Below are 109,637 nucleotides of genomic sequence, written 5' to 3'. Positions count from 1 at the left end.
ACTATTTGTTACAAAAAATCATAATAAACGAAATGTATGAATTTTTTTTCTATTGTGATAGGTGTCTTCAGACACAATATCTACAGACAGAGGTAATTGGATCTAATGTAATAGGTATGTAAGATTAAGTTAAAACACTACGCGTAATTAGAACCAAAATTATGCAGAAATAATAACTTAGAAACATAACGATATTAATCATAATTCTTTTTTTAAATACTTAATAATTTAATTATTTTTATTTAGTGTTCACTATTTTCATAGATTAAATAAAATAATTTGTAATCATCTTCATTAGAATAAAATATTAACACTTTGCAATATCTATAAAGATTTGGTCTAGTTTATATATTTCAATTTTACGTATGTCTAACAGCTAAAATAGAAAAATAGATCGTATAATATGACAAAGAGTTCTATATAGATTTATCATATTATAATATTCGTCATCCGTGGCATACGAGTATACGACAATTGACGACATACATAATAAATGCATTAATGTATTGTGTACAATGTAAAAATATGCTGGTCGAAGATGGTCTTATTTTTTGTTGAGAAATTTTACCAAACAAATATTGAAATGATAAAATTATGATTTTAAAATAATTCAGGATAATATACAATTATTATGATTTTATGTATGAAATTAATTAGATACCAAAAGTTTCGGATGCAAGACCACTGAAATATAATAATAAATCCTATAAAATCACAAAGAGTTCTATAAAAAAAACATTATTATAATACTTATCATCCATGGCAAACGAAAATCGTCGTCATTTGTAGGAGACGATTAACAATTCTAATAATTTTATTGAACAGTCGCCAAACAACAGCCTTTAGTACATGACAAGTACTCTCATTTTCATAAAATATTTCAATAATTCCATGCCGAAGCGTAAAGAAGACGAATTAAGAAATAAACTAGCTGTTTCTTCGGTGACAGTGCACGTTTGAACTTTAATATGGCACAGCTTGATTTCGCCGAAAAGCGTCGAAGGATACTTGCGTAGGTTAATTTTCCTATAATTTTAGAGTAGTAATAAATTTAATTTTTATATTTTAAATAATGATTTGTACAAGCTGCCACCCCGATTACTTAGACCTATATTTTATTTCCGATCGTCAAATGCAGTTGGTCGGCAACTGGCGGGTTATTGTATACGACCCGTTATAAATTCTTAAACAATGAAATATTTTTTTAAATATTTTATTATTTTAAAGTTCTAGATAATATTTATTTTCAGAGTAAATGATTTAAGAAAATACAATTTTTTTCTGGTCCGCAAACTGTTTTTAATTTGTGAATATGGCATGGGAGTTCTAAAAGGTTAAAGTTAAAAAATAGCCAAGAATAAAATTAATTCGTCAATTATACCTTGGATCCTGGACGTAGAAATGAATGTATATTGATTTTAAAATCAAATTGATTTTTTTTCTATCTATTATGAATTCTTGTAGCAAATATGATATATTTATTACTTTGGGTGATTAATAGTAAAATAAAATAAAAAAGTTCAGATCTTGTCATAATATCGGAAAAACTGGAATCATTACACTATATACTTGCATAATTTCGACAAAATTAATTCATTTACTAAGTTTTAATTCAAAAATGCTAATCATAGAATGTTGAAAATTTTACCAACTGTCTACATTATGAAATTCAATATTTTTTGACTTATTGAGTATTAATTTTTCATTCCAAAAATAAACTTATTCTTGTAAAACGATTTTTATATTGTGTTATACACTATATACTATATAGTTTAAAAACAAATAATCTTAAACACCGATAACTTAAAGTTTTAACTAATTTTTTATGAGAGTATTTCTTATTCATGTTATTATTTTAAAAATATTTCAAGCTATATACATACAATGTTCTTTATTTTTTCATTGATACAAATTTTTAAAATGTTCACATTTTTTTCATTAGTATTCATATAAATATTTCTTTTTTATATTTACAATTTTAAAATGTTCTATAAGAATTCTCATTAGTTTTTTTAATGCAAAAAAAAAAAATGAAATGCTCACCTGAAACTTATATTACGACGGTTTGAAGATCAGTATTTTATAATTTATAAATCAATTAATAAAATATGCGTCTACATCGATTACATCATCCGGGTATTTTAAGTTTAAAAAGTAAATTGATCCCCCCAAAGCATTGACTAGTGACTAGGTACTATTTGTTACAAGAAACCACAATAAACGAAATGTATGAATTTTTTTCTATTATGATAGGTGTCTTCAGACACAATAATAATAATTTAAAACATAACGATATTAATCATAATTTTTTTTTTTAAATACTTAATAATATGATTATTTTTATTTAGTTCACTATTTTCATAGATTAAATTAAATAATTTGTAATCATCTTCATTAGAATAAAATATTAATACTTTACAATGTAAAGATTTGGTTTAGTTTATATGTTTCAATTTTACGTATGTCAAACAGCTAAAATAGAAAAATAGATGGTATAATATCACAAAGAGGTTCTATTTAGATTTATCATATTATAATATTCGTCATCCGTGGGATACGACAATCGACGACATTCGTCGGAGACGATTAACAATTCTATAATAGTCTTAATGAACAGTACTGAGGTACATGACAAGTACTCTCGTTTTCATTTCGTGTTGTTTATTTTCATAAAATGTATTTTTATTCTCATTTAGAATCACGATGAAGATCGATATGAAGACAATTTGAAGTTTCTTCGGCAGCGGTGCACCACTACGTATAGACTGAAGATTGACACAACTCGGTTTCCCGGGAACAGTCGACGATTACGTAAGTTTTTTCCTTATTCTTTTTTAGGATTAAATTTATATTTTAAACTTAAAATAAAATATATTCATTTATTTGAACAATCGGCTACCCGGACGATGTAATCGACCTAAGCACATATTTTATTCTACTATTCACGCCGGGTGACATATACGTATGCATATTTTATTCCCCAACGCGCAATGCATAAAATACATAATCGTCATATTAGTATATTACTATACCCATTTTTATAATAATTTATATTTATATTAATTATATAAATAGCATTTTTCATTTTTAACTGGCCGAGTACCCGACTAATGTAAGTTTTTTATATCCCTAACAAAAATAAAAAGTTTTCCGAAAAGACACATTAATATTTTATAATTGTCTGAATTTTGAATTTTTATGACATGATTAGATATTCATTTCATATTTCTGTGATAACTATTTTTCCTCAACCGATTATTGTTTTTTGTAGTAATTTAAAAACAAATTACTATAGTTATTTGATAATTTTAAAAAATGTTAAAGTTTGCATTTCTTTTATATATTATAATTTTCCAAATATTTTGACTATACACTTAATATAGAATAGTAAAAAACATAGCATAATACCATAAATAAATGGATTTATTATATATATATATATTAATTAGAACTTATCGATTAATTTTAAAATTAGTAAAAATAGTATTAGTATGTATTTTTCCTAAACAGGACGGTACCGAAACAGAAATGATATGTGACTATATGTGTATATCAAGTTGAATGTGAATAATTAATTTTATTAATTTTGTAAGTCCTTCTTTATAATATATAATAGATCATAATCTATTAACTATTTAGTATGTAATATCAGTTTAATGATTAAACTTTTTAATATTATTAATCATTTAGTTCAGCCAAACCGTATAAAACCGTTAATAAATGATATAAAATTATAATTTAAAAAAAATTCAGATTAATATACAATTATTATGATTTTACGTATGAAATTAAGTAGATACCAAAAGTTTCGTATGCAAGACATCAGCTGAAATGTAATAATAAATCCTATAAAATCACAAAGAGTTCTATAAAAAAAACATTATTATAATATTTATCATCCATGGCAAACGACAATCGTTGTCATTTGTAGGAGACGATTAACAATTCTAATAATTTTATTGAACAGTCGCCAAACAACAGCCTTCAGTACATGACAAGTACTCTCATTTTCAAAAAATATTTCAATAATTCCATTCCAAAGTGTAAAGAAAACAAATGAAGAAATAAACTAGCTGTTTCTTCGGTGACGGTGCACGTTTGAACTTTAATATGGCACAGCTTGATTTCGCCGAAAAGCGTCGAAGGATACTTACGTAGGTTAATTGTCCTATAATTTTGGGGTAGTAATAAATTTACTATTTATACATAAAATAAATGTTTATTGACTTCTACAAGCTTTTACCCCGATGGCCCGATGACAGCCTATATTTTATTTCCGATTATCCAGTCCAATGAAGTGGTCGGCAACCAGCCGGGTTATTGTCCATACGACCCGTTTTAAATTCTAAAACACTGACATTTTTTTTATTTATATTTTATTATTTTAAAGTTCCAGATAATATTTATTTTCAGAGTAAATAATTTAAGAATATACAATTTTTATTTTTATCTGGTCTGAAAACTGTTTTTAATTTGTGAATGTTGCCTGAGAATTCAAAAAGGTTACCGACCACGCATTAATGATGAAATTGCCAAAAATAAAATAAGTCGTTAAGTACACCTTAGATCCTGGACGTAGCGAAAAATGTATAATGATTTTACAATTATGTAGTTTATTTTCTGTTTGTCATGAATTCTTGTAGCAAATATGATCTATTTAGTACTTTGGGTGGTAAATAGTAAAATAAAACAAAAAATTTCAGATCTTGCCATAATATCGGAAAAACAACAAAACTGAAATAATTACGGTATATTCTTGTATAATTTCAACCCGGAGGACGATTGGCAGCATCAATAAAAAGATCATCTGAATAACAAGTGTCGCAAGGCTGTGTTTGTTTAATACTATAATTTTTTGAACAGTATTACAGTATATTATGAATACTCACTTAAATTATACTTAATTTTTATGGTTTTTTTTCAGATAATATACTGTACTACGGTTTTAGGTGTTCTTTTTATATCAATAATACGTTGATAAATTACCAATTTTTTTTCTTATTACATAGCTAGTTCATCTTTGTGTATGTTTAAATTTATATTTTTTATAGTTATTGTGCTGTTTAACCTTCTTATAAAAGAGAGTGAGGAATTTAAAAGGTGGCCACCGAACAGAAAGTTAAACTGCAATATACTATAATCTTCTTAGTTCTTTTTTACATTTTTAACTGATAAATCATGAATATAAAATTTAAAATTAATTTAAATTCAAAAATAAAAGAACACCAACACATATTTCTGAAATATTAAAATTGTTTTTTCTATTGCATTTAATCTGCACATTAGTTTGTAGTTTTATAGGAACCAAACATTTAGCTGGATCATGGACTACTCACCGACGATGAATTTGTCATTGAGCTGATGGAAAATGTGTCGGCACTCGGCTTCGTTTCAACCCGGAGGAAGACTGGCAGCATCAATAAGAAGCTCATCTTAATATCAACTGTCGAAAGGATTTGTTTGTATTACATTATAATTTTTAGAATAGTAGTAGGTACAGTGTACTATACATAATATTTATTAGTGAAGAAGAATTTGTCACAAAGTTGATGGAAAATGTGTCGGCTGTATTTCTACATGGAGGACGTCTGGCAGCAGCAAAAAGAAATTCAACTGATAATCAACTGTCAAAAGGATTTGTTTGTATTATATAATAATTTTTAGAATCATAGTAGGTACAGTATACTTTATATAAATATATAATATTTATATTTATTAGTGAAGAAGAATTTGTCACAAAGTTGATGGAAAATGTATCGGCTGTATTTCTACATGGAGGACGTCTGGCAGCAGCAAAAAGAAGCTCATCTTAATATTAAGTGTCGAAAGGATTTATTTGTATTATATTATAATTTTTAGAATCGTAGTAGGTACAGTATACTTTATATAATATTTATTAGTGAAGAAGAATTTGCCACAAAGCTGATGGGAAATGTGTCAGCACTCAGCTTCGTTTCAACCCGGAGGAAGATTAGCAGCATCAATAAGAAGCTCATCTTAATATCAAGTGTTGCCAGGATGTGTTTGTTTTATAGTATAGGTTAGGTTAAGTTATTATATTAGTATATTATAATAATTTTTATTTAGTTGTCCCCTTACGCGTCAACGCTCATCTCTCATTCACTCATCCAACACATTGACTATCGCCGGCCGGCAACACACATATTATACACATTACCGAAAATCATATTTTTATTCCTAGGATTCCTTATTGAAAAAAATTATTAAGTATTATTAGAATCTACATAGTTTAAGTTATTGTATATTTTTTTTATTATTTGAATGCATTCACATGATCAGTGGCGTATTTAGGAATTTTAGGATAAGGGCAACACATATTTTGCTGCCTCTCCCCCCCAGTAAAAAAAAAACTAAAAAACTTCTACGCCTCGCAATGGTGAAACTTTTAATACCATAGAACACCATGTTATATAAATACTATAGTATTTTATGACTCTATGGCACACATTTGTTGTGAAAACATTAATGATTGACGTAACTCAAAGCCCCTACCTAACTACGCCCCTGCATATGATGCGTTCTCGCTTACGATGTGGATTAGGCCTACTGGGGACACCACAATAAAAAAAACGCGCCTCGTGTAATACCTCATAAAGTTATTAAACAATACGGACAATGTTATTGTCCGTCGTTTAATAATAAAGGTGGTGTGGAAAATTACCTAACACTGTTATTCTTATCTTATAGTTTCCTTGTATACATTTTTTTATTAAATACCAATTAAATAATTATTTATATCAAGAAACGAGAAATATTAACATTTTATAAAGTATCACAATGAAATAGTTTTGAAAAAAAAATATTCTTTGACTTATTATAAAAAGACTCCAAGTAGTTATTATATTAGTTCTTATTTTACAAAGACACTAACAATAGTGGGTCAAGTTTAATGTTGCCAGAAATATTGTATGTATCTATTACTTTACTTAAAACATTGAATTTACACATATTTTTATTTACTAATTATTGTGTATTTTATTAATGATTTTATTTTTACTTCATGTAAATTTGAAATTTCATATTTTACTAATTTACTGACGCATTGGTTATGTCGGTATTTGTGTCTTGTAATAAAATACAAATGTTTGCATGTGAATATGTGATTGTACACATTTGGATTTAATTAACCATAGGCTACAATTCCTCTAAAATCATTATGTTCTTAATCTTTTACGCTAACCGGTTTTCAACAAAAGTCGATGAATAGCCGTAAAATTTAAATATCTTACTAAGTATTTATATTACCTTTTTTTCTATAAATGGTATAATTTTCAAATAATTGTAATTCATTTTGAGCTCTTTATAGGCAATTATATTTGCGTGCTTTATTAGTGTTTTTTAATAGCGAAAATTGATAAATGGGTCAAAATCCTTGAAAATTGAATTAATTTCTTGATAAGTTGTTAATTTACTTATTAAAAATATAAAAAAACGTATATTCCCTTTATTTTTATAAACGTATACAGTGGCGTAGCTAGGAATTTTAGTTTGGGGAGGGGCAAAATTTCAAAATTGTTCATAATAATTATGGATTATATAACGTCAAATACACAAGTATATAGCCATATAGGTAGTAATTAGTAATTAATTTCAGTAAATGAAAATAATACAATAATACAATATAATATAATACATTGATACAATATAGAACAATACTAAACAACTTCTTATACAACTTTAATATACAGTTTTTTTAAATTACTAAATTTTGTTTAAAAGTTAATTTTCAGTGGAGGTTGGATGGACAAGCACCCACTTTGCCCCTCCTGTAATTACTACACTGAACGTATACAGAATGATTCTTTTATCAAACAACACTCATTATTTCAAAAAGTATTAATGCTTTTAAAAGCATTTTTTACATAGTTTCAAGTTGTTAAAAAACAACGTTTTATTTAAAAAATTATATTTTTAAATATTTTTTAGATTTTTTACTTTTTTGAATGACAACGTAGAGTTTTAATTTCATATTCCAAAGCAGAATATTTTTATACATAAAAATCGAATTTAGGGCGAGTAGTTTATGAGTTTTACGTATTTAAAGTTTAGGCAAGCGAGGTAGTGGACAAACATTTTGTGAGGTTATCCCGTACCACTCTACTCCGCACAACAAAACTTAAAATACTTATAATTGATAAACTTAAGACTACTCTCCCTAAATTCGATTCTTAGGTATAAAAATATTCTGCTTTGGAATATGAAATTAAAACTCTGTTGTCATTCAAAAAAGTAAAAAATCTAAAAAATATTTAAAAATATAATTTTTTAATAAAAACGTTGGTTTTTCAACAACTTGAAACTATGTAAAAAAATGTTTTCAAAAACATGAATACTTTTTGAAAGAATGAGTGCTTCATAATAAAAGAATCACCCTATATTATTATTATATTATTGTACTTATACCAATAAATCGATTTCATTTATATATCCCAGCCCCCAGCCTTATTGAATTCTTCACTACTCAACAATTTATAATGACAACTAACAACCGTATTGTATTTTGTAAATTTAATTCACCGTATATTTTGCGTGAATTATTCAATAAATGTTAAGACTATTTTATCTATCTGTGATTATTATGTTTAGATGATACATAGGAAAAACTACCATTGTAAATACATGTATATAGTTCTTAACTAAAAATTTTGAATTTATACAATATTTATTTTATTCAATATTCTTGTATAGTTTGTATAGTTATGTTAAATACTATTGTATTCAAATTTTAAACATAATTAAATTAGCATCAGCCATATTTGAGCATTATAGCTTTGATTTAGCTGTTAATAGGTATAACTGAATAACTGTTGTCTGTTTATATTTGTTTGATTATTGTTATAATATGTTAATCATTAATGTGTTATTAATTTATTATTTTAAATTGTATCATAGATAAATTTTCACTTATCTATTATTTATGTGTATAGTTTAATGTGTAGAAGGCAGATTCACTCTCCGTTTGCTTTTGAAAGCTATTGGGCTCAATATTCAAGCATTGTATTTAAGAAACATATTTATATCAATAGCGCTAGTGACAATTTTGTCATCGACATTTGCGAACAATGCGTCAGATGTCAGTGTTTTCTATCCTATATTCGATATTCCAAATAATTGTTAAATAGTCAAATAGATGATTTTTTTGAAAATTCAAAGTTGTATCCAAACTAACATTTGAACAAGTAGTTTTTAAGTTATTTAACCTTATGTAGTGTATTAAGGATAAGACCACCGCCCATCCATGATAATACAGTGGAACGTCGATTATCCGCATCACAAAATTGTTGTACAAATTTATTTTTAGTTTAATTTAATTTAGTTTTATCATTAGCTATGTTCGTTTTGTCGTGTTTATATTATATGAAATGCGAGATTATTTTATTATCTACTATGGGCCTATGGTTCAGGCTAATGTATCATATTATAAGTATACATTTTACACACAGTAAATTAGTTTTTAACTTTATTTTAATGCTTATTTGATTATCCACACCCACTCGATCCCAATTAATGCAAATAATCGATGTTCTACCGTATATAGTATATAAAATATGGGGGCTATGCTAATTTAAAAAGTATGTTGATTAGGTAGTATAAATTCATCAATATTTTATACTTTGCAAAAACTGTTTTATTGTAATTACAATATTTTATTACTAGATTAAATATTACTTACATAATTATGTAACTACCTCTATTTTTAATTTTTTTAAAACAATTTTTCAGGATTATTATGTTGATGTAGTTTGATAAATATTTTCAGAAAAATAATTTGCTTAATTATTCGCAATAAAAGGTTATTTCTCATTTGAAAAAATAAGTCTATACTGTTACATGACAGCTTAAACAATGTACAACTTCTGTGTATTTGAATTTAAAAATATGGCCTTTATGCAAAGTTAACTCTAAAATTTGAAAGTCCAACATAAATTTAACATTAAAGGAATAAGTGGCCATACAATGCTTGTGAATAAGTAAAGTCACCCGTATACTATAGGTTTCAATGTACTTACCTGTTATAATAAATAAGTATTTGAGCAAGTTCTTTTAAAAATTATACATAAATTCTACATTAACATAATCGATAATTCATATATCGTGTATATTAGAATATAATGAAACGTTACTATTATTTAAAACATCGAATCTAATATCATAATTAATGAAATTAGAGATTTTACTAACGTCGTGTAACTTACTTATACTTCATAATATTTTTAAAATTTAAATTGTTATTTAAGTATATTTTTAGACAAGTTTTTAAAATTACCGCCGATATCTGGGTATCTTAATGATGTGGGAGATTATAGTTAATATGGAATCTAAAATATCTTTGAGGTTCCAAATGTCAAAAGGGATCCAGTTGACGTACGTGGATCTACTTGTCGCGGGATCTAGGTGGTACGTAACCCTAATATTCCATAATTTCTGTCTCGAATAAATCTTTAATAAAAGCGTTGGTTACACTGGAAACTAAACGAAATCACAAGACATAAATAGATATTTTTATTTATATAAACGTACTTTTAGGCATATTATTCTAATTTAGGTTTCATGTAAATGGTTTTTTTTATTCTGTATTCTATATTTATTTCACGTGCTTTGGGAGGGGTGTAGTGTAGCAGCGTCTATATTATGTCCATTGCACTATGCAGGCATGCGGCAATGGCGCGTTGCCCAATTGGCGGCAACTGCTTTAACCAGTCAAACCCCGAAGTTCGGAGTGTTAGGACTCTGGTCACTTTAATACAATGAATTATTGTTTATTAAACGGCCAAGAGTACTTAAACAGTAAGTTGCGTTTCTACGTTAAAGTGACAATCTATGACCAATAATTTTATTTTGCCTTGGTTCAAGTTTTCGACGATTGTAACTTGTGTAATCGCTAAATAATTGGTGTTTGCTTTGTGAAATTGTGATAGTTAAGCACTTGGACGTCTCGAATTCGTTACATATTCTATTTCATTACCATCTTATCGGCTACACAGATTTCAGTGTTCTATACAAGTTTTTAACCTATTATATTAATTACATTTTTTATTATTTATTAAATGTTTTTGAATACCCATTATTGATATTTATCGTCTAGTGTATACTGTTTATAGTGTTTGCGTTTTAATTATATTCATCATGTTTTGTGATTTCGACATGAAAATGTTTAACCGTGATACCAATGATTTATTTTATACGGATTGTTTCCAAAAAAATGGAACCATGGGTGAGGTGTATGTTGCATTTGCAAAATTACCTACTGCTGGGGATAAATTCTTGTATACATATAATCTACTTAAAAAATATGAAAAATTACCTGTAGTGTGTAAATTGACAAATCCCAAAAATAATGAAAAAGCTCGTAAAATCAGAGCAGACGCAAATGTCAAATTTCAAAACAGAGACTACACCTCTGCTCTTTATGAGTACAATAAGAGTGTTATGACTGCAAAAATTGATAGCCAAGACTATGTATTGGCTTTGGCAAACCGTTCAGCTGCACTCTATTATTTAGAAGAATATGAGGCTTGTATCCATGACATTCACCAAGCTTTAGCTAAAAAATATCCTACTGAACTGGCCTACAAGTTATATGAAAGAGAAGTGAAATGTCTTGAACATATGGGGAAAACATCACAAGCTAAATTAAAATTTAAAGTAAGTGTATCAGACACTATTATTACGAAAAATAATACTAGGAATTTTTTTTTTAAGGAATTTTTGTCTCATTTATCGCAAGCCTTGCTGTCTAAAGAAAAGAAAAAAAATATTGAAATGCAAATTAAAAAGCTTTTAAAAGAAACAAATAAAAAAGAAACAAATAATGAACTAAATATAATTAAATTATTAGGAGGTCCAAACAAAAATATTCCAGCATTATCTAAATTTGTCAAAATGAAGTATTCCGAATCAATGGGTAGATGTTTGGTTGTTTCATCTGATATTAATCCAGGTAAAATGGGTATATATAATAGTAAACTAACAGTTAGGTTAATATAATATAATCAACCTCTACAGCATAGTTTGTTTGAATAAAGAACAACTTAAATTATTTGAAAAAGTATTAGCTATTGTTAAAAATTTAAGATACATGTACTTAATTTTTAATATCATATATTGATTATATTTGTTGGTGAATCATTTTTGAAGTTAGACTTTTAAATACCTTTCTATATTTTCTATTTCGTAATTGAAATAAAAATACATTTTTTTAATATTGAATTATTGAATAATGAAGTATAAAATAATAGATCTAATAGTTTTTTTTTCCTAAGCATTTTAAATTTTGATACATAAAATGGTGTTTTCACTTATCTCTATATTTTTTCATTCATCAATAGAACCATAAGTATAATTAAATTAATAATCTAATTATAATATTATCTTTAATTATATTTCAGGAGATGTCCTTGCTATTGAAAAACCTTATGCAGGGGTACTAAGACGAGAATCCTATGAACATAACTGTCAGAACTGTTTTAAACGTTGTTTGAGTGGCATACCTTGTTTAAAATGTACATTGGTAAGAATTTATTACATTTATCTTATAATTACCAAAGTAAAATATATATTATATTTTCTTTTATATTTTTATTTTTAAAAAACATTGTCTGGTCATTTTTTTGTTAATTATTAATGCTTGAATTTTATAAATAAATAAATTGTTTAAAAGCATTTATTTAGTTTAATATTAAAAAAATACAATTTAATTGGTAAAAAAAAAATACATTTATAGGAAACAGTAAAATAAACATTTAAATTAAAACGATTCAAAATATATTTATACGAGGCATATCCAGAAAGTAAGAGTACTGAAGCTCTCACGACCGCAGGGAATATTTTTTTACTATGTTTGCTATACTGCTGTATAGCTTTACTCCTTTGCTTTATAACAACACACAAGACCATAACAAGTTCAGTATGTTGAAAACTGTGGTCACAAGAATTTTTCTCGTGAAACATGTCGATCGAGTTTGCCATCAAATCCGAAATCCACACCGTCATTCATTACCTGTTTGGAATGCTATAAACTGGAGAGTGATAATTTTCTCAAGTCTATTATTACTGGAGATGAAACTTGGGTTGCACACTATACGCCTGAAACCAAGAGACAGTCCGAACACTAGTGTCACACCATTGTTCACTCTCAACTAAAAAGTTCAAAATCACCATTTCAGTCAAAAAAATAACGGAATCAGTGTTTTGGGACCACAAAGGCATATTGATTGAATATTTATATCAGGGGGACACCATTAAAGCAGCAAGGTATTGTGAAACGCTAAAAAAATCAAGGAGAGTTATTCAAAATAAAAGGAAAGGTCTGTTAACAAGAGGAGTCTGCCTGCTGCACGACAACGCCAGACCCCACACAGCTAATGTCGTGAAGCAATTTTTGGCCTCATTTGGATGGGATGTTTTGAACCGCCCTCCGTATTCCCCAACCTGGCACTTTCAGATTACCATTTGTTCACTTCCCTGAAGAAGCACAGGTGGAAAAAAATTTTCTACTGACGAGGAGGTGAAGGGGCGGTCGAGAAGTGGTTAAAGGAATTGGCGGCAGACTCGATCAACATTTTACACGAGAAAAATTCTTGTGACCACAGTTTTCAACGTACTGAACTTGTTATAAAAAAGAGGAGTAAAGCTATACAGCAGTGTAGCGAACATAGTAAAAAAATATTCCCTGCGATCGTGAGAGCCTCAGTACTCTTACTTTCTGAATATGCCTTGTATATATATGAATTGCCTTATTTATTAATTATAAAATCAACATAATTATTAAATATGTAAACTGTTAAATAGGTAATCTACTGTAATGAAACTTGCCGAATACAATCTTATGAGAGTGGTCATAAATATGAATGTTCTATTTTTTCAACATTTAATAATTGGCCAAGTATGGATCATATGGAACATCTATCACTTAACATATTCTTAAAATCAGTTTGCAACTTAGGATTGGATAAGTATATTGCTACTGTACATACTTTGAATGCTGAAACTACTGATCCAATGATGCGAGGTTTTAATAATGGCAAATATTTATCTGACCAATTTTATTCCGTGTACACATTAGAAGGAAATGAAACTAAAAGAACTGTTAGTGATCTATTTTTAAGACATTGCTATGCTGCCGTTATGGTTTCAATTATGAAATTAGCGGGTCTACAAATACCGGATCATCATCTAGGTACTGTTGGTCAATCATTAGTTCATATAATATGTGCAGTTGCCTCTAATGCGCATGGTATAACACAACCACCAAATCGTAAGACATGGAGTCTTGTGCATATAAATCAATTTATGCCAGTTGCTTCTTTGTTAATGCCAGTATTGAGCTTGTTAAACCATCATTGTGATCCTAACGTAGTACGACACAACTACAATGGAACTATAGTCCTCACAGCTATTCAACCTATTTCTAAAGACTCACAGGTAATAATTATATAATTACTATTAAATTACACAAATTGTTAACAAAATAGTGTGTACAATTTTAATTGAAATTAACTTAGTAAAAATTATAGGCCTATAATCAGTTTGAAACTACTTAAGTTTGATTTTTAATAGGTACTTCTCTAAACACGTTAACCTAACCTTACTAAAATAATATTTTTTTTATTTTTAGCTTTTTGATAACTATGGATTATTGTATGCTACACATCCAAAAGAAACTAGACATCAAATACTTAAAAACCAATATTGTTTTCGTTGCCAGTGTTCATCCTGTGAAGGCAATTGGCCAATGTATGATGTATTATGTAATCAACCACAATCTGCGTAAGAAATAATAATCATCTTTATGTACCTATTATACAACTTTATTTTCAATTATTTTATTACCTTACAGATGTAAAATATTAACTGACATCAATCCACACGTATTAGAAAAATCATCAATTAAGTTGTATGAAATAATTGATGAAATTAAAGCAAACGAATGTGATGGTCTCCAATACATTCAGTTCTTGTACTCTCATTTAAAACTTCTTCACAGTAATATAAAAAGACCGATGGTAGAGTACTGTGACTGCCAGGAAACTATTAAAGAAATTCTCTATAGTACAGCTAATAAGTTTATTATTGAAGATTATTAAATTATTATAAATACTGGTTGAGTATTTTTTATTATTCAAAAACATTTTAATTTTTATGTAATAACCAAGAAAACAAGAGTCTTATTTCTTATTAACACAGCGATTAAATATTATTATTTTATGGTAATGACCAGTCAAAAACTTTTTTAAACCATTATTAGAATTTGTTCTATTCATATTTTATTTCTTAGACTTTAAAATAAGGTATAAAAAATTGTAATGTTGAAGAATGATGTTCTTAACAGACATGAGGTTATTAAATTAAATATGTATCATTATTTAATGTATAATAAAACTTATTTTATTATCAGGTCATGAAATGGTTTACAAAAATATTCATTGTATTCTATACTCAAAAAAAAAAAAAAATATATTTCATTGTGCAAAGGAAATTATTTAAAACACAAGAAATTTAATGTTGATCTTTGTTTGATTTTTTTTGTATCAAAATTGATTTTATTTACAGTTAAAAAATAAGAAAATTTCTTAATTCATAAAGACAAATTTTGCAATCAATCTGCATTGGATTCCTCATTTGGATTGTCTTCAGCAAGACTATCATCATCTCCAGAATCCGTGCTATGTTCATGTAAAAGCACATACTCCCTAGAGCTGAACCCAAACTTTATGACGTCTTTCTCCATCAATTCCACATATTTTTTAGAATCTATACGCTGGTTATTAACATATGTGCCATTAGCTGATTCTAAATCAATAATATATGGCCGAATACATCTGACGTGACGCCCATCTTTTTTGGCTGAAATTAACCTGTATTGAAGAGCTGCATGCTGCTTTGAACACGATGGATGATCTATTGGTATGTCTGCCACCTTGCGATCACGTCCAAGTAAATACCCACTTTGTCTGTGTATGTGTAATACAGGTAATTGTTTTTCTCCTTTAAATGGGTATAATCGCCAACGTCGTTTAGGTTTTCTCGCCTCTGCTGGCTCACTATACTTTATAACAACGCCATTAAAAGTATTTGTATCCTCTGCCAATTTGCCAGTAGTTTCAAAATTTGGTTCTTCTTTTTTTACTACCGGTTTCTTATCACTAGACGAGTTTTTAGTGCCCCCCCATTGGTGATCAGAATCTAAATTGCTGCTTGGATGTCTCGAGTTATCTCTTCGATCATGCCTTGGTCTTTTTCTACGATCATCATCAGAATTTGAATTGTGTCTTCGGTGTTGTCGTTCAGGTGATTTATTGTCACGATACTTGTGTGATTTTCGTCGGTCAAAATTGTCCTCTCTAAAATAAAATAAGATTGATTAATTAATCATTTTAAAGTTTATGGTTACATTTTGGTAATCCTTTAAACATTTGATAGCCATAAGAAAAACACTAATAAAATTATTAACAGTCTCTAGGCCAGAGATTCCTAGCCAGGATGCCGTGAAATTATTTAAAAATTTTATTTTAGTCTATAGGCCATAGAGCATAACTATACAAGTTATTATTTGTTTAAGTAAGGAATAATAAGTAATAAGACAAATAATCTTATTAGAGAAAACGTAAAAAAAAATACGGAAGCTTTAAAAAAATATGGTACAAACAATTATTCAAGATTTTAATATTATTACTAAGTCTGACGCTCAAAAATGTTGATGGACGAGATACGACATTCACAATCACGAATTGTCTATGTGACTATATGTGATGTCCATACTTCATATCATATGTATTAATCAGTCAATTTTTAGATAATTGGTTTATTTTATACGTGATATATTTGCATGTCTATTTAAAATTAAAATTTTACTATTTGAATTAAGTTATTTAAGTACCCATGTAATAGCATTGGTTGAAAATAATAGTATATTTAATCAGTAATAATAAATAGGTAATTAATGAAAAATAAATTTTACTGATTACTGAACCGATTTCCAATATACTAGTAATCAACCCAAAAAATATGTATTTACCGTTCAAATTTTGAAACCGAAAGTGTAAATATAGATGTTTATCTATACTGACCATATTATAATAACTAAAATAAAAGGTGAGGGTACAGGCGGTGCAGCTATGCACCATGCACGTTAACAGTTTGAAAGTCCAACCCCGTTCATTCAATACTTTCTGTAGACTTGATCATGCAAGAATAAATTGTACTAATTATAATCTGTGTATATTTGTAATTGTATGTACAAAATTTATTTTTCGATGAGATAAATGAAAAAAATCGTTTTATTTATTTTTATTTTTAACTATCTCAAAATTTTCATTCCGTATCTATGTGTTTGTGCACAGCCAACCCGTCGTAACTAAAACTAAAAATAAATCATATTAAAACTATTGGAATATTTCAATTTCCAGTCATTTATGATTTATCTTTAACCGATTACTTTGTTAAAACATAACTATATCCAGCTAACTGCATTAAAATTAAAATTTAATGAAAAAATCGTTTGAAGAAAATTTTAGTAAATAAGAAAAAAAGGGTACACGCAACTGCAGGATGCAAGATGTTTTTGGAATATAACTGTTTGGAAAGTGAATTTTATCAATACTATTGCAGCAACATTAAACTTAAGTTTATTTTCATCCGATTATTCTCTATTTCTGGCCTATTTTAGGTTACTACTATTAAATACTTTTAATTCCTATGCAATATACATACAATTTAATAAAAATATTTTTATCTAATACATATCATGCAGACATGCAGCATTAAGGGGGTCATTGTTCAATATTTTAGTTTTATTTTGGTGATTAAAAATGGACAAATAAACTTATTTTTAGTATTTTTAATACACCAAAAAAATTATCCATATTTGTACAATTGTTACTATTGAAATGAATATAATCCAGACAATCCTCCTTCCTAGTGTTTTAGAATGTATGAGAGTGTATTAAATTAAATATTTATTCGTGGGCCTACTGCCCCCCTTAATATTTTAGATCTAGTTACGCCAATGCTTATAGTATAATCTATTTGGGAAAGTAGTAACTTATAACAAATTATTCTTGATGTTGATTTCACTCATAGTTACAGCATTTCCATGTTATTTTTTTGTTTTATTTTTAAAGAATAATAGAAATAAAAAAAATATTTGAAAAAGTATTGAATGGTAGAAACAATATAATATACTTATCACAATTATGCTTTTAAACATTTAAAATTGTTAATAGTTATATATATATATATATTTATGATAAATGATCTCACTTGGTGAAAACAATATGTTGCCACTATTGTTATTCTATTATATTAGAATACAAAAATAAAAACACATTATTTTAATGAAAAATAATTTGTTAAAATGTATAAATTAATAATTTTTTTTTAACATAACTTAATGTATACTATACACAAATACATTTTTACATAAAAATTTGGACACAAAAGAAAACAAGTTGGTATTGGTATAATAAATATAAACAAGTTAAAATATAATTTCATCAATAATATGTCTTAATAAATGCACACTTATATGAAAAATATTGCTCCTTATTAAATAACTCGTTAATACTAATAAATAATTAACATTTAAAAGGTTATTATTATCACAACAATTGAATCACCAAATTGCATGACACTATGTGCCTGTTGATACTGGTAATATACTATTCATTTTATTTTTTGTCATTAGCAGCTAACACGGGGTAAGCTAACGTAGTAGTCAGAGAATCATTATGCTCTTCTAAGGAAGTTTGAGAATAATGCATGACTAGATCTTTTAGAGAAGAATATATATTGTAAGGTTCAGCAAATCCAAATCCTTTTGGAGTTCTATACACTATACAATGATTGACAACTCCATTGCAAACTATAGATAATGCTGATTGCCCTGTACGACTAGGTCGTATCAAAAATGTTCCATTTCGCTTGCCATTTAACAGACGTTCAGCATCTGCACGTGAACAGGATTGTAGCAGCCAAGTACCCTCATCTAAATGAGAGAGGTTTAGAGGCAGTTGAATGTCTTCAGGCTTACATGTGTTCCAATCAGTGCCATTTAATACTCGATTAATTGCATCTAAAGCCACACCATGAGTCAATAACCACCGAACTGATTTATCTTTTTGACGTGTGACTACTGATCCTTCTTGTTTTAACTGATACATTTCCCGCTCCAATGTTTGACTGTAAGCCACTTGTCTAAAAACGAATTTTAATACTAATTAATATCAAATATAATTAATTATATTTAAATCTATACTTACGTGTATAATTTGTCTTCAAGTGCCGCTTTGCCATCTAGCAGTAACTTTATCCGTTTTTTTACTATTTCAATATTTTCAACTAGATTATCAGCTTCATGGCGTTCGGCTTTTTTAAGAAATTTATCATGTACTCTTAGCTGATCTTCAAACATTCTATTCACCTCCTGATACTGTTGCAGTCCCATACGCATTGCAGATATATCGGCCATTGCAGCCTGAAATTCTTTAGATAATTCTTCATATGAAATAGATTTTTTCAAAATATCTTTAAGTAGATCAATCAAACGCATCCATACAACATCTACATTTAAACTTTTCCAAGTACCAAACTCTTCGTCTTGTTGAAATCTGGACACAGGGTACAATAGTTTTACATCTAATGTTGCATTATATTGTGACAAAGAAACTTTACGATAATGGTTCACAAGATCAATAACAGAAGAAAAATTGTAAGGTTCTGAAAAACCAAATTTTTCATTTTTGTGATATATTTTTATTAATTTATTAGTTCCTCCTTTTCTTAATGTCAACGTATACTCTCCAGCCTTATTGGATGCATTTCGAACCAGAAACGTACCATCAGGCATATCAGTAAGTTTTTCTTGTACATCATCTCTAGTTATATCGCCCCAATACCATTCTGCTTCTTCTATGCAACTAGGTTCTTGCAATGGATTTTGCAGTCTGGTAGCAATTGATTCAACAGATTGAGGGCGATTAGTTTGTGATAGTTTACGAGGTGGTAAAGCCGGTGCGCCTGTTGGAGACATGGTGCTCCATGACTCATGGGCTTTTACCATAATCTGTTACAATTAATTGTCAACGAACAGCAGGATTTCTGAAAAAAAGAATAAAAAAATATATGAATAAAAATTTCAACCAATTTACGTAAGACTATTTTAAATTTAAAAAAAATACAGATATTATTATTATTAATAATATGACGAAAAATGAACTATCCTACGATCATTGTTTTGATATAATTTAATATAGATTAACCTCGTATAAAAGTTTAGTTTTAGTTTAATTAACACTTACCAGGAGCGTTTATGCTTACTACATCGGCGTTAACTAAATGACTCATCAGGTTTTTTTTCAAAATGTAATAAGCAATTTGAAATTGCCATCAAATTCTAGAAAATTACACTTATAAAAAATATATATATATATATATTATTTTTTAATTTACAGTTAATATTAAAAACTAATTTGATATTGATGTTTTCACACTTTTTAAGAGAAATCACTTGCATACACAATAAATAATGTAAATTAACAATAACAACAGTATAATAATAATAATAAGATGTTCAATGTTTTTATTTTAATATACAATTAGTTAGGTATAGCTAGAACAGTATAAGAATTGTATTTAGGTAATATAAAAATATTCACAAAATTAAAGTTTTAGGTACATAGTACCGATGCATAAACAAAAACACTCCATTTCTTAAAGGCACCTTATACTTAATATATAAACTAAAAAATAAATGAAGTATTTACCTAAAATGTTAAAATTATGTATAATAAATAATTATCAAAAATATAATCAAATACGATTTTAACTAACTTGCTAGTTGCAAGATAATTCTATTATTAGTTGGATGCCGTTAATATTAATCAGGATATTAACTAACTATGAAAATAAGAATACCTAGTTATGTAAAAGCTTTATACCTTGTAGGATATTTTATGGAAAACTTATATTTTGATTCAATCATTGTTGTTAAAAAAAAAAAAAAAAATAAAGAAAATATAATTTATTTTTCACCACAATTTCTAATATAAGATAATGAATGCTAGCACATCAATTAATGTTAATTTAAACCATACATACACATAAGTCACAATATTAAAATAATTTATCATTAATCCTATTTAATGATTATATGACTATCAATAAATAGTCTGGAAGAATGGGAGATAATTCTATCTGTAGTTTATAAAAAAAAAAACACTTGTCTAGTCAAAATTAACTTCTCCTTCTTATTTCTTAGGTCAAATAATTATCAAAATTGATTTCCACTGTAACTTATGAATATACATAATTTTTTTTTTTTTTGCTTAAACAAAATAAGACCTACACATTAATTATCATTAGAGTTGAATACCTAATTATAATGAAATCACTGTTTTTTTCTTATAAGATACAATTTTAATCTGTATAATTTAAATTGTATTGTACAATAATATTTAAATAATCTGAGAAAAAAATGAAATATGGATATTAATAGTCGATAAATAGTACGATAATAGTCCTAAGGTAAAATCTTCAAAACATAATAAAAAACAAAATTGATTTGTTTTTTATTTTTTGTTGACGATTTTCAATTAATTATATACCTAATATTATTAGAGAACATTAATTTTATTTAAATCAATAATATATAATAAACCAATTATTTTAATTATATGTAATAATAATAAAATGTAAAAATATTTTATATAATTTTTGAAATAAAAAGCATATTTTATATTTTTGTAAGGCATTTTTGTAGGTATAAATTACAAGTTGCTATATTATATTTTATTTAAATTAAGAAACAAAGTCGGAGACAACCAGTTTTTATTGGGCATGGGTCAGGTAACATTGAGTAACACCAATTTATATAGTTTAATCACGGATCTGTGCACCAGTGTTTCTTAAATTGAATACAATATAATATTAATACACATTATTATTTAAAAAATATTTGATACAAAATCCATATCGTTCACTCGCACATAGTTCCATAATTGTATGAAGAAATATACAGTATTTCTTTAATTTTTTAGAGGAACATGTATTTTTGTTCATTTATTCTTAAAAATAGCAAATTTAAACAATTTTTAACACTAAGAGAACATTTTTTATAATTTTTCTTTTATAAATTAGTTAATATAATGAAATAAAATTAATCTTAGATACAATAATATTTCAATGTTAACAGCATTTTAAGTTTTAATTATGCATATTAATTTAATATTTTAAATTGAATTAATAAATATTGAGTTTAATATAAGTATTATTATAAAAATTAAAAATAGTTTATCAATTAATAATTTTTAAATTAAATATTTATGTTTCTATAAATTAACTTGTTTTTTTATTATTAGAAATTATATAAATACAATTTTAAAATTGTTGAATAAAAGAAGTTGTTCCTAAGTCCTCCTTCCACATATTACTGCGTTAAAATATAACTAGATACAATTTATCGCCTCGTTGAAAAATAGAATTGTACGACCATTACTGCAGTGTATGCTTTTATTTAGAAACAATGGAAGGAACTAAATACTTTCTTAAAACCAGCAATGGGAGACGATTAAGTCCTTTAGAACAAGATGAAAGTGACTTAGTTACTTTTTTAAAGGAACTTTCCAAGCACGGAGACTATAAATGCTATTATGAATAACCAAGTTAATAAATATATTAAGTAGGTATAATTACAGAATCAAGTAATCTAAATACATAATTATATTTAACTCTAATTCAACTAATTGTATTGGTTAAAAACATGTACAACAAATAAAGTAGTAAAAATTAAGATTATTTTTTAAATAGAAATAGGTAGATTCAGAAGAATGAAGATCAACTTATCATAATCAAGAGTACAAGAAAAATTCCATATACATGATATACAAGGTTTAAGACTAAAATAAAATTAATTAAATTAGTTACATAGTACAGTATAATACTTTAGTAGGATAAGGAGCCTACAGTTAGCCATTATCATTTAAAAAGATTTAAATTAAGAGTAAAATCAAGAGCTGATGTTTAATGGCAATGAGAAGGATTTCAAGAAATATTATTATCAATATGAACGTGAAGACTGAATACTATCAATAAGAACAGTTATAGTTGGTTTTAAATAAATTAACTTATGTACAATCTACTGTTATAATCTATACAACTGTCATGAAGATGATAAATTATCTTAAATTTATGTGATGATTGCAATTTCTACTGGATTGGTTTAAATAAAAATCAAGAATATAAATAGTTTTTCAGAGACTCAAAATGATTAAATATTATTTTCATAATCTTTAGGTTGGTATAGAGTAGGTTACAAAAAATGAATAAATAAATATTTATACGATTTTTTTTTTAATAGGAGAAAACTTTATGTAAAAAAATACTTTATTTAGCTTATAAACTTAAAAAAAATAATTGACTAATTTCAATAAAAGTTTCAGAGATTATTTTTGAGGATATCAATAAAATTAAGAGAGTAATTTTAACTATGTTTGAAAATATACCAAGTATGCTTCACATGTGAATTACCTATTTCAGTAAAATTAATTCACAAAATGAAGAACACTAATGTCAATTTGACTATGAACTGATACACACTAAGACCAAAACACATAGATATAGTATTACTTTTTCATAACAAAGTTGGGATATACAGATCATTATACCAATACCTACTTAAATTGCCTAGGTGTTATTTAAAATTAATAATTACATAAATAAATTCAACAGAAGGTAAATTTTCTATCAATTATCAGTATTAATAACCTGGTTAAAATTAGTGGTGAACTTAAATATTTGTAAACAAAAAAAAATTAGGTATAACACAAGATTATACATAAGTATTCAAATAATTGAATATAAACAAAAGCTGAAATTAAATGAATTTGTTGCAATGAAATTGTTTACTTACGTACCTACTCAACTATATACTCTATTGCCATATGTGTAATAAAAGTACCTATACATAATGAAAAGCTGAATCTTTGATAGGTAGGTAATTTCAGATACTATAGCATCATTAATAAGTAATCTTATAGTGCAAATTAAACGAAATTCACAAAAACAATATCAGTAGTATCAGAAGAACGGACATGGTATAACTTTCATTCATATACACCAAAAATTTAAAACAATATGTTTTACAGGGTCTAGACAGTAAACATGGACATTTAAAAGTACCGTAACAAGCGAAATCGTCGAATTTAAGGTAGTGTTAAAACGAAATAAATCGTCATACCGGAAACTCATAGAATTGGCAGTATTTAATGAATCTAACGGCAATTTGCATATAAATGAAAAATAAAAATAAACTACCATCAACGGGCGTAAGTCGGATCGGTACCAAAATTTCAACGATTTCACAACAGGTACACTTACCTACCGAAGTCCTACTCAATTCATAAGTATATAAAGATATCTACAAAAATCCTATCTACGTTTTAATATTAATGACACTCACTCTTCGTGTCTTTTCGACGCGTGTTTGTGTTTTCTTTCGTCCCGTCTCGATGACATCTCGATGAAGTCGACGAACGGATACGTTCGTTCAGCGGTCGGTCGCGTTTTCACTTGTCTGTTGCCTAACCTATCGCGAATACCGATCAAGAGGTATACAGAATACTCGCGATATTTCGTTATTGAAAATTAGCGACCGTGAAAAAACAAAAAAAAAAAAAAAACAAATAATTAGAAAAGAAAAAACATAGGTGATGTACAAAGGCCTAAACAGTACTAGGATGCGTGGACAATAGGTATCACGGATAATAGCGCTGCGATTGACGTCACACGACATTACCGGCAACATTAGATCGGTGTAACCATTTTATCCATGCGCCAGCAGTCATTAACGTTACCTATGTTCGTTCATGGATCAAAAAATCGATCAACGTTGTTTAATCAAGGCGTTTAAAACATTTATACCACTTGGAAACGAAACCAATCTATTACCAATCCAAAAAGACAGTGCCTATTCGGACTTTAAACCAGGCTACACTGATTGGTTCGAAAGACGTGATTACATGAATACCAAAAAACAGGAGCGTCTAAACACAGGAATGCACCTTATGCACTCTGCGCATGCGCGTAATTTATTCACCACTATCATTGTTAAGCTGTTATCAATACATACCACATATTATATTTGAAAAGTTAATTATTTTGAATTTGTTTCCGTTTACTACATGTTGTATAAATAATATAATAATAACAATTTAAGTGTTAAAATAATTTACAGTTTGTCATTTCATTTTAGTTGTTAAAAAACATGTCAAATGTATAAAGTATAATAATAATATTTAAAGTGCTAAAAAAAAATCAAAAAACATCTATTAATTTTACTTCTTAAAATAAGAATGTTCAGTTTCGTCACAACTTAAAATATATTTTTTTTTTTTAGTAGTATATTTTTGTTTTACTTCATTTATTATATTATGTTTATTTTTCAAATGCCTTGTAAGTGTAAACTTAGTAGAAAATTGACTTTTGCAAGTATCACAATTAAATTCCATTATTCTTTATTGTATTTAAAATAATTAAATGCAAATTTTATGTTAAAACAAAAAATCATTACACTTTATATCTGTCATTGACAGCAATAACTATCTAATATGCTGAGATGGCTTTTAATAATGTTTATTTATATCTACATTTTACCCAATTACCTATTTGAACATGTCATAAACTAGACTTTATCAAAATTTATTACCAAAAGGCTATTTACTAAATGTTTTATTGAGTATTAACAATACACAGTCTTGTAATAGATACTTTTAAAATTGTATTTAATTATAGATACCGAGATACAAGTACATCCATTCAGAAAGCATTTAAAATACATATCAAATACTTAAAAAAAATATATTTAAGAACAAATATAAATACTTTATTTTTTACTTTTCTACTAGTTAGCTTTCCAAATTAATGTTGTAATAACTAATTTAAAATTGTCATGTTACATTCATTTTAATATTAGGTAGTAGGTTGTTAATGAAATATAAATAAGAGGATAAAAAAATATCATTCCCAAAAAATTTTGTTGTATGTAAGTATATTTATATTTTATAATAATCACATTCACAAATAAACAATAAACCAGCAATAGGAGACAAGAGTTTTCAATATTTATAAATGGAAAATATAAATAAAATAGACAAATAGTATAATAATTTTCAAAATAAAAAATATGTGACAACTGACGAATAATTCGTTTATCAAAAGTATTTGTATAAAAGTATTTGATTTTTCAAGTATAAATACCTCCTAAATAGTATTTAAATATGTGTATTCAAATACTTTACAAGACTGATATTACAATTTTAAAAATTCAATATTATCTAATATCTATATAAATTACATTATCTTAATAGTAAATACTTAACTACAATCGACATAAAGTAACCAAAATACAATGGGCTCAGTACCTCACCGTTTATTATGTTCATGGCATGTAGATAGAGCTTGGAGACAAAACATTTGCAAGATAACTGGACCTACACGCAAAGAAAAACAAGGAATTATATATAAAACTCTAAAAGTTCTTCAATCAATGTGTGATGAAAATGAATTTAATAATGCTTTAAAAGAATTTAACCTTGAGCTAATGAATGATCCAGACACTAGAGACTTTGGCATATATTTTGATCGCATGTATGGCAATAGAGTTGGTTTGTGGGCATATTGCCATCGAAAAGGTCTAGGTATAAATTGTAATATGCATCTAGAATCTATGCACAAAACAATAAAATATCATTATTTAAATGGTTGCAAAGTTGGGCGGTTAGATAAAAGTATAACAACTATTAGAAGATATACCCGTGATAAAAAAGTTGAAAGAATTATAAAATTAACTAAGGGAAAAACAAGTACAAGGATTCAGGAAATAAAAAAAAGACACAATAAAAGTACATTACTTGAACTTACAATCAATCTGGATAGTGAGAATAACTGGAGTGTTGAAAGTGAATTTACACCAAGTCAGTTTTATAAAATAAAAAAAAATAATGATGATGTATGTTGTCCAATGATATGTTCTATTTGTAAGTTGTGTGTTCACACATTTCAATGTTCTTGTCCTGATTACCAAATCAAGTCTATGATATGTAAGCACATACATTATGTTGCTCTGAAGACAATGTCAACAGAAAATTCTGAAGATATTGCTATTTTGTCAGCAGCAGATACAGAAAATATAAATTTTGATGCAACTTCAAACAAAGATGATGAAATACAAGTTCATATTAAGACACTTGAAAAAAAAAAAACAGAAAATATGCAAGAACAATTTAAAGAAAAGGCCATTAGTCTAGCCAATAAAATAAACAATATAAAAAACAGTGAACATCTTAAACAAGCATTAAAACAATTAAACTCTTTAGAAGCATTCATTGATGCAACATCAAATAATGACGAGACACATGAAGATTTTAGTAAGATAGTAAATGAACCACCAAATAAAAAACTTAAAACTCAAGACACATTCTTCTCTACAAAAAAAAAAAAACAGGAAAAACCTAACGAATTAATAAAACCAACGAGAGTTGAAACTGAACAGCTCAATACTATACTACTAAAAAAAAAAAATATATTTTAAGTTGTGACGAAACTGAACATTCTTATTTTAAGAAGTAAAATTAATAGATGTTTTTTGATTTTTTTTTAGCACTTTAAATATTATTATTATACTTTATACATTTGACATGTTTTTTAACAACTAAAATGAAATGACAAACTGTAAATTATTTTAACACTTAAATTGTTATTATTATATTATTTATACAACATGTAGTAAACGGAAACAAATTCAAAATAATTAACTTTTCAAATATAATATGTGGTATGTATTGATAACAGCTTAACAATGATAGTGGTGAATAAATTACGCGCATGCGCAGAGTGCATAAGGTGCATTCCTGTGTTTAGACGCTCCTCAAAAAACCTGTATATCTTTAATCGTGGATTGTATCCAAGGTTTATAGATTATAAATTATGATTGCATTGTGGGTGGGCGGGCACTTAGGACTGCACAAGGGCCCGCCAGTGTGACATCTGGTTGTTCGCCTCGTCTGACTCGGGTAGAAACGACTCCGCGGCGTACAACTTCGTCTGCCTTTACCCAGTCGTGATCTTTAATCATGGTCGCAACTTTAGCAGACGTCGATATATAACAAGCCACGAACACCAGACCATTGTCCTCACGGTTGCCGGCCGGTAAAATCTTTTTATGCGCCCCGCCAAAATATTATAAGATTCTTATAATATCTAGGGATTGCATTACCACGGACTAAGATAGCAGATACTATTAATTACTTATAGTCCATGACAAATAATATTTTAAATATATTTTGTCATGTTATAGTCATAGTAATTACTCATTAGTCATTACACGATTTAAGAGTTTAAGACACGCGAAACGTAAAATAAAAAAAATAATTCCCGTCCGCGCCTGGGTATTGTTCAGTATTCTATTACCAAACTATTTTTATAAATTAATACAAAGGTATTTATTGGCAATAAGTTACATACTTAATACCTAAATCTAGTTATAATGACATATTCTGAAGCAATTCTAATTTCATTACTATTCTTAGATTAATAGTAATGCAACTAAAAAAGAACTACCCACTGGAGACATTTCATTTTTGTAGAATTCTTGATGAAACTGATTGAAATTATAAAACTTCACGTAAGATAGATAGAATATCCTATTTAATTATTTTGTTCTTTAAAAAATAAAAATGTATCAGCAAAAAATTATCATAAAATAAAAATCATTTACACAAAGCATAGTTTTAATAATAAATATTTAATGTCTTGTGATATGGTGTGTCTTCCAACATTGCAGCATTTTCTCTTCGATAACCCCATAAATAAGTATCAACCATAATAGAATTGCAAATCTTATGTACATTATTTTTTGCCATTAATTTTTTCACCTCATTTACAATATCATTAACTGCTACAATAGAAGCTGCTCTGATTTCCACTTCTTCTGGTGTTCCGTGCTCAAGAAGAATACCTGAATTATAAATAATGAAATACAATAAAAGCTTAACTAAATAATCTCTAACTTACCTTGTTTGAGAGTATCTTTTAAATCATCTGAATATTTCAAAATACCAAAGTATAATAAAACTTGGGGGACTCTGCAACAAATATAATTCTAAATAATAATAATCACTGTGTTTAAGTATTGAGGATGCAATATTTAATTTAAGTGGATGGTGTAATGGTTGATAATAGTAGTCGTAGAATACAATATTTAGGTATACAAGTTATAAATAATTGAATATAAGCAACCCACCCCCTCCCGCCCGAAATATTTAACAAATTTAAAAATTGTTTTAATTTTTAATGGTTTATGGAAATTGCTACAAGAATCTTAAATTTTATTTTACATAAATTGATCAACCCCCCCTCCCCAAGAAATCTTAGCTACACAACTGAAGTACATCTAAATTGTTCCATATCCTAGTGTAAATAATTCACTGTTTACCAGTAACTCCATCTCAAATTTTATTTTAATGTAATACTATTTTAAAGTTTTAAACAGACATTGGTGAAACTGTTGATAAAACTCATCTATACTTGGAGGTTTATTCCAACACAAGATCAAATTTGTTACAAAATTTATGATAAAACTTATAAAATTGAAAAAGATATTTTACCTATAATCTGCAAACATGGTTAAAGTATCTATATCATGAAATTCACCAAAGCCGGAACCTCTAAATGATGACCAAATGTCAGCAATCAAAATCTGAGCTCTTTTATAAATAGCAACTTAAAAAAAAAACAGCATAATTTGAATATAGTATATATATTTAATAAATTTATAAATGATAATATATAACATTACCTGTTTGGTTGTTATAAATAGATTCATCTCGAAAATGAAAAAAATTTTCAGAAATAATTTCTAATAATTTCTGAGCTGAATGATTTGATTCTAATATACAATTAACAAAGTTTCCTAACATAAAAATTAAAACTTTTACAAATATCAATTCTACATAATAGTACAAAAGATAAATAAAAATAATTTGAACAACATACCTTTATATTTTTTTAGCAACACATCTGCAGATTGTTGTAAACACAAATACCTTTCTTGTAATAGTGGAAGAGTTGCTCCATCATCTCCTAATAGTATTTCATCCAATTGTTGTCTAGTTAATTCCAAACATGTATTCATATCAGTCATATTTATTCCTTTCTATAAAAATAGAATGATTATTTTAATAATTAATTTAAAAATATAATTTATTTTTAAATATTTACAAACTTCTATAGCTCTATTGATAGCAGCACACAAACCAAAATATCCTGTGTGTTTTTTATTTTTCCAAGTTATACTCCAATGAGATTTATTGTTGGGATCAAAAAAACAATAGTTCAAAGAATCAACAATAAATATCCAATTAATTGCTTCTTCATCTTCATTTTTTGGATGTAATGGACATTTTTTGAACTCATCAAGAGTTAACTTATCTTCTTCTATTAATGTATGAATCTATAACAAATATTCAAAACTTGGCAAAACAAAAAATGGTTATATGGTATCAACACTTACTAATTACGCATTTTCAAAGTTTAAAAAGTTAGATTATATATATTAAAAGAAATGTAGAAAATAATAATTTTTCATTAGGTCCTTAATTGTACTTTGTTTTTGTTAAGATCTTTCTATTCATACAGTATTTAATGCACAAGATAAATAAATATAAATTCAAATTATTAAGCAATAGATAAGTATATTAAATAACAACTGAATAAAAATCACTATTTACCTAGGATTTAATGTTTAAATAACAACAATCCTAATTAAAAACTTCAATATTAATATTCAACTAATAAATAACATTAAATAAATTATTTTTAAACTTAAATTGTACAGAAAAAACTCTATTAACCATTACTTTTTACATTACATTATATAAGTAGTTTATTAATTTAATTGTTGTTATTTAACTGTACTTTACTTGCATATTATTATTATTATTATTATTATTATTATATTATTCAAAAGCTTAAAATAATAGGTAATAATAAGTTAATATATCTTAATGAAAATAATTGGACACGATAAATTCAATTAATGATAAAATAATAATGTAATAAATGTAATAAACACAATTAAATACCTTTAGAGCCAATTCTGGTATATTTGATGAAATGATTTGCACATCTTTAGCTTGACTTACTACTTTCTGACAAGTACTTAATATTTGTAAAACCATTTTGAACCAAGTTTAATATCTAGCAATTAAACTGTGAAATGTTCAATATTTATGGAGTTTATAAAGGGCGTTCTCGCGGAGTTATCGAGAGTAAACTGGTTAACTAATAATAGTTTAGGCAATACTTTTTATCATAACACTCAAAACTATTTGCTTAAATATTTGCTCCTATCAGACTTTTTCAACGGTTCAGTATTTTTCGTACCCCTGATAAAACATTTTTAATAAAAACATTAAAAACCTCTTTTCTGATAGTTTTGATTACGGTCTTAAAAGACCGTGGTTTAGATGATGAACAATCGTCATTATATGACATAAACAATTAACAATCAACTAAAATAATCAGATAAACGTTTATCTCTGCGAAAATTTGATTATTAATAATCGTAAAAACGTATTTAATAGGCAAATATTACCAAATATAAATGAGTATTTAAAATTACTATTGAATCAAAAATACGATAAAATCTTTTTTTCGTGTTTAAAAATATACGAAAATAAAACAAAAAAATACACCATATACCTCAACATCAATAGTGTTTAACTGTAAACGTATACAGATTAATATAATAATTAAACCTAGTTTTTACTTATTTTTAAATATTACTCGTAAACATGCCATAAGACTCTTAGATCATAATATATGATCATGTTCATGTATATACCTTATAAATCTAACTCAGATTTAAGATAAAACCTCATAAACCCATAAAAAGAGATTAAACCTATAAAGAAATTTAATATTATATTATTATGTCCATGTTAAACCACAGAATATAACAATTTTTAAACATACATATTTTTAAATGACTTGTATCACATAATAGTGAATAGTGATAACCACGGATATAGAATATGGATACTATTATTCGATTATAGCACATGATTATGATAACACTTATCAATCCGGCTTTGTAAATCCGACTGACCGCTAAGAGCCTAAGAAAGCAGACAATTTTCCAAAAATGTACTATATAATTTGGTAGTAACAAATATTCTTAATATATTTATACTAGTTTATTTTGCTATTCATTAACACTAGATGTAGGTTTAGAATATTATACAATATATGTATTAAAATTATATTATTTAAATTAAAGAACAAGCAATAGTTATCATGTATACTATTACTTCTGTAACCAAATATCTGTCTCGTTTCCATTCAGTTAATCGTTTTTATTCTGATGATACAACACGATTAAAGAAATCTATATTCTTACCTGTCACAAAATTTAAAATTCGATTAAATGCAGATCAAACTATTCAAAGAGATAGCCATATTTTTAAGGTAATACATAAATAATTGATGTTTAAATATATATCAAGTAAAAATAATCATTGTTGTAGACATGTGGATTTTCTGAACTATATTCTTGGCAAAGGCAACATGTAAACAGTGAAGAATATATTTTGCATGATGGACCACCGTATGCAAATGGTTCAGCACATATGGGCCATGCCATAAATAAAGTAACTTAATAAATTTACTAACTATATTTGTTTTTTTAAATAATGTATTAATTATTTTGTATAGATACTTAAAGATATTACTGTACGTTATAAACTTGTAAATGGAAATAAAATAAATTATATACCAGGATGGGATTGTCATGGTTTACCCATTGAGTTAAAAGCTGAAAAAATTCATGGAAACAAATGGAAAAACTTTGGTCCATTAGAAGTACGGAAAAGTGGTATGAAGTTATGACTTTTATTCATCCTCATTAAAAAAATGTCAGGTTAATAATTGTCATTTTGAAAAATTTAATACCAATGTGTAAATATTTTTCAGCTAGAAAATATGCTTCAAAAGAAATTGAAAAACAAAAAACTGTTTTTAAGTCATGGGGTATACTTGCTGATTGGGAAAACAATTGTTATTTTACCTATGATAAAAAGTATGTCCAAAAGCAAATTCAACAGTTTTTTAAACTATATAAAAAAGTAATATTTTATATGTCTCTTATAAAAATTTAAAAATATTAATAATTTATATTATTTATAGGGATTAATTTATAGAGATCTTAAACCAGTTTACTGGTCACCTTCATCCAAGTAATATTCTATCAATTTAACTTTAGTATTTTACAATATTTAAATAACCCTATAATTTTGTAGAAGTGCACTAGCTGAAGCAGAACTGGAGTACAATCCTAATCATCAAAGTAAATCAGTGACTGTCAAACTTGAGCTATGTCCCTCTACTCTTTCAATAGATTTAATTAATAATAACAGTGAACCAATTTATGCACTTATTTGGACTACTACTCCATGGACATTACCAGGAAATATTGCTGTTGTATATTCACCTAATTTATTATACTCTTTTGTGAAAATTCCTGGTACCCTTGGTATATATTTACTAGCAACTGATTTAGTAGACAATTTAAGTACCAAAATAGAAAAACCTATCGAAATAATCACAACTGTTAAAGGTATGTATTATAAATTAGTTATTAATTAATATTTATATAAGTTTATAGAATAATTTTATAGGTCAACATCTCAGTGGTTTAAAATACAAAAGTTTAAGGTATGGTGAAAGTGATAAAAAATTTTTAGCGGGTGACCATGTGACCACAGACAAAGGTACAGGATTAGTTCATACAGCACCGGCATATGGACATGAAGATTTTTTAATTGCCTTAAAACATAAAATACCCATTGTGAGAATCTAAAAGTATTTCATTATTTAAACTTAATATTTTTTATTAATCTTTAAACAATAAATATTAAATAAAATGTAATTAATTTTTTCAGGAATGCCACGTGGATGAGCATGGTATTTTTATGCCACAGACATGGTCAGAACTTGTAGGTTTACCTGTTTTAGACATTGGCAATGAAACTGTATGCTCATTGTTGAATGATAAAATATTGCATACAGAAATGTATGAACATAGTTATCCTTATGATTGGCGTACCAAATTGCCTGTGATTGTTCGTGCTAGTAAACAATGGTTTTTGGATACAGCTGCGATTAAAAACCAATCAATTGTAAATATTTATCTATTACAATTTAAGTATTCTTCTACTTTGCTAGGTACAACATACAAAAATACTTATGATTTGGATGGTAATTTATGTTAAAATTATTTTTTTATTTTTTTTTAATGAAATTATCTCAGAAAAAAATATAACAATTTTCCAAAGACCATGATAACGTTCCTAGATTAAACTTACAGGAGCAATAAACTTGGTTTAATTTCAAAAACAATTTAAAATATGCATTTTAGTAATTTATAAATTAAAATAAATACATTGTGGATAGTAGATAGCATATTAAACTGATACGATAAATATTAAATTTATAAAAGTAGTATTAAAATGTTAATATTTCAAATTTTAAATCTGAAAATATTAGGTATATATTTAAATTTGATTTTATTATTCAACTAACCATTATTTCTGAAATAAAAACCCTAAATTAACTTAAATAAATTTCTTATTGCCTATTTATTTCTTAATATTATAGTGATGTTTTACTAAATTCCTAAAATGTATTTAACATATTTTCATAATCTAAGGAATGTTTGAAAGACATTAAAATATATCCTGAAATTGGTGGAAGTCGTAATGCTCTATTGTCATTAATTGAAAAACGTCCATATTGGTGTATTTCCAGACAACGTTCATGGGGTGTACCCATACCTGTATTATATGACGAATCAGATAGTACAATTATAGACGAGTAAATACTTTACATTTTATATTTTTAATCAAAATTTTTGTATTTTATTATCTTTTTATCCTTTATCCAGACAATTGTTAGACCAGTATTATACACTGTTAGAAAAAACAGGGCAAGATTTTTGGTGGATTCATGATGTTCAGAAGTTAGTTTCAAACACACGTCACAGTCCAGAAAAATTAAGAAAAGGACTTGTATGTTCAATTTTTTAAATACTATTTATGTATTTTATTATTATTGCTTTATTACAGGATATTTTAGATATCTGGTTTGATAGTGGAATTTCATGGAGCTGTGTATTAGGTGATGACAAAATTGCTGATTTATACATGGAAGGTGTTGATCAATGCACTGGTTGGTTTCAAGCATCTCTTATGTCATCAATTGCCCTTAGAAATGTTTCACCATTTAAGTAATACAGTATTGTTTTTATACATTTCTATTTTAAACTTAATATTCAATATTAATACAATAATACAAACACTTTTATTATTTAGATCTTTGTTTGTACATGGTTTTGTTGTGGATAAAAATGGTAGAAAAATGTCAAAATCTATCGGCAATGTAATTGATCCTCAAGACATAGTAAATGGAAATTATGATCAATTAATTAATGGAATTGACATACTCAGGTAAATTTGTTAAAACTACAATTTAAGTTATTTATATATCATCTTTTTATACTTGACTGTAAAATATTGTTAGATGGTGGGTTGCTAAACATGGATCACACCAAACAAACATTCCAGTTACAAAAGAAACCATGAATGATAGTAAACAATCAGTGGATAAGCTTCGCCTTATTATACGCTTTTTACTTGGCTCACTTAATAATATCAAAGATAATAATTTTAAGCATGGTATAAATCATCTAAAATATCTAGATAAATATATGATGTTGGAACTAAAATCATTTGAAAATGAAACATATGAACTGTATAACACATTTCAGTATAATAAAGTATGTGCTAAAATATTACACTTTATCACAAATCAAGTTTCTGGATTATATGTTCATCACATAAAAGATAGGTACAATACAAAAAAGAAATACAAGTCTAAAATAAAATTAATTGTACTCATAATACTACCTATTACTTATTCTTAGGCTCTATTGTGATTCTATAGAATCAGATGATCGACTTGCGTGTACAGCAACATTACAGGCCATATTAGAAACTCTTCTCAAGAATATAGCACCAATTTTACCTCATTTAGCTGAAGAAGCATTTTCTTACTATCCACTAAGTATTTTTAAATTTTCTTCAGTGTTTATTAAAAAATATTGATTATTTATAATTTCAAACTATTTTAGGAAACACCACATTTTTTAAATCGTCCATTACAAATGTTCATCAAATAGTCATTCTAGATTCAGAACAAGTAATATCAACCATGGAAAATGCTTTAATGGTTAAAAATAAATTATCTAATTTATTACAAGGTAAAAATTCACTTGAACAATCACTAGTTATTGCATCACCTAGCAAGACATTCAATTTATTAAAGGTAAAAATGAATTTTTTTAGTTGAAAAATATTTGAATGTATAAAATATCAGTTTAAAAGAACAATTATTTGAAATATTATCAAAAATAAAAATCTTTCTGCTGAATAATATATACTGAGTATACATTTGGTCAAGCTCAAAGTCTATGAAGTAGATCATTGTAATGAATTAGTTAAATTTAAATACCATAATTCATACAAATGAGACTACGATAAATTTTTTTTTTTAAATTTTCATAAGAAAAACTTAATCAATTTTTAACATTTAACCTTATATTAAAAATTATATGCATTTTGAATAACAAAATAATCAGCAAACTATATTATGTTAAAAAATTGTGACCATATAGTATGTATTTTTAATTGGTATAAAAAGCTTATGGGAAATCTTGAATTACATTTTCAAATTTTTTTACTTACTAACTAAAATGTTAACATACATAAACTCAAAAATATCAAAAATTTAATTTATCTTTAAATAGAAGAAAAATACTAAAATAGCAATAATATTTAGTGTTTTATTATGTTTAGTAAATGTTATTATGAATATTTGATGAAAATTTTAAGTTTGTATAGTTATTAATTTTTAAATTATAACAAATAAACTATTTAATTTTTGCCAAAAAAATAAAAATTCCTGTTTTTCCTGAGTATTTTAAAACATACTGCACTATTTAAAGTCTATAAAACATGTATAGACATAAATATTTAAAACATTTATCATTGTAAAACAAATACATTCATTGTCAAGTTCAGAATTTAATATTCAGTTGTAGACTAATGATTAAATTAATAATGGTGTTTCTGGTAGGTCATGGTCATCAAGTATTCATAACATGATATTAAAAAAAAAATGTTATTTAAAATGGGGTTATAAAATGAATGTTATAATTAGATTTTTTGAGACTAAACAATTTTTCTTGTACTTCTTTGTTAAATTTCTTTAGTTCAATAAATTAAAAGTATTAAAACATTTTATTTTATACCATTAGTATTAGTGTTGTGAATTACTCACTCAAAAAATATAGAAAATTATATTTCATTACATTATGAAAAAAAACTGTTGATAAACAAATTATGAAAATTAATATATGATTGTTTTAGATTTTACATCCTAAAAACAATGCTACAAGATCTGACTTAATTGAATTACTTCAAGTGAGTTCAATTGATTTAGTTCTTAATGATACAATTGACATAAAAACAAGTGACACAAAACAAATTTTATGCAAACGATGCCGTAGATGGTCAGCAGAAAAAGAAGATTATTTATGTAAACGATGTGAAAAAACAGTTAATATTTTTTATTCATAATAGATAAGTGGATAATTTTAATTTTAAGTTAATTATACAAGTATAATATTTAATACTGTATTAAAAAATTATAAAATATTATTTATTGTATATTAGGCTTTTGATATTCTGAAACCTCTGGTGTCAGCTATCCAATTGTATGTTATAAGTCGACCATCGACATTTGTAGTATATGAACCCCGTTGAACAAGAATAGCATCCTCTCCATTGTTGTTTGATAATAATTTCCCCATCTTCTCTTCCCCTGTACCATCATCCAACTTATAACTGTAAAATATTTAATTAAAAGTAAAATAACCTTATTATAGTATAATATTTATTAAATATCAATACATTACCGTGATAAGAATTGACCTGAGTCATCTCTTTTATTTGTTAGAGACACTAACTCTACTGGGTTGCATTCAATAAAATTAAGCATCATACAACCAATTACAAATAATAACACCTAAGAATTATAAAACTTACAAAATTAGATAACATATTTACCAAGTATATAATATAGCCTAAAAATATAAATTAACTACTCACGAATTTCATTGTAATTGATATTGGTATCGAATTATGTGGAGCTGATTGTGTAAGCTATTCAACCATACGAAGACTGCAATGTAAAATAAATTCCTTCTCACTACTTTTAATTTATTTATTTATTTTTTTTTTTTTTATGTGCCTTATAGTGCTATTGCCTTGAAGATTAAACAATAAATTATGTTTCGGGGTGTCAAACTGGTTTTACTAATGTATTCTTAACTATACATATATTATATTATATATACATGCATGTGTGTTTGTATATATATATATATCATATACAATATATATATATATTTGGCAGTGTTCGCAGAACATCAATTATCGTTGGAAAATTTGTAGGTGACAGAATTAAACAGTTTTTAAATGTTTAAAAAATGTATAATGCAAAGGTAATCGGATATAAAATTATATAAATTATAATGTCACATATAAAATAATATAAAGTTTTATTAACGTTAACCTGTTTTACTACTTTTATTATGACCTTATACTTGGTTATTTTAAGTTAATAATACATATAATATAAGTTAGTGTTATGCTGTAATTATAAAAAAATTTGTATAATTTTGATTATTTAACAAAAATATCACAATAAACATATTAAAATACATAATAAACTAATGTTATTAAAATAAAATAAAACAATACAATAATATTGATAAAATATGCTAAATAAATAAATATTGAAAATGAATTGTTGGAATTAAAAAAATTAATTTTAGTACATTGAGCAGATAAGATAATGTATAACAACTTACAAAAACATATATATTGTTTTATGAACAATTTTAATAATAGACAACTTTTTTGTGAATTTCAGTTATTTATTAATATGTATTTGAATTCAAGTTATTTTTGTTTTCCATTTTAATTAAAACTAAATCCTTATAATTCAATAAACAATATCTTGGAAGCTACACAACAATTATTTGTATTAAATATAAAATTTAAATGTAATATTGGAAACCAATATATATGCTTTTGATTTGTTTGTTAGGCTTTACATTATAACTTGCCCAATCACTCAAAACACTTAAGTATAATTAGTGGCAACAATTAAACTAATCAATGATTTCAACATAATTGGCTGGAAACAAACCATATTGACCTTTGCATAAACCTCTCCACCAACCTTTATCGATCTAAAAAAAAAAAAACAAAGTTATAATGTGTGATATTAATTTAAATATTAGTATTTAATTTATTTATACAATACATACAATTATGTAATTCAATAAATTTATTAAGTGATAATATACTATAATTTTAGTTTTTACCATTTCAATATTTGTCACAATATCATCAGGATCAAAACTTATTTCATCATCAGCCGCTAAAAAATATAAATTAAAAACATATATTAATCACCCAATTTAAAAATCTTTACCAATGTATATTTTTAAATTATTAATTAAAATAAATTGTTTGATAATCATGTTGAAAAGCTAAATAAATAAAAGCATTTAAGTATAACACTTGTAGAATAAAATCTATACTTACATGCTTGATAATCATATAAAGCCACAGCAATATATCCACCTTCTGGATCTTCTTCAGATGCTGCTCCATTCTTAAGTTGCTCATGCAGCTTTTGTTCTTCTAACTGTCTTTCTTCTTCAAGTCTATGTAGCTCTTCTTTTTTCTTAGCCTCTTCTTCCAATTTAAGCTTAGTCGTCTCTTCATCTATTTTTTTCTTTGTTGACTCTTCTTCTAGTTTTTTCTTTGTTGACTCTTCTTCTAGTTTTTTCTTTGTCGACTCTTCTTCTAATTTTTTCTTTATTGATTCTTCTTCTAGTTTTTTTTGGATTGCCTCTTCTTCTAATTTTTTCTTATCTTCTATCATTTTTTCTTCATCTGCTTTTTTTTTTAATTCAGCTCTAGCCAATTCTTCCATTTTTTTCCTCTCATTCTCCTTTAATATTTCTTCGTTCATTTTTTGCTGTTCTTCTAATTTTATCCTCTCGTGTTGTCTTTTTATTTCTTCATTAATTTTTTCCTCTTCTTTCAGCTTCTGTTTCAGTATAGTATTTTCTTTTTCAATTCTAGCTTGTTCTTCTTTTTGTTTACGTTCTTCTTCATCTGCTGCAATTCTTTTTAATGCTTCCTCATCATTTTTCACAGATGGTTGAATAGTTGCACCAACAACAACTGGAGGACGAATAAATTCACTAGATTTGGGTAACTCTTCTTCATCATAATCAATTTTCTAAAATAATGTCAATTATCATGATTAATTAAAATATGTTAATATTAAATATTATCTTAGTTACAAATTCTAAAATAGCTTAAAAGTTCATAGGCAAACTATTGAATAAATGTGTTGTAAAATCAATAAAATATTTTAAAAATATCTTTAATATGATAAAAAATACTTAATAAAAACAAATATGAATAACATTATTCTAATATTCTCTATTGATGTAATCATTCCTGTTTGTTTTTTATTTATCCAGAATTTTACACTAAAACACCATAATAGAATCTAGTTTCTTATGTGTTGGATTGGCAATTCCATCAAGTTATGAATATCTTAGATATTTGTATAAATTATATTTATATTAAACGGGGCGGTATTTTTTTATATGCTATTATTAATTATTACCTTAATCAATATTAATTGTACACAACAGGTTAAACATAAAGTTGTTAATTTTTTATCATTATTTAAATTATAAAGATTAAGATTTTGTCTTTACATTAAGCTACATACTTTTAGCCTTAAGTGTGTCATTATTATTATTAAAGAAAATCAAAAAGGTGTAAATAAACTTAATTTGATTAATATAACTGACTTCTTGATAATCTACAAAACTACATGACATAAAAATAAATCATCTTCATATTTACAATGAAATGTAGTTAATTAGAAGTGGTATCTTTTTATACTAATTTAAATTTTTAAAAAGCTAGCCAATATCTAACTAAACACTGTGTTAAGCAACAATATTCAAACTTAAATTTTTTTTTTATCTATTTCTTTAGCATTATAATTTATAAGTATTATTTTATTTCTTAAAATTGCTTTAAATATAATTTACAGAGCTTACAGTAATTGGAGTGTTTTTAACTTGTTCTGAACTATCAAGAAGCTTTTGTTTCTGTTCTTCTTTCTCTTGTAATTCTTTCAAACGTTTTTCCTCTCTTTCACGAGCTTCCTTTTTTTCTTGTAATTCTCTTTGTTTTCTTCTTTCTTGTTCTACTAAACGCCGTTTTTCATTTTCTTCTTCTTCTTGCTTAGCCATATTTTCAAATTTTGCTCTTAGACTTGATGGTTTAATACTTGCTAACAATAATAATAATAGTAAAAGAATTAATTTTATGAAATACTGCTCAAAAAGTAAATTGTTTTAACTGTTAAGTATATTGAATACTAAGGATTTTAAAAATTAAATGTAATAAACATTTAATTTAGATATAATATATAATTTAATACATACTTATCTCTGGTTTCTGTTTTTCATAATTTGTTCCAACTTGACCAGAACTTTCATTATAATTATGAGCAGATTTATCTAACCTATCATTTTGAACACCAAATTTTCCTCCAAAACCCTATACATTAAATTATTCCATTATATATTATTATATATTATTAAAGAATAATATAATAAAATATATTTATTTCACTAAAGTAACTTACTTTACTATGGTCAACTTGACTTTGATGTTTTTCAACAGTTTCTACATTATCCCACCCAACAGCAGACTTATCTTGACGATCTGACTGCACACCAAATTTTCCACCAAAACCAACAGCATAATCTATTGATCATAAAAATGTAATAAAAAATAAATATTTAAAAAAGATAATGTAAAATCATACCTTTTTGAGACTCATGCTTTTGTAGTTTTTCCACATAATCCCAACCAACAGCACTTTTATCCTGACGATCAGCTTGCACACCAAATTTTCCACCAAAACCAGAACTATAATCTTTTTGAGATCCATGTTTTTCCACTTTTTCTTTATGACTCCAACTGACAGCACTCTTAAATAATAAATATTAAATTAAGTTATGAATAAAACCATTTTTAAGTTTACATGATAACTATTTAATCATGTGATTTTGTAAACAAATCAAAGATAAAATATTAATAAACATACCTTGTCAATTCGATCTGATTGAACACCATATTTACCACCAAAACCAGAACTATAGTCAGTCTGTGAGGCATGCTTAAAGTGAGGAGCAATATAGTCATGTCCAACAGCCGATTTATCCATTCTAAGAAAAACACAACATATTACAGTTCATTTTTAAAATGTATTTAATTAATAATAACTATACCTGTCAGATTGCACACCAAATTTACCACCATATCCAAATGCTGCTTGAGGACCTTCTTCCATTTCTTTTTTCTTCTGAACTTCGTGAGCCTTAGTCACTTCTTCTCGTAATTGACTCATACTAAACAAATAATAATAATAAGTAAAATTAATACAAATTCCAATAAAAATAACAAAAGTGACTAACTCAACATGATCTAATACGCGTCCAGAACCGGGGATGGTGCGAGAGCCCCATCTTTGTTCTTCCTCGCTCACATCATTCACAAAATCTGGATCAGTCTCCCAGTCGTCATCAGTGTTCTCGACTGGTATCTCAATGTTAACTCCAGCAGACGACTTCCACATAATGTTCTTTAAAAACTTTTCTGCCAACAACTATAAATCCATATAAAAAATTCTTTGTATATATGATATACAAAAACTCTATAATGAAAATTAAATGAGCATGAAATTTGAAAACAGCCACATAAATAATTAAAATAGTGAGTAATGAATAATGACTAATGAGTAATAATATTAGTAAAAAGTATTACTGTATACGCTTTATCGCTATAGACTAAGTGTCTGTAAGAATATACCTATATAATATAAGTATTATATGTTTATATTATTTTAATCTTTAGGACTATGATACAGTTATGAGTCCCATCATCCGTTATCACTTCCATAAAAATAAGATGACAACAAATCATAGTAATTCTTCTTTATCATTTTTTTTTGCAACGATGATTTCGAAATCAGAGGACAGTGTCGAGTCCGCTGCCAAACAAAACGGTTTTGTAAAAATGACAAAACAACTTGTGGTCGATCAGGATAATATAAGTTGTAACAGCGTATTTGTATTGTAATAATTTAACTATTTAAGTGTATCATAATATCGTGTGTAAACATGTATATTGTGCGCACTGACGCGCGCAAAGGTGCTGGTTCACACAATCACACACTCCCATTAGGTACCTACTCATTATTATTCGTTACAGTAGTGTGTTGGTTTGGATGTTTTAACGCGTTTTCGGTCTATTAATGAAATCCCTGGTCGTGACGCGGCCGCATATTATTATAATCTATAAGTGCACTGCAATGTGTATAAATGGTATTAAGCTATTGATATTATACATCACAATCTATAGTCTATAGTTCTATACATTAGTACATTACTTACCTATATTGTATTTGACATTAATATTATTGACAAATGTAGTAAATGTACCCAAACGTTGCGTGATCACGGCGATCGAAAATCGTGTCGAAAACGGACTGCACCCGAGTGGCCGAGTACCTCACTCGACACATAAATCGTATTATATACAGAGTGATTCACTAAGCATGCTCACCCACATTTCTTCCTTTACTAAAGAATTTATTCGAATTTTAATTCTTGGAATTATAAATACTTTTATTAAGTTTCTATATTTTAAATCATTGAGATATTTTCACTATACAAGAGTAATCCTGTGGCGATACAATATACAAATTATAAAATTAGTTTTTAAAATCAGATCCCTGCTTTTTACTGTATACAGAGCTCAACTTAGAGGGGGCTAGGAGGGTTACAGCCCCGGGCCCCGATATTATTTGGGGTCCCGGGCCCATGTTGATATTTAATATATTAAATTGGCACTGTGAAATGTTATGAAATTATTGCTTACGTAGTTTACCTTTCAGTCTACAGTTCATCTTTACATACATTTTGTTGGTCAGTTTCGCATCGTTATAGTATAATCGGTACAATAGTTAGTATTCCATCGACTGTCGAAGTGATGTTAAATTATTAAATTAGTTTTTAGTCGAGTTTGTGAGTTTTATTCGTTACTAGCGTGTGGCAAAAATTATTGAAATTTGAAAATGTCTGAGTAAAAAAAGATTATCTCAGTAGTTATGCAAACTTCTTTACTTATATTTATAATTTTAATTTCATCGTTTTATTTATATTCATCATCATTAAATAATTATTAATAGACTTATGGTATAATTTATTTATAATCTTATAAAATAAATTGAATATAAAAAATCCATATAGCAAAAAGACTGCATTTATAGTTTAAGTTGATAATTTAAAATTTAGATAATAATTAATTTTGGGACCCTGCCAAAAAAATTAGATCCGGGCCCCAAAATTCCTAAGTTGGGCTCTGACTGTACATTATATTGGATCATCTTTTTGATCCGTTATGCCCTAATCCAAAATTTTAATGTGTAAATATTTTGTAATTATTGAAATGTTTAATCAACATGGTCAATTATATGGAACACCAGTAAATAGCCTTTAAAAACGGTTTACCAAAATATTAAATAGATGTAATACTGAATTTCTAGACATTTAATATACTTAAACCATTTTAACGAATTATAAATATCAATATATATATATATATAAATTATTATAAATTCCAATTCAACATATTAGCATAGTCGAAGCATCCATATCTTCCAAACCTATTATCCTTTATATATATATATATATAAAGTTAAATAACTCAAATACTATACTCGTACGATTGGACCAATTTTGTTTTTTATACGTCAAAATTTTCATAAAAATTCCAGCTAAATAATTTACAGCAAAAATGGGGTTGCTTATTTTAAAATCAGAAGTATCTCAAAATATTCTTTAAGTAGTACAAAAAATCTCAAAAATTAAAAAATATAATTCTTGAGTATTCTTAAAAATTCAGAAATCAGATTTTGAACAACTTCATCATTCTCAAGAACAGAGGGATGGATCACTCTGTATGGTAGGTAACATAATAATATTATATTGTATTATCACATCTGTTTCGATGTCCATTACTTATAAGCTATAATAATATAGGTACCTATGTAATATATTGTAGGTATAAAGTATATCATTATTATTATTATAATTGTTGCGGTGTTCCAGTGGTTGCAAGTCATATTGTTATGTTAAACCTTTATGGTAAATGCGCACTACATTGCCCACCGTGACAACAAATTTTTGCGTCAATTATTACATATTAATGTTTTATTATTATAATATTATATTGTATTTTTCTATAGCATTGTGTATATCACGTGTGTCGTTGGTTGCGGTTTTTTCGGCGATTCGTTGGTGGTGGGCGCCGACAGCTATTGCAGCGGCGGCGACGTGCATTTAGGGAAACCAATTATCTTAAATCTTTCGACTTTCGTATAAATAACGGCCGCGTCCACGACAAACTCATACTTCGCCGTCATATCTGCATAGTAAAACAGCTCGAGTTCAACGTGCAAATACCTATATAAAAATATCCGATTTGTTTTTTACTTTTACTCAAGTTTTTCCAGCCGTCGTTGTATATTCGTGTTCCGCGAACTTTTTAAATTCTTCACAATAAAGTTTATACTTATATTTTACATACCTAATTATTAAAATTTACCCTTCAGCTGCAGCTAAATTGTCTGAGCTTACGGCTGCGTGCATTTGTTGGACAGAAGCAGTCTTCAAACAACTCGAATATTATATATATTTTATATATTCACCGATTCATTATGTTCGGAGTACTTGTGAGTATATAATAGTATTTATAATATAAAATCGTTATTAAAAGCACATACATTGATAAGTTTTAGTTATCACGTGACGCAAATAGTCGAAATAATATGCATATTGCATTTGCATAGTTAATAATCAATAGATAATAGTTTAATAATTTGTACCGTCAACTTTTGAAAAAAATGTATATATTTATATCTATTTTAATTTTTTGATTATTTTGATTTTAATAGGCATATAGAAATAGAATATTAATATACTATGTTTATTTCATATTTGTATACACATGCGAATTTCATGACTCATAAAGTCATGTCAGTCATGATTTCATGAGGTATAAGTATATAATAAAATATGTTTAATATGTATTTTTAAATCATACTAATAATAATTATTATACATTATACATTTACATGGAGGTTTAAAAATTTCAATACATAGCAACCTATTATTTCAAATTTGAAAACCTAACTCTAATTGAGAAAGGTTATTGAATCATAGACATCATGTCTTAAATCACAAGGAATTTATTTAAACAACAATTTTATTTAGCATTACATATAGTATATTATGTACGCATTCGTCATATCTCATAATATAACAGACGATGTTATAGTTGTTATACTATATGACATCTTAACTTTTCAGATAAACACCTAACCAGAAAAAATGTTCCGAAATGTGAAAATATTACTTTGCGGATTTTTGACCATATTATTATCTATAAGTACCATAAGTTTCTTCTCAACATTTTTTTTCGCAAATGTATTCTTTAAAAAAATCATATGTATTTTAAGTTTCAGTACTTTAAAAGTTTATAATCATTTCACAAATTTGCACACCAATGGCCCATTTCCAAATATTTAATAGAGATAAGTGATGTACCAGAACAACCTATAATATCGTAATCTGTTGTGTTTATATAATACACATTTATTGGATTTTCAATAACATTGATTATATACCTATAATATTATTGTACATGGAAATGTTGTTAAAAATCGTTGTTGATCTGTTGTACTCAGGCTGTCGTTTTTGCCGTTCAAGCCGCGGCGGTACTGGCCGGCGGCGCCCGGTACCCGTCCGGACTGAATCCGGCGCTGTGTCCCAATTATCCGCACTGCGACAACGTGCTGTTGGCCGCATACGCCCAACCGGCGGCTGGCAACGATTACAATGACCACTACACCAACAACAACGCGGGTCAGTATTACGGTTCCGGTTACCAACACCATCCGTCCGAAGCGTCCAACTACCACAACAACCAGCCGCTGGTCCCGTCACCGTACACTGAGCCCGGTTATCCGGCTGGTCTCACGTCATCCAATTGCCCCAACTACCCGTACTGCTCGCATCAGGTGCCGGCCGAGGCGCACAGGTACGTGCACAAGAGGTACCCGTCTGGTGTCAGTCCGCATAACTGCCCCAACTACCCGTACTGCCACTGACGGTCCATCGCCTACATACTAAAATAATATTATGTCATGCGCAACATGCATGCATATTATTATTATTATTATTATAGTGCAGATTTTAAGACGCACTCACACAGTTAGCACTAAGTACATAAATATTATATTTAAATACATTATAGTGCATTATACACTTTATACCTATGTTATGTTTATGGCTAAAATCTACACACACACATAGGGGCAACACATTTTATAAGTATACATATTACATATTTTTATGTTGAACACCCATTAACCCAATTTACCTGTATATAATTCATGTACCTATGCACTTATTATAATGCCGAAGTACTGTGGCGTACATCACGCACGAATATAGCTATATATAGCTATATATCAAAATTATGTATTATTAATTATCATTATTATATTATATTGTTATACTTCTCGCACTTATAATATTTTTTTAAAGTATAAATAGCTACAATTAAAACATACGCATTTATTTATTTGGAACAACTTTACCTATACACCTACTAAGTACTTGATACTATATACATATATATAAAAAATAAAAAATAAATAACAAAAACAAAATAAACAAAAACAAAAACATAATCTATATGACAAGGATTATTGATTAGTATTAGCTTAGAAGTTATAGAAGCGAAAACCGGTAAAATACGTATGAAAAAATTGTAAAATATGCATGAAAAAAATTAAATATGCAAAAGAAATATTAAAAACTCAAAAAAAAATATATTTTTTAAAACTACTGTGAATGCCAATCGTATACAACAAATTTATTATCGAATAAACAATAAATAGATTTACGGTAAGTTAAGTCGATATTAGTATAATATAACTTATCGACATTTGACAATAAGATAATATTTCAGCTTATTTGCGCAATATATAGATTAAATGGACATAATTTCATTGTTGTCAGATTAATATTCGATTGCTAAAATATTATTGAGTATTATATTCAATATAATTTAAAATATATAGATTAAAAAATCAATTTTTTTAGAAAATATTAAATAATATGCTAAATATGCATTTTTAATTTTGAGTTTTTAAACTTACCATCGTATTATATAGTTTATATTTCTAACTTAGTATCTGCTGTAAGTCGAGAGTATTTAGAACAATATGCAACTCTTATAGGATATTAGGATAGTATTCATACATTTGCACGTATTGAATTATTTCTTTAAATAAAAGGAGCCATAGATTCCACTTTTTGGCCGCTCTTTCATCTTATCCAATTATATATACTACAACTAACCGTTTTTTAAATGTTATTTCTCATCACGTTTTTTTTTGTAAGAAACCAAAACTGTGACCTTAGTACCTTACAAATAAATTACTCTATAGGATTAAATAAGAGAAAAACAACTTAAATATTTTAAAACATAATACAAAATTTAAAATTATAAATAAGATATACTTTATGTATTATAAAATAAATACGCTTTAGGATGATCATCTCTTTCAGGATCACACGTCAGACCTACTGAGCCCAACGCTAAGTCATGGCGCAGAGCGTCTTAAGCAGAGAGGTATGCGTCTTTCTTCTTACACATTATTATCAATGCACAGCAGTTATCTGTTATTGCTCCATGTAAGTACTAAAATATACGTATTAAGGCTCCAAACTTATTAAACATTTGGTATAAAAATTAAATAACGATTTGTTACACAGGCACACATTTTACCTCATATAAGTATTTATATGACGCATTGTTGAAAATATTCTTTCACAACATGCGGAACTTGTTGGAACGGAAATGTAGCATTTTATTTAAATTTTGAAATTTAAAAAAATTAAATGGTATCTTAAATTCAAATTTAAAAATTAACTACCGTTGATAAAATTATGAATAATGACAGGGGACTTACCTCCCCCTAAGCTCTCATAGTTACGCTAAAAAAGTACCATTACTATGGATTTTTAATTTTAACCCTTATAAAGTACAAACTAGTCTAATTGAATGGGATTTGATTATATTACTGATCATCCTTCCAAACCAATACAACTTGATAAATAGCTACTAATATAGTATAACAGCATTGATCTAATATGTATATTTAACAGCATTGACTTTAAGTCTTTAACGACTTTATAAGACACAAAATTAATTAGGGATGGAATTTCTCGTGAACGCATACAAAATTAACCGAAGCTTACAAAATCGATTTCTGAAGTAAATAATTTAGTAATAGTAAACAGTTAAATATTTTGTAGTTAAATTAACTAATATGTAACTACCGTAACTAGTGGTTACGTTGTTATCACTACAATGTATACATGAGTATATTAATAATAATACTAAGCCAATTACAGTTACACACTAATGTTTTATTATCGCAAATGACACGTTAGATAATAAATAATAATATTTTAATTCGATTCAAATGTGATTATACGTGTGATTATCCTTTGTATGTTTATGGTAAATTTAAATATTGTGCGAAATTTTTTCACGCAAGTTATTAAGTTTTCACGCATATCGTAACTCGTAATGAAGTATTTGTATGAATAATTATGTTACATTTGCTCTTAAAGACACTTATATAGCTATTTAGAAATACTTCGTGAAAAATTTCAATCATTAACCAAAATAAATATTTGTGCTGAGTTAGGGTAATATATTATAAAAATATCAGTTACCATGATGCGTGCGCACTTATGGATTTATGATGTACCGATATAAATATATAAATATATAATCACTGTACGTTTTTAATTTGTACATTTTAATAGCATAATCAAATTTAAAGGAAAGATAATCGTTATTTATTTAATCGTTTATTGCATATTTTCACGTCTTATTGTATTTATAGTTTTGTCGGTACGATGAACAAATTGTTGTCTTTATCGAATTTTCTTAAATAATTCATGGATTAATTATCACTAAACAGTAATCTTTTGCTAAAAAGTAAAAGTTTTCTTGTTCAGTTGTTAAGATTATAAATTATGACAAGGGGCTTAGCTCTCCTAAGCTCTCATAGATACGCCAAAAAAGTACTATTACTGTTTTTTAATTTTGACCTCTGTAAAGTACATACTAGATCCAATTTGAATTGGACATGATTATATTACTGATCATCCCTACAAACTAATAAAACTTGAAATAGCTACTAATGTAGTTTAACAGCATCGACTTTAACGACTTTAAGACACAAAATTAATTAGAGCTAGAATACATACAAAATTAACCGAAGCTTTCAAAATCGATTTCTGAAGACTTCAGCATGAAGTATGTGAATATATTAATAATAATACAGTTTAGTAAGTGGTGTAATTATGGGGGGGGGGATATGAGAAATAATTTTCCAGACGCTTTTTTTTAGAATAACCACAATTAAATTTCCGTAAGCGCTTAGCTTTAAAAGATTTTAAAATCAGAAATATTTTAAAAAAAGAAATAAGAATTTATAGATATTTTCATAGTTGACACTTTTTTTTTTGTTACTAATATAGATAATTATGATAGCTCAACAATTACAATATATGACAAGAAAATCGTATAGGTCATAGTTAATAGATCCCATATAGTAAAAATAATACATTGATATGTATTTGATATTCAGTTTAAATTAATTTTTGTATATTTGTTAGTTAATATACATAAAATGTTTTGACGATAACTCAAAATTAATATATGTTTTTCTATATTTATATGATAATTTCAACACATCAACATTTTGATATCAAAAAAATTATCTGAGTGGAATGTATATAAGATATTATCTGCCAGTGGCGGCTCGTGGGTTTTTAATGAAGTAGTGCACATCCAAAAAAAATATAACCAATATAATATATATATATATATTATAAATTGTATTAAATAATATTGTTTACAAATTTTAGTTATTTACAAATTACTTTTTCTTTTGCTTATACCTATTTTTACAAGTGTCAAGTACCTATAATAATAGTAAATACATAATAATAATAATAGTAATAATACATTTTCAGGTAAAAAACTATGACAAAGTAGATACAAATTATTATATTTCAGGTACATATTTATATGTTAAATCGATTCTCCTCTCTTTTTTTTCTGCAAATCTGTTTATTACTTCTTCGTTGAAGTTTGGAATGTTGTTGATCATCCGTTTTTCGATCGATAACATAGCTAGTGCTGTAAGTCGATCTTCTGTCATTGAATTTCTCAAAAATGTTTTAATACGTTTCAATGTAGAAAACGACCTTTCGGCTTCAGCTGTAGTCATTGGAATAGTTGAAATTATTTTTAAAAGTTTGTAGCTTTCAGAAAATATATGTATTAAATTATTTTCAATTATAAATTTCAATAAATGAACTGATGAATTGATATCACGGAAATCGGTTCTTTTGTAGAACAGTTGTAGTTCAGTTTTAAGTTTAGTAACATCCAAAAAAGGATATGCTTCAATTGTTTTATTAAAATGGTCACCTGGGAAGTTATTTTCGTACATAAGAAATTTGGTAGATAAAAATAGGTGCGAAGCATTTAAGTGGTTTTTATAATCAAACCGTTCTTTAACGTTGACAATAAAAATGTCACATACTTCTTTTGCAGCGATTTTTCTTGTTTCAATAGTATCATCATGTTTTCGTTTTTTCGTTGGATGATTTTGAGAAGTTTCAAAGATGTTATCAATATTCTGTCTTTCTTTTAATATATTTTCTTCGAACCGAAAAATTGCCTTTGAAAGTTCTACAGGATCCATAGTTGGTTTTTGTAGTTGATTATATAAAATATCAACATGAGGCATTAAAGAATGAAACACTCTTAACCAAAATATAAATCTATCGTCAATTAACATCCGATGCAAAGCTCCAGCTTGATTAATTGCTATGGTTTGATTGAATGTTGATTCAATTTCTTTCATACATTCAATTAACGACTCAAGATTCTCATACACAGTATTTACTATTCGACTTTTAAAATTCCATCTAGTATTAGATGATCGAGGAACTCTGTGTTTAACAATTTTATCTAAAACCGTAACCCGCTGCGGACTGTTGGAAAAAAAATTGGTTATATCAGTTAGGTTTGAAAAAAAAATTCTTATCTCACGATTTTGTGAAGTTGCTTGAATTAAAATTAAATTAAGCTGATGAGCATAACAATGTATGAAATGTGCATTTTTATAACTATTGTTTATTATTTTTTGTACACCATTGAGACGTCCACTCATCACGTTTGCGCCGTCGTAACTCTGACAAATCAACATATCTGGTGACTCTAGGACTTTTTCCAAATTAAATATTATACATTCAGACAACGATTTCGCATCGTGTCCAGTAGGATTGAAAAATCCCCAAAATCTTTCTACTGGTGTTCCATCCGATAGTAAATATCTAAATATTATTGACAATTGAAACTGAGCAGATACGTCAGTTGTTTCGTCAGCCATTACAGAAATATATTCTGCTTGTTTTATTTCATTTTTAATTCTTTGTTGACATACAGCTAAACAACATTCTAGTAAATCATTTTGGATTGATTTGGATAAACCTTTAAATACCGAAGAGTTCTCAATATGACATTTTAGTACCGAATCTAACTCTGAACTAAAGTTTATAAGACCTCGAAATACGCCGGGATTCTCTGAATTTGATTTTTCATCGTGACCTCGGAGTGCAAGCTCAAATGCTCCACAAAATTTAATACAATTTATGATTTTATTCAATATATAACGATTATGACTTATTTTTTCATTGTATTGTTTGATATTCAACCGATATGCACTAGAAAGTTGTTGTCTTATGTCTTGTTTCCCTAATAGTTTTAAATTTAATTGAGAATTTATGTGTGTCATTGATTTTTCGTGTGTTTTGATTTTAGAAGTTAAATGAATTAAATCGTTTATTCCATTCTTTACCCAAGCGGCATCATTAGATTTTTGACCAAAAAGTAGACAGGGAAAACAATACAAACGATTTGTTTCTGAACAACCACAAATCCAGTCATTAGTTTTATATATATCATTTTTAAATTGTCTTACATAATCTCTCGTTTTACATTTAGTAATTTGTTTAATATTTAAATCTGGAGTAGGCCTACCTTTATTTTTTATTTCCATCTTTTTCTCCAACGAGATTGATGAAAAATTACATTGCAGTATTAATTGCTGTACTGAGTTCATTTTAAAAATTGAAAACAAATACACGAGTAATAATATATTAATATACGTTAATGTCGGTCGTCGATAATAAACAGAAACACGATGGTCACGATTAATAATGTTTTGAATTTCCGATAATGATCGACTAGCTAATATTATCAGCTGATAATCGAAATAATATAATAAATTAATGAGAGTAAAAATAAACTATAATAACATAATAATGCCGATGCCGACGCTCAGCGACGCGGCGACGTCGAAAATAATTCGCTGAAAATAATTTAATTGGTTATGTGCACACAAACAAATGTGCACACCAACTCCATTACAACGCGGGCTGCGTGTATCGACTTGCTTCAATTTTTACACTGTACAAATGTGCACAATGATTGTGTGCACAACTGCACTACTATAATAATACACGCCGATACCGTTCCGTCGCGGACAGCCATTTAGCAGTCGAAATAACCCAATCCAAATATTAAACATAAATACATAATATTATAATATTATTATTTTCATAATACTCTGAATTTATATTTTTATATTTTGAAAATAATTCTTATTACATTACAGGTACTTAGTTGTATTATTATGATTTGTTTTCAATTTTTCTTGAGTTTAGGTAGGTAGTGCACGTGCACTTGTGCACATACACACGAGCCGCCACTGTTATCTGCATAATATTTGTAATACATACAATAATTAATGTTTATTTGATATCTAAAAATATTTATCATAAATAACATAATCATAGTATATCGTGTTAATATCAGTCAAAATATATCGAAAGTTTGATTTGTTAACAACATTCATTGGATATTTTTTCAATGATATACGCAGGATATGTTGTTACTGATAATTATTTTATATATGTGAAAATTAGTATCATAAATAAAATCTAAAACTTACAGCTCTTGCTATGATTTTTAATTAAAACTTTTTACAAAAATAAATAATATGAACGTGGTATAGAGATAGACTGGTAATGAATGAAAACATAATATTATTTATTTTGTGGTATAAGGTATTGACTATTTTTTTTATATTATATTACTGTAAACCACGGACTAAGATGTCTTAGTTCGTGCTGTAAACCTTGAGCAACAGTGCAACACCAATGTCTATTATAATTAAACGAGTAATAAAAGCGCTTGAATGGATTTGCTATGTTATCAGTGCATCGGAACACTAAGTTAAACCCCGATGACGTACTAGATATTTTGGCTAAAAAAAGAAAAAGAAAAATTGACCTGATATTATAATTTATGAAAAATATATTTAATTTAATTGTTTACTTTATTGTCTTTGAAAACCATTATTATTTATCTCATTTAATTTATAATAATAATTTAATATAATATTGTGATCTATGAGATTTAAATGATTATTAATATTTAATGGTGGTATGGGGGGGGGGAACTAGAAAAATAGTATAAACTTATTTCCCAATCCCACCCCAGAACCAATTCCAAATTACGCCACTGAGTTTAGTCGATTACAGTCACAGACTAATGTTTTATTATAGCAAATGACACGTTAGATAATAAATAATAATATTTTAATTTGATTGTTTATGTGATTGTCGTTATAATATGTTCACGGTAAATTTAAATACCTACTGTACGACATTTTTTCACGCAAAAAGTTATTTAGTATTCACGCATATCGTAATGGAATATTTGTATCAATAATTGTGTTCCATTTGCTTTTAAATAATATAAAAGATACATATAAACAGTGCCGCAACTATATGTTTCGTAGGGCCTTGGTACAAAAAATGTTATTGGGTCCCTGTTCCTGTATAATATATTCATAGATAAAAGCTTTGTTTACACTATTGTAAAATAATTAATTGGTAAGATAACATTACATTAACCATTAACCTAAATTTGTACATTTTGAAATTTTTTTTTGTACATTACGAGTGACATATTTTTAATTTTAATTATATTTAAAAGTTTTAAAAATTGTTTTTTTGCTAACAAAATATTATATTCTTTAAAACAGTCTATTATCGTAAATAGTACCTACGTTTTGACAAAAAGTAGGTTTATATATTGCTGCAAAACTTCTTATTTCCAACAATTATTCTTTCATAAGTTACTATTTACTTAAATAGTCTATTTCGAACCAAATAGGTACTAAAATAAAAAGAGGAAAACATGAATGAAAAATTAATACAATTTAACTATTAATTTTACCAGACATTCTAATTGTAGTTTTTAGTTTTTATAATATATAAAGTGTACTACATTTATTATTATGTATCTCAGAACAATTTGATATTTGGCAATGGTGTTGCAGAGTCTTAGAAAAGAACCTCTCAATTTCTCTTACAATCAAAATTTTTTAGAAAAAAGATACTTTATACAAATTTTAACGAATAGTATTTCAGTTATGAAAATATTTATACTAAGATTAACAAACCTAAAAAATGGTTGGACAGTAAGATAAAATAGGTTTAATTTTGAATCTTATTGGATTTAATATTTAGTACTTGAATTATTTTTACAGATAATAAATGTTGATAGACATTTGTGTTTAAGTAGATTTAAAAATACCAAAAATAAGATTTTAAATATTAGTATTATTAAGATGTATAAAGAAGTGAGTATATGCTTACTGAATTACCCAATATATAATATATAATGTACATTTGTAAGTGAATAATATATTTTATTATATTCGAAATTCGAATACGAAGAGCTCCAACAGTCCAACACTTCGATAAGAATATAAAAAAAAATATAGCACAAAATATATAGGTGATGGAGTAGTAGTTTAATATTCATACAATAATACGTATAATTGTATATGTGCATATATTAAATAGTACTATGGACTAATTTTATGGTGATATTGAATAATTATAATATAATTTAGGTAATTTTTTTTTTTAATCAAGAAACAAATTTTTGGGAATCGGGTGGTCGTTATATAAATATAATTTTTTTATTGGTTTTAAAAATATGTTATTACCTTGAATGTACTTATCTACAACAAAAATATGGTAATATTTCACTGCTGTAGATAATATATATAGGAAATTAAGAACGATTGAAAAAGTCATTGAAGTTGGTATTATTATGCAAAGAAATTGTGCAGCATAAAACGGAGATATTAAAATAATCTATGCTATAATAAGATATAGGTATAATAATATAGATAATAACAATTATTTCAGGTAAAAAATAAAAAATTGTGCGCAAACAAGTTACAGCCAAATGTATACTATTTTATTTTTTCAACTTACTTATATAAATCAAAATTTAATTAAATCGTTCGGTAAATACCTACCTAAAAAATTTTTAATTAGATTTAAAATACTTATAAATAAATACTATTTTAAAATAAATCAGAAATGACATTGCGTATAGTAAAATTCATAATAATATACATATAACATAATATATTATTTATACATATTTCATATATAAAAGTTTTAAAAGCAAATAATGTTTTTAATTTATGACAAAATAATTAATATCATCGCCTAACATAGAAATATATATTATGTATAATAATATAATATATAGGGTGTTTCAAAATAAGACAAGTGCACAATTTTTGTAAATGTAATAAATACACAAATGGTTAATGAATCTCTCCATGACAAGTTCAATACGAATGAATTTGACTTCTAATCGGACTAATAGGAGTGATAATAGATGACAAAAATAACTAAAATAGAGTTGACAACATTCAAACATACAAATCCCACACGATTAAAAAATTTCGCACAATATGAAATACCCTACTATTATACATAAGATTATTATTACAATATAAATAACTAAAAAAGAACCTTGTACTATATTTTTAAATTTTAAGTATAATACCAAAAAAATTTATGAGTTTCCAACTATAAAATAATTAACTAATTTTTGCGATTTTTATGAATTTTGTTAAAATTCTATAACTTTAAATGCTTATAACCAAATTTCGAGAAAAATTATGATACTTTAGGTTTTTGACATTTATAGTTGAGAAATTATCATCTTATGAAGAGGATTGTATTACATTTTTAAGAATTTCTATTTCCATTATCCAGCAAAGAATTTCTATATTTATTTAAAAATTATAAAGATAAAAGTGGGTGCAAACTGGGTTTGCATAAAAATTCCTGTTTTTCTTTAATCTTTTGTCTGTTTTCCTCAATCATAAAAATAAGTAAAGGATATTTTTTAAGTTTGACCTCTCTATAATATACAAACTAAACCCAAGTGAAGTGAGCATATCTGACCTGGGAATAAGTGAATAGATTTTTAGTCGGTAAGGGAGGTATTTACCATTTACAAAAATATTTGAATAGACAATCCAGTAAAAATATTTTTTGAATACATTTTGGATGTATAACCTCTTTTAATTTAACTATTATGCATTAGTAAAAATTCTGGTTTCTGGAATTTTGAATATAAGTACCTATAGGTACCATAATATTTATGAGATTTTTTGTACTAATAAATAAGTATTCCGCGGTGTCACGAATTTCGGTTTTCAAATGAAACTCTTTTTTTCCGGTACTTTAATATCTATAACTCTTTATACGACATGAATACATAGTACACTTTTACAACATTCGAAATTCGAATACGACGAGCAACAACACGCCGAATAAAATAAAAATATTAAAATAAAGTTTAAAATATAAATTAGATAGAGTAATTATAGTTTATTATTGTCTATTCATGCAATAATATACATATTATAATGGTTTAAGCATATTAAGTCTATCAATTACACAATATAATTTTACAATAATTTATCGACTTAAACAAATTAATAAAATAACAATTATAATTTAGATTAATTATACAATAGAAGTGAATAATATTAATTATTAATATAATTTAGGTAATTTTTTTTTATTGAAAAACAAATTTTCGTCGACAATTAACGGTTGACAAAAAGTCATTGAAGTGGCTAATATCAACTGCAAAAATAATGTGTGACATATTATCGTGATCTAATATCAGTCATCGTTGTGATATATATAAATATATACATAACTGTAATTATTTTTTATCTAGCTTTCAGGTTGGTATGGAACCACGGCGCAAGTATCGTCAACCATGAAAGGCGGCCAATCGCATTGTAACTCATACGGTTCCACATTTATCGGGCACACGTAACATGCACCGCCGCACGTGCATACAGACATGATCCCACACGCTACCTTGCATTCAGCTTCAGAATAGAACTGAAAGTCATGTTCAGCAGTAGTTTTTTCACAAATGAGACAATAATACGAATCATTTGAACCGGGAACGCATGTATGTTTACCCATTTTATGGCATTCCGATTGTAAGCATGCTTCACACGACTTGAATTCAGTGAGGGTTTCCACCGATTGGGCGAGATCAAAGTAGAAGACATTCAACACTATCGTAAAAGCGAACACAGTTATGACGACGTGCGACAAGACGAACATATTGTTTTTCGTTTGTATATAATAAATATTACGGTAGGTAGGCATTTATAATATTATTGCAATATGTGCGCCGTGTTCCGCTGCAGATTGGCGCTCTCTGACAATAAGTAACTCGGAGTTGATTTTGTGGTTAAATATTTATTATTACTGCGATAAATACACGTCAACGCACAGCAAGTATATAAAACCAACGATATTATTTTACTTATAATTTGTATGTGCGATAATGGCTGATGGACTGACACTACAATTTAAATCCGTACAACGTTCGTATTTATATCCAAACTATTGCTGTGTGTGGATAGTGGTGTCATTTAATTGGTCGTATGTAAGCAGTGGCGACCAAATGATGTTGTCATGGGGGGGATGTGGCTGATATTTAAATATGCACTTCCTAATCATTAAAATATAATTTATGGTTATGTACTTATGCCTATTACCTAGTATACATTTTTTTAATTTTAGGTAAATTAGTACATTATTTATAACAAATGAGAAATGTATTGTTAATTCATGATTGATGATTGATCATCGAGTGGAGTAGTTCCTGTATATTTTGTATAAGTAACTAAATTTTAATAAAAACAGCCTTGTTCCTAGAACGAGTCTAGAATCTAAATATAATAATATTATACGCTGATAGTCGTTGTTTTGAGAAAAAAATAAAACAAAATTGAAATCATTAACATTATAGTACAAATAGTACAATATAATAATATGTACATAAATTTAATTGTATTAAATATTAAAGAAAAAAGTCATGGGGTTATCTATCCTTACCCTAGGTTAAGATCTAGTCCTACATAATATGCTATATATATATATAATGTATAAAATGATAATATTTGTATAATAATTTAAAATTAAAATGTATATTCTAATTAATACGTGTGTTGTGAATGTATTAAAATGTTTATGTAGCATTTTAAAATATTTAATATTTGTCATATTCATAAGTCAACTAAAAATTAAAATATCGTAAAAAAATAACGAGAGAACACAGATAATGTTAATATCAAAAAGTTTGATAATAGGTCAATTCACTCTATTACTCTAATATCAAAACTAAAAGTACGCTATTGAAACTGGTGAACAAAAATTTACCATATCGTACGTGTGTAAGACAGAGACAACACATGCGGGTGCGACGTCTTCGTAAGATATGAACATATATACATGGGACCAAGGTAAACGGTAGTCATTTTTAGTGATTTTGACATATTTCTTAAATATTTGAACTTTAAATGCTTATAAACAATATTGTGACCAACGATTTTTACTACAATAAGTATAACTTATAATAAACATTGTATTTAACTTTAAAGATTTTAGGGAATGCCAAATTTTTTTAAAGGTATTTAAAAAAAAAAAACTTAGAAAAATCGAAAATTTAATCCTAAATAGATAACACTAATATAAACATTTTCTAAAAATTTCAAGTATTTACAATGATTTGTTTTTTGAATTATAGCAAAATAAAAAAATTGATTTTATCGAAAACTGGTTAAGCGAAAAAATTTTCGGTTTTTCGTTCCCTTTATTAGATTTTTCCTGACGCTTTAGAAAACTACTTGAAATTTTTTACTTTTGAGCTCCCAAAGTACCAACTAGATTCACTTTCTTTCAAAACTGAACTGAAGTCAAAAATTAAAGCACTATTATTACTCCAAAACGCCATAACAAACACTAAAATAAAAAAAACACACCAATGTAAAATTAATACATTCATCACTCATCCGTTCAAAATCTAAAATGTACACAAACAAGTTGCAACCAAATGTATACCATATTATTATATCAACTTATATAAATCAAAATTTTATTAAATCGTTCTGTAAATACTTACCTTAAAAAATTAAAAATAGATTTATAGTACCTATAAATAAATAATATTTTAAAATAAAATCAGGAATGTCATTGCGTATAGTAAAATTCAAAATAATATACATATTACATAATATAATATATTTATACATATTTCATATGTGAAATCTTTGAACACAATTAATAATGTTTTTGATTCATAACAAAATAATAATTAATATCGTCGCCCAAAATTGAAATACATATATATAGAGTGTTTCATAATAATTGCATACATTTTGAAAATGCAATAAATACGTTGTTGGTTACTGAATCTCTCCATAACGAGTTCAAGAAAAATGAATTTACATTCTAATCGAACCAATCGGAGTAGTAATAGATGACAAAAATAACTAAAATAGGGTTGACAACCTTCAAACAAACAAATCCCACGCATTTAAAAATTTCGCACCTTATGAAGCACTCTATATACTACCCTATACTACTACTCTATATATACTCTGTATACTATATGTTAAATTATATGAGATAGAGTAATAGTTTAATATTCACGCAATAATACATATAATGGTGTGTATCGATTACATAATATAATTATACAATAATTTATAAGCGTGACTAAATTAATAATAGAACAATAATAATTTAGATTAATTATACAATATAATTGAATAATATATTAATTATTAATATAATTTAGGTAATTTTTTTTTTATTGAAAAACAATTTTTCGTTGACAATTAACGGTCAATTTCAAAAATAATGTGTGACATATTATTATCATGATTTAATATCAGTCATCGTTGTGATGGTCGGATGTATAAATATATACATAGTTGCAATTATTTTTTTACCTAGCTTTCAGGTTTGAATGGAACCAAGGCGCAAGTATTGTCAAACATTAAACACGGAGCATCGCTATCAACGTACTCGGGTCGACATTTATCCAGCACACGTAACACACACCGTCGCATGTGCAGTTTGCCTAGTCCCCTCGGCCCACACGATGCCTTGCATTCAGCTTCAGAGTAGAACTGAATGTCACCTTGAACAGTAGTTGTTTCACACTCGAGATAATAATACGAATCATTGGTTGAACCGAGAAAGCATATATGTTTCAGCGTTGAATCGCATTCCGATTCTATACATTCTTCACACGTCGTGAATTCAGTGAGGGTTTCCACCGATTGGGCGGGATCAAAGCAGAAGATATTCAACACTACCGTAAGAGTGTGGTAAGAGCGAATACAGTGACGACGGCGTGCAGCAGGACAAACATATTGTTTTTCGTTTGTGTATAATAAATATTACGGTAGGTATTTTTAAAATTATTTCAATATGTTCGCCGTGTTCCACGACAGATTGGCACTTTCTGGCAATAAGTCACTCGGAGTTGATTTCGTGGTTAAATATTTATTATTACTGCGATAAATAGGTCAGCGCACAGTATATAAAACCAACAATATTATTTTAATTATAATTTGTATGAGCGATAATGGCTGATGAACTGACACTACAATTTAAATCCCTAAACCGTTCGTATTTATATCGAAACTATACTGCGGTTTGTGAATCGTGGTGCCATTTAATTGGTCCGTGGGTGTAAGCAGTAGCGGTCAAATGATTTTGTCATGGTGGGGAGGGGATGTGGCTGATTTTTTAATTTGCACTACTAAATCATTAAAATATAATTTATGGTTATGTACTTATATCAGTACTAGGTATATATTAGTGGGTGTGCAAGCAAATAGTATAGAGCCCATTTAGCTAAGGACCTAAATACCTAATAGATCCTTAAAAAAATATAACGCGTTGTTCGTAGCTATATATATTATTGTACTCAAATGGATGAGGAGCAAAATGACCTGCAGCTTTTAAAACAGTTTATTGGTTTTTTTATCTCATTAGGATAAAATTGGGAAATTGGAAAACATCACTATTGTTTTGTATAAAACTATTAATATGAAAATATGTTTTGTGTATCATTATTTTTTTGGGCATATTGTTTTATTGTTATAAATATTACTACACAAGGTGATTTTTAAAACATGCCCACCCCATTTTTGTACTTAAATTAGGCATATATTCAAATTCTGATTTTTTAATTTTTAAATGTAATTAAAGGCAATATTTTTGAATACTTATATTTTTCACAACATTTAAAGTGTATCCTGTGGCGATACCAAGTGTATTTTTTTAAATGAGAACATATATATGTTTCATGTTGTAAAGCAAAATGTGAATCAGGTAATTTTTCTGAAAAAATTGAATTATTGTAATCGAAATTTGAACAAAAACTTCCGGAGTTATTCTACTTTAAATACTAAAGAAGAGGTTATTGATGAACTTTCCAAAAGGCTAAGGAATCTGGACATAATGTTATAAAAAATAAAAAATTGACAACAAATTTGATAAAAATTTTTGTTCATTTTTTTATACAATACAAAATAATTATCTTGATATGTAATAATGAGATATAAAATTTCTACTTGCGGGGCATAGTCCCCCAAAGTCCAAATCCCACAAGTCGGTTTTGAATTTTTATTTTTTGTCACCCCTCGGCCCTCCCACAAAACATTCTAAATTACGCCACTAGGTACTCTTTAGTAATAAACAAGTTATAAGAAAAGCATTGCCTCACACACAATTTTATTATTAATTATATAAATTTGTAACTAATACCAATTCGTAAAAGTTGTAGTAGACATGTTTTAATTTATACACCGCCTATATCAGCTATATCTGATTTTTGAATTAAATTGAATGTTAATGTAAATAGTATATTATTATTTTAATAATAAATCTATGATATATATTATTGTTCTCAACCTACACATGCAAAAAAGTATAATATTTTGTAATGTATAAATACCAAAACAATAATTTCTAATTAATTACCATATAATGTGTACAATGTGTTTATTGGTGTTTTGGTAACCGATAAGTCGATAAACTAATTTTCGTCCAGACACCTGCAGTCATGGTCCGCTCCACGACTATTCTGCGGTCCCGTTTCCGCCATAGCCCTTTTCCGCCAAAAACAAAAAAGGTAGGATTCCCGTTTCCGCCAAAATTTATTTTTGTGAAAAGACGTTTCCGCCAATTACTATTTGGGAACCATGTACAATTGTTACATATTCTTATCATTATAAATTGTAGTACAAGTAGATAATAATAATAAATTAATCGAATATAGACACTGCAATTATAATAGTTTTTAATTTTTTAAATATTATATAATCAAAAATAAATTAAAATATATTAAAATATAGTCTCAATAGACTTTTGAATAAACACATCGTCATTTTTAAATATTTAAAAATGTCACAAAAAATATATATAAATTATAATACAAGTTTATGTCAAGTTGTAAAAAATTACAATCGTAAGTATAGGTCAGGTTTTAAAAAATCTTATAATTAAAAGAAACAGTTTTGAAAAGAGGTTGCCTACTAATTTCATTGGAATTTTTTTGTCATTGTGTCTTCTATAGTTTTTAAACGGTTTAATATTTTTTTTGTTTTTTTTTTATATATTATTTTAAGCACTACTTTGAACACATATAAGTATCCATCTGTATCGTATCTTTAAGTATTTGTAAAAAAGTAAAACAATGATGGGTATGCCTTATAAAATTGTTGATTGAAATGAGAATAAAAATATTCACAATTGTTGGTTGTTCTGTGTAATGTCACTGTATGTGAAACCCGCATACTTGGCGGAAATTTCGAATTTTCATCAATATAGTTTTCTAAAATATAATCGGCGTACTTACTATATTTGATGTTACAGGGATGTCTGACATAATCAAAAGAAAAACAATCCAATACTTTCGAAGGGTCCAAAAATGTTAAGCCAAAAGTGTATTTTAACCAATAATTTTTTTATACTCTAAGCAGATTAAGCCTAATTCCAGTATTTTTCGATACCAACTCTGATTTAAGTGAAATCGGCAACCCACTATTATTACGGACGACCGGCCATATTAACAATACAGCTTGATGGATAGCTATTTAAAAATCAATAGTGATTTTGAAACAGAACAGATACTGAATCGAAATATAAGAATTTAACATTTGTCAGATAATTATTGTGTAAATTATAATTTAACTATGATACAGTGCATGCTTCCTTTCGTTATCGACAATAATTATCAACAATTATCGGTATTACAAATGCCATTGCTATTAACTACATGTATATTACTATCTTTTATACATACCACAAGTCACAACATTTATTCAATATTGCTTAAAAATTAAAACTAATGGTTTCCAAACTTTTTTTGTTTTCTTTTTGGCGGGAAAGGGCTATGGCAGAAACAGCTAATATGTTGGCGGAAACGGGTAACTCTCAGTAAGAGTGGGTACTCCACTTTCTCCACGACATCATATAGTTTGGCTTCATTTTCCGCCAGAGTTGCCATCGGTGTGCAACATAGACATTTTACCCCATATTGACACCTGTGAATACTAGAATATACGACTGCTAGATTTTACTGACACGTCCCAAAAGGGTTATGCCGCAACAGTATATTTCTGTGTAGTCCTCGTGACAAACAAAGTATTCATCTTCTTTAAGACGTGCAAAACTAAGGTCTCTCCTTTAAAGGTTATAAAAGGAACAACTTTCTCACAAAGTCTAGGTTAGAGATGCCATTAGAGTTGTGCGCAGTTCTTATACTGACTCAATAATTGCTACAACCTCTCTATATGAAAATCAAATTGATAATTTATATTTCCCAAACGTGTGCCTGGATTGTGTCAATCAAAATTATTCAAGATTTTTGCCGACCAACGAATAGACACTCCTGACTTTGTTCTCACATTTCTCATCATTTGCCCAACTGTTACTTTACTAACTGTAAAAATTGGTATGCAGACGTAACTTTTTCGACATCACCTTCATTATTTACTCAAATATATACGGCAGATAATTGTATTTAGTTAGTTTCAACATAATTATTAACATAATAACATTTTACCTATAAAAATAATCAGTTAAATACAAAACGTACCTAATACGTAACAATAAACGAATTTTAGTCATCGCCTAGTTACGTTATCTCAAATATAATACAATTCTGTGTGATTACGATTACAGATTAGACTAACTCACACCACGGACTAAGATTAACAGGACTAGAGACCAAGATGGATATATAAAGGTGCAAACACTTTCTATATTTTATCATTATGATAGCGGGCCAAACAAAGTACACAACTTGTAACTGCCAACATGAGCACTTCTACCCAAAGAGAGCTCAAACATACTAAAGTTTGTATGGCACTGGCACATAATGAATTTTAGCATTTATTCTTACTTTAAGCTTGTGTCTTCTGAAGTTTTATTTCCTGCTGTTTATATATTTTATTTTGTTTGGGTAACCTAAAATTACACCCAGGTACAAAACAATTAAGATGCATATGCTAAATAAGTAAAAAAAATTTCAAACCACATTTGTACAAAAAGAGTATGTTGTGTGGCCGTGTATAGGTACTTAATTAATTAATAACAATACTGTAAAAGATTACACTAGGATAATATGATGTAAATACTGTTATTGTACATTTGTATTTTGTACATATACATTTTATAGTTATTTAGAACCACCTAGTTACTTTATGTATTATAAAATAAGTACACTTTGGGATGATCATCTCTCTCAGGATCACACGTCTGCAGACCTACTGAGCCCAACACTAAGCCATGACGCAGAGCCTCTTAAGCAGATGTGTTTGCGTCATTCTTTACACATCCACGTATATAATACACATTTTATTATTTTATATTTTTATTCGATGACATATAATGTACTTGATCTGAAGTGTAATACAAACATGCTTGGACTAATTGAATACATTTATAGTAAGTAGTACATGGTTTTTTAGAATTAAAATATAACAAATCTAAAAATGAAAATAAAAAATCTAAATAACCAATATTTATCTTGCGTTTAGTTAATAATAAATTTACGATTTTATTGAATTTGGATAAAGTTGATTTTGGAATACTAAGCTGGCCATTGTCCTCGTCGTTAATAGAGAGTGAGTCACAGCTGCAAAATAAGACAATATGAAAAATGTTTAGTTTAATTAAATAATATAATTTCTTCGTTAAAAAAAATTGGTGAAATAGTACAGAAGAAAAAATGAAATTTACAAGGTATTCTGATTTGAATCGGACTTGATTATATTACCGATCATCCTTCCAAACCAATACAACTTGATAAATAGCTACTAATATAGTATAACAGCATTGATCTAATATGTATATTTAACAGCATTGACTTTAAGTCTTTAACGACTTTATAAGACACAAAATTAATTAGGGATGGAATTTCTCGTGAACGCATACAAAATTAACCGAAGCTTACAAAATCGATTTCTGAAGTAAATAATTTAGTAATAGTAAACAATTAAATATTTTGTAGTTAAATTAACTAATATGTAACTACCGTAACTAGTGGTTACGTTGTTATCACTACAATGTATACATGAGTATATTAATAATAATATTAAGCCAATTACAGTTACACACTAATGTTTTATTATCGCAAATGACACGTTAGATAATAAATAATAATATTTTAATTCGATTCAAATGTGATTATACATGTGATTATCCTTTGTATGTTTATGGTAAATTTAATTACTGTGCGAAATTTTTTCACGCAAGTTATTAAGTTTTCACGCATATCGTAACTCGTAATGAAGTATTTGTATGAATAATTATGTTACATTTGCTCTTAAAGACACTTATATAGCTATTTAGAAATACTTCGTGAAAAATTTTAATCATTAACCAAAATAAATATTTGTGCTGAGTTAGGGTAATATATTATAAAAATACCAGTTACCACGATGCGTGTGCACTTATGAATTTATGATGTACCGATATAAATATAATATATAATCACTGTACGTTTTTAATTTGTACATTTTAATAGCATAATACAATTTAAAGGAAAGATAATCGTTTATTGCATATTTTCATGTCTTATTGTATTTATAGTTTTGTCGGTACGATGAACAAATTGTTGTCAAATGAAACGGTCGTTATCGAATTTTCTAAAATATTTCATGGATTAATTATCACTAAACAGTAATCCCTTGCTAAAAAGTAAAGGATTTTTTGTTCAGTTGTTCCTTGGTATTAAGTTATTAACTCAGAATAAAAGTAAATCATTATAATATTATTATTTATATAATATATTTGTAAATAATAACTAAATAATGAAACAACACACTTTGGTTGTAAATATACTCAACATTATCATTTGGGTACCTGACACCCTACTTAGCTGACACCATAACTGGTGTAATTTCACATACGTTTACCTAATAGACAGGTATATATTTATTATATTATATTATTTGTATAAAACAATGGTGGATTAGTCATTGATGTCCAAATTTCTACAATTTTGAGCTATAACTTATAAGCAATGAACATTATACACATTGTGTAGTTAGTTCAATCATCTACTCTGTTAATTATTATTTAAATATACCTTAAACAATTAAATAGCATAATATATTAATTTATATACCCAATAAATAATTCATTGAATTCCATTGACGCATAGTTGGGCCAATTGTTCATACAAGCCTGGCACTGACATTGAAATTGGTACTGATCAAATAAATGTATACTACGTTCTTCTTTAGTATGTGACATAAATTTGACGCCATAATCAGTAAATATCTATAATATATAAATACAATACAATTATATATATATATATATTTAAACAATACCTACAAGCTACAGTTTAATATGATTTACTTGAGATCCTTTTAAAATTGGTTGTATTGCCCGAGTCACTTCTATACCACTATACGTTTGAACTATCGCATTTGGATCACATGAATGATTTATCAAACTGTACGCAGAGCATAGAATTAAAGCAACAGAATCAAAAATTGCTGGTCGATTTGCGACAATATTATCACTGCTGTTTCCGATATATTTAGATAGCTCTATAGACGCATAAGAGTTCAAGTTGGCTATACATAGCAAATGAACTAGCGATTCGCCAACAGTGCCTAACAAATTTGATGGGATATCAAATTTATTTAACAACAATAGAGATACCATCATTGATGCAGTACAATACATAAAAAATAAATTGGAGACTGTTCTTTTGGCTTCATTTCCATCCAATGCATAAATTGAGTAAAAAGGGTCTATTAAATGGTTGCTACTTCCGCCAAAACTAAAGTTTGATTCATTATACTTTTGTACCATTGAGCAGTAATGATCGATACCCATTACATTTATGAGCTGCATGAAACAACGTAAAGCCAGATCGTGAGTGGGTTCAACAGTTGGGTCCTCTTTAAGAGGATAGACTAATGAACACTCTGTATTATGGTAACTGGCGAACGCTTTTTGTAAACATGCATCATCACAGTAGATAACCTATTATAAGTAAAATATTTTTTTCGTAGGCATTTAAAATTTTAAACTCGTATAATTTAAAATATATTAAAAATCGATTTACCTGTGAACATTTAGAACACGGTATAGCTGATAAACATCGTTTGAAACAATAATTGCAGTTGAACATCCACTTACTATTTTTAAATACACCAGCAATGGGCTCTTCTATAATAATTATTTCACCTGAAAAAAGTATATTTAAATTTTATCTGTGTAAATTTGTTACAATTTATTGGTATACTTTTAAATAACCAATTTAACAACATTTTTATCTAAAATAAAATTGATTATAATATTATTATACTAGTATTTATCAATTAATAGGTACCAGCAGGCAGCATTATTTATAGATACTAGTATTTATAATAAATAGTATCAGGTACGCCTGAAATTCCATCAATGAATCTTCAATAAGTTAATCGCAAATCGTTTTATCGCACTAACAATTAACATTGTACTTACAACTTATTGATTATTTTATCTAAATAATAAATATTTATAGATTGTGTTATAATAAATAGTACAATAAAATTTCTATTAATGGACACCTCTCAATAGTGGACATTTTTAAATTCCCTAGCAAAAATGTATGTAAATAATAGAAGTTATAACCTCTTAATAGTGGACACTCCTAATAATAGACGTGGACAATAGAAACTGGTACCAAAATTAAAAATTATCTCTCATAAATGGACACAATACATGTCAAAATTAATGTAAACTAATGTAATTAATTTAAAATACTATATTTATCTATTATATATTTCATACGTTCATATTTTATCTTATCTTAATGGTTTTCTTATTCGAAAAATGACAAATGGTAGTCAATTCGCAAATTTACTTTGAAGAGCAGAAAAAATTTACCCCAAAAAAGATTAGAGTTTTCTAATTGTACATAAACCTTAAACATTTTTATACACTTTTAAATACATACTTATTATATAATAAATAATAAATTAATATTTCAATGTATATGTAATATGTATGTACCTATATGTTAATCAATTTTCTACAGCATCTCTCTATAATGGCCATTTAGTAATTTCTCACAAATGTCTTCTATATAGATGTTTTCTCAATAGTGGACAACCCACTAAAGGGGATATTTTATAATTCCTCATGGCTGTCCACTATATAGAGGTTTCACTGTAGCATAATTATGCGGGTTTGACGTCCACTGCTTAGACTATTTTAATTATTATTAGATAGGTACCCATCTCAAGTTTATTGTAAGAATAAACAAAGAAGTGTATTCATCATATATATTTATATTACCTATTTGTATCTACTATATATATAAGTACATCTAAATATCTAATTATATTTTAATTTTTAACTTATTTAAAGTATTCAGTTAGAGTATCCTGTAGCAGTGCAGCAGTATTATACGTAATTTATAATATTCGCGTAGTTCCAAATTTTTAGAAGTCAAGACCACATTCATTTTACATCTCGATTAAATTATTATTTTCCAGATAAAATATCAATAATATACATAACACGGATAAAATGTTTTATAATTATATATTTATACGTAAATTCAAATTATCACGCTAAGTTGCGTGAATAATTCAACAATTGATTAATTTAATCCAATCACGTGTCACTAAATCGTGTTTTAGGGATATTAGCTCACTATATTGATTATTGATTTTTATGCAGCCTCGCATTAAAACATATTTTTTGTTGTTATTATTATGAACACAATTTTTCATCAATAAAATAAAAATATTGATACCAGAAATGTAAAACTCTTCAAGCGTTTATGTATGATGGACAATGGTGCTAACGTAGTAACGTGCTGTATGCGGGCTGCTAACTACTTATATTACGTAAAAATATTTACTTATTATGGGCGCTTTTTGCGGGTATGGAAATTTATCGATGTATAACGGGGTGACCGGACAATGTATCTCCGGTCAAAATATCTCTAGTCAAAAATATCTCCAGAACAAAACTATTTAAAATGGTAAGTCAATACAACGAAATGACATCTCTGAAATATTTAAGTAAGGGGAATTGCCCACAATCTTAAATTTTAACACATCTTGATTTGATTTTTTATTCATTTACTTATTTTTTTTTAAATTTTTATTACATTAGTTACCTACTCAATTTATTTAATTTTGTTTAATTTTATTACATCACCCAATCGTCCACAACCTTAAATTATAATTTGACATATTAATTTTGTGGAAAATATTATTGTATACGCGTAAAAACCACTGTATTATAAATACAGTCGATTATATTATAATGAATAATTTATTGTGTACTTGTAATAAATAATAATAATAACATATTACTTTAAAAATATCATATTATGATTACAATAACATATTTTTAAATATTAAAATATTTTCATGGGAGAAATTTGCATTAAAGATATTTTTAACAGGAGATATTTTGTACTGAAGATATTTTGTCGGAGATATTTTGACCTGGAACCATATAAGGTTATATGTAATCAGTATATAATAGTATAAATTATTAAATATATAAATCGTACCAGGCTTTATGTTTTTTGATGCGAATAATCCTCTCCCCATTTCTTTTGAATTTTGTATTTCAACACATTTCGATAAATTAGAACTTTTATCAAATACAAGTTTTTTGAATTTTTTATATTTAAAATTCATGTTTTTAATTTTTTCTTCTGCCTCTTCAGATTTTTTCACGAATCCTGATATTCTGATTTTGATTTTTGCTTTGGCATCTAGTGTTAAATATGTATTACTATCTAAACATGATAAACAATCCTAAAAATAAAATGTATCAAGAATATAAATATTTAAAATATAACTAGGAATTTATAAACAATATTATTAAAGATGTAATCTACATTGTAGACTAATAAATAAACTAAAACTTACCAATCTAAAATATCAATAAGCAAATGGCTACTTTGAAATTTTAAATTAAATTACATAAAAAAATTGCTATTGAATTTTTAGAATTTTTGAAAAAATTATTTTGAGACATTTAAATATAATATTTTATTAATTTCTATAAGAACCCATATTTATTTATTTTTTTAATTATTTAACTATAAAACCTTAAAATTGAGTGAAAATTCACCAAGTTAAAGCAAATTAAATTTTGATTTTATAAGAATACTAGTTATAAAACTTGTTAATAAGCCACAAATCGTACGCTTTAATCTCAGTTTAATTAATCTCTATTGGAAGGAAGATTTTTTTATAACCATCTGTAAATAATGAATTATTAGTGGAGCTCTTATAGCAAGGGTAAAATTAATAATATTAACAATTTAAAAAAATATTTTTTATCTTAAAATGGTTAATAAATCAATAAATAACTCAATATATTGACATACTGCTAAAACATTACATATACTATTTAAAATTATCAAGATTGTGTCAATTTTCTGTAATTCTCCGTTTCCGTCAAAATATAATATTGGCCGTTTCCGCTACAACCGTTCTTGGCCAAAAAAAGGTTGGAAATCAATGATTTTAATTTTTAAGCAATATTAGAAGTGGCAGTGCTAGTGATACATGATATTATATATATAACACATAATAAAAATAACATATAATAATTAATAGCAATGACATTTGTAAATAATCTAGAATAACAGCGATAATCGTCGATAACGGAAATATAAGCACGATAATTATCTGATAAAAGTTATATTTCGATTCAGTACGTGATGTTATCACAGAATATAACGTGTTATTTCGCCAAGCAGTATTTGCTGCTATGACAGATGCTTTCACTGCGTGTTATTCCGTTAAGCACATATATAAAAAAAACAGTTCTAACAATAATTTTAAAAAATATTCCAAAAGGTAATAAAAGATTAACACGTTTAAAAACTATTGAAGACGCAATTATAAAAAAAGCCAAAGAAATTAATAGGTACGCTTTTATAAAATCTGTTTTTTTAATTATGCGATTTTTTAAAAACTAATACATATATTATTTGACTTAAGTTTTATTACTACCTACTTGTAATATAATTATATTTTAAAGACATTTTGGTAATAAATTATATTTAAATATAATAGTACATATTGCGGTTTAATTTAATTTATACAAGATGAATCCCAAATAATAATTGGCGTAAAAATAAGGCTATGGTAAATCAGAGTATACCGGTTCTTTGGCGGTAAAAGACCATGTCCAATTTTAATTTAAAAAATGTGATAAAAAATGGTTATCTTAAAAGTTAAAAAAAAAAACAATTTGAATGAAAAATTATTTTTGAAAAAAAATAATTCGAAACGTCTTAATTTGAATTTTCTTATTTATTAGTTAAAAAAACGCATTTAAATATAATGATTTTCCACGAAGATACTAAGGGGGGAATACGCACAGAAATATACAATATATATAATACATTATATCTGTAGTGATACGTCAATACTCAATAAATGACTTAAGGACATAAACTTTATATAGGTGCATAACTATAAAATGGGATACATAATTATTAATTTTTTTCTAAACTATATTATTAGGTAGCCAATAAGTGTATCTAATTGAATAGTAAATATTATTAAATCAAAACTGAGAACATAGATTGAACAAATTGTAGAATAATACATTGATATCTCTATAAAATTATTATCTAAGATAAGAGCTTTTTACTATAGTTTATAGACTTATAGTGAACATTGAAGACTGAACTGTCTGAATTTTACCAATAAATAGCGATTAAATTTTCAAATGTCCCCAGAACATTGTCTCACGAAAGTCTTTATACGGCTATACCTATACGGATGTTTTAGGGTTCAAGTTAATGCAGGTGTTACATCTTTATTTACAATAAGAAAGTATTATTTAAATTAAATCAATAGTTAAAAATATAGCATACCCAATAGAATTCTAAAGCAATAGATGGTTGGTTTATCTGACGGTAACAATTTCCTTTTCTTTCAAATAACTTATAATGATTCTGCAATGGATACTGTTTGGATTTAAATGCTTGATCAATATCTTTTAAACTATGCTCATACTCTTCTAAATAATATAAAGCAGCAGATCTATTTGCCACTGATAAAGCAAAGTTGGGAGAGTCAATTTCTGCAGTCATTATACTTCGAGTATACATTTTTAACGATTCCTCATAATTTTTAATTTTAAACGCTTCATTTCCACGTGATCTATATTGATCAGACGTATCATTATTTTTGTTTGCTGTGGTACAATCCATATTAATAAATATTCCAACCTTTTTAAGGCTTTTTTTCAGTCGTTTTCTCCATCGTCGATGCGCCTGTGATAGTCTAATATAACTGTCACATTTTGTAGGTAACCAATCATATTGTTTTAGTAAGTCATAAACATACAAAAATCGATCGTTAGAATTCTTCTTGTCAGTAAATGTTAAATAAACATCTTGAGCTACATTCATTTCTTCGAAGTGTTTTGTGTACACATATTCAGCAATTGGCATATTGTAGTGAGACATTATATCTATTAATTTCTGAGAAAACTAAATACTAAAATTATTAAAATAACTGTACTTGTACTACATTATATATATTTTTCAACAAAGTTTAAATAAGCACATCACAGATCACAATAAATAAATTTAAAACTGTTTAAAATTCAAATATTGTTGTTATAATTATTATATCAGCTATATCTATTACACATTTTCACGAAATTAAGTATTTTTATATTTTAACACAATTGAGGTACCTATCTAATACATGTGGGTAAGTAAGAAGTAAGAACACTGAATAAGTGAATAATGCGTTCTATGATTTAGTTTTATACCTAAGTCTGTCGTTGGTTATGGGTAATGTATACCCATTACCCACTACTAAGTAATACTAACTATTTACTGACCTACACGTAATTGTTACTGCGTAGTTGTAGTGTAATGTTTTTATGATGTCAACTGTTCCTGTGTAATTGAATAATATATATAATATTTTTAATTAAGTACTAAGTATCCAAGTAGGTAAATATTAGCATTTATTATAAATACTAGTATTTAAATGATATTAGGTTGTTACTTGTTATATACGCGTGAATGCATGATAAAAGATAAATACGATCATTATGGATTATAATTAGTGAATACTCAGTCCAAACCTATTTTCACTTTTGTAGTTATGTGTAGTAATAAATGTATAGGTACTTAATTAATTTTTAATTAACATTCTAACATAAATGGATAATATTATACACCTATAGAACATATTTATTGGTGGTACTATCAACAACGTAGCAGTCGTAGCATATTATTGAATTGCACTAATATATGGTCTACCTACACGGCTACAAATTATTATTTATACCTTACATTATCTACTATTTAATATATATAAATAATATATTATACAATATAGCCAATATAGTTATATAAACATAATGATTTAATAGTTATAAGAAAAATATATTTAGCTTATTATATTGTATATTTATCTTTTACATTTTTAAATATTATTTTTTTTTACGTTGATTTGAAATATACAATTTAATATTTACAATAATTATATATTTCGATGTAGATACTAGCAGTCATAAATAATTTTACGATTAAATAAGAAATAATAATATTTTTTCATTTACGGATATAAAACTTCATTTTAAGCATAATAAAATGATTATATTTTACTAGTAAGTCTCTACTCCAAAATCTCTTTAGTCTTCTTGGACGAAGGATTATCTGGGATGTTAAGTTAAAGTCAAGGATTAGTGAGTTTAAAATAAATTACAAGGTGGGTTCGAAATTATTATTTAGGTATAGATTCTGCTACTTCTGATACTGTTAGAATTTTAGGTCCAAGCTTAAGTGGCAAGTGGAAGAACGATTTAGAGATGTAAAATGGCATTTTTATATAATGATACGTATAAATCTTAAAATATATAATATTTTTGATTGGAATACAGTGGCGGCTATCCTTAAAAATATAGGTGTAACGAAACATAACTCATGTAACATAAGAAGTAATAACCATATATTGTCCATTCGTCCCATTTACTTTATTTAGTTTATTCAACATGTTAAAAAAAATAAAATAGTTACTATTATACTATTGAAATATTCCAAAGTATTAATCTGTATTATTCGCATACGAAAAACCCACTACATCCACTTAGAATTAAAAGTGTAGCAGGCGCTATATCTCTATTACTCTACAGTCTATTGGATAGTCGCTATACTAATTGGAATTTGGAAAGTTTGTATTTTGTTGGTATTTGAATTCTTTGCAATATTTCATAGTTGGATTCTATAAGACCAAATTGATTTTAATAGGTTATTAAAGTAGAATAGTAGAACAATTTGTTTTTATGCTAAGTTTGAAATACTAACCCAAAAGAAAGTAAAACGACTTAAGTTTAGAGCTTAACAGGAATCTTTTTTTTTTTAATAACGCCCAGCTTATTAATTGTTTAAAGTCAACTTAAATATTAGACTTTATTACTCTAATGGTCGTTAAAATAATTAATATGTGAAGATATATTTTTGTTGTTTATTTGATTTTCATTTAGAATACCATAATTGAAATATCATTTAAATAATTTTGCAGGTTTAGGCTAGAAAAAATATTATACAAGTATCAAATCCATTTGTTGTGCTTATTGTTAAATATTCATAAATATAACGCAATATAATATGTACTATATAAGTACACTTTTATTAAATAAACAAAAACATTAAAATTTTTATTTTTAATCAAAAAATGTATGTATATGGAGTGCTTTGATTTTTTTTTTTAGAATTGGGCATTTGGTTTTTTGCTACCTTTAACACAACTATGCATACTGGAACTTTTTCTGAACTATCAAAAATTTAGATATGCAGTTATTTCATAAAATAAATATGTTCTGTATTTCTGACTTATGATGATACAATAGTATAGGTACGTCCATTTTGGTAGACATGCATAAGGCATAACAACATTAATATCCAACATGTTTGAGTCTGCCATGCAGACTTAAACATAAATGATAAAATCTATTAAATTATAATATAGAAGTGCTACCAATGGATGCTACTTGTATTATTTTTTTTTTTAATCTTGTATAAATATTATATTATTTTATCTCAATTGTTGACCGTTGTGTAAATAAAGATTTATCACCTACATTTTTGATTAAATTTGCTTTGTAAACAAAACACACATAAAAAAAATATATAAATATCTTGTTAAAATATTTAATACATACATAATAAATAGCTATTCAAATAAATTTATTATTATTTATTATACCCACATTTCTTTTCAACAAATAAAACACAAAACAATAATTTTCTAATTATTAATTTATAAACAAGATAACAAAATAATTTAATAGATAATTAAAATCTTATTAGTTATAACAGCCAATTTGAACTATAAAATTTATATAAAATAAAAAAAAAATAATAATAATAATAAATCAATTTCCCATTATGAATATATTATTCTACATATTCTTTGGTGAACAAAATATAAAGGTTTCATAAAGAACACTGTTTTTTAATTTTGCAATAGACATTTAATTTTTTTTTAATGTATTAGCTATTACATATTTTGTTTCTTTATAAGTTGAAATTTAAATGTGAAGAAATTCAGTTCAAGCTGGATGTTGCTATTAGTCATATATTTAATGTGACAATTACCTTGATTCTTGAAAAACTTCATGACAGATATTTTTGCCACTGCATCAATTAGCAATAGCTACCAAAAACATAAAATTAAATCCCGTGTGACACTTTAAAACATTTCAAGTTTTTGAAAACAAACTGCAAAATTTAATGGACCTCAAGCAAGAAATTTAACAGATCAGTGAACTCGATGGATAAAGTTCAGAAAATATGATTAAAAATTACATTTACTTCTAGTTACTTTAGTAACCTCTAGCTGAGCAAGTAAAGTTGGTGATATAACCAATATAGTAGTTCACATTTGATTCTCAACTTATAATAGTAAAACAAAATATAAAATAGTTAATAATTTTTTTTTTTATTTAATTAAATTGATTTATATCAAAATTAAAAACTGTGCTATTTATGAAACACTCTTTAAATTTGTATGCTAGTAATGTAGATGTATTGAGTTTAAATTATAATTAAAATAAAATAAGTGTAATAAAAATATTACTTTTTATTTACATTATATATAAAACTATATTCAAAAAGATAGTACATGATTATTCATTGCCAACTCGGATCATAATTATGCCATTCTTTAACAGGTGCTAAATACACTCTCCTATTATCATATGTGAAACTAATTATGCCTTTGTACGCAGTTCTTGGTACACCGCTTTTGAAATCATCCATGAGACCAAATAATTTTGTTAATGATTTTAAGTTATTCTTGGTATAATAGATGATTCTTACAGGATCACTGTGATTAATTTGCTTATTTTTAAGTTCATTAATACTAACAAGTGGTGTTTTATATACCATCTCTACAAAATTGTTATCATATTCATTTTTTAGCAAATAAGTTAAATTTAATTTGGTAAAATCAACTGGTAATTCATTCAAGTATATATATTTTAAATGTTTTTCATAAAAAAGGCCATTGCTAACACCTATTTTTCCAAATGTTTTTGTTCTGGATAACTCAGGTCTTATACATGACCTCCCCTTTCTTTGGTCAGGATGTCTCATCCAATCATCCCAATAACTATGGGGCCATTTATGCATTAATTCTATCCATATTTTGCGAGTTAACATCCACCCAAGACCAGGAAAAAAATCTGACCGATATAACAGCTTTGGATCATTTCTATCAATCAATGCAAATTTTCCATTATCATTCCAAGCAGAAACACACCATAAAGTTTCATCTTTTTGAAGAATTGGTAATGTAGCTTTAAAATATTCATAAAAATCTGGAGCTACATCCAAGTCATCTTCAACAATTATCGCAGTTTCATAATTATATGTGTTAAAAACTTGATTAAGTGCCCATTTATAGTGTCTCGATATTTTGAAATAACCACTAAATTTTTTCTCTTTAGATGGCACTTTAATTTCTTTTTGATCAGGTTGATGTATATGAATTAACTCTCTACCAAAACTTTTTATAACTTGTGATGTTCTTTCATGAATACAGTCTTGAGACACAATGATAGGAAACTCATCTTTTGATTTACGATATTTTAGTAATTTGTTTATGCACCTTGATATAGATGGGCGATTACAAGCAATTACTAAAATAGCAACACTTGATGAATTTGACGAACTGTGTTCATTAAATTGATAGCTATCTTCGTGGCTTGAATAATTTAACTGTTTAATATTTTCACGTATTAAATTGTGTGTTTCAACTTCAATTTTCAAACGCAACTCAAAATCATCCAAATTTTCATCGAGATAATTATTGGGCTTAGCAATGAAATTATCATTGAGTATAAAATGATTAATACCTAGCCATATAAATATACTGAACAAAACTAATGCTAAAAACCGATTTTTTTTCATATTAGCATATAATAACTAAATGATGGATTTTAATTTAATTATCAATAGTATTTGTGCCATAATATTTAAAATCATGTTTGATTGATGATTTTCCAGCTACTTGAATTTTAATACAAATATAGTTTTTTCTTGTTAAAATATAGGAATTTGAAATCTGTAAAAAAAAATTCTTATTAAACATGTTTAATGTAGTAAATTATAAGTAAATTATCATTGTGTATTCAAAGATTTGACAATTTTACATTAAATTAGTAAAATTTTTTGCAATATACCAGTTTGTTATAAAAAAATAAAACCATTATTTATAATATAAACCAAGTATATTTTTAATTAAAGTAAGAGTAACCAGCACGCACATGCTGGTGGTGTCCAACTAGAATGGGAAATAGATTGAATATTGTATGTAGTAGGATATTATGAAATCAGCCTCAGTTTATTAAATACATTAAGATTGTGCAAATAAATTTAATTTAAGTTTAATGATATTGAATTTTATTGGTAGCAAAAATGATGAAATATAGTAAATTAACATGATGTACAAATGTATAAAAATTAATAACTAATTATACCTATATATCAGAGTACTAATTTGTCTAATTTAAATGTACAATAAATAATATTTAGAAAATATAAGCTATTATAAACAAATTATGGTAGGTATTAAGTGCATATTAAGCTTCATATTATATTAGATGATTTATATAAAAAATACAAATTGTATACTTACATCAGTCCAAATGTGAGGATTGATTATAAGATTGTTGTCATAATTGCACAATAAAAAATATATTGATGTAGGGATCTTGCAACATAATACGTAGAAACCTGTAAATAAATTATTCTATTACTGAATATTTATCATATAATATAAAAGTTAAAAAAACATCTAATACTGTTTTGTAAGTACAAATATAATCATAATCAAAGTAATTTACAGTTATTAACAGTTATATACCTTAACACATTATTTTTATGAACATGTATGTTAAAACTTATTTTATACCTAGTGTAATAATATTGTTATGTAGTTAAATAGCAATCAGTTGGATAGCTAATTATTATATTAGGGATACATTCTTATCCTTTCACAAATTTGTCAAATCAATTTGATTTTCTTAGGACACTTAAAAACTATGTTTATAATTATGTAACTATGTCCACTGTGTAGCATACAGATGCAAAATTCTAAATAATGGGACAAAATTAATTGCAGTGGTGTCATTTCAGTTTTTGTTTGACAAGGGCAACTACTCACTGATTTGCCGACTCAAATTTTTTCCACACAAATTCACATAGGATAGTGACATAGTTGGTGGTGGTTAGGGGGAGAGTAAATTTTCGGGTATGAGTGTCACAAACATGATTATGAAGTATTAAATATAAACAATTTTGTCAAATATTTATTAGAATTAGAAAGTCAAGAAGAATAATTGAGTAATGTGTAAATAAATAATAAATAGGTAATAATTTTTAGATACAATGAATTAAGATAAAGATTTTTACTTAAAGTATTATAGAGAGCATAGCATATTAGCTGTGTACACTTTGTAATAGCCATTTGGCATTTAATTTATGAATAAATATATAATGAATGATGTTTATCTAAAATTAGTTATAGACAAGGGTGTCCCATAGGGTATACTACATATACGCCGTATACTCTCAAAAAAATTAATGGGAACACCACTGGTTATAGATGACAAAGATTGATGTTTAAATTTAATTAAACATTAATATACCTAGTTAATCTATTAAATAATTATAAGTAAGGATTTACCCAAAAAAATTTTATCAAACAGTAATATATAAAAATTTTAAATTATGATTTTTTTTTTTTTGGACAAGGTAAATTAAGCTCTAAAATGTATTAATCTGGAATTGATAGATACTCCCTTCTTTCATATTTTTCAAATCTTATACAAGCGTTAACAAATTTACTTATTGTATTAATTGTGTATACAAATTGTAAATGTCTTTTATAAATAAAATAAAAATAATACAATTTAAATTAGAAATGACAAATGTCAATAGAACTTTATCATTTAAAATAAATGAAATAATTCTTCATGATAAAATAATTTATTTAATTTTATTAGCACATTAGTTAATAACTAAGTAGTAAGTTAAGTAACTCAATATAGTTTATACACAGAAGCCAATAGATAATCACTATTGGGAAAACATAAGAAAAATATTTTATTGACACTTGATGATCAATAAATTCTAATGTTGGTATTAGAAAAAAAAAGTTGATTTTTAAATAATTAATTAGATACATAAGTAAAGAAATAATAATTTTGAAAATAAGTTTGTAGTAGGATTTTGTCGAATGAAAGTTTTACTATTAAAATATAAGTAGTATACTATAACTAAGTAATTATGAATAAATTGCAATGAATTTTTAAATATTGAATTTATGATTTAAATTAGTTAAAACAATTATGAAAGATTTTAGCATTAAGCATACGTCTTCACTCTTCTATCAAGTTATTGTAAAAGAAAGTAGCATGTAGGAGATGGACAACGTCACACCACACTTGACGTTGTGCTGTTACAACAACAATCTAGTAATACTAATTGGGAGCTTTTGTATTTGACTACAAATAAGAAAAAGATAAAGAGTAGATATTAAGCAACTTACCTATGTTCAGGAAATAGAGCATTTCACGTATTCGCCACTACAAAATCCAATTGTCGAATCATGTAGGAGAGCTCCATATTATTGGCTCGGCGAACACGTATCTGTAACGTTATAACATGATGTGATGTAAATGTGTGCTAAAACAGTTATTGGTAGTCCCACTACGGGGTTGAAGTGTACAATTACGGACGTGGTGTTCAGTAATTGGCCAACAAAACAGTTGGCTTACATTAATTTTAACCCGTACGACGGTTAAAACACACCTACGGGTCAGAAAACGAGTAGTCCGAAAAGTAAAATATGTAACTATCATGAAACAAATAACTAAAATAACGATCATCTATAATATGTATCGTGTAATTCGTTTATTAGCCCGTACGACGATCCGGACGTTATCACAATAATATTAATTAATAATCCTATCGTCTATGTATATATGCCTGACTTATTATTGTTATTATCCTATTATATTTATGCGGTGTGATAACGGGTGATAAGAATCGACCGCACCGCCACGAAACTTTTAGTGTGATGGTAGTGCATTTCTCGACCATCGGTGAGTCGGTTGGTGGCGCTAGTTGGCTTGCACATCAACTGCAGCTGTTGCAGTCTTCTCTCTCTCTTCGCTGCCCGCGGTACGGCGCAAACTTTAAATATCACGGTTCTACGAACCAGTTTACTATTATAGAGTCCACTAGTACCGTCTCTGACGCGACCGTGGTCCTATTATATTCTTAAATTTTGTCTCCTCGTTGTCACCAATCGCGCTGCCCGCTAGTCCGGCGAATTCAGATTTAGATTTCAGTTTTCCCGCGACCTTCGTATGGTGCGTTGTTTCGGTTGTTGTTAATTTTTACGCTGCCCACATGCGTATCTTCGTCACTTCGACGTCCCGTTCTTCTGTATTATAACATAACTTTTAATAGTAAATCCTTACGCCCTCACACGGTACTTGATCATGGTTAATCCTTACTTGTTTGTAACTCTGGTGTTGGCCTTTGAAATCTCAGCGCATCCAGATTCTCAAAAGGATACCATTCGTTTGGAATGCATTGAAAGGTGCCATTTACAGGTAAAATAATTTGTTCACGTGACTTGGATGTTTTTCAATTTTAAATAAACATTTATGTATTAAGTATTACACTATTATAGTATAACTTAAGATTTTAAATTTGGATAACCGATAAGCACCTAATACGAATAATTACTCGGAAACGATGTAAATAAAATATTTGTGTCGGTTTCAGCAAATCTATAAATAAACTTTTTTTAATAATAGTTATTAATAAAACCACTATTTTTTATTTGGTATTATAATAATATATATTAGGTAGGTACTTATACTTAATTATTTTTCTTTGATTGATAAGTACAAGATAATGTATTTAATTTACTTATTTTTAAATATTATGCATAGGTACTGCCAATTAGCTATTGTTTTGTCATCTGAATATCTAACGATAAAGTTTACGTTATTTCAACTCTTTTGAATATGTTATTTTATAATAACCACCATCCATAATAATAGATAATTTTAAATATCAGTGTAAATACGAAATACCTGTATTTCATGATGTACTTATACTTAGTTATAAAAATTATTTTATTTGTTTACGATTTTTATTAAACACCTACAGAATTACATTTTATACATTTTTACTAATACTTATATGCAAAATTAATTATACTTAAATTTAAATATTGTTAATGCCAGAATCTGAATAATTTTGAGTTATAATATCTAAATTTGAATAATTACTGCTAAACTATTCAGTATCTGCATGTAAGTATAATTAATTTTGAAAAATATTCAACGTATATCAGATGTACTCAATATTAGTATTTAGTTTTCATAATAAATAGTTACAACAATAAAATATATTTTGACTCTAAATCACAAATCCTGAATGAATCTATAGATGAGAAAAAAAATTTATCATTTAATAATTTATTTACATTTTAGTTTATTCGCCCAATTTTTCTTAATTAAAATTAAGACTGCTCAAGTACTCGACGACTTTTCTCTTTGTCTTACTCTTAATCATTCAAAAATTAAAAGTATTGATTATAAACTCGATTACAAATAATTTAAAGAATTGATATATATACTTGTATATAATATGTATAGCCATTTCTTTAAAATTAAATACTGTTTTATTTTTTAATTGTTTTTAAATTAGGTATGCACTTTTTGTATACGGTTTTAGTCTATAATACGACAAATGGAATATGTTATATTTTAAATATAGAGTCCCTTAAGTATAAATAACGCTTAAAATAGTTATATATTTTGATTTTCGAATGGAAAGTTTGAATTTATCATTACCGAATAGAGTAATTTTAGCTTAATACGAACTAGTTTATAGACATTAATAAAGGTATTTATTTACATATTTTGTTCTACAAAATTCAATTTTTTATGAGTAATAAGTACCTAAATAATTTTATTTATATAAAAACAAATAATTAAGTGGATATTGTACGTAATATTCATATAATAACGTTGAATAGGTTTACGGTCTTGTATTCCTTAAAACATTCATTTGATGTAGGTAATATTTTATATCTAGAAATAATTGGTCCATATTGTTGGTATATATGCCTATTGGTGTAAAATTGAAAAGTTAAAAATGATAGGTATTAAGGTCAGGTAATGAAGGAAGAATGTTTTTTTATAATATTCATAAATGTAGATAAGATACTAATATTTGTTTACAACTAATGAGTAAAATTAATAATTAATAAATCTTTAATGCGTGTAAATGAAATAATTGTTGTTTTACCTTTATTTTATATAAATAATTGATCACCATTTACCTACTACGATAAGCGGATCACAAGTATAATCAGAATTTGAAATATTTTACCGGTACTATACTATAGTAAATAATATAGAATTCCACTTTGAAAGGTATATTATGTTTTATCTTTTGTCAATAATATTCGGTTAATATTATTAACTTCAGTTCAAATTATTAATTTGTTGGTTAACATATTATTCGTATCAATAAAATAATATTATTTACGCATTTGTAATCGTACTAATCACCCGGTACTAAATGTAATTATAGCCCATAGGACCAATAGGGGGGCATAGGTATATATTTTAATTTTATTGATATTTACATCAAAATTATCAATTAGTAAAGATTTATTATACTTTTGTTTAATATTATTACTGGTTTGGATGTATAATTAGTTTTACTTCGTAAATTATGTATAAACAATTTTTGTATTCATTGCCTAAAACAACAATACAGATATTGTGTATAGATATTTCCATGTGTAACCTGAATTTTTTTAGATTACAGACAGAACACCATGGCTCCTGTAATTAAAATTAATGGTTTGAACTGAGAGGTTATCAATGAAAATGAACAGCTTTTAAATGCTATTTTGGGAGATTATAAGATTATAAACATAGTATTAATGAACATAATAAGAGATGTTAATTGTTTTTTTTTTTATATAAGTAATACTATTAAGAGCAATTATTACAATTGCTTTCAAGTATGGTTAAAAATGTAAAACATTACAAGATATTTTCTCTCTGTAGTTGTACATTTCCTGGCCATAAAATTCACAAATTAATTAAGGCAATTTAGTTTGCTGACATGATGAAACATTTTAGTTAAACTATTTCTATGCATTACCCCTCTAGGAATATATATATTTCAATTGTTTATACAAGTTTAAACTTTATATTTTTTATTAACTTTACTTATATATATTTATTACATATGCATTTATTAACATTTATTAATATTTTAGATTATGCTCATTTCATCACTAATATATTATGAAAACGTATTATATTAATAAAATAAAACTATTGTGCACTTGTAACCATTTTGGACGTAGGATAGATAAATTATAAGAATTATTTAATTGTTAATTTCAATGATAGATTATTAAAACTATTTCTTAATATAAATAACAATTGATTATATTAAATTAGTTAATTGACCTATTATCTAACTAACAGTAAGAACATTATCTGTATTTGTACCTTGTTTTTTTTTTTTACAAAAATTCAATTTTTAAGAAAATTATATTAATTTTAATATTTTACATACTCATATCTTGCTTAAAAATTATAAAAATCTGACGCTCAAGCACTTAAATAGATAATGTCATTATTTTTAAGTTTGATAATAGATCAATTTACTTTAATATTAAAACTAACAACACGTAATCGATTTTGATGAATATAAATTTGCTATGCCCGTATGTTTAGAAGAAAACATGTTTGAGTAGTTCTCTTAAAGATTGATTTAACCTGTTAAATATAAATCAGTATAATCTTTTTGATTTGTAGTTTCATTTTTATAATTGGATTGAAATTACCTATAACTATTTTTGCATACATTGCGTTTCTTTGTATTTATGAAATACATTTCTGCTCCAGCAGACTACCGGTTATCGGTCAACTATTTTATTATTAATTATGACCGTGTTGGATATTAGTATTTAGTACACATTGTTATATATAATATAGATACATTGCTGATATGACGTATTTTAATTTAATTAAATGATAATTTATATATTGTATTGAAAAATATTTTTACAAATTTTACAAACACAGATCTGCATTAAATATAAGGTTTTAAATGTTTACCTATGTTTTTTTTAATTCCTAAATCGTGGGTAATCTAATATAATATTATTAGGTAATTCTATAATAATGTTTAAATAATACAATTTATTATTATATTTTTGCTAATTTTAATTTTTATTGTAAAGTTATATTATATAATTATTTAGTTACTCGCATAATAATTACTGAACTGGTTTTTATAAACATTAATAATCAGTCATAATAGTATTTTACTATAAAAATAATGTGAACCTAAGCATAAATAATTGACTAATAATTTTATCTAAAAGTAGTTTAAAACAAATTTTAGTAGTAGGTATCGATAAAGAAATAATGTTATACGTTTGTGTTAATAAATAATGGTAGTAATGATCTTTATATTTAAAAGTAGTAAAACTATTCTCTTCATATCCTACCTCTTACAAGTAAATAAAAAAAAGTAAGTGTTCATCTAGACAGTTACAAAGGTAGTTAACGTGTCTACAGGGGCGTACAGGATGTCCGCTTATTTCACTCGCAGGTAGATAATGAACATTTATTCAACCACCTGTTCAAAAATGTGATTCTCTGGTGTTTCTTATTAGGCACTTGTTTTAAGGTAAATAAATTCTCACGCATATTTGTTTCATTTTGGTTATATTTTATACAAATTCTGTTATACTAAGTTATTTTTTTATTTTTGTTTTGGATCATAGGTATTTAATTTAATTTTTGTAATTTATTGTATATCAATAAGATAATTTTTAGTTCCCTAACTATTATCATTTTTTATACTTAGAAAATATACATTTATGGTAATTTTTTTTTTGGAATGCATTATTTCAATGTACAGATATATTAGTAATAGATTTGAAATAAAAAAGTTTGATTGTGAAATTACAAAATCATATAATAATATACTAGCATAGTTAAGTTGGTTGATAAAATTGTATATATAGTTGTAGTTTGTACTCTAGCTGTTACAATTTAATATTATACAGACTGGCCGCCGTATTTATTCTTACACTCCTATTTATGTACCTAATTATTAATTATTATACACTCCAACTTACTTTATTAGACTATTTAAATGGTTAATAGAAATTAGTAATTAAACTTAGTACTAAATATTTAAATAAGTTGGCTCTGAAAAATCTTATATTTTTGAAAACACTCTAAAACTTTTTTGAATGTAAGCAAACAAAAACACACAATCGCTCTAATTCATAACTAAATTTCCACTACCATATTTCAAGTTCAAGTATATAATATATAATAAAATAATTATTCGAATAAAGTTATTAACGCATAATTTAAAGTGATTCACACTGTACATATTTAATTGATTTACTCATATTTGTTTAATTTGAATTTACCCATCTAAAGAATACGATCAGTTGGTAAGAAACAAAAATAAAAACCTTATACTTTTATTAATTTATAATAATAATTTTTTACACTTACATTTTGAAAACGTAATATAATAGAGGTTAGTATTTATTAACTAAAGCAAATATCATAGGAATAAATGTCGAATAAAACCAAAATGTATACATTTTATTATTAACTTATTTTAATTTAATCAATAATTCGTTTTAATTGAATTTTTTTTTTATCCTTATTGATAAATAATTATTTTTGTAAAATTTTATTTTACTAAGGAACAATAACATATAGTATAACAATAGACATATTCTTAACGGTATTATAACTATTATAATTAATTAAATTTTAATTATTTTATTTCAGAATGAAACTACAAATCGTGAAGAGCTTTTATGCAATTCTGAATGTGCAGTAAATCAGGTAATATATATATTATATTATTTCTATTTCTATTTTCATATTATAATTTATTATAAATAATAACTTCCATAAAATACGAATTATTTTGGTTTATACCACTAAATTTATTTAATATCATTTTGCATAATGTATTTATTTACGTACTAGAATTTTAAAAAGTGAAGAAAAAAATCTCCCTGAGAATATATTTTTTTTATATCCGGTCTTTATATATATCTGATTTTACATGTACATCGTTAATGGTTTCCATGCCGGGTGAATTTCTGATATCTATATTCATAATGTGGTTAGGTGTAAAATTATTTTTTTAACCATGTCATTTATATGCCGAAACCCTAAAAATAATTTAAATTATAATGTTTAGGGGTTTTAAAATAAAATACTCGTATTCATTCTTATATCATATAACTATTTCTATTTCCGCTGAGATTCATTATAATGTATAGGTTATAGGTATTAGGTATTCAATTGTTTCAAAAATTAAAATATTTTAACTCTAGAAACAATTTATCAGAATATTATATATTATGAAGTATTCATTTGTTAGTTTATCACATTAGTACAAAATATTTTAATATGCAACTTTACAACCGGATATAGTTTAATTTGTAGGAATTTTGTAAAAATCTAAATGTCAGGTGGTTATTTGATGGGATATGAAGGGCGCTACGGAAGTTCACTCGACCGCTCACAAAAAAACTGCTGAACAATAGGATGAACTAGACTGTGTATTAATGCGTAGATCCTTTTTCATGTTAATATTTCTGTTAAATCTGTAAAACATTATCCTATATTTTAACGATGCTTCTTAGCAATATTGAATTATGGTTAATACTATTGATTCTCGTATTAATTTTATACTTTATTTGATTTACATTTTTAATTTTAATTTATAATATATTATTAACACCTTATTTATTACAGTAAAGTTATATTATTTAGTACAAAATAAGTTTTATACAGGATGAGTGAAATTTATTATTTTGTCACAGTTAATAGCTAGGAAAAGTACTAAACCGTGAACATCGTTTACACGTTTTAGAGTATACTATACATCCGGTTCTCTCATAACCAATATATTAATAATATTATTAAATATATCTATCTTCAAAACCCCGTTAGATAATATTTGATTTGATGTTTCCGAGTATTATAGATGATAATAATCGTAATTAATTATAAATACAATATTGAGTATATCGTGTAAAAACGTTTATAGAATTTTATATTGGTAAATTTTATGTATAAAATAATATGCAATGTATATTAATTTATAACTAAAGATGGGATTTGAATGTGTTTTGCATTTATTTTCTCTCATTAGAGTTAGTTTTAATAATAAAAAAAAGTAATGCAGATGGTCACATCTGCTTACTGCTAACACAAATTATTTAGTTACTACTTAAATTAGGATATTATTGAAATAATAATTCAAGTAACAATAATATTATTCATAGAATCTATTAGAGTTAAACAATATATTATTGTTACCTACATGTCATCTTATGCTGTATGATATTATTAATATTATATGTATTTTGTTTTATTTTACTAGCATACATTTATTGCGAGTGGTTCGTTTTTCAAAAATTGTGTAATTTAAAATCAGCAAAATTTAATCGCTAGGTTATTATTATGTGTAATTATTTTGCAGTACGGAATAATTGAATCAAGTGGTCGGGATACTTGTACATATTTCGCTGTGAACAAATATTTATTGAACGTTTCCTGTCTTGTTGCAGACAATAGAAGTTAATTGTAATTTATATAAAACTTTAATCCTTGGTTCATACGTGAAGAAAATGAATCTTTCAAATCTTTGTATATTTTATATAATCATATACGCCGTTCCCTTTAGCCCTTTGTGGATAAAAATAAGTTACATTTGACGTTGTTTTATTATTAATTTACTTTTTCCAAATTAATTATCTCTACTATTCGATATTAAATGTAATAACGTAAATAATATGCGCGCTTTTACTTCTTCGAGCTAAACAATAAGTCTAAGCCCTTAATATATAATCCGTGTAGTGGTGTACATAAACATTTTTGAAGGGAAGATAGGTTTTATATTGAAACATATTGAAAATTTAATGTGTATAGTATTTAAGTAGATACTAAATTGTCAATACTTAATAATTAATCGTGATGAAGTATCTAAGTTAAGACTAAATATGGAAGTTTAAAATTTAAATTATTAACAGTTGCATAGATGTGGTTACGTAAGTGTGGCTTATCTTTTAAAGTCGGGTACTTAAAATATGATCAAAAATTACAAACTACTATTGCTTATATTCAATTAATATTCATTATTTGTTGATGTTTGATAGATTTTTGAATACAAATGGAACTCAAAATATTACCTTTCTAAATTACAAATTGAGTTTTATTGGATATACGTTTTAGGTATACATTAAACATGTATTTAAAATTCCTATTACAAAATAATTTTAAATCGAATAATTGTTTTTTTAACATTTGAAAATATTTATATGCTCAGAGCAGAAAACTTTTTTTTTTTAAATTAGATAGAGTTATCTTTTTATATATCTACCTAGTTATATTTTATAACCTTTAATATTAATATATTGTATTACCTAAGTAAAATATAATATTTAATATATTTAATATGGCTTTATTTAAGTTTATTCTAGTCTATTATTCTAACTCAAATATTTATGTTTGATGTAATAAAGAAGTGTGATCAGTACGTTTAATAATAATTATTGCTACTAAACAAAGTCAAATTGATATGAAGGGGTTCTCGACCCGCATTTGTGGATTGACTAATAAGTAACCCTGACTATTATTTTATCGAATTAATATATTGTTAGGAGGGTCCCGGATGATGTACCGTGTGAATTTTATTGCCGTGGATCTGGTCAACATCGTTTAATTTAAATAAAAACAAAAATGTATTAATTATTTACTACTTTTTTCATTTAGCCAACAGTTGTTAGTAATATATATTCTGTTTTGTTTTGAGTGAGCATTATAACTAAAAACCGGATTTAATTACACTAAAAATATGCCAAAATTGCAATGATAATAATTCAATAATTGCACAATAAAATCATATAATTTTCCTGGGTTTCCATCTAATTTACTAATTAATAAATTAGCAGTACTCAAACCTAAATAATAATTTTTACATACATTTTTCTGTAATTGTTTACATAAATTAATTATAAAAATATTTTATAAATAAATAATAATACATTATTGTTATAGATACCATTAAATGACCCATAGAAGTCCCTATCGTCACGTATATCTATACTTATATTACACCTTTATACTTCTTAGACCATATAATATAATCTAACCAATAATGAAAATCTATATAATAATATTATTATTTTTATATTAAAAAATTAGTTAAGAAATATTTATTTGTACATTTAATTACGTAAAATATACAAAATTGCAAAAAATTGCAACATAAAATTAAATAGAAAGACAAATTAATACAAATCGTGTACATATTTAATCAGATTCGAATTATTTGATGATATAAATAAGTTGCAATATCAATTAAATCCGGTCTTTAATCATAATATATATTCAGTTATCGTACTCTAAACTGTTGTTTTTTCTGTAATTTATTTTGATATATTGCAGGTAAATCGCAATTAATTTTATCGTACGAAAGTACGATTTGTGTAACACTTAAATCTCATTGTTTTATGGCAATCAGCTAAAGAGTGGAATACAAAAATAATTTAGGATTCATCGATCTATGTTAGAATGTTGTAACTTGCAAGGCCGTATCCAGAAATTTTTTTCGGGGTGGGGGCGTCCAAAACCTGTATAATTTATATTGTATATTTACTGAATTTAGGTAATGATAATATAAGTTAATAATATTTTCATGTAACTTGTCAATTGATTATAAATACTTTACCGTGTGCCTACGAAAACAGGGCACACTTAATCATTCATTAGTTATTAGTTTATTAACCTGTAAATATTTTTTAATTCTGTTTGCGGGAAGTTAAACTAGACTAATCGATCATAAATTCCTATGACTTAAATTATTTTAACTCATGTACTTTGTGCATGCGCAACACACTTAATTTTTTTTTCAAGCAGTTTTGATCTATTAACTTGTATCCTAAACTAACTTTTTTTTTGTTCTAAGCACAAGCCCCTTATGATACATGATACATTATTATTTAAGTAATAAATTATTTACTATTTATGAATTAGTATTTTATTTTATTTTTACACATTATGAAATTACATAATTTATTATAAAAACATGTATTTTCAGATAATACAATTCTAAATTTATATATATTTTTTAACAATACTTATATATTTTATTTACAATTTAATTTATAAATATTTTATATTAAATTATAAATTTATAAATAATAAATAATGTATTACTTTAATAATGAATGTATAATGTATCATAATATGGTGCTTAAAACAAAAAAAACTTTCATCTAAAAAAAAAAAATTTAATACATTTTTAAAAAGTTATTCCCATTCACCAATTTCGGGTTTAGAATACAATTTGATAAATCAAAATTGCTTGAAAAAAATTGATTAACACAAAAATGATTTTCAAAATGAGGATTTTCATTTTAAAAACAAAGTTGTGTTGAGTATGGACAAAATACATGAGTTCAAAAAATTGTAAGTCATAGGAATTTATGATGGATACACGGTATAGTAATTCATTAAAATCAATGGTAATATCTAATAACCGTAGACCGTAGTGTATAACTGTATAATACTGCAGTTTGAAATGAAAAATAGCAATTGCATTATAATCCATTATCCATATAGTTATCGCTTTTATAAACTATTAATTTGTTGGAATTTCTTAAACTGTAGAATAGTGACTATAAATAAATAATACGAACTACGATATTTCGCCGCGGCCGTTTCTCTGCCCCAAAGAACTAACCTTCCTACAAAATATTAATATCAATAATGTACTTATCATTTAATATACAACTATAAATACTAACATTATAACCTTTTTTCATTTTCAGATATTTTGCATGCATTCATTCTTGATTAATAAACTTTGAGTCGTGAAACATCAATTTTGATATATATTATTCAAACAATTTGAACGTTTATTACAATGGTTACTCCTTTCAGTTGTTATGATTTATTTCGTAATTAAAAATTAATTTAATGTTCAATTTTTAAAGCTAAAAATTGAGAATTTAAACAAGATTTTTCATAAGTAGTTCATATTGTTACCAAAAAATCAAAGTAATAGATAAACATGGTTATTTTTTAATAGCTATTTTAAGTTGAAATTTGAGCAAAATAAGATTTTTAAACAAAGAATAACGATTTTAGTTATTTTGTTATAATTTAAAAATAATGTTCTTGAGTACTTGACATTTTTAAAGACCTTAAGTTAAGATCTATATTATTATATTTTAAATTTTTAAACACACGATGACGTTTTTAAATGCAATATTTTGGTTAAATATTAATTCTACCTATTGTACTACTACTACTTAAGTGTGTAGATACCACTGTGTTGTACCTTGTACTGGTAGTGTCGAGTTTTTCACTATGATGGGTGTATTAAATTTATTTATAAATATCATTCAATCATTGTACACTAAAAAAGATTCTGAACGTAGATAGTCTATCAACCTATATCGAATATAGGCCTATAGCACTAAGTAGAGTAAAGGACGGTATGTTCGTGATATGTCTTTCGTCGTTTATAACGAACATACCTATTAGCCGAAAAAAAATCTAAATAGCGTCAAATGGTACCTTGGGTACTACTGTCGGTTGACGTAGAGTCGTTGGGCGCATATGGTACGTCAATTGTTTACTGAGATTGAATTTGTAACTAGACGTTTAGTTAATATATCACAAACATACCTTCCTTTAACCTATATTTTTGATATTTCTATTAGCTAATGTAATTTATTTTACTATTAGTAATACAGTAGATTAATTTAATATTTGCGAAAACATTTCATTTAAAAAATATAACAAAATATAATAATATACGTCAATATTTTATGTCTCACCAAATAATATTTTTGAACTATTACAAAATGGATATCGTTATTTATAGTTGAAATGTGTAATTTTATCTAAATTTGAACTTAAAATGTTAATAAAAAATAAAAAATAATTATGCTTATATATTTTTAGATTATTTTTGTTTTCGTATAAATTACTTATATGAGAGATCCTGTTTTAAATTCTCAATCATTAGCTGTAAAAATTGTACATTTCATTAATTTTTCAACTACATGTCTGCATGCACATTTTCGTGATTTTGATGAATTCTATCAAAATTTGAACTTAAAATGCTTATAATTATAAAATTATAAAAATAAATTGTACTTAATATATGTATTAGTGTTTCTGCATATCTATAACTATAAGAACAACTTGTATTACGTTTTCACGTTTTTTAATTGAGCAAACATTTTTTTATGATATTGTACGTTTATATTTTATAAATATAATAAATCTCTAATTCACTTAAAAATAAGTATTATTGAAATTCAAAATTTAAATGCTTAAAAAAAATATTATATCTACAAATATATTATTTTTTAATTGATAAACGAACTTAATTAATACAAGGTATTTCGTATTACATTTTTAAACATTTTTACTCCGTGAATAATTTTGTTATCGATATTTATATATAAAAAAAAAAAAACTAAAAAAAAATGAAAAATTATATGTCTGTAATAAATAGCTCAAAAAGAGTCAAAATTATATTATGTATAGAAAATATCTTATAAACAGAAAATTTCAAGTATCAAAAAAAAAAAAAAACAAGATATTAAATATATTAGATTTTAAAACTATTTTCATTAATTATACCTTTTATTAAAACAATTGAATTGCTTAAAAACCATATTAGTGATAATTAGATGGGGCAGGGTTCGGGGTGAACACTAATTTCTTGTTAGGTTGGAGAAACTAAAGAATTTGAAACTTTAATAATAATAAATATTGTACCTAGTGTAGACATAAGCTTGAACATTAAAATGTATTTAAATGACTTTGGTATCCATAATATTAGCTAACAAGATAAATAATAATATAATGTTACATTGTAATTTGTAAAAAAGTTACTTTACATGTTTTGATATTATAAGATCTAACACTAAACCACTATACTTCTAGAAAATTAACATCTTCTGACAATAATATCTATTATTACATTTTTCATTTTTGTTAAATCATATGTAAAAGTACTCACTATCTTTATTTAAAATTTAATTATAAATTCCTACATTTATAATTGTATTTTTTTTATACTAAAAAGATATTTTTGTTTATTTTTCAGTGTATTAGAGGATGTACTCTATGGAACGAAGCACTTAATAATAATTGTTCAAAAGTTTGTGTAAGTTAATGTAAATTGTATTAAATAATTTCATACTAAAAACTATATTTATTAATACAACTTTAAATATATTATAGGACAATTTTAATGCAAATCATATATCTCAAAGCAAATTATATTGTATTGCAGGATGTAATGATGCTATTACTTTATACTTTCAAAAACTCCAGTGTATGTTTATTATTTTCCTAATTAATATTTATTCAATTATGATATTAATAATATCAATATGATATATTATATTTAGTTGAAATTGGCCCTTTACCATCGCCGACATTAGTACCAGATTCTCTGTTTGATAAATCTCTTAAGCTTCAATGGAAGGGTGTGAGAAGGAAAAATTTTAAATACAGAGTTCAATGGAAATTAGAAAATAATCCAGGAAATTGGCAATACTGTCAAAAAGAGACATGGAACAATGACTCTATTATACAATTGGACAATCTTCGGCCTTATACAAATTATCAAGTACCTACTAATTAATTTTATGTGATTATATTGTATAATATATTATTAGAATATTTGATGACTTATATCAGGGGTCACCAAAAGGGTGACCCACGAACAAATGTTATCCAGCCCGCAGACTAAGAATAAATAACATATACTATACAACAATATTATATGTACTAAGAATTTTTATGGCTTGCAAAAAAATTTCTTATTCCTAATGTGACCCTTAAAAATATTAATTGGTGACCCCTGACTTATATTTAATAATATTAATTCAAAATAAATTATTTCTTATTTGTTCTTTATAAATAAATATTTAACTATTGATGAATTAATTAACTTTGCTATCTGTTATTTTATTTATTTTATCATCAATACTTATATACCTAATTGTTTTTATCTTTATTAGTTTCGTGTGGTATTATTGTTAACATGGTCTGGAATGATGCAGTTTGTGGTTTCTGAACCAAGCGTGGTAATCAGCACACATCCCAGTAGAGTACCACCTTCAATGTCACCAGAAATTGTGAGAACAATTCCTGCAGATTCTAGTATATCAGTTACATGGGCTGCTATTCCTTTTCCTTTAGCCCCAATCCTTTCCTATCACTTGACCATCCAAGAGCCAACAAAAGAGTACACCATCTTCAAGGTCAGAAAATAATATATACATACAATATCTGTTTGGCTTATATGTTCTTCTTCACCAAAATGCATGGTCTTCAAAGCACAAATCAATACTACTTTTATTTAATGTTGTCTAAGAAATAAATTTAATTAGTTCTAATAATTGATTCTGTTAAACTAAATCTACTATACTATTAATTAAATGTAAATATTTTTATGGTATTTGGACTAATTATATTTCATAAGTCAAGTCTAAATTTGCTTAATATCATTAATAGAAATACTATTATTTTTTATTGATATTTTAAATTCTGATTAGATGAAGTATACTTTTATTATTATTCATTTATGTATCACCTTTTAGAGCAGTAAAAATATTTCAGTCTTGAATTTAGAGAATAATTTCACATAGAAGGTTTGTATTTGGGAGCCCAAAAGTAAAAAAATTAAAAATATTTTTCAAGATATAGAAACTGGAATATTTACGCGACACTAAAATTGATTATTTATTTTGTGTATTTCAAAAATGAATACTTAAAATTGTCATAAAATATTTATATTACCATTTTCTTGACATAATACTATCTTTAAAATATTTTGATTTTTTTTTTATCTATTTGTAGACAAGTGTTACGTTTTTAAATATTTTTAAAATTTATGTTGATACACTTTTCAAATCAAAATACTCCAAAGCTTAATACAAAAATCATAATCTGTACTTATAGCAATTCTAAATTATTGGGATTGGCAAAAAAAATTATTTGAGGATTTAATTCAAATTTCGACAAAATTCATCAAAATCATGATTTATCACAATTTATTTTGTTATCATTTTATGAACTTTTTAATTTTAATAAGTACATAAATAAACTTCTTTTTATAGGCATTTTAAGTTGAAATTTTGACAAAATTAGATATTTGAATGAAAATGTATGACTTTTCATTGAATAAATAGTTATTTTTTTTGTGTTATTTATAAAATAGTAATTCTATTATCTTAAAACTTGTTGACAATACAATTTTAAAAATATTTAGCTTAATATTTTTACATATGTTATTGGGAAAAATTAGTTCAACATACATTATTATTAGTATTATAAATACATTATAAAATATTCTTAGAAATTAAGTCTAACAACACTTTTTTTTTGTTCAGAATCATTTACCTTTGAATTCAAATATAATATATTTATTACAGTGACATTCTAAATGATGAATTGCACATATAACTTACTATACAGCAGAGCAACTTCCGTGTTACCATTTTCTTTAACTCAGTTATAAAATGTGGTATTTGGGATTTTTGATATCTTTAATCTTTCATTTCTTGTTTTAGTACAAATTCTATAGTAATTTATGCTTCTAGTTTACCTTTACCCATGTTAATTAATAAATAATTGAATGTCTTATTAATGTATTATAATATTTAACTTTCTAATGCATTATTAAGTATCAAATATTTTATTTTTTACTAATTATCTGTTTTTATTTTATTAATAAGATTGATTTATTTTCCTTAAACTAATATTCTATAACATTTAACACTTCTCTTAATATTTATCTATCATATATTTTTATTGTTGTATTTTCTATCTTTAAAGTATTTTATATTTATTAAATGTAATGATACTATTTAGGAAATATTGACTGGCAAAGAAAATGAGACAGAATTTTTTTACATGTTCCGGAATTTGGAATCTGCAAAAAATTATTCAATTTCACTTGCTGCTAGAAATGAATATGGTGTTGGTCCAATGACCAATGTTTTTGTTAAAACCCTACCTACATCAATAAGTAAATAATATGCTGTTTATTAGTCTGATTTATAATTTAAAAATATTTCATAAATTAATAGTCTGTGATTCATTATTTATTTTCAGTAAAATATACTCCTGAACCTGTGCATTTATTCCTTGTATCTAATCATGATATATATATGAAAACTATAGAAATGATGGATACTCCTATTAGTGTTTATTTCACAAATCAAACAATCAATAGTATGTATGAGTTTTATTGAAAATTATTTTATCTTTTATTTATGTTTTGAACTTAAATAAAAATGTATCTTAGGTGTATCAATTAATATACGTACAAATACTACTTATATTTTGGATTCTTCGGGTTCTTTACTGTCATTGTCTAATAACAAGATAAACACTTTATTAACAACAGAAAAAGAAATATTAATGGACACCACTATTGATTGGCTAAATAATTACCTATATATTTTAATGTCATCAAAAACTAATAGAAATTCTATAGTCTATAGTATAAAGAAATTTGATTTAGAACAAAAAAAAATAGAAGAAATAATTTCTGGATTTGAATATAAACCACTCCAAATAGAAGTTGATCCTTGCAATGGGTAATTATTTGATTGATTATAAAATGTATATCTTTATTATTATTATATTTATTTAATCCCATTGAAATCAGATACTTATTTTGGACAACAAAATTGGGTCTCTATCGCTTGGACTTAAGTAAAAAAGCAAAAAACTTAAAAATGTCTAGTATGTTAATTCTACAAAATAAAAATATTGGACCATTTATAATAGACAGTACAAAATTTTGTTTGATGGTGTTATTCCCAAAGAATAACACAATAATGTCTGTTTCTTTAGATGGGTAAGTTTTTAAAACACAATTATTCATTTTCAAAATTTTAATTTATATACAAATTCTAAACAATGTGGAAATATTTTTATTTTTGATAAAAATTATATTAAACATTATTATAGGTACAATATTAATATAATACAATATGCACTATTGTTCTAATATCTTATCTATATTTTTATATTAATATCTGTTGTTTAATAATACATTTTTGTTGATTTATTTATATATTATAATAGTTTTGGTGACTACAATTTAATATTTTAATGAAATTGTATTATATTAGTATATTCGATATTTTTTCAAATTATTATTCTTGTTTTTAAAAGCTTCTTTAAATCTAAATATTATATAGTATATAGATGATATAAATATTAGTGCATCATGATATAAAGCTTATTTTTTATCTTGTTTGTGCTAGTATTGTGTTTTTTCTTTGTTGCTCATAAAGTAATTTAAGTTGACCACCACTTACTCATATTTCTTTGTCAAATGTATTAAATTAAGACAATAAATTTACTTTTTTGTAGTTGTTAAAATTATTATTTAAATTAATCTCATTAAATTTTATGAACATTGACTATCTTAAATATTTTTGTAATTTACAGTCAAGATGTAATAGATATTAGAAATAACACAATAACTGCCTTGTTTAACGATGCAATAACCTTATCATATGTTAATGGGTCATTTTATTGGTCAAATGGTTCAGTATTGATGGGAGAAGACTATTTTATTAATGAACAAAAATACTATCAAAATATTTATCCAGCTATGCATTTTTCCTACAATTTAATTTTATCTAATTTTACTGATCAACAACCAATACCAATTCCAAGAAATCCACCACAGTCTTTGCAGGCAATTTCTACATCTAGTAAACTAAAGGCTACTTGGCAAGTTCCGCATTTATTAGGTGGACAAGGTAAATACGAATCAATTACTATTTTGACAGCTATTTAGAAATGCAATACACTATAATTTATATTTGTAGGACGTAGTTCATGGCAAGGATGGGGTTATTTGTTCTCAATAGAATTTGAAAATGGAACGAACTGGAAAAATATTGATACTAATAAAACAGAAGTGTTAATAAATTCACTATCACCAAATACAAATTACATAATAAAAGTAGCTGCTTATTCGTCATCCGGTCAAGGACCATGGTCATCAGAGTTTGTAGTAAAAACATTAAATCACAATGTTTCTGTTCTTTGGGGAAATGCACAACAAATTTTGATATCTGATATCATGGGTGATTTTATAGAATCAATTTCAATTAATGAAGATGAAGTAAATATATATGTTTTATATTGTTATAACATAGTATTAACTAGAAAATATTTTGGATAAAATATTATACATCTATCTTACACATTGATTCACTTTGAATTTTATTATAGATATGATAATATTCTTAGCATAATTCAAAGATTATTTTGTATTGACAATATATTGAGAAAAATGAGATTATTTTCTGCATTTTTGTTATAAAGCTAGTTAATTTAATTGATACATTGTATTTTGACGATTATTTGATAAATGTTACTTTTTATTTTCTAGATCAGTATTAAAAATTCTTCATTAGATGATGTCGCTTGGTATGAAGATTGTGTTTTTTATGTAGTTAATTCGAGTAAAATTAATTGGTTGAATTTAACAAGTCGCCAAGGAAGTACATTAGAAGATATTAATAGTGTTCAAAGTATTGCAATTGACTGGTTAGGTCGCAAAATATATTGGGCAGATCCATCAAAACAATCAGTAATAAATATTTGTATTTCAATTAATTAATGAATACTAATAGTACTAAGAGTTAATTTTTAGATATTAAGAGAAAATTTATTCGGAGGTCAGAGAGAGTTGCTTTTAGCATCTAATATTGCTAAAGAACTGAAAGTAGAATCTGTTGGTGGTTATTTATATTGGTCAACAGGGTTTGCAGTTAAGTCTTCAAAACTCAATGGAAAAGAACAACACAGTTATTATAGTACAGATTACTTTACTGGAAAAAGGGGTATAATATCTGAAAATAAATTAAATTTTAAAATTTCAATTATTTAAAAAATAATTTTTATTATGTTTTTACATTTAATTTTAGTAATGAGTTTAGCCGTGGATTCTGTTGGTAGTTGGGTATATTGGATACTTCGAGAAAATGAAAAATCAAAATTATTCCGTGCACCGACTGCGGAGAAGCTGAATGATTTAAATAATCCAAATCCTATAAAAGAATTTGATAACTCGTGCACTCAAGGTATATAATATTAATATAATGTGCATTAGAAGTAGATATCAAGTTATTTTGTTTTATATCCAGGACCTTTATTCTATGTAGACCATCATTTGCTGTGGCTTCAAAAAGGCAATGACATAATGATGAGTGATACAGATGGCCAATATCCAGCAATTATACGAGCTATGAATTTAAATGGTATTCAGACATTTAGCGTGCGTGATCAATACTCTCATCCAAAACCAAAAGGTACATAGTATAAATAAAACAAATTTATAAATATATTATAAAATGAATATAGTTGATAATCAAAAAAAATCATAACATATTTATTGAATATTTTTAAATTTAATTTAAATTTTCTTATTATGTTCACAATAATTTTATGTTTAATAAAATAAATAGTAATATTATTTTATAATTTTGTAAGTGACTATATTACATACACCGATGTTAAGAAACTCATTTTTTTTTTTAATATGAATATTTATTTATATTTAATTATTACCATTTAAATTTATCTATTGTTATTTAGGTTTAGAAACAAATGTTATTCCAGAAGAAGTGGACATAAGTATGATAAAAGTTAATCCTAAAGTTAATGAAAGTGTGTATGAAATCATCTGGGAGCCTGTAAAAACTGTTAACCATGGATTAGTTTCTTATACTGTTAAAGTTTTGGAAAAAGAAGACAGTAAAATTGATTCTCTAGTTAGTATTTAAATTTTAATTAATTATACATAAGTATAATTTTTATAGATAATCATAATATGTACATATCATATATTTACTGCTATTATATGTAAATTCAGGTTTATACTTGTCAATATTAAGAAAAGTAATTTCTATATTCTATATGTCATGACCATTTTGTGTTCTGATCCATTTCGTGAACTGTATGAAATTTATATCCATAAAGCATTATATTCGATAAAACAAAAGTTAGGTATAAGGAGTAAATGTGAAACAAACAAATTTATCTACTTTAAATCAGATCTAAAATATAATAACCCAAAAAATAAATTGCGTGCTTGGCAATTTTACTTTATTATTATTATTTTTTTTTTATAATTTACAACTTAAATTTACCTAATAGTTATCTATAGCTAGAATGCATAAATATTATTTGTTTTGTCGTGTGTATGTACAGATTATGGAACAATTTCTTGACTACTAAATATTCTATCTATTTTGTTAAATGGATGAATTACACAAAATAAGTTAGAATGCAAAATGGGCGCAACATGTACGATAATTTGTTAACAGACCTATCTAAAAATTTAACTTGATTATATTAAAATATGACATCAACTAGTCTGTGTGAATCCATTTTATGATATATTATGCATAGTAATTACTAATTTCTAATGAAGTAATCTTAATGATTAAAATTTTTTCTTATAGTTTGAAACACCAAATACTAAAGTATTAGTTGACAGTACACCTTTAGAAATCAGTATCAAAGCTTCTACAGTTTGGGGTTCGTCTCAAGTAGTAACAGTTTATTCACCAATTCCTACTGTACCAACAGACATACGAATTTTTGCAAACTTTAGTTATGATAATCATACTATGAATATCATACTTCAACATTCTATAATTCAAAATGTTACGAACTATGAAGTTAAATGCTATTATCAACTTAAAAATATTTGGCAAGTGTGTTCAAAAGAATCTATTGTGTCTACTAACATACAAACAAAATGGACAGGACTTTCTATTTATTCAGATTTAATGTTTAAAGTAATATTTTGTTATTTTTATTATTAATAAATTGTGTAAATTTAAACATTTTGTTTTAAAATAGATACGAGCTTGTTCTATGGCTGGCTGTAGTGGATGGAGCCAAGATATAATATTCAATCAAACTTATAACTCGACAAATTTTAAATTTAAAACTGCTTTAGTGAGTGGTTCCAAAATAATGATTTACCATTCAAATAAACAAAATAATCATCAAATAGTGTTATTAACAAATAGTTTGGTAACTAGTTTTACTTTAAATGATGTAGAAGATATTGCATTTTGGACCGATAGTAAAACTATATACAGTTCACCAATTAATAAATCAATTAATAATAAAGTAATTATTTTATAAAAAAAAAAATCTAAAACTGATTTTAAAAAGTGAATTAGCAATTTTGTTTTATGTCATATACAATATATATATATTTTAGATTTATTCAATTTCTGAAATCGATATAAAAATTGAAAATCTTTCATTTGATTGGATATCAAAAACAATTTTTTGGTCTGAAGTTGCTGAAAACCAATCAAGAATTATGGCTTTTGATATCAGGCTAAAAACAGTTAAAATAGTGATGTCTAGATCAAATAAAATATTTCCATCTTCGGCTGTTCTTTCTGAAGGGTAAATAAAAAATTATTAAAGTTTAATTCAAGATATTTGATTAAATAGATGATTTTTATAACAAAAATATTAAATTTATAGTTTATTTATTTGGATTGAACAAATTCCTAATTCCAATGAAAAACATATATTGAAAAGTAACATGAGTGGTGCAGATATTGAAACTTTTGTATACTCTAGCAATAATAATTGCAATTGTTCTAATTTGTACCCGTTTGATAATGTATTAACATCTTACATATCAAATAGTGGTAAAATGAGACTTCTTTGGGTTGAAGGCAAATATCGAAATATTATTGTTTCTGATATTAATGGTTGTAAATGTTCAGTTATATTTTCTGTAAATTCAACTTTAATTTTAACATCTCTGGCAGTTGATAAACATAATATTTACTGGACAACAAACCAATCAATGTGTTCAATAAGAATTAAAGATTTAAATGACAGACCCATTATAGAAAATAATACACTATATTGTTTAAATAATATAACGGCTGTATATACAATTGATGGATTAACTGAATCAAGTAAGCAAGAATAATTCAATATTCATTAGTACTAATTTATTGTGGGGTACTTTTTAAATCATTGTAGTTAAGATTTCATTATATTTTTAGAGGTAAATAGAAAAAGTTTTAATGTATGTTAATTATATGACTGTTTTAGAAATACTATTGAAGGGTGGGATGTGTTATGAAAGTTCAGTAATATTAAATTTGTAAGAAGCTATTTATATATTTTATTTTAGTGAATTTTCATTAAAGTTATCTCCTATTTATCTACTATTAATTTTTTATATTATAGTTTCCACACAAAAATTCCATTCATAAGTAATATTTTTCAATTTTCTTCTTGAAAAGTGTATGTTTTTTAATGCTTTTTTAATTTTAAAAGTAAAGATAAAGATAACCGGTTATCATAATATGAAATAATAAATTGTTTTAAGGTTTTAGTTAAATTAATATTTATTATATTTCAAGTGAAATTAAATATAAATTAAATCTCTGCTTCTTGTATCATTAATTTATCAATGTTATATTATATTGTAGTTAAAAGACCGTGCCCACCTGGATTTCCTCAAGTAAATCAAACATTACCATCTGTTTATATAGTATATTGGGATCCATCAGAATCGCGTGTTAAAAGTTACTCTTTAGAAAGAATGATTATAAGCGAAATAAGAAATAAAAGAAGTTTGAATTTAAATACAACTAATTGGACAACTGTTTACAGTGGACCTCGTAATTATATTTTTTGACAACTTTAAAATTTAATATTATAATAATGTACTATTAAAATCACTTTTAGAAAATCATTGGTTCATGTCTGATGTGAAACGAGACTTGGTATTTAAATTCCGCGTTAAGGCAGAGAATCATCATGGTTGGTGGAGTGAATATAGAACTTCAGATGAACCATTCAACCCCCAATACCAAGTAGAAACTTTAAGAAATGAAGATGTTCCTTGGAAAATACTAATAACAGGATTTATTTTGATTTGCCTTTTCTTGACAATGTTAATTAAGTATTGTATGTAATATATGCAATTGTGCATATTATTTTTAATTAATTAACTTTTAAACATTTTACTATAGTAGGTTCGATTACTTTCAATACCAAAGGACCGATGAGACCTGATGTGGAATTAGGGAGAATAAGAGAAATGCCACAAAGACCCACATTTTTTCATGCGGTAAATGTGGGTTACCAAGGCGCTGTGTTGTTCCAAAAAAAAGATAAAAATGAATTGCCAAGAATCAAAAAAGAGCAAATAAGAATAACTAAAAAATTAGGATCAGGAGCTTTTGGAGAAGTCTTTGAAGGGACAATTAAAAATATAGTAAGAGGAGAAGCTGAAACACGTATTGCCATTAAATCATTAAAAGAAGGTGCCACTCAATGTGAAGTAGTAGAGTTTTTAAAAGAAGCAAAACTAATGAATAATTTCAAACATAAACATATTTTACAATTGATTGGGGTATGTTTAGATAATGATCCTAATTTTATTATTATGGAACTTATGGAAGAAGGTGATTTATTGAGTTATTTAAGGAAGAATAGACAAACTAATGTAAGATTAATATTATTATTATTATTATTATTATATAAAAAAAAAATCACATTTATCCAATATACTCATTTAGGTATTGAACCTTGTTGACTATATACAAATGTGTATTGATGTGGCAGAAGGATGTTCATATTTGGAACAGATGCATTTTATTCATCGTGATTTAGCTTGTCGGAATTGTTTAGTATCATCTTCTGATCCTAAAGAGCGAATCATAAAAATTGGTGATTTTGGATTGGCAAGAAATATTTATACACATGACTATTATCGAAAAGAAGGAGAAGCTTTACTGCCTGTTCGGTACTATTAATATATTATAATATATATTTTGTGTATCTATATTATATTTTTATTTTAGATGGATGTCACCAGAATCATTAGTGGATGGTGTTTTTACCAGTCAATCTGATGTATGGGCTTTTGGTGTATTATTATGGGAAATTTTGTCTCTGGGTCAACAGCCCTATCCAGGATTATCTAATATAAATGTTATGTATCATGTTCAGCATGGTGGAAGACTTGAAAAACCAATTAATTGTCCAAGAACATTGTAAATATACAATAATAATTAATAATTCTATTCAGAGTATACCTCTAATATTGATCCTGGCATATTATTCAATCAACAATAGTAATGTTTTGAATACCTATTCTATCATTATTGATCAAGTAATAGAAACCCATTTATTTGATCTTTTGAAATTTATAATTTCTATTTTTTTATTAGTTTATACCATATTTTTTTTAATATTAACATTTTAATGTCTATATTAATTATATCATTTTTATGTTTTTTTATATCTATATGAAGTACTCTGTTTAAACTCATAAGCTTAATTTTGCACCTAGTTGAAATTAAGTATGTAAATGTTTTAAAAACTGCATTAGGCAGTGTCGGATCTAGGATTTTTGATGCCCAGGGCTAATAAAATGTAGCGTCCTTATATAGCATTAGCAACGAGGGTCAATATTTTTTATATACTTAAGAGCTCTCTTATACCAACAGCGTCTAAGACAAGAATACCCACTTGCTCCCCCCTCTAAATCCAGCACTGGCAATAAGATTGTCTAAACATTAAAGTTCAAATTTAAAATACAGATTGTAAGAAAATAGTACATAGTGAGTTGAGTGATAATGTATTGATTTTATAATGCTTAGATTTCAACTTTGGGAGTATTTTATAGTAGTAATTGGATCTAATTGGTACTTAGTATCGTAAAAAGTGAAAAATTCCCAGTATTTTTCTTAATATTTAAAAAAAAAACAAATAAAATTAAGGAAAACTGGTAATTTTTACTCAAAACCAATTTTTGACAAATTTGATTTTTATATTTGGTTATTACTCGAAAACAAATAATTGTAGAAACTGCAATGTTCATATTATCATTTTCTATGTATGGTATAATTTTCAAAAAATGTTATTTATTTTTTTAATCCTTAATACAAATTGTATTCATATGAAATATCCTAAGTTAATATACCATCTCCACTCAAAATGGTTTTTTGGTATAAAATGATTAATCATTGAAATCAAATTTAATGCATTCAATAGAATGGCCCCCACTATACAACAGAGCAGTATCCACTGGTCCACCTTTTTTTAAATATTAATAAAACAATATTGTTGATATTATATAATACAATGCATTAATCAAGTACAATACTATATGTCAATAATTTTTATCTTTTACGTATTAAATTACAAACATATATATTTTATTGTTTCTATATTTGTGTATATTAAGATTATTTTATTTATAATGAGACATGCTGTCTTAAGATTAAATAGGACATACATAGTAAATTTTGAATGTGTGAAAATAAAAATTATTGACTGTGCTTAATGTCCTTCTAAGGGACAATTATTTATTGTAAATAAACATAAGCTTAATTTAAATTCATTGTGCAATATTAAATTGTAAAAATAAAAACATCAATTTTACATGTTTTATTGCAGATATAATTTGATGCAAAAATGTTGGAATGTACAACCAGAAAAACGTCCTAGATTTGAATTCTGTTTAAAAGTTTTAAAATCATACATGGCTATGCCACTGGATTATGTTAATATTTCTTATGATCGTATGTAAAATTATTTTAAATTATTGAATATTTTAAATAGTATGATATACCTGAAATAATCTATTATTTAGCACAACTACACAATGTATCAATGCCTTCGGAGAAATACACAATAGACCTTATTACGTGTACAGATTCACAACAAGAATTGTCATCTCAACCCATAAGTAATAATGAAGGATATGAAATACCAATTAAAATAATTAATAATGAATATCTAGAGTTGTCATGCGAGTACTTAGATTTATCTGGAACACCTACAGTTAATTTTGTTGATAATAGAGATTCAGAACCAGAATCAATTCCTGAAGATATAAATGTACTCTATTGCAACATGAATCAAGAATTTTCTGGATGAATTCAACGATTCTCACATGGCTGAATGTTAATCAAAGGCAAAAAGACTTAAAATTAGATGTATATTAATTTTTTATTTATTAAATTTTGTAAAAGGGTTATATAATTATTGCTCTAAATGATTTCTGTAAATATTGAGTCAAATCATAATTTTTGTTAAATTATTTTGTATGTTTATTTGATTATTGGCATTTATTTGATGCCAATCACAACTATTGAATAGTACACAGTAAGTGTACTCTATAATAATTATTATAGTTATTTATTGTATACAATTTTTATTTTTAAATAAAAGATGAAACACTTGAAAGTGTATCACTTTTGGGTGTTTAAATTATATGAAGTACAAAGTTCCTATATAAAATATTGTTTATGTTACATAAAAATAAGTTTACTGTAAATTAATGTAATATATTAAATAATGTGTCGTTATTAATTTATATATTTTTTTAATGGTTTTTGAGTTTTCAGTGATAATGTTTAAAAGGATTGATTCTGAACATTTCTGTATTTATCTATTGAAGCGACAAAAATTTTTGAATAAGATTTGAATTCGTCATTAAGACTACTAATATATTTATTGAAGTATAAACGTCAATTTGGCTCAGTATAGTGCATACAAATATTACAATTAGATAACATAATTATTATTGATGTAGAATAGATATATTGATGAATTAACAGAAATATTGACT

The 109,637-nt window shown here is 26.0% G+C and overlaps 13 protein-coding genes across 22 annotated transcripts; 5 read left to right on the top strand and 8 right to left on the bottom strand.

Moving 5' to 3' along the window:
• Nucleotides 1-10,719: 10,719 nt before the first annotated feature.
• On the top strand, nt 10,720-15,203 carry LOC113551607 (SET and MYND domain-containing protein 4-like). Its single transcript, XM_026953953.1, has 6 exons — nt 10,720-11,667; nt 11,725-11,962; nt 12,411-12,532; nt 13,813-14,445; nt 14,639-14,790; nt 14,861-15,203. The coding sequence occupies exons 1-6, from the start codon at nt 11,149-11,151 to the stop codon at nt 15,105-15,107; spliced, it is 1,911 nt and encodes a 636-aa protein (XP_026809754.1). The 5' UTR covers nt 10,720-11,148; the 3' UTR covers nt 15,108-15,203.
• A 416-nt stretch (nt 15,204-15,619) lies between these two features.
• Nucleotides 15,620-16,787, bottom strand: LOC113552437 (smad nuclear-interacting protein 1). The gene is made up of 2 exons (XM_026955318.1): nt 16,783-16,787; nt 15,620-16,364 (listed from the first exon to the last, which is right to left on the bottom strand). The coding sequence occupies exons 1-2, from the start codon at nt 16,785-16,787 to the stop codon at nt 15,620-15,622; spliced, it is 750 nt and encodes a 249-aa protein (XP_026811119.1).
• A 1,649-nt stretch (nt 16,788-18,436) lies between these two features.
• LOC113553291 (phosphatidylinositol 3-kinase regulatory subunit alpha-like) lies at nt 18,437-24,630 on the bottom strand. The gene is made up of 3 exons (XM_026956550.1): nt 24,476-24,630; nt 19,281-20,118; nt 18,437-19,215 (listed from the first exon to the last, which is right to left on the bottom strand). Exons 2-3 carry the CDS (start codon nt 20,078-20,080, stop codon nt 18,690-18,692), a joined length of 1,326 nt encoding a protein of 441 aa, XP_026812351.1. The 5' UTR covers nt 20,081-20,118; nt 24,476-24,630; the 3' UTR covers nt 18,437-18,689.
• A 1,792-nt stretch (nt 24,631-26,422) lies between these two features.
• Nucleotides 26,423-27,604, top strand: LOC113552435. Its single transcript, XM_026955317.1, has 2 exons — nt 26,423-27,244; nt 27,308-27,604. The coding sequence occupies exons 1-2, from the start codon at nt 26,423-26,425 to the stop codon at nt 27,602-27,604; spliced, it is 1,119 nt and encodes a 372-aa protein (XP_026811118.1).
• A 1,087-nt stretch (nt 27,605-28,691) lies between these two features.
• Nucleotides 28,692-31,637, bottom strand: LOC113555039 (queuosine salvage protein). Its single transcript, XM_026959330.1, has 7 exons — nt 31,155-31,637; nt 30,296-30,523; nt 30,067-30,226; nt 29,870-29,983; nt 29,679-29,793; nt 29,086-29,156; nt 28,692-29,029 (listed from the first exon to the last, which is right to left on the bottom strand). The coding sequence occupies exons 1-7, from the start codon at nt 31,248-31,250 to the stop codon at nt 28,803-28,805; spliced, it is 1,011 nt and encodes a 336-aa protein (XP_026815131.1). The 5' UTR covers nt 31,251-31,637; the 3' UTR covers nt 28,692-28,802.
• A 378-nt stretch (nt 31,638-32,015) lies between these two features.
• LOC113555038 (isoleucine--tRNA ligase, mitochondrial) lies at nt 32,016-37,791 on the top strand. Of its 2 annotated transcripts, XM_026959328.1 has the most exons (17): nt 32,016-32,538; nt 32,598-32,720; nt 32,785-32,944; nt 33,043-33,194; nt 33,256-33,305; nt 33,369-33,685; nt 33,747-33,916; nt 34,011-34,247; nt 34,778-34,941; nt 35,012-35,135; nt 35,193-35,353; nt 35,439-35,573; nt 35,647-35,973; nt 36,050-36,189; nt 36,257-36,324; nt 36,386-36,450; nt 37,554-37,691. In XM_026959328.1, exons 1-16 carry the CDS (start codon nt 32,368-32,370, stop codon nt 36,410-36,412), a joined length of 2,526 nt encoding a protein of 841 aa, XP_026815129.1. In that variant the 5' UTR covers nt 32,016-32,367; the 3' UTR covers nt 36,413-36,450; nt 37,554-37,691. The 2 variants fall into 2 exon arrangements, with proteins under 2 accessions (XP_026815129.1, XP_026815128.1); XM_026959327.1 differs by having other exon boundaries at nt 32,019-32,538; nt 36,257-36,450; nt 37,554-37,791.
• Nucleotides 37,735-38,442, bottom strand: LOC113555040. The gene is made up of 3 exons (XM_026959331.1): nt 38,295-38,442; nt 38,102-38,211; nt 37,735-38,030 (listed from the first exon to the last, which is right to left on the bottom strand). The coding sequence occupies exons 1-3, from the start codon at nt 38,301-38,303 to the stop codon at nt 37,856-37,858; spliced, it is 294 nt and encodes a 97-aa protein (XP_026815132.1). The 5' UTR covers nt 38,304-38,442; the 3' UTR covers nt 37,735-37,855.
• Nucleotides 38,443-39,007: 565 nt separating this feature from the next.
• Nucleotides 39,008-43,825, bottom strand: LOC113555036 (src substrate protein p85). 4 transcript variants are annotated; one of them, XM_026959324.1, is made up of 12 exons: nt 43,754-43,776; nt 43,553-43,666; nt 42,776-42,966; nt 42,590-42,709; nt 42,406-42,526; nt 42,124-42,289; nt 41,941-42,062; nt 41,738-41,852; nt 41,348-41,583; nt 39,801-40,506; nt 39,578-39,633; nt 39,008-39,442 (listed from the first exon to the last, which is right to left on the bottom strand). In XM_026959324.1, the coding sequence occupies exons 3-12, from the start codon at nt 42,934-42,936 to the stop codon at nt 39,362-39,364; spliced, it is 1,884 nt and encodes a 627-aa protein (XP_026815125.1). In that variant the 5' UTR covers nt 42,937-42,966; nt 43,553-43,666; nt 43,754-43,776; the 3' UTR covers nt 39,008-39,361. The 4 variants fall into 4 exon arrangements, with proteins under 4 accessions (XP_026815125.1, XP_026815126.1, XP_026815124.1 ...); XM_026959325.1 differs by lacking the exon at nt 43,553-43,666 and having other exon boundaries at nt 43,754-43,825; XM_026959323.1 differs by lacking the exons at nt 43,553-43,666; nt 43,754-43,776 and adding an exon at nt 43,125-43,403.
• A 1,966-nt stretch (nt 43,826-45,791) lies between these two features.
• On the top strand, nt 45,792-47,912 carry LOC113554201 (cuticle protein 1). The gene is made up of 2 exons (XM_026957938.1): nt 45,792-46,095; nt 47,110-47,912. The coding sequence occupies exons 1-2, from the start codon at nt 46,081-46,083 to the stop codon at nt 47,530-47,532; spliced, it is 438 nt and encodes a 145-aa protein (XP_026813739.1). The 5' UTR covers nt 45,792-46,080; the 3' UTR covers nt 47,533-47,912.
• A 3,607-nt stretch (nt 47,913-51,519) lies between these two features.
• LOC113552434 lies at nt 51,520-53,583 on the bottom strand. The gene is made up of 4 exons (XM_026955316.1): nt 53,523-53,583; nt 52,730-53,153; nt 51,852-52,516; nt 51,520-51,734 (listed from the first exon to the last, which is right to left on the bottom strand). The coding sequence occupies exons 1-4, from the start codon at nt 53,581-53,583 to the stop codon at nt 51,520-51,522; spliced, it is 1,365 nt and encodes a 454-aa protein (XP_026811117.1).
• An 8,154-nt stretch (nt 53,584-61,737) lies between these two features.
• LOC113552433 (SET and MYND domain-containing protein 4-like) lies at nt 61,738-74,828 on the bottom strand. The gene is made up of 7 exons (XM_026955315.1): nt 74,172-74,828; nt 71,841-72,090; nt 69,390-69,511; nt 68,672-69,307; nt 68,436-68,590; nt 66,823-66,941; nt 61,738-61,928 (listed from the first exon to the last, which is right to left on the bottom strand). The coding sequence occupies exons 1-7, from the start codon at nt 74,766-74,768 to the stop codon at nt 61,738-61,740; spliced, it is 2,070 nt and encodes a 689-aa protein (XP_026811116.1). The 5' UTR covers nt 74,769-74,828.
• Nucleotides 74,829-77,954: 3,126 nt separating this feature from the next.
• LOC113551811 (alpha-1,3-mannosyl-glycoprotein 2-beta-N-acetylglucosaminyltransferase-like) lies at nt 77,955-82,766 on the bottom strand. 3 transcript variants are annotated; one of them, XM_026954309.1, is made up of 4 exons: nt 82,565-82,766; nt 82,375-82,475; nt 80,461-80,558; nt 77,955-79,887 (listed from the first exon to the last, which is right to left on the bottom strand). In XM_026954309.1, exon 4 carries the CDS (start codon nt 79,731-79,733, stop codon nt 78,453-78,455), a length of 1,281 nt encoding a protein of 426 aa, XP_026810110.1. In that variant the 5' UTR covers nt 79,734-79,887; nt 80,461-80,558; nt 82,375-82,475; nt 82,565-82,766; the 3' UTR covers nt 77,955-78,452. The 3 variants fall into 3 exon arrangements, with proteins under 3 accessions (XP_026810110.1, XP_026810111.1, XP_026810112.1); XM_026954310.1 differs by having other exon boundaries at nt 82,604-82,766; XM_026954311.1 differs by having other exon boundaries at nt 82,638-82,750.
• Nucleotides 82,767-82,976: 210 nt separating this feature from the next.
• On the top strand, nt 82,977-109,267 carry LOC113552695 (proto-oncogene tyrosine-protein kinase ROS). 4 transcript variants are annotated; one of them, XM_026955538.1, is made up of 28 exons: nt 82,977-83,446; nt 88,703-88,759; nt 96,063-96,122; nt 96,200-96,293; nt 96,370-96,590; nt 96,985-97,227; nt 98,840-98,996; nt 99,083-99,202; nt 99,276-99,570; nt 99,642-99,833; nt 100,433-100,749; nt 100,819-101,117; nt 101,388-101,588; nt 101,652-101,841; nt 101,926-102,081; nt 102,145-102,309; nt 102,596-102,771; nt 103,465-103,803; nt 103,868-104,143; nt 104,238-104,431; nt 104,513-104,958; nt 105,481-105,672; nt 105,740-105,961; nt 106,030-106,502; nt 106,576-106,802; nt 106,861-107,052; nt 108,461-108,585; nt 108,657-109,267. In XM_026955538.1, exons 1-28 carry the CDS (start codon nt 83,333-83,335, stop codon nt 108,941-108,943), a joined length of 6,030 nt encoding a protein of 2,009 aa, XP_026811339.1. In that variant the 5' UTR covers nt 82,977-83,332; the 3' UTR covers nt 108,944-109,267. The 4 variants fall into 4 exon arrangements, with proteins under 4 accessions (XP_026811339.1, XP_026811340.1, XP_026811341.1 ...); XM_026955539.1 differs by having other exon boundaries at nt 82,978-83,446; nt 102,163-102,309; nt 106,027-106,502; nt 108,657-109,266; XM_026955540.1 differs by having other exon boundaries at nt 82,978-83,446; nt 96,985-97,101; nt 106,027-106,502; nt 108,657-109,265.
• The last annotated feature ends 370 nt before the right edge of the window (nt 109,268-109,637 follow it).

This window comes from Rhopalosiphum maidis, chromosome 2 (assembly GCF_003676215.2).
Source record: "Rhopalosiphum maidis isolate BTI-1 chromosome 2, ASM367621v3, whole genome shotgun sequence".
NCBI classification, from domain to species: domain Eukaryota; kingdom Metazoa; phylum Arthropoda; class Insecta; order Hemiptera; family Aphididae; genus Rhopalosiphum; species Rhopalosiphum maidis.
The sequence above is the reverse complement of the archived record's forward strand: the minus strand, read 5'-3'. Positions and strand labels throughout refer to the sequence as shown.

Excerpts from the sequence above, each read along its gene's own strand:
- LOC113551607 (XM_026953953.1), top strand. The coding sequence starts at position 11,149 with ATGTTTTGTGATTTCGACATGAAAATGTTTAACCGTGATACCAATGAT. Across the intron at positions 11,963-12,410 it reads TTCATCTGATATTAATCCAG|GAGATGTCCTTGCTATTGAA; the intron begins GTAAAATGGGTA and ends ATTATATTTCAG. Across the intron at positions 14,446-14,638 it reads CTATTTCTAAAGACTCACAG|CTTTTTGATAACTATGGATT; the intron begins GTAATAATTATA and ends TTTTATTTTTAG.
- LOC113553291 (XM_026956550.1), bottom strand. The coding sequence starts at position 20,080 with ATGGTAAAAGCCCATGAGTCATGGAGCACCATGTCTCCAACAGGCGCA. Across the intron at positions 19,216-19,280 it reads CTTGAAGACAAATTATACAC|ACAAGTGGCTTACAGTCAAA; the intron begins GTAAGTATAGAT and ends ATTCGTTTTTAG.
- LOC113552435 (XM_026955317.1), top strand. The coding sequence starts at position 26,423 with ATGGGCTCAGTACCTCACCGTTTATTATGTTCATGGCATGTAGATAGA. Across the intron at positions 27,245-27,307 it reads ACAAAGATGATGAAATACAA|GCCATTAGTCTAGCCAATAA; the intron begins GTTCATATTAAG and ends TTTAAAGAAAAG.
- LOC113555039 (XM_026959330.1), bottom strand. The coding sequence starts at position 31,250 with ATGGTTTTACAAATATTAAGTACTTGTCAGAAAGTAGTAAGTCAAGCT. Across the intron at positions 30,524-31,154 it reads TACCAGAATTGGCTCTAAAG|ATTCATACATTAATAGAAGA; the intron begins GTATTTAATTGT and ends TATTTGTTATAG. Across the intron at positions 29,030-29,085 it reads AAAAGATACTCTCAAACAAG|GTATTCTTCTTGAGCACGGA; the intron begins GTAAGTTAGAGA and ends TTTATAATTCAG.
- LOC113555038 (XM_026959327.1), top strand. The coding sequence starts at position 32,368 with ATGTATACTATTACTTCTGTAACCAAATATCTGTCTCGTTTCCATTCA. Across the intron at positions 33,195-33,255 it reads TTTTTAAACTATATAAAAAA|GGATTAATTTATAGAGATCT; the intron begins GTAATATTTTAT and ends TATTATTTATAG. Across the intron at positions 36,451-37,553 it reads AGACATTCAATTTATTAAAG|ATTTTACATCCTAAAAACAA; the intron begins GTAAAAATGAAT and ends TGATTGTTTTAG.
- LOC113555040 (XM_026959331.1), bottom strand. Across the intron at positions 38,031-38,101 it reads TCAGGTCAATTCTTATCACG|TTATAAGTTGGATGATGGTA; the intron begins GTAATGTATTGA and ends AATATTTTACAG.
- LOC113555036 (XM_026959325.1), bottom strand. The coding sequence starts at position 42,936 with ATGTGGAAGTCGTCTGCTGGAGTTAACATTGAGATACCAGTCGAGAAC. Across the intron at positions 42,063-42,123 it reads AAAGCATGAGTCTCAAAAAG|ATTATGCTGTTGGTTTTGGT; the intron begins GTATGATTTTAC and ends TATGATCAATAG. Across the intron at positions 39,443-39,577 it reads TTGTGACAAATATTGAAATG|ATCGATAAAGGTTGGTGGAG; the intron begins GTAAAAACTAAA and ends TTTTTTTTTTAG.
- LOC113552434 (XM_026955316.1), bottom strand. The coding sequence starts at position 53,583 with ATGGAAATAAAAAATAAAGGTAGGCCTACTCCAGATTTAAATATTAAA. Across the intron at positions 53,154-53,522 it reads TATTAAACAAATTACTAAAT|CATTTGAGCTTGCACTCCGA; the intron begins GTAAAACGAGAG and ends AATTTTGTGGAG. Across the intron at positions 51,735-51,851 it reads CTACAAAAGAACCGATTTCC|CTGAAGCCGAAAGGTCGTTT; the intron begins GTGATATCAATT and ends CAATGACTACAG.
- LOC113552433 (XM_026955315.1), bottom strand. The coding sequence starts at position 74,768 with ATGTCTCACTACAATATGCCAATTGCTGAATATGTGTACACAAAACAC. Across the intron at positions 72,091-74,171 it reads TTGCTTTAGAATTCTATTGG|GATTGTTTATCATGTTTAGA; the intron begins GTATGCTATATT and ends TTTTATTTTTAG. Across the intron at positions 69,308-69,389 it reads CGTGTTCTAAATGTTCACAG|GTTATCTACTGTGATGATGC; the intron begins GTAAATCGATTT and ends TACTTATAATAG.
- LOC113551811 (XM_026954309.1), bottom strand. The coding sequence starts at position 79,733 with ATGAAAAAAAATCGGTTTTTAGCATTAGTTTTGTTCAGTATATTTATA.
- LOC113552695 (XM_026955537.1), top strand. The coding sequence starts at position 83,333 with ATGGTTAATCCTTACTTGTTTGTAACTCTGGTGTTGGCCTTTGAAATC. Across the intron at positions 99,571-99,641 it reads GAAGTTGATCCTTGCAATGG|ATACTTATTTTGGACAACAA; the intron begins GTAATTATTTGA and ends CATTGAAATCAG. Across the intron at positions 105,673-105,739 it reads AACTGTTTACAGTGGACCTC|AAAATCATTGGTTCATGTCT; the intron begins GTAATTATATTT and ends AATCACTTTTAG.